Raw genomic sequence first — 144,179 nt, 5'->3', positions numbered from 1 at the left:
CACCTCTCTCGGATGGGGAACATGAAGAGGACAGCAAAGATCACACAATGACTTCAGTTGTCTCATTATACAGTGGCAACCACAAGTCCCTGAGCTCCCATTATCTCAGTCTTTTGAGTCACTTCTGCAAACATAGCTTCATTTCCTTACAGTTAAGAATTTACTGGTCTCTTGGCATTAGAATATGTATTTATTTTGTTGTGTTTGTTTTGCCTCGGTTTTTTACTGACCTCTGAGCAAGACTTTGTCTTCTTTGTGGTCTTGTTTCACGATTTAAAAAAGTTTGCTGAAGAACAGCTGTGAATCAGCCCTGGTCTGCAGGGCACTCGAAAAGCGCCCAGCTGTGGGGACAGCTTCATCTGTGATCACCTCATAAGGGCCATGGCCCATTGTGCCATTGTTTCTTCACCTGTTGCTCAACTTTCTTCATTCATTCAACTACCTGCTGCTTTCTCTTTGTTTTTCTGCAGGGTCATCTGGCTCTGCAGTACCACACAGGAGGTCCAGCTGGTACAGTCACACCAGGTCTGGTACTCCTGACCCATGCAGAGGAGAGCTTATATTGCCAAGGATACGTGTCTCCTCACCTCCAAGCCCATCCACCCTTGCACAGCTTTGACTGATGATCAACATTTTTGATAGCCCAGTGAAAAATCTTGGGCAATCCTGGCAAATGCATATCACAAGAAGGTGGATGAGGCTCGGGTGTGTTGGGAAGACTGTGCACGCGCAGCAGATCTGTGATTTTTTTGTGCCCAAGAGCTGTTTCTGTACCTGATAATACTGGTGGGTCTCTAGCTCATGCTCTCAGGTGTCTTTTCCATCGGCTGCTTCATCAGTGCAAGTGAAACTGCTGTCAGGTGAGATAGCAGGAGGTGGTATAAAGCAGCGAGTTTGGTTTGTCTTGGTGAACACAAAGATCTGATGAGATAAATGCGGCAGCTGGATCATCCAGATGTTTAACTAGGTTCAGGGGATCTTTTGAAGAGGTGAGATGAGGAACCACCATGTTCTTTCTCTCATCAAAGAGCTTTGCATGTATCTATCACCGTAGACAAGGGAGCAATCTGCCTGCAATAATCTTGACTGACCTATTAGAGCAACCACCAGCTTTTGTGCCCTTCCCTAAAGGCTGCATTGAAATGAGGATGTCCGTGGAACTGTACCAGCAGGAAGAAAAAAGTCATTTCTACTTAGAAATGCATGGAAACATGATACAGTGAAAAACCTGGGGATATTCAGAAGGGGGCTGAGTCCAGGAGAAAGCAAGCATTTCCTAGACCAGACCTGTTCTTTGTCCTCCAAATATCCATGCCATCAAAGCTTTGACCCAGGCCAGTGTGTAAGGGCAAATTTAAAAGAGGAAATTACTGCCTGTCACAGGACATTGCCACGTTACTCAGCACCTACACAACCTTATTGACTTGGCTCTGCTTCTCTGTGATCCCCCTGCAAAAACCCTTTGCAGACAAAACTGGAGCTCCCAGGCCATCAGGTACATTTTATTCTGGCAAAAATCACAGGGCTGTTCATCCTGGGTCCCAAGGCATTCCTCCTGCCTCTTCTCCTTAAAAGGCATCACCCACCTGGCCTGATTACGGACATGAACCAAGCAGCCTCACACTCACCCTTGCATAGCAACTGCTGGGTAGTGACAGATTTTAAGGGAATTGGTGGTTATCTGATACATAGTTGAGCAGCCATGTTCAAGGCTATAATTGATCCTTGCTCTCTTTTCTTTGCCACAAGCCCACCTGCTAACTGCAGCTCTTTCCATCAGGTTGTCCTCTAAAAAAAAGAAGTGTATAATCTTGTAGTGTGGTTCAAATTACACAAGAGTTATTTGACTGAGTAATATCTGTGCACTGAGCTAAAGAACCAACCTGGGAGTAAAAAATCAAACAGGGCTGTTCTCTTAATGTTTAAAGCCTAGAAACTAGGCTTAACTGGTGACATGGTGTAACAGGCGACACAGAGAGCAGATTTGCATTTTTTATTTTCATTTTCAAGGGGTTCTGTCATGCTGTGACATGTACTCCAGGCTAATGCTGCTTTACCTTAAACTGCTCCCCTTGGGTGAATTTAAGAACTAACGACTTGCATGTTATTCCAGCTGTAGGGGAAATGTGTGGCAGTGTGCTTTTTATTTGAAAAATAAAGTCACATTGGTGCAAATAAATGAGACTGGAATCACTGATGTTGCAGATTATTTGCAACTTGGGAAGTACATAAGGTTGAAAAAATACCTCATTTATGAGCATGTCGATATGGAGGTTAAGACCTGAAACAGAGTCATTGGCCATATCCTACAGCTATGTTTGGTAATGTTTCTTAAATTATTCTTTCTACAGAGATAAAATCACTACTTTATTTTCTGCCTTTTCTGGTTTTATGATCACAGAATGTATCAGCATATATTAATTTTGTTGTACTTTTATAGTTGCCTTCACATGTTTATGAACACCAATGAATTTAGCACAATGGCACTTGGAGACAGAAAGACATTGATTTACCAGCTTAGAAGTGAGGAGAAAGACCTCAGGGTAGATAGCAGGATGGGAGAAAGTGACTGGAGGCAGCTGAGAACACCAAGGAAGTCATGGAGGATTCAACACGCTTCACCAAACTGCCACCTGGATCTGTTGGAGAAAGGATCAAGAAAGCGTGGCTTGGGAGTCATATTTACTGTTTAATTAACAATTCTGGCAAACCCTGATGTCAGGACAACACAACCAGGGTAAAAATCCACATTGGCTTTGGCTTGGGCCACATGGCCATTCCATGACTCTGTTTCCTCATTCCTCTTCTCACAGACTTGCTCCGAGCATCTCAGCTAACCGTTACAAGGGGCGATGAACCTGGAATAATGGTGATACAGGCACATCACAAGAATAGTGCTTTTAGAAGAAGAAAGTTCTTCCTTTTCACAGCCTTACCAATTCACTGACAAAAGACCTGTTTGTTGGACAGGAGCTTGCAAACATTAAAGTCTGACCTCAGGCATGATTATATGGGACACTGGCGCAGTTAATATCACCACAGCTCACAGCAATCGGAAAGTAAATTAAACCTCTCTTTGCAGAAGGGTCTGCGCATTCATATGGCCCTATAAGCCGGGGACATACTAATTTTCCAGCTGGGGTAATTTCCAATTGAATAAATTACTACTGAAATGAGAAGAAAGAAGGTTGCTGCCATTCAGTGCAATTGCACTTCAGCGCTGGGGCTCAGCTGGTGGGCCAATATCTGCAAGGTGACGTTATACAGAGCACCACTCCAGGGGACACTTCTCCAAATTTTGAGGACTATTGCAGGTCAGATCTGCTCAGGGCAAAGAATGGTGCGTGGCCTGAAACTATGGCTTGAACGCCCTTATCAAACCACCTACAGTCCACATCTCATGGCCACAGCAGCACCCTGCAGCAGAAGAGAAGGCTGAGGTGAGATTTTATCACTCTCTACAACTACCTGAAAGGAAGTTGTAGCGAAGCAGGTGTTGGTCTGTTCTCCCTAGTAACAAGTGATAGCACAAGGGGAAGTGTCCTTAAGCTGCGCCAGGGGAAGTTCAGGCTGGATATTAGGAAGAATTTCTTTACTGAAAGGGTTGTCAGGCATTGGAACAGCCTGACCAGGGAGGTGGTGGAGTCACTACTACTGGAGGTGTTTAAGGGACAGGTAGATGTTGTACTCAGGGACATGGTTTAGTGGTGTTGATAAAGCCAGGACAAAGGTTGGACTCGAAGATCTCGAAGGTTTATTCCAACCAAAACTGTTCTATGATTCTATGAACACAACTGGGTTTTCACCTTCCTGTAACGGCACATGCAAATGTCTGTGCAAAGAGGTGATGGAGCCAGGCCCTTGGAATGGGCAAAATAACTGGACAGGTTTTAGGTAGCAGAGCATCCCCGTGGCATCAAAACACACATGGCATTAGTAACATTTATTCATTAGCCATCATGTGCAAATTACTTGGTTTTTTCCTAATGATTCTTTTTTGTTCTTTTTCCCCCCTTCCCCAACTTTATTATGTAATTTATGCATGCGTGGAGAGATAGACATTTAATAGGATGTTGGGAAAAGGGAATTAAAAATTTCAGGAAGGAAAATCAGCTGGAAAATTACATTTGATCTTTTAATTGAGACTAATAGGGAGAAATGAAGAGACGTCAAGTGATGGTGTGGGGCTGACAAGGAAGTGAAGCAGAGGCACTTAGATATCATATGAAGTTATACAGAGTTGCTTTTCTTTGTAAAAAGAAAATACTGGAATTTTCTTCAAGTTCTAGGTAATTTTTCTGATAAATTGAATACTTGGTTTGGCTTTATTGTTTTTTATAACCAATACACCTGGCTTCCAGGTAAAATGTGTTCCTGATCTATGTGTCAGGTTCTCCTGTTGTCATTGCAGCAGCACAGCCTGTGACGGTGCATCTGCTGCGTTACAGAACACATCTGCTCTGTGGTCTATGATAAATTTGCTCATAATTGCTTAGAGGTTTTTCTTGCTTAAAACATTCTCTTACCTTTCATAAAGTATGCAACTACATCCTGGGGAATTTTAGAGAAATAATATCTATAATTTTACTAATTCTGATTTGTATTTTTTTTCTTAAAATGCCCTTTCTGCCCTAAATTTGGAATATATGTGAAAAGCTTTGGATTTTCTTAAAGGTAATATTTCTAAAAAAAAAAAAAAATCTCCTTTTCTGACAAGTGGAGAATTTGCTTTTACCTCTTTTTTTCTTTCAAATTATAGCTTGTCTTTGTTTTATTCTTCCTTTTGTCCTTTTGAGTCCAGTACTATGCAGTAATTGGAAAGTCACAGATGACAGGACTTGTCACTCTCTTTCTTTGCTGTCTTAGAATTAGATGTCTAGTGAAAGCTAAGCTAAGCCTTTTGCCCCTTCCTAGAGAGCGTGGGATAAACTGCCAGCTGGATCTCTCTCTGCCCACTGTAAAATGAGCCCAGAAGACCAGCTTGAGTAAGTAGCTAGCTCTCAAATGGCTAAAATTGCATCAGATGATTTGCACCCAGAGTGGCTAGAAGAGAAATGAGACACAGGCAAACAGATGATTGTAAGAAAGCTTGAAAGAAAATGCACCCTCAGATATCATAAAATCTATGTGACAATGAGTGACAAGTGGCGAACAAAGGGACTTGGGATGAAGAAGAAAATTGTAATTTCAAGAATTTTAATTTTTTTTTTTTTTTCCCATATAAAACTCGTTCTTTTTCATGGGTTTATCTTCATCATTTGGGGGCTCATTTCTAGATTTTTCCAATCTATGACATTTATTGCTAAATAAATGAAGCCCCTGTATCTAGCAGAATAGACTCTGGCAGCATAGACATCTTCCTCTGTCTTTCTCTGTTTCTGTTTTCCAGCTTCAGCTGTTATCATCTGCCTTCACACATGCTATGTGCTGGTTTTCCTTGTTACAGATGGCCAGAGAGAAGACAGTCAGCCAACACGGTGCAGGCACTACAGGACATCCCCATCAGTCTACAGAAGAGACAATCCGTCTTTGCCCTTTCTGGGATCACCCTGTTACATGTTTCCTGACCATGCAGGACACGGTGTCATGATCTAGCTGGTACTGGTCCTTATACAAGGGATTATATGGATAAACCTGTCCAACTGCTTATTCCTGCCATCCCCTATCCTTGCAGCATGGAACATGGCCCCATATGCTTCTGTCTTCCCACAGCTTCTCACAGGACTTGCAATGCATAACCTCCATTTCGACCATTCTGACTGATGGCAGCATGACCTCAGTCCTACTGCAGAAAGTTTGAGCTGAAAAAATAAGCAAAAAATATTAGTGTTGGAGGGTCATCACATGGGTCCCAAAGGGCATCTAGTCCCAAATGTTGTGGAGCATGGATACAGTCAATTTGTGTCACTTGCTGTGTCAGAAATGTCTCCTGTCTTGTTTTACGTATTGGAGCATTCCGACCCCCCCAGCCCCAAGGCTTCCCCTTGGGAAGGAGCAACTTGTGGCAGTCTCTGCCTGTGCGTCTATAGCCCAATATGCTATTTTCTAAGCCTCCTGTGTGATGGAAGACTCAAGGGAGAACTGATAATCTTTGCATGACCTTGCAAAATCGGCAGGTCTGGACAGTGGTTGTAGCCAGAGGGAGGGCAGCAAAGGCTTTATGTGAAAATTCCCTCTGATCCAAGATGTGAGGGACCATGTTAGGTGGGAATGGAGCAGCCCTAGTAAGGGTTGGTCTGCAGCATGCCCCACAAGCAATAGTACTGCAGAGAAATGCTGGTACCGCTGGTACTCCATGGTCCATCTGAGCCTCAGTTGCTTACCTACATGTCTTTTTTTTGAGCAGTGCTTTAGGAGCCCAGGATTTCTCTGTTGTGTGAGTAAGCACATCTAATAAAGCCCATCAAGTGACTAAATAGCCTTTCAAGACCAACCTCTATTTTCCAAGGTAATCTTTATGGGTTTTCCACTGTTTCATTGGTTCCCATTGCTTGGTTTTCCTAAGGCTGCGGTAGATTTTCAGGAAGTTGGAGAATTTGAAAGGGTCACTGGACCAAGGTTCAACCTGTAGACCTATATTCAAGTCTGGAAGACTAAGTAGAGAGCAGACTCCTAGGCCCATATGGAAAATATGAGCAAGATGGACATGATTTCACGTTGTGCCAACGAAAAAGAAAATCCCCCATCAGTGTTACAACTTGCCATCCATTGTACAATGAATAATGAATTTGGAAGCTGAAAGAAAACCAGGGAAGTTTGGAAGTCTCTAATAGCTATTACTGGAAGTGGTATAGCTGTAGGCACACAAATGTGTCCCACTTCCAATGTTCTAATATAGTTTGTCATTTTTCTGGAAGAGGTAACAGAAAGTAATGGAAATTAGGTTTTGTTTTTGATTGTTCGTTTCTGGCAGTTCTACTAATATCTGCAGAAAACCTGCTAATCCCAGCTACATACACACTCAGAGAGCCTTATCGGAAGTATATTTAAAAATATTTCAATCCAGCCTACAGGTTGTATTAGCATTATAATGCCTCCTACAGACAGTAAGATTAGGCATATTGGGTTAGCCCCTGAAGAAGCGTCTGTTGAGAAGCAGTGCTTGTGCCACACAACTGGCAGCCCCAGTGCCCAAGAGAGTCTAAAGGTGGACAGGGATTAAGAAGCAGTGTCCGAACTAGAGTCAGACAGCATAAAGAGATGAAAATAAAATCCAGGTCTAAATGCACTTTCATCTGGCATACCCGACCAAGTTACCTACTCTCTTACATTCGTAAGTGCTATATGCCAGTCTGCCATAAAGTGCTTTATCTATATCTTCTTCCCTTTGAAATGGATATAAACTGAATATCAATGGACCTCTGCAAACAATCTTGAGCTGTTTCTGCTGGCTTGACTACTTCTTCTGATGTACCAATCACAGCAGCGCATGGCTGATTTGATTTGGTGCTAGCACACAGTGTTGCCATGACTCTTCATTTTGCAAACTCTTTTCTTCTTTTCCCAAAGTCAAATATGGAAAAGCTGTGACAGCAGCATGAGCAAAAGGATATTGGAAATAATCCTCTTCATTCAGCCTGCATGCAAGATTTAGTGGTGCAGTGGCATTGCAAGGATGATTTCCACGCATCTGATAACACTGTGACACCCTATAATAAAACATATACCTTCTGTTTCATTTTATCCATTTAAGCCCTTTGAGCAACCAGCAGTTGTTGAGTTCCCCACTCCTACTATTAATAGTCAGGGCAGACCATGTCTGCCTACTTAGATTTATTACATTTTAACTAATCTTGATTGAAGTCTTTGTATGTATAGGCTCCAGAGCAGTCAGTCACCAGGGTTACACAAAACACACACACACGGAGTTTTTCCTGAAATTAGCTCAGTAAATCTCACATGAAAAACATTTAATGTGAAAAAAAAAAAAAAAAGGTTTTGATTCCCCCTTTTCTTTACGAAACGTGGACAACTAAACACAAGAATCACCTCCTTCATCATCATGGATGAATTCTGGACTTTGGAAAATGTGAAAATCCAACTGAAGTCTGTGGGGAGATTTCCCTGAGTGGGGAAACTTGCGTAACTCCACAAGTTTTGCTTTTGCCGAGTAGCCATGATTCAAAAGAGATCAGATGCAGGAAGACAGAGAAATTCCTCCCCAATACTCTATATTTTTGCTGAATATTTTTGATAATAGACTTCATGCTGAAGGATTTGCCAGAGACATGTGAAAATCCACTTGGGAAAATTTGCGATGCAATTTCTCAGCTGCAAAACAAGCTCTAACAATCCTCATGTGTGCCTTGCACAGGGATGATGCAAAGGGCAATGCTCTTCCAATGGCTGAGAGAAGGGGGTTTTGGAGGCTGCCATGTCCCTGTGTCCCTCCTTTCTGCCCCATGGCTGCATCAGTAGGCTGGCTGCCTGGCTGAGAAAGGACTTCTAAAGACACTCTGAACACTTTGCTTTAAACGCAACATTGAAGTCCCTGTAAGCAAAAATATTTTGTTTAATTTTCATGTTTCATGACATAAAAAGTCAGTCACACCCACTTCCTAAATGATATGTCAACTTCAAACGTTTCTCTGAGAAATGTCCAAAACCTAAAAATAAAATAAAATAAAAATACTTCCCATTCTGGGAAGGAGCAGCATCATTCTTAAGTTCAACCCACCATGAATGTTTCCAGGAACTGAAATTGCCAGTGAATGAGCTACACACCAGCAATACACACCCTAACTGCAGGCAGCCCTCTCTGGGTGAGCTATGCAACCTTGGGAGCTCCTGCTCCAGGAAAAAAGTCTGTCATCCTTTAACGATGCTCAAGATAGTTTCTTTTGCTTGAAGCTGATGTTCCCTGGATGCCTCCTGCAACTGGTGCTGGGGGCGCACATAGGTGCAGTGGCTGCTGTGGCATGGTGCCGGGTGGGAGCAAGGAGGCCGTGCCCAGGTGCATGGTGGCACCCCAGAGCCATGTTCTCTTCCCTAGACAAGGGAAAACTCAATTGAACAGGACTTTTTGCTCCAGAGCTCCAAGGCAAAATTCTCATCTAGAAGCCTCATGAAGTGTCCAAGCTCAGATGGGTCTCAGCCACCAGCCTGGGCTCCATGGGAAACCAGATAAAGCCTTGGTCTCCAGAGCCCCGGTGTGTAGTTAGCAGTTGCACTGGCCTTTCACTCTTTGCTGTCCTCAGAGATTAAGTCTGAAAAGGTTAACAGGCATGAGTGTTGCTGTGCTTTCCACAGACTGAAGGCATCAGCTCCTCAGCATCCGTCCTGGCTTAGCAAATGCTCCTATTGCAAGAATAGAATAAGTCTCTTAAGTTTTTAAAGATTCACTTCAAAGGTCCTACATCTGGGTCTACTGGTGGTCTGCAGCTCAGGCAGGGTAGTGGGTCTGCCCTGGCTGAGAACAGGCAGGAGTCTGGGCAAGACACGGCGGGTATGGGCACAGAAACTGTGTAATGCAGGGAGGATACAGCAGCAGGTCAGGCTCCTGAAATGAGCACCACACAAGGAACCTGATGTCTTCAGCACACGTGGATCTTCCTGACTGTATATAAACCTCCATTGTTTTTGTGCAGCAGGTCCCAAGTGTCCAGGGCGCACTCAACGTGTTCGCCACATGCTTCATGTACAGCTTGAAGGTGACCAAGGCCAGCCTGTGGGATTTGGGGATGCAGTCAGCATGCTGGAGGTGCTTGTGTGAGAGTGCCATGGACTGCAGAGCCCTTCTCACCTATTTCTGGAAACCCTGTGAAGAAAGTTGGCTGTCACCAAAACTCTGCATTTGGGGAGGGACAGCAAGAGACTGATAAGAAACTGTTTTCTTGCCAGTTCAGCAAAAATCCCAGGCGGAATGATAACTAGGGAAGGGCTGGGGTAATCTGAGGTTTGGCAATGGGATATGTCTCAGCATATTAAAGCCCTTCTATTATTTGGGTCCAGGATAGAAGTGACAACTTGTCTCCTCTTGCTTCCTTCCTCTGGCACTTTGGGCTTTCTTGCCTTCCTTTGGAAACATGTATTGGGTGTTGAGAACAGCCCTGATCCTGCGCTGCATGTCTGTGGCATAGTGGCAGCGCTGGAGAGCTGAGTGATGCTCACAAGGTTGTGGGGGCTGGACTGGATGGCCCCAAATCCCTTCCCATCCTGTGTTGGGTGGTATCTTCTACTTTGACTCACTGCTTTGACCTGCAAGCTGAGGAATGGACATTCATGCTGCTCTGATGTGGCAGACAGGTAGAAAATTCACCCTTGTACTGATCTTTCTGTCCCTGATTGTGCAATGTGCCTCTGCCTGCCTGGTCAGAGAAGGAGAAATTAATGGAGAGCTAGAGGCTGGTGGCATTCCTCCTCAAGAATAAAGTAAAAGGGAGATGTGGGAGTCAGGGTTAGGTGTAGAAAGGTAACGTGGACACTGCTCCAACACTTGCACAGATGCTTTAAAGAGAGCTACTGGTGGTTCAGCGACTTCTGCCAGGAGTATCACAGTGTTTGGCTTGTGACAATGGCATACACCATATATAGCTAAAGAGACCTCTGCAAACACACTTGAATCATAAAAACATCAGCTGCAGGGGATTTGCATCTAATGTTTTTCTTGGCAAACAGGACCTTTTCACCCCCAGCAACCAAACCAGCCATCCCCTATCTGCTTTTGTCATAAAACGTAATGCAGGTCAACAAATCATCACCATCAGGGAAATCTGAACACTTCTATAAGTGATTTCACAAAAAGGTGCTTCTCTGAGCTCGCATACAGCAGAAGCTGAAATAAGAGATACAAAGCAGTGACAAATCCATCCATCATCAGCAACGTGTTTGGGAAATTTCATGTCTTCTTCTGTCTCACATACCCATTGCAAAACTCTGTATCTTATCAGTCGTTCTAAACAGTGTCCAGATTTCCTCTGTAAATCATTTTTGATTCACAGCCATCACTTAGTAACTGTTAATGACATTATTTACAAGACATTTTTACAGTTACCAGCATCTTGATATATGTATATATTCCAACGAAAAAGATAATTGAGCAGCGGACCAAAGCATGGAGATTAAAATGTCATTTTAAAACTATTGAGGCACAACAGGGAAAGAAGAAAGTCTTTGTGGGAGGAAGTGGGATACCTCAGTAGCTGCTTTGGAGCAAAGGCTGTGGTTCCTGCTGGGGATGCTGGGCTGGGGAACAGGCTTTGCTGTTTTCAGCCATCTGGGCAACCCTCTCCTTTTTCCTGGGTGTGGATCTTCCTGAAACAAGCCTTTGTGACTGCAATCTGTTCTCCCAGGGGTTTCCATCGAAGGTGTGAGCCCACGGAGTGATGCTGGTGAGGCAGCCACTGCCGCTGCAGCCCATCCCTGGCTAATGGATTGTCCAGCCTGCAGGGAGTCACCAGCAGCACCGACCCCGTGGGCAAGCCAGACCTTACTCAGGGCTGAGCACAACAAAAGCCCTCCCTGAGGTACATTCCCAGGTTGACCTCAGCATGCAGTTTGCCCACAGTAAGGAGATGTGTGCGGGAGTGCAGAAAGGGAAGGTAAGTGTAGCTGTGAGGAAGGGGAGAGGCTGAGAAAGAACACTGGGGAGCATGAAGAGCCCGAAGGAAGAGCCCCAGTGGGAAGTGGTGGGAACTGAGGTGCAGAGGCAGGTCTGGGTCCTGCAAACACCACCAATGAAAGGCTGTCACAATCCAGGAGAAAACACATCAAGACCTGGCAGAAGTGTTTGTTCGAGCCACGCTTCTTTGGTGCTGCTGGGGCCACAGCACATTGAAAAAGAAATCCCATTTAAAAGAAAATAAAGGGTTTAACAGAGCATGTCAATTTGGTAATAACAACACTTATAAAACCCTCTCCTCTCTGCTGGCCTCTGATGCCTTGCTTAGTTACGAGCAACTACTTAGTGCATTTTGCTTTCTAAGGAGCAAGAAGCCCCCTTCAGAAAGCAGACTTGGAGCTGCATCTTGGGAGAAGCCAATATGAAGTGAAGCAACACCCTGACTGCTAAAACTGCCGCTGCGAGACAGCACGTTGGGGAAGGAGAGTGTTTCACTTGGCTTCTCCTCCTGGGAACCATTTTGAAGGAAGCCTTCATCACGAAGCCAGAGTGTGCCCCCAGCCCAGGCCCACTGCTTTTAAACGTCACCCCTTTCCCCAGGCTTTGCAGCAATCTTGGGTGGGCTCAGCTGAGGCTGGTGTGACAAGAATGTCTTAAAAAATTATCTGCATGCCTCCCTTGAGCCTCCTCGTGCTCGTACACCCCCTACCCCAGGGAGACAGGAGGACTTTGCGAGGCTGTTGTGGTCCAGGCAGACTTGAAGCAGCCCCACAGACATGATTGATGGGCGCTCTGGTGGTGGGAGCGCCGAAAATAATCCCAACACATGTTTCCCAGTAGCACCTGGCAGCCAACCAGAAGACAGAACTAGCATTTCCTAAATACTGGAAAAATGACTGTCACCGCAGATGCCTCACTAAATATAACTCCAGTGAGGTGGCAGCCTGTGAAAGGCTGGAGAGGGGCAGCTACCCGGGACGTATGTACAATGGTGGTCCCATCTGAGCCCTGGATGTCATCCCTGGGCTGCAAGACCTCCAGTGCTGCTTGCTGCACAGGCTTCGAAGTCCCAGACTTGACGGTGAAGTGTCTGTCAAGGAGTAGGTACCAATAAAATACTGGAAATTAAAAATACAGAGCTGTCTGAGCAAAGCAGACTCTTACTGTCCATAGGCAGGAGACATGATTTTGGGTACTATTTTAAAGTACTACGTGGTGTCGAAGGTTGGAACACAGCTTTTAACTTTTAAAGGAGATGGGGATTATCCTTTGCAGTGAGCCCCTCTCCCCTTTGGCCCCCAGCCTCACCTCAAGGGTTAGTTTACCAGCAGAGTCCAGTGGTTCCTCGGGTGACGGCACTGCAAAGCATCAGTTCTAAGAGCTGCTCTGTATTGTGTTACAGGGTGAGTCAAGGGGTAGTGCTGCCAGTGTTTGCTTTAGCAGCTTGCTGGGCCACCATACGCATCCAGATATGTGGTTCTGACTCTGATACGTGAGTTTCATTTTCCCAGGTTGGCTTTTGTAGTGGGGGAGTAGAGTTGAAGGGACCTCTCAGGTCATTCTTGAAGTCTGGCCTCTGGGACAAGCCCCTGTCAAGGTGTTTCATGCTTCTGAGACTCAGCTGTATCACTTTAAGAGCCAATATTTTAAGTAACATGCCTAAATTCATGCTTTTGAGACAGAAGAGTTTGTTTGCAGAGGTTTCATTTGCTCTTCAACCTGCTATCACTTACCAGCATGAAGGGCATAAAGTCAGCCCTGGGCATGTCTGCTCAGCTACAGACAAACCTAAAGAGCTGTGTCATGAATCCTACCAGGGTAGAGCCAAAGGGCAGAAATCAGAATTTTAAACAAGTGGCATTTTTCTTTGCCACTTACTCCCACCATGGCACTCGTGAGCCAAGGGGAGTAACAAGCAAGGTGGTGAAGGAGAGACTTCAAACTGGGGAGCACATAAAGCCCCCAGTAAGGAGGAGTTATTAGCCAAGAGGTGAAAGCCTGGGTGAGGCTGCAGGGCAAGGCAGTCACTGTAATATGCCCAGTCTGTCTTCATCTAACTAGCAGGAGGAATGGGGCAATGAAAGCACCATGGCCTTGCTTTTACCTGACTGTTACTCAGGTCCACAGCAGGTTCATTCTCCTGTTCCTTGTGCTTGATAAAGCTTATGTCATGGCATCCTTACTAGAGATGGGCTAGCAGTGTGCTAATGTGTGAAGCAGTCACGCTTCATCCTGCTGTGTGGAAAGGCACACAGATAAGGCAAAATAACTTAATCCATTAAAAAAGTCTTCTTCTGATTTTGTACTCTAGGAAATTATGAGAATGTCTCTTGGGAAAGTGACAGGAACAACCTTGCTAGACAGTAAGACCAGTCTTCCAGCAAGCATTGCCCAAGAACAGTCCTCTGCCAAATAGAGAAGGGCTAAACAGCATGTTTCCAGTCCAGATGCTGTAGTCCAGGTTGGATTCCTTGGTGCTGTCAATGAGCATTTCTCTGTTGGCGGCAGAAGGTTACACCAGTATTAGATGCCACTGCTAGAGCATTTGCTGGTGCAGAAATTTTTGATTGCTTTTATAATGTCTGTTGCTGGATGTTTGGCATCTAACACCGGCAGAATCTAAACATCATGCTGGACCTCGGTTTAATTTCAGCAATGCAGGAGTGTCCGAGTGGGAGATTTGTTTTTCTGGATTTAGCCTTGCCCTTTGATTCTGAGCTGTGTGAAGCTGCAAGTAACCTTTTCCCAGCTCTTATTCGTGAGCAGAATAAAAAAAGAATAAGCAGAATAGAGTAAAAAGCCCATCCTGTGATGTTACTGTAAAGTCTGGGCTATGTCCTTTCTGTATGTTTGCATAGTGCCTGCTACAGCAAGCCCAGGGGTCCTGGAGACTTATCATCAGACAGACAGTTAACAAAGGGAGGCAACTGCAGATTTTAATTTCAAACCCATCACGTAACATGCTGGCAGAGGGGAATTTTGGAAACTGTTATCGGAAGCTCCCATCTCCTAGATGCAACGCCCCATATGCAGTTCTAGCCGCTCTTTAGAAACTCTCACTTGTCCCATTTCTTAAAGGATTCAGACTTCAGCCCATTGAGATAAACAACTAATTTCTGAACCAAGGAGCGTAGGGCTTCAGATTTGCAGGTGTTCTCTCTAATAGGAGCTGTCATAGGAACCGTTCCTACAGCAGAGTAGGTAAACAAACGGATATAGAACATAGTCCTTCATAGGACAGCTGGCAAGAAAAGCTGTAAGGGAAGAAGTGTCATTTAAACAAAAATATCTAATCTGGGATCTCCTGTGCAGGACACAAGCCCTTATGGGTTGCCAGTGTTTGCTCATACTACAGCGTATGGTTATGGCTGATCCATTTTTGTCTCCAGCGTTATCTGTACAACCCAGAACGAAACATGTGAACTTTTTGATGCAATACTTTGCAAGAAATGGGCAAACCCAATCTCAATAAAAGGGACATGCAGCTTTGTTAGCGCTGCATGCGTTTCTTGGTTTCTTTTTTTTGCCACGCGCTTCCCTTCAGCCTGGCTGTCTGTGTCCATCTGTTGCCCCTGCTCTTATGTTTTGATTGTAAGTGCTTTGGGATAGGAAATGTTATCTTCATGTAGGGCACTCGTGCAGGGCTGGAGCTGCCAGCCTTGATGTTCTGATATTATATATAATAGTCTCCTATAGCACTAATGAAAGACTTGAGAGCTTTCTGTATTCGTAAACCTATAAAGCTCCGTCTGTAGGTATGTACGAAAGCATGTGCTCACATGCACATGCAGACTGCTTGGTGTGGCACTTCATGACCCCTGGAAGATGGCATGTGAGCACGTGGGAAGTGTTGTGCAGGACCAACAGGCATGCATGGGGCCAGTGAACCACCTGCATCCCCACTGCAGGAAGGGACACATCCTGCCCCCAGTAACAACTTGTGCCTATCTTGGGGCTCAGCTGTATGTCCCTCCCCAGAGCATGGTATGGTGCCCCCGGGCAAGCTCTTGGGAGGCTTGCAGTATGGGGCAGCCTGGGGATGCAGTGTATGGCATGAGTAACTCCATACAAAGGAGCATACTCTATACCAAAGGGCAGGGTCTTTGGGAGTGAAGCATGTGGCATGAGTGGTGGCATGAGTGATGAAATTCAGTCCCCTTCCCAGCATGGTAAATTAGCCTCACAGGGCCTTGCTCCCACACTCCTGTTTGTGTCTTTCCATCCTTCACCTCATCTTCTTCCAGAGGAGCCAGTTGTGTTTCACACTCATGTTTCTGGCATGTGGTGGAACAATGAGAAGAGAAAGGGGTTCTTCAGCCCACCTTGCTCATTCCTGCCTGCCTGCCTCCTGCACAGCTGTCCTTCAGGCAATGTGAGCAAAAGCAAGAGGCCTGTCTCCTGGCAAATCATCTGAGCTTGACTCTTTGACACTTCACTGCACCACATCTCATAACCTTTAAGGAGATTTCCCAGGGTACCCTCTCACTTCAGCTTGCTTGAGGATGCTCTCAGGTGGTTTTGGAAAAGGTCAGTCTTCCATGGCTGAGACTAAGACCTCTGGGTCTCCCCACTTCAGCTGCCCTCCAGTGGGGTGCTGGCTCCCAAGAGGCATTAGAACACATGAAGTAAAATCAGCCTATCAGAGGCTCCCTTACTGCTCATACTCATCTTCTTTAGGAAGCTCCATTGTATGTCTTCTATTCCATTCAGGTATTAGCAGAGTTAACAGGCACCTCAGGAGCCATCAGGGTTTTAATATTCACACACTTTCCTAATTGTTCACTTCTCATTGCCTTTTCTTCCTGCCAGGAGATGATAATATTCCTTGCCTAGAGCCAGGTTCCTCCAGCTCCCTGACTAATTTTCCTACAATTTTTGCAGCAAAAGCAGTTGGCTGGTAGACCTGTTCAACACTCAAATGGTACCTAGTGTGAAATTAATCTCTCTAGCTCCAGGTACCTCCATTTAGCTGTTTACTCCCTAGCCTGCTGTTGTCTCTTTGGCATCAATGGCTTCTTATGGGATTTATCTCATGCTAAAATAGATGCCTAAAGTCAATTACATCCATCCTTCTCTAGAATGTGTTACATGACTGTGAAGGGAGCTCTGACAAGACAGCAGTGTTATAAATGTCTAAACCGCTATGAGATGAATCCTACTCTTGTACAACAAACATTATTCTCCAGTAATTAAAGTTGGTTAAAAAGAACATAAGGAATAACAAAAAATCCACAGCTTCACTGAAAAAGTCATCAAAACCTCTGACTTCTTTGTAATAGCTCCAGATTAATAGTTCCTATTACCTCCTCATCCCAAACATCCTCTTGAATCTCCCAATCCCAAAGACAGGCCCCAAGAAATTTACATGAATCTTCTATATCAGCTTTCTGGGTGTACGTGCACCATTTGTTATCTTATGTGTAATGAAGTGTCCCTTTCTGTAGCTGAACTGCAGGTTTAGATGACAGCAACAGCAGCATTCCAGTTCTGTAGCCACAGATTTAGGGCAGGCTGATGAGTTCCACATGTGCTTTGCACACCCATGCCCACACCAAGACAATACGGGCAAAAAGAGCCCTAAGTTCTCCTGAAAGCCTCTGGGTGGGGAGGGGAGAAAGTTTCACTTTGGTCGTGAATCCTGCGTTTTCACTGTTCTTAGTGTCTGTAAAAGCTTGTAAAGTCTTTAATTTAGTGGGGCTTTGGCACATGCCAAAATGCAGCCACCTAGTGAACTTCCCTCCTGAATAAGGAGACACTAAACACAAGGGCCCTTTGAACAGAGCATTAGTGTTTATTTTAGGTCTTCAGGCAGAAGTTATGCTCTTGCCGTATGGGTGTTCAATGAACTGGAGACTGCGAGTCTGCAGATACACACATGCGCAGACACACAACTGGTTTGCAAACTATCAATTACAGCTCTAAAAAAGAAAGTTCAATATCTGCTGAGACACACAGATGAAGTGGAAAAAAAATAATAAATAAAAGCACAGAACTGGCAAGAGAACTGTCCAGAAGTAATAAGTGAAGTTTTTAAGCTAAGTTTGAAGACTAGCTGCAACTTGCCACACAGGAAAAAACAGAAGACAAAAGCACTATTATGCTTTCTTAAAAATGTAATAGTACAGCACACACATTCCCTGACAAGGTCATTAAGCATCGGTTCAGAGACCCACTGCAGCATATGCCCGGGTACAATGGGTGTTTACTCTTTGATTCAGCGAGGTGCTGGTATGCACACGGGTTGCTGTCGCCTGAAGAACATCGTTTTTGGCCCACGTGGATCATAATTGCTTGGTTTGGTTAGTGCACAGAAATGCAGCTAAACCCACCCCTTCAGATATCTAATTTGTTTGGAATGACAGGCATGTCCTGACTAAAAATTAATTCTGCCAGGTGATATAACTTGTTTGAATTTGCAGGAATTTGCCATTTGGAAAAAGGAAAAAAGAAAAACATTTAATTAGGGATGGAGCTAAAGCAACTAATTTGATCTTTCAGTGGAAAAAAAATAGATTACAGGTTAAAAATGAAGATTATGCGCTCTAGGTGAAGCCTGCTCCCTCCTTTCAGGTATGCTTTGATGAGGCTTCTTCCCCTGCTAACAAATAGAGTGCATGTTTCTTTCGAAGTAACGGCAGCACCAGCTTGATCTTGTTGTTTGCAATCTTCCTGCCTCTGTCCCCTAGCAGATGAGCTGGCCATGCCAGGGGCTTATGCAGGGAGTTCCTCTCTGCCGTTCAGCTGTTTGTGCCATGCAGCACATCACCCATGAGGAGGGGAAAGGCAAAGCCGGCTGCTGTGGCCGTGGAGAGCAAACCTGCCTCTCCACGGCTTTCCACCCCATGCACCATCTCAGCTCAGCCTGTCCCCTCTCCTTCCCAGGAAGCAGAGCCTATACACCCCTTCCTCTTCCCCTGGAGCTGGGCAGTCCTTTTTATCCACACTGTTTTATCACACCAAAACCCCGTGGCACAGCCCCAGCAGCAGAAATGGTGTGGTGGAGAGCCAGAATCGGGTGGGCACGGTGCCGCTGGGGCCTGGGCTGGCCCAAGCATGTCGATGAGACCACTGCTCACAGCTTTGCTGTGCTCTGGAGAGCCCCAGGGCAGCCCTGAAGCAGCATCTGGCTTTGTCACATCCCCGCAGCCACCTTGGCCCCTGCCTTGCTGATGGGCTTGACCTCAACCCCACAGAAACACAGTCAAACTTCCTGTTGATTCCAGCACTGCGGATCTGTAGCAGCACCAAGGACATGTACCAGCAGTGATGGCTTTTGGGACTCCATCGCTCCTGCTGCCTCCCCTGCGACACTCACCCCAACAGCACCGCTCAAGAGAGCTTCAGCACCCACATCAGAGCAGTTCAAATGCAGACAGGTTCAGACCCACCCTTCCCCTGGCCGTGAGCAGATGGTCTATACCGCTAAAACCACATTTTCTGGAAGTAGGTTCTCAGATGGAGTCACTTCCTGACAGAGCTCTTTGCCTTTTATCAGGAGGAGCATAATCAGAAAAAAAGCTAATTATTTACTGGAGGGATTTTTTAAAAAAATCTTTTCTCTCTTCTTATTAGTGTCCTTCCAGTTTATTACTCATCTGTGGCTTTTTTACAAGCTGTCTTTCAGGTGAGGCGCAGTGAAGTGGTGTTACATTCCATACATGTAGGGGCTTAGCTGCAGTTTCATTGTGTATTGAACCCTATAATTAAGACTCAGATGGAAGACTTTATGCCTTTAAAGCAAAGAAATTTTAGGTTTCTTGGCAAAACATTTGGCTGAGTACATAGAGAGCACCTTAAGTACTTAAATGGTCTCTACGTGAGGAAATCTGATGCCAGAAATGATGTACCTTAAAGGCAGGCTGTTGGGAAGAAGCAAACAAACCAATGTTAAAATGCTTGATGTCTCGAGGTGCATTCTTCCTGTGTATTATTTTTTTCTTGGAAGATGCTCTGTGAGAGGGATTATATTCTCAAAAATTACTTGTTGCTGGCACTCGATCGCTGTTAGTATGAACCACATAAGGCGTGGGAGCCAGCAAAAACCACCCGGCTGGTTTTCAATAAATTATGAGGGACTCAACCATTGCCTTTAAGCAAATCAATACATTGCTGCTGTGGTGTGCCAACAGCCAGGAGAACTCAATGGGACGAGGACGGCATCTTTCTTAGGGCGCTACCACGCATGGCTCCTTCGAGGGGGAGGACGGCTGGAGTGAGGCATGGCGGCTGTTGGATCATGGGATGAGGCACGTGGCACCTCGGGTTTTCAGGCAAGTGGGGGGGGTTTGGCACAGGAGGGCTTTACCCACAAGAAAACCCCTGCAGGGAATAGGAGCAGAGTGTCTCCTTCAGCCCATAGCTCTGCAGAGGACACGCAAGGGCTGTGTCCCTGCTCAGGGAAGGGCTGAGGCAGCCACGGGCGGGAGGAGATGCTCATCTTTTGACAGTGGTGTTTATCTTTTGACAGTGGTGCTTTCCCATCGGGGCGTGTGCCCATTGCCTGCCCCTGCCTCTCCTCCTCGCGTGCCGCCCTGCAGCCTTCTCTGCATCCCTTGGGGCCTGCTGATGTGTGAACCAGACCCGCTGCTGGAAGAAAGGCTTCAGCAATGGGGGTCAGCAGAGCAGCTCTGTGACCCACCACTCCACGGGGAGCACAGAGCAGTTGGTCTTTTATTTATTTCTCTGCTGCTGGAAGGCAGTGTAGATTAGTGCAACTTTCAAGCTGGAAGCTTTTGCAAAAGATTGTGCTTGTGCTCAAACACCAGGGTGGTGTAACATGGGCTAGCAGTGTTAATAGTGGTAATAAAAGGCAATAAGAACATTAATGCTAACAATAATGGTGTACAGTTCAGGCAGCTCTTTTTCCACCAGTCGATCTCTAAATACTCCAAAAAGGGATCAATAACATTTTCTTATAGACGAAGAAACAGTGGCATGGGGCAGTGACCTTGTCACTGTCATCCAGCTGGCTGGCAGCAGAGCCAGCAGCAGAATTAAATTCACAACCCGTACTTTTCTCAGCCTAAAACAAACTCAGCTTTTCCATTGTGACTTTTCACAGCGCCATTCTAAAATTTGGCAAAGAAAAGCACATGTATCCTCCACTCACCTCCCCTGTGTCTGAGGCCTATCAAATGTTAAATGAAATGGCAGAACCGGAGCAATAAAGATTTCTATCATTGGGGGACCTCCCACTGCACAAGGAATGTATTTAGTTTGACCTTCAAAAGTAAGCAATTTTCCAAAAGTCAGCCCAAGCTTTTTAGGGGTATCTGTGCTTCTTTCAAGGAGATGGTCTGCATATCAGATGAGCCACAATCCTTTGGGATCTGAAAATTACAACAGCCTCTTTTTCTTTCTTTCTTTTTTTTTTTTTTGTTGTTATTAGGCATCAGAGTAAATAAGTATAAGCCCTACATGGAGCATCTTGTTGGGGCATACATTGTATATGCTCCAGGGCGCAAATATTTTACACACCCTCCCCTTTGATTTTTTTTAATGGAATATGTAAATCGTGCATGTTTCAGCTGGGATTGTCTCTCTTTGATCTGACTGTTCTCCATCCTGGAATTTCTTGCAGTGGGGAGAAACTGAACCAAGGTGTGCAGTGAAAGGGAATTTCACCCTGCACTTTCTCCAAACCTGTTGGGGGCCAGCAAACTCACTACAGAAACCTTGGAACAGATTTGGAATCAAGTCTACAAAGGAAGGGCCAGAGAGCACCATCCCAGGCGATTGGAAAGGGTGAGCAGAAGAGCTTGGGTGCCTCCCTCAGTGCAAAGATTCACCTTCAAAGGCGACAGTTAAATGAAAGAAAGTCATAATTTCCTTTGAATTGCAATACCTGTCCTCAGCGTGAGATGGTGGAGGTACTGATAGCTTGGTCCCGTAAGTGTGATGGGTGCATGTTCGTGTGTAGCAGGATGGAGAGCAGCCTGTGGCTCTCCTGCCAAAGCAGACTCACACCAGACAAATCCCTGGCAGAATCCACTTGTAGCGGTGTTGTCAGTTTGCTGCCTTTGCCCAGCACCTCTTGGCCCTGCAGGGACTCAAAAGGCAGGGTGCAAACTGTCTGGCGGCAGGACCCTCAGGTGTCCTGTTAAGCAAGACACAAGCCGCTTCACCCACAAGCAACTCACAAGAAAATGGTTTTAAAAAATGCACCGGGGGAGGGGAAAGCTGGCATAAGAGCCACCTGCATCCAGCAAGGAGACCGGGGCAGGCACTGCCGAAGAGGTCAGCTGAAACAACAAGCGGTGCCTAGGCTACGCTGCCAAAACAGCTCGCGCCGGGGCTTGAATTACCGCCTTTGTGCAAACACGCCGCGTGGCTGCCATGATCAGCTCCCTTTCTTTGATGAAGGAGATAGGGCCGAAAGGAAAACAGAACAGGGAGAGAAAGCAACATATGGCGATATGCGTGGTTTTGCTGGACGGAAGGTGCTCCTGCTCCCACTGGAGCCAGGGGAAGTTTTGCCTCCAACTCCAGTGACAGCAAAAGCGAGGCTCAGGGGACCGGAGGAGTGTTTTGGCATAAGGGGAAATGAGCTGTTGATCAGGGACGTATCCATGGCCAGGAAGACCAGTCGCCTGTATGCCAGGTTATGCTGCAGCAAACAAAGCATGATCAGGATATTACACGTATTCAGAGAGAACAATCTGAGCTGCCTGGAGAAAATCATACTAACACTGGGGAAAAGAAAGAGGGAGAGAGGGTGTCCTTCCTGAATTTGGAAAGTATTCCTGTTTATTTCTGCTTGCCTGTGGGGGAGAGGGCACCATAATGAATCATCCCAGCCTCATAAAGAGCGCAACTAACATTTTACCTGAATGAGAAGAAAGCTTTTTAAAGGCTTTAAATGCTTATTGATTTGTCCTTTTCTGTTTGTGTGCCTCTGCATTTCCAGGAGCACAAGTGGAAAGAAAACAACCCTGGGAAAAAAAACCCTATTAGCAGAGGTCTGACCCTCAGCCCCTTGAGAGTGATGAAGCCGCTTGCCCCCAGCAATGGATTTGGTCCATCCTCTGCTGACAAAAGCAAACTGGCCTCGGTGTGCAGAGCCCCTGGCCTGCAGCAGTGCCCTCCTGTGCTCCCAGCTGCCTCTCACCTGCACGCATTCACCTTTTGGGCAAGCCCAGGACACTACCAAGGGTCAGCTGGGGGGTAGCCAAGAGCTTGGCCCGCAGTGTCTTGGGGCTTATCAATGGACTGTTGTTCAGCTTGGGATTCCTGAGCTCCTTAGTCATGTCTTTGCAGGTAACTATAAATCACCTTCTGCAGAGCCTGGAGTTTTGCAATACTTGGCGCTTTGCAATTTTTCCTCTTCTGCAAATAACAGGAGTGGCCATTTTTGCTCTGCTTGAGACAGGCTTCCAAGTTACGGCCTCTGGGTTCATAAAGAATTGGTTGGGCTGATTCTGCTTCCTTGCCAAAGTTATTAAATTTTGTTAAAAGCAGCTAGAAACACATTAAGTTCCTCTATGCTTTTGTTTTTCCATATAAGGAATAATTGCCACTGGGCTGGAAAATTGGCAAAAGCATCCGTAACAGCATCTCTAAACAGACTCAGGAAAAGACTAGGAAGGGATCACATACCTGGCCAAGTTTACATCTCTGCTCCAGGACCTCCACTGGTGGGTGGCCTTTCCCCTCAGGTGAGCTCAATGCTGTTTGCTGGTTGAAACCCTCCTGCTGTTGCTGTGACAGTGATCAGTCGGGTAGAGGCAGATGACTTCTGAGGTCCCTCTTTCCCTGCCACATCAAATACCATCCACCTCTACAGATGATGGAGTCCCAGAGGGCAAAGCTTGCACCCACGCTTTCCCCCTGTATTTCGTGGAATGCAATTCCACAGTGCAGCAGTTTGGCTGGCAGCACAGCTGCAGGGATGCACCTGCACAGCTAAATGTGGGTCCCAAGGCAGTCTCGGCTGATGGCTTAGGAGTGCTGTGCCCACGGCAGGGCCCTGCATGGGGCAGGGGGCCCTGCCACCACTCCCAAATGTGCTTTGGGACCAAGGGGATGTGCTGCCTGGGGTGCCAAAGCTGAGATGATTTGCACCAGTCATGGTGTCCACAAGCCCCAGGTGCCAGCAATGCCACCCCTGGAGCACTTGGGCAGGCTCGCAGCCCGTACATCACTGTGTGGGATTGCACCACCTCTGTGGGGTTTGGCTCTGGCGCAGCTCATGCAATGGCAAAGGGTTCCCGTTCCCTCAGCCCTGATCTAATTAGGACAGAAAAAAAATGCTTTGCAGGCTTTAACATTCACTGCCTCATTTTTCACACAGGATCCTTCCCTTTCTAGAAAGTTGCTAAAATCACGGAAAAACCCCACGCTATTGCAGCAAACCATCAGCATGAGTGTCGTGTTTCTCTCTCTCTCTCATGTCCAGTCAGCTCTGCCCATGAAAGCAGCTGCCGCATTGGCTGCTGAGACTGCTCAGGGTTGGATTAATTTTTTAATTTTTTTTTTTAATTATGGGGATAGATTTGACTTTTCTACTTTTCACCTGCTTGTTGGTGCCTTTCCCTCTCTCTGAGACCGTTTAATAATGCATGACAAGGAGCACAGGCTGCTTGCTCTGCCACAGCAGCAATAATGCAGCGTGTACCCGCTCCATGCGGGGTCAGGTTTCTGCCGCTCGGGAATTCGACAGATGGAAACGCTGGGATTCTTTCCATGGCCCTCCTGCCTCCCAGGCCCCCAGGATAGCAGAAGATTATCAGGGGCATATCCCAGCACAGTCGCAGGCATGGGAGAGGGAGGACTTATGGTGAGGGTTGGGGGGGAGGGAGAGGTGGTAGAAGTCATTATTTTAATGAAACTGTTGAAGATGAGACCCTTTCCACGGCCTGGGAAAGCAGCGTGTTCATAATCATATTGCTAATAAAATGAGTTTGGCTTCTTTAAACTGATTTTGTTTTCACCATCATGCCTCAGTTAATTAAAAAATTCAGAAATGGGAAACGAGGTCCCCTCGCCTCCATCCACAAACTGCTGCTGTTTCCTCTCCAAGTCAGCAGAAGTCCTCTGTTCCAAAGGTGTCTGAAGAAGATGCCCAGACACTGGGGTCTGCACAGACTCCATCACCCAGCCAGGATAAGGCTGTGGTTACAAGCCCAAGTGCTTCTGCATGAACATTGTGCTGCCACCCCTGAGCTGCTGCTTCTAAAGTTGCAGGGATTGGCCTGTATGATTAGACCCTTCCCCTGTTTGTGCAGGGGACTTTGCTTTCAGGTCAGTCCCCTTTGTGCCAGATGCCCCATAGGTGCCAGCCTGGTACAACAGAGGAGGAAAGGGAATTTTAGAAGCTGGTCTTGTGGGTTGAGGGATATATATCTTATTTCCCTTATATCTTTTGTCTGTGAGAGCTAGGGTCTTCAGGTCATAGAAGATGGGACAGAAAAAGCTGGATTAAGAAAAGCAAAAATGCTCATGAGGTCAATGAAAAGGAGCAACTGAGAAGGTGTTGCAGCCAAAGCTAAAAAACAATAAAAAAAGATAGCTCATTTGAACAGGGTTGTGTTCAGAAGACAAAGCACCAGTGGTGGTTTTCTGTGTTGTGTGTCTCTGTATCTTCTTTATACTGAGAAGCATGGATGGGAGCAGCAGGGTGCACAGGTTAAGGATTTAGGGATTTCAGGACCAAGTGTTAGCCCATGCTGGTATGTACACGGGCGAGGCCATCCTGAAAGATGGTCTGAAATCCACCCTCACCCTTCAGCTCTGAGGCTGCCTGCCATCACCTCTCGCATTCATCAGCATTGTAGCATGATAGTTTTCACTGTCACTTTGGCCCCATCCCTTTCTATATGGGTAGGGACCTGGGCTTCTTTGTCCCCAGGAGTCATCTTTCCTTCAAAAAAAAAAACCCACCTACCTTCCGGATTTCATCCCAGATTGAATGGCTGCTTGTTTCAGCAAGAGCCGTCTGTACTGTAACAAAAATATTCATTTTAATTTTAGATTATGAAACATTGCAAGAGTCAAAGCTGGTTATATTTTGCAGTTATGGCAGAGCTGGCTGGAGTAGTCTCACAAAAATGGCATTGCTATCAGAAATGGTTGCTGGAATACAAAAACATCCATGTGACAGATATTGTGGAGTTTTGAGCACCATTCAACTGCCTCTACAGTTGCTTTCAACGGAGAAAGTGTTAAACGGGAACCCATTACTTAATGCCATACAATACCAGCATGTACCCGGGATGCTCAGTTATGGCAGAGGAGCACAGTGAGAGGAGGCTGCTGTGCTTGGACATGCTGGTTGAATGCCCTTGGCCGGTGCCGAGCCAGGGGCTGCCTTCCCAGGGCTCCTCGGAGGGCACACGCTGTGCTCCTTCTGCATTTGCAACCCTCATTTCAGCTCCTAACGCTGCCCCATACAACGACAAAGCGGCTAAATATGGGACTTACTTAGACATATCTGTAGTGCGAAGTCATTGATTTTTGTCTCGGCTGGGGCATGCGTGGTGCTCAGACGGCTGTGGGAGCAGAGCATGCGGGAACGGGGGTCATGGTGCTGCCAGGCGCTGGGGTGCAGCCCCAGCTCTCCGTGTCCAGCAGAACAGGGAGGGAAGGAGGATTTGTGCTGGGCTTTCACATCCTTGACTCCCACCCGGGGAGGCAGGGAGGAGGTGGTGGGGCACAGCAGGACTCCTCGGGGCCTCTGGCTGGTGGTTGGTGACGGACAGCTGGCAGGCAGGGAAATCACCACGAGGCATGGAGAGCCTCCCCTTGGCTTCGGGGACGAGAGGCAGTGTATAACGTGAAACATCAGGCAGGCGTATCGTTTGACTTTATCCCTTCATGAGGCCAGTTTGTGGTCTCTGTCAATCCTGGGTGACAAGATATGTAGATGGAAGCCAGCATTTGCTCCATGTCTCAGTTTGCCGCGTACAGAGGCTTAAAGCGCCTTGAGAACAGGGACAGAGACAGCTCCCGCACCAAAATATGTCACTGCTGGCTGACGCAATCCAGGCAAGAGACAAGGGGACTTAAGACAGCTCATGAAAAAAATGCCATTAGACTCGCCTTTAAACCTTGCCTTCAGGCTTTTGGACTTAAAAATAACACCGTTGGCCATTTATGTTTAGCTCACTTGGGGCTTTCTTTGCTGCAGGAATGTGAGGATTAGATGGTCTTCTCTGCTTGTGCAGTGGCTCCACCAGTGCCCTGCGAAGTGATCATGTTCTCCTCTCCTAAAGCCTGGGCTGGATTGGCAGCAGTGGTGCAACAGCAGATGCATGAATGAGATTCCAGCGTGCCGCATCCTGTCCGGGCGGGAAGGAGGGGACCGCTGCGCAGGACAGGCTCTGTGGTGGGCTGGAGCAGAACCTTCGAGTCAAGTGAAGACTCCAAAAAAACGTGGATGGCATTCAGCTCCATTTTATAGGCAACAAAACCTACTGATTACAGTGCCTTGGTTTCTGAGGGTCAGATCCAGCTGCCTAGCTGAAACAGGTGACAAGCTGCCAGCAGGTTTTCAGTAGAGTAAAATGACTGCGAATGACAGTAGGAAGTGGCTGCAGAGGTTTGTTAATCAAGAAAGCGTTAGTAAGGCAGGTACTTAGCAGGATGCAGCAAAATCATCAGAGTAGAGAGGTGTAACGCTGTGCTGCAGTTGGAGCAAGGACTGGAGCCACGTCTGGGGATGGGGGGGGGGGGGGGGGGGATGGGGGGGGGGGGGTGCTCAGAAACCCCAGTCTGCTCTCAGAGCTGAGCCTGAGCTCTCTACAATACATCAAAATAGGGCATGGTGTAAAACAAGCTATGGGTCCAGTGCTGGCTCCCCTCCAGTTCTTCTGCACGACAGACACCTGAATCTGAAAGACACAGCCCATGGCATTCAGTCTAGGTAGCAACTTGTTCTTTGAATGGCGAATATACGCGTGCAGTCCCAAGGTACAATCCCTCAGCCTGACAAGACAGAGGAACTGAATGCAATCTCCTCCTGCCACACAGAGAAGAGGCTGCCCAAAATGGGCATCTCATTTCTGAGCACCCTGGTCAGGAACTAGCATGTTACACAAGGGGCAGAACAAAGTCTCAGACCCCACTGCTGAGTACCTTGGCTACTGTTAGCAGCTCCTGATCTCTCTGGTGTGCCGCTTGGGGCTCAGAGAGCTGCTGTTAGCCAGGACATTTCAAAGAAATAAAAGTGTTTTCTGAGCTCACTGGCACATTTCTTTCTTTCTTTTGGTTTGTTGGGATTTTTCTGGGGTTTTGTTTGTTTGTTTGTTTTTTTAATTTTAACTAAGCAGCTTTTTGGCCAAGTACCAATTTGGGGATAGTCGGCAAGATAGAAATAGGAGAGGAGATTTACTAGAAGATGCCTAGAATTAGCATCCACAAAACCTGAGAGCAGGTTTACTTCTAAAATCAAACCTGAGATTCAGGCTCCACATCACAGCAGAAGACAACTCTGGCACAGGGAGAGAGACTCCTGTCTTTATCCCTCAGGGGACAGATGAGTCATGGAACAGTGCCCTAAAGCAAGCCTGCTATGCCTGGAGACTGTCTTACAGATACAGGGAGACAAATCTTGTTCAGAAGGAATTTCATTAGGAGGGACAGTGAGGTTGGACTAGGTGGTGGCTGCTGTGCTGGGTACTGATGGGCTTTCCCTAGATGGTACCAGCCCTCTGTCCTCCTGCAGGAGCAGTCCAGCCAGCCAGCCAGCCAGAGGGATGCGGCAGCAGACACCGCTGAGCTCTGGTCTGTACACTTCAGGATATGATTCACAGAAGCACTGGGCTTCCCCAGAGCTGGGGAAGTTGTTTCAGCCCAGATAATGCAATACCTCCCCATCCATCACAGCAGCTCAGGACATCAGTGTTGCCTGTCAGAGGCTGCTGACATTGCCATAATCTTCTCCTCCAGACAGTCTTCAGCTTTCCTAATGCCTCTTTCTTGGGTCATTTCACCTGTTTTGGGGTCTAGTTGAAATACTTCTGTGGCTCCATTCACACTAGTGCCTCTTAGCACATTTCACCTCCAGCTGTGAGAAGAGATGATGCTGTTACCTTTGTTTCATAGAGCCTCTGCTTATGGAGTCTCTGTTATGCTATCACTCCTATAGCCACCTCCAGACCACTGGATTGCATTGAGATAGTCTTCCTCCAAAGCTGCTTCAGCCTTCTCAGATCTTTACACAGCAATTTGTTAAGTGCAGCATGTAGCACAGGACATCAGGGCAGTGGTCCTCAAAATATGCTTCTTAGAGAAAGAACATTGCAAAGTTGAACTTGAGGTGAGAGGAACACATAGCTCGGATGTCAAGTGCCACACTGAAAAAGTGTTTGGTGGTGAAATAAAGATTGGCAAATGCTCTTGTGATGGCTGGTTTAAGAGATCAAATACTGCCTTCGGGCTAACTGTAAAAATGTGGAGCATCTAAAGACACGTGGGGGCTGGTGAAAGAGAAAAGTGGTGGGTGATCATTCATACCAATCTGATAAAGTTGGAAATAATTTGAAACAAATTAGCAGTGGAAAACAGAAAGTCAAAAAAAAAAAAAAAAAAAAGCTAGGAAAGAACAACCTGTAGGTATGGCTAACATTTCTTGTCCTGTATGAGCAAAAAATGTTCCTTGTGAAAAATTGGACTTTCCAGCCAAGTGAGAATGTGTAATTGTAATTCATGTGGAGAAGAAACTGTTGGTTGTCATCATTAGTGATAATATATTAGTACTGGATGTTCTGATGAGAGCCCTCTGTGGTCAAGTAAACATGCCTGCAAGGCTTAGCTACAGTCTCTTCTTTGTAGAGAGCACCTAATTACATCTAGAGAGACCTATTGCACCTTTAGTCATGATAAATTATCATTGCTATTCTTCTGACACTAGAGTTGCTTATCTGCTGAGCAGTGGTAGAAATCAGGAGACTTGGCAAGTGGTTCCTTAGTAAAGTAGAAATCACTACAACCATCTGAGTATATCATTAATGTGTTTTATTTCCGCACACCTTCTCACCTCTTGGGTCTGAGCTGGCCAAATGACACACATGATTTCTGACCTCCCTGCCCATTCCCAAGATGCAGTTCCCAAGAGGCAAAACACCAGGAGATGGTCTAACACAACCCATTGACCCGATTCGCAGGATGAAAGGAGGTAGCTCACCCAGCAGGTCTTCACAGGACTGAGTGTCCCATGGAGATTCATGAAAAAAACTACGTTCAACCATCATACCTCAGGACAACTGCAGAGGTGTTTACTGGAGAACTTTCTCTGTTTGTGAGGAGAAGAGACTGTCTCTGTCTCATGGGTCCTTTACAGAAACTAGCTCGAAGAACAGCAAAACCTCCTGGTGATCCCTCTGTATTTATGCAAATTAACTCTTAATGGAGAAAAAAATAATTTCAGAGTAATTTTTCTGGTCACCTTTCTGATTTGCAGCTACAAAGTTTTATCCAGTGCTACCTATTAAAATGTTTCTTGAGAGCTGTTGGGGTGGCACTGTTTGGGCAGGCCAGGAAGCGTTCAGAGAAGCAAACTGTCTCTCTTGATGCAAATGAGCCCTCTGAGATAGCTGGAAAGCTCTTTCTTGTGGGCTTTGCTAAATACCATGGTCTAACGGGCCGTTATTTGCTCCTTTGTACTGACTGTACATGCAGAATGCACACCCTGGCATGACGTTATGCTGTTTGTCCAGACTGCAGGTTGGGCACTAAAACTAAATGAGTGCAGACACACTGAGCTTGCAAAAACAAGAGGTTCAGAAACCACTTTCAGCTGTACACCAAGGCACACAGGTATGGGCCTTGCTGGGGCTGCATTTGCTCTAGTTTTCCACTGGCACAGCCGTGATGACTTCACTGCCATATAAACATGGTAAGAATCACACAGTAAGTGTCTATACGCTTACAGCTGGACTTGAATATACAGTAGTGGTGAAATATATCTGATTCTAAAATCAGGTGTGTTTCCTTCAAGCAACTGTAAAGAAGAAGCTGGAGTGGCACAGACTTGAGTGGGTCTGGAACTCTTTGCTTTGGTTTGCTGCTGGGACAGCAGCTAAGCAAACTATAAAGCACCAGGAAGCCCTTAGCTTACTTAAAAGGAAAGCCATAACCCCTTAATGGCTAGGGAAATCAGGTGGGCAAAACCCTCTGGGTGAGGTCTCAGGTTAGCAAAGTCTCCCCCATGGGTTAGCACATGATCCACCCGAAATACCAATGCCAGCCTGGCAACAATGTGCCTAATGTTGAGTATGAGCATTTTCCCAGCTCAGTGACCATGCAAATGAACAGTCCCACAAGAAAACATTGCTGAGAGCTCCTCAGCCTTGCTTGTCCTGAGACAGCAGGGACTGCACCAACAAGGCTTGAGCCAGTCTGCCAGCCAGGCTCTTCTCTTGCAGCTGAGCCAACAAAGCCCAGACCACACATGGAAAGCTGCAGAGAACTTTTCCATGCACATTTCTGTTGAACAAGGGGGTCAGGGCATGGAGATCTGGGGCTAGCTCGGGGTGTGCTGGACTGGAGCAGTCGTGACATCCTTGGTGGAGCTGGGAAGAGCTGGTGGAATGAAGGACATTTCCGTTGCTGTAACCCTCAAATCCCCTATAGCATGTAATTGCAAATTGCAGCTAGGCAAAGAGAGACTGTTTCTATGCACTCTTAGTTACTTTTTGTCATATTTTCAGCACTGGTTCACATCCAGTTCTCTTTTCACCGTACCTTTGAACTCCCCACTCCCTGGGCTTTCCAAGCCTGATGCAGTGAGGATGCAATGCCCTGCCAGGACATTTCCTTGGGAAATCTCCCTGGCCTGAGTCCCTGAGTCAGCCTCCTGCACGGGATGAGGGTACATAGTGACATTTATTTGCCACAGGGCAGCAGGGCTTGCGGCTCTGGTGCGCTCCTGCTTGCCTGCACATTCCCGCCAGGGATAACAGTATTGTCTCAAGGAGCGGCAGGCGTAGGTACAGGATCAGGAAACTTGTTTGGTCATGCCATAATCACAGGAGGAACTCTCTTATCTGCTCTTATCACGCAGTTGCTACAGTGCAGCTTCCCTAACACAGCGGTCCCTCTGAGACTCAGCCAGTGTGGGACCAGAGACTGTGGCACAGCAGCGTTACCCAGAAATCACTCAGGCTATCCTCCCCGTGCTGATGTCCGTGTTCAGCTTCCTCGGGGATCCCATAAATGCACAGAGGGAAGGGACAGAGTGCAGGAGGAAACCTGTGCATTCATTGCAGCTTTCCCCTCGGGGTGGCCACTGCTCTGAGGCTGGGGTCACATCCCCCTTGCAAGCAGCGCTGCATACAGATGCTGCACCTGGCCGTGTTGTAAACCCCAGTGAAGGGCGTTTTGATTATCCGTGAGCCTGTACAGGGAGCATCAGGGCCTCCAAGAAGAGTGCCTTGGCATCAGGCACTTGAGAGAATACCCGTCAGCCAGGACCTGCCTGTGCTGCCTTGTCCCTGCTACAGCCAGCTTTCCTGTGCTCGTGTTATGTGCTTATGAGACAGCTTTGAGAAAGCTGAGCCAAAGTTTTGGGCAGTTTGAGGGGTCCAAAACAAGATAGTAAACTTCAGCACAGTGTTTGCCACCCCTCCAAAGCCCAGCTGGTGCTGCCTGCCCAGTTTCTGATCAGGAGTGAAGGCAAGTGCCAGCTCTGCTCTGTGCTGCAGCCCTTCGCACAGAGGGTGGCTTGTTTCAGGCAGCAGCAACCAGGAGCAGCTAATTAACCCTGGCCTTATTTGAAATAATTGCTATACAAAACATGGCAATGCACGCCAGGCTGGTTAATGCACGCCCCACTCCGTGGTCGGTCTCCTCCTGGTGCTCTTGGACAGTCGGGTTTTGATGGTTGTTTTTCTGTACCTCTCCACTGGAGGGGCTTCTTCCACATGGAGGAGCTGGGAGGGTGAAAATTCACATCCTGAGAGATGCCCTGTGCCTCCTTGCTGCCCACCCCATGCATATGTGACCTGATGAGACAAGAAAATGAAACAGGAGTGGGGATTTCTGATGGTGTTTGAGTAGAAGGAGGGACTGGTCTTTAGAGACTCTGGGTTCAGGCTCATTCCTGCACTGCCAGTTCAGATTAAGTGTCTCCAGTTTTTAATAAGCATGTTAAAAAAAAAGCTAGTGAGCTCAGCAGCTCTATTTCAGTGTTTTTTCTCAGACCTTGCTCAGCATGAAAACACTGTGATATCCAAAAATACAGGGGCCAGCCAGTAGTTGCAAGCCTTGGGAAGCTTTGGGTTGGGTCCCAGTGTGGGTACCTTGACCCTGGGCTGTTGCTGTTGCAGCACAAATTCTCTCTTCCACACTTTGGTGCCCTTGGGGCTGCTGTGGCTGACAGCATCTTTACCGACCTCCCCCAAATACAAGAACAAACAGAGCTTTTCCATCATGTGAAGACTGCTGTGATTTATTGCAGAATAATCTGCTGAAAGGGGGTGGGGAAACTGGGCAGGACAGGGTGGGGTCATGGTGTCCTGGGCACTGGCTGAAAACAAATGGGACAACAGGCTTTAGTGCAGAGCCGGGATATTGAAACAGTACAGATGCAAGGTGTAAGCCTTAGGTTCAAGAAAGAAAGCTGCTGACTTCAGTTTCAGGCTGCAGGACTGAACCTGGTGCAATTAAAATATTGCAGAGGAATGGGCAAAGACTGTCGTGGAAAATAAAGCACCATTGCTTGTTTTGCCCCAGTATACTGCAAGGAGCGTTAGCAGCTAAGCAGCATCTCATGGTTTCATCCTGCATGGGAGGCATTGCCAGCATCTACAGGCCCTTCTTATATATTGTCTTACATTAAATCACAGCAGATCTTCCCCTGATGGAAACACTATGTTTGTTCTTGGATTTAGGGGGAGAGGTACGCTGGAGGCTGGCTGGGCCAGGATTGAATGTGTTTGCACATTCTCTACCCTTATAGGATTGAATCCCTGTCAGCCTGGTGATGGATGCACTGCTGAGCCAGTGTATCTGATAACCAGAATCATTAACTAAATTGTTGGAGGGTCAGGGGTCGCAGGGCCGAACACTGTTCTTGCTCCCAGTTTTACAACGTTCCTTTGTCATATTGTGTGCGAGCGCAAGTTGTGTAGGCAGGGAAAGCCACTGCAGAGTCCTGCTATCGTGGGCGAGCCATGGGGGGTACATGGCGAGCAAGGGGTAAGCTGTTTGCATAGGGACGGGGAGAAAATTGTGGGGCTTGGGTAGTTCAGCCACCGGATCTGCCATATCTTTGAAAATAAATGCAGGATTTCCCCATGCTTGCACCTTTGTTTGAGAATGGCATTTGCTTTTCCTCTCTGCAGAAGGAGAAAGGGCACTGTGGTTGCACTGGCTTCCCCCACCCATATTCCTTGCTGCCCTCCCCCTCCTCCTCCTCTGGGAAAGGCCATTTACGGGATGCAGCCTCTCTCCCTGCTCCATCAGGCCTCCCTGCAATTTCTTGCTGTCACACACACAGCCAGCAACTTTTCTGGAAAATTGCCCTCCATTTACTTACGTCTGATGCACAAATGCGTGCAGATCCTGGAGAGGTGGCTACTTTCCCAGGCAGATGTCTCCAAGTGTTAAAAAAATAATCAGCTGCAAGCTAGGATGCTCCTATTCATCCTGGAGGGCAAACTGCAGCAGAAAGAGAGGTAGAGAGGTATGTGTCCATCCCCTGGCTCTTTATGGAGGGTCTGTTGCTTAAGAGACTGTTGAACCAGATTCAAAGCACCACTGAGTCATCTAAGAGGGGATTTAGGGACTTAAAATTTGCCTGTGGGCACCTATACATACTTTGTGAACAAATGGCTGTGATCCTTGAAGAGGTTGTCAGGTTGCCAAAAAAGAGGGAAGAAGCAATTGGCTCACGTTGGGTCACACAAGAGAGAATGGGACAAAATGGCAGCAGGAGGTTCAGATGGGCCCAAGATGGGGAGCAAAACCCCCAGGATGAAATTCCTGAGCAGAGAAGTGCACGGCCCAGCAGCTTTGGGAAATATGCTGGGAAAGGTGTAGGGGGAAGATGTGTGATACTAAGTACATCCACTTCAGTCACCAAAAATACTTTTGCTCATTCTTCAGTGTCACAATAAGACATTTCTGTCATAGCTTATTTAGACAGCTGCCTGCAAATATTCAGGTTGAATGGTTTTCTGTCAGGAAAAAAAAGAAAAGGGAAGGAAAAGAAAGTGCCGTTTCTTAAAAAAATCAAAATTTTCCGTGGGAACACAGAGCTTTCAACCTAAAGTGACTTTGCCAGAAGTTACACTGGCACTTTCCTGCCAAGGTCAAGATATTCTCTTGGCCTTTTCCAACAGCATCTTTCTTTTTTTCTTTTCTTTTTTTTCTTTTTTTTTGAAACAAGTTTTCATTAATTTTTAATGTATATTCTATTACAAACCGCAGTGCAGTTCAGAAAAGACTGAGCCTGGAATGAGGAGCATTGATTGTATTGATGGAGACTGTTCTTCTGACATCTGAAGTCCCACTTGTACCTCTGGAAGGGATTTCAGGTTTTTTTTTTTTATTATATTTTGGTTTGGAACCAATATTTCAAACTCAGATAAGTTTCAAAATCGCATTAATTCTCCCACCCCCCCAAAGGAAATTCTCATCCTGTGTAGCTTTATTCATTTCCCCCGCTGACCTGTGAAATGTGTCATTGCCAGCAGACAGGCAGAGGGGTGAGAAGATGCAGAGCTGGCAGAAAGCCACTTACGGTCTGTGGGGAATGGGAAAGCCTGTGAGAAAAAAAACAACTCCATCAGCCACCTCCAAACGTGGATGTTCTTAAATCAAAAAGGTCGCAGGTATCAAACACAGAGCACAGGGGATCTTGCGCCTGGTGCAAATATATCAGTATCCACTTGGCTTAGCACCAAAATGATTGCAGCGAAATCTTCTTGGGGAACATCTGTGAAAAGCATAAAAGGCAGTGGGGTGGAGTGACCCTGTTAGCATCCCCTGGTGAGGGGGGTGCTGCAGGCGGCCCAGAGAGGACCTTTTCCAACTTCAGTCCAAATAATGCCCAATGCTGTTTGTGGCCTGAGCTCTGGGTCAGGAGGGCTGTGCTGCAGATTTGTGGCTGTATTAACCCTACTTCTTGCTGGTCTTTGAAAGGAGACAACCTGGCTGCAGTCCCTGGGGAGGTGCAGGCAGAAATGGGAACAGGAGATGGCTGGAGACAGACCCCAGGGGATATCCAGCTTCATGACACACTGCGGTGCGGAGGAAAAAAAGCTGAAAAGCAGAATATTTTCAGGCATGCTATTGTTCAGCTGCTCTTGGCGTGACTCCACTCCCAGAGATGTCAAAGGGGCATTGGGAAGCCCCACTGCAGGCTGCCTGGCATGGTGACACAGTTGCAAGGAAGTAGACTCTCCTCAGAGGGGATAACAGCCACAGGACCAGTGCAGGCATGCACTGGAGATCAGATTAGAGGGGACTCAAATTCCTGGGCCATGGAGCACTTGCTAAACAGGTTTTCTCACCTGCACCACCAAAATTTGAGGTTGTCTGTGGACACAGTGGCTGCACACCACAACATTTGTGGAAAGCGATGCTGCATGGCCACAGCCCATGCCAGAGGCTGGTCCCACACCAGCAGCGCTGAGTCGGGCTGCTGGGCATGCTCTGCGGTCAAAGGCAGGCTGGGCATCCCTCCCTCATGGCTGGCTCCAGACCCAAACATGAGCCCAGACCTAAGGAGCAAGCCTGGGAGAGTCTCTGTGTATGGGCAGAAACTAAGCAGGTGCTCTCAGAAGGTCTCAATGACTCTCCATCAGGTAACTCAGCTTCTGGATACATGGAGGAAAGGCAGAAGAAAGAAGCTGCACTAAAAACTGGTGTCATGTAGTAATTTTTTTGTACATTTTCCTCTCCTATGACATTCTCCCTCTTGGGTGAGATCCTGCACAAAGAGCCCTTTGGCCGGCTTACTCAACAGGAGATTCACAGCTGGATGGTGTCCCAGTCCCATTGCAGATGTGTGGGCTCCAAACCCTCCGCACTTGACTCCCCATTTGGGAAACCACCTTGAGGTCACTTGGGAAATTTGGCACCTGAAGGTTTCAAAATTGTAGCTGACTCAGAGGTGTGCAGGAGCTGCTGCCATGAACTTGGTTTGTGAGACAACCGCACACATCATTTCCGACACGAGAGCTCATTAAAGCCATCTAGGACATTGCTGGAGCATTTGCTGAATCACTACACTTCTCTGCCTGAAATGGGTCTTCATTATTTATTAGTTGTAAGGGAGACAGGTTTCTCATGTTTGTAAGCCATGGGCTGCTCTCTGGCACTCAGTTAACTTTGCAGGAGAGGGCTGCTTGGTCTCCTATCCAGATTAAAAGCAACAAATATTAAATGTTCCTTCTTGTGAAGACTGAAGGATTTACAGCAGGCTAATAGAAAGGTGTGAGTATTCCTGTGTGAAGACTTTATATTTTAAAGGAGAAATTACTTGGTAACCAAACAAACCCCATGCTATGACCCCTTTTAGTGACATTATTGTGTGGATTGGTGGATGAAATGGTAAATTGCCCATCTCTGGAGTCAGCCAGCTGTGGGCAAATGATTCTTAAATTGTCATCTGAGATGCAACACTGCACAGAGGGCAAGAAAACACTTACTTCCAACCAAGCTAATAATTCCCAGCAAGGAATATTTTTGGTGAATGTGAGTGACATCCCTGTGAATTCCTTGGAATTATTGACTACAGGCTTGGGTTTTTCTTGGTGGGTTGTGGGCAGGGAGTTTTGTTGGGGATTTTTTCGCTTGTTCTCAGAATTTCAGGTGCATTCTGATGGGAAATGCAGGCTGTGCCATATGTTTCTGTCCCCTGATGAACCAAATAAAACTCTTGAGAGATGACTTTCTGTAGCAGGAAGGACAATCTGGTGAGGATCAATAATTGTGCCCAGGGATTAGAAATGGAGGATGAACTGAGCTGCTTGAGGCCCATGTGGAAGAATAAAAAGAGAGCAAACCCAAAATAATAATAATAATGCAATGACCTTAGTTTCTCAGGAAGTCCTGCATGTTTATATGAAGTCATGTTGTGCCAAAACTGACAAGCCATGAGTTTGGTGGTCCTCTGGTAAAAGTAAGTATTACCATGGCTCAAGTGAGGATTTCATTGCAGCTAGCTCCAGGACTTCAGCATGTCATTGCTTCAGGATGTTAGCATGTCATTGCTCTGGGACATTGACATGTTGTTGCTCCAGGACGTTAACATGTCACTGTTCCATGAAGTGAGCAAAGCCCAACAGGCTAATATCAAGTGAATCTTGATATTATTATATATTAGTGGGGTATGCAGGCTCTGGGGTACGTTTCTGTTTGGTGGTGAACTATACTCAGGTCGGGGAAGGAGCTGCAGCTGGGAAATGATTCCTGTGGACAGAAAGACAATTCCAGAAGTGTGGCACATGGTACAGATCCAATGTACTCTTTGTCTGGTTTCTTTCCTCCAAAACTTGAGGTGAGACCATGTGTTGCCAAAACGTGGGCCCAGACTGAGGTCCCGGGAGCCCTTTGACCTCTAATTTTTCTGTTCTAATGGCTAACAGGCCGAGCACTAACTGGCCAGGGACCGAGTGGGCTTTTCTCCCTGTCCCTAGTGCAAACCATAAGTGCTCCTTGCTCTTCTCCACCCAGGGCAAAGCCAAAGGCAAAGTGAAGTGACTGCAGCTCTTGGGCTTTGGCTTGGGATGGAGGGAAGGAGGAAGGTGGCCATTTGCTCTGCACACCACAGGTTGAATGCAGAGGGAAGGGTGCATGAGAGGCTTCCTTTGGGTGCTGAGCTAAAAAAAACACATTGTGGAAAGGAACCCTCTTTCTCCAGTGAGCACCTCTGGCAGTCAGGGTCCTACATCCCGAACTTCTCACCCCAGCCTTCTCTCAGAGCTTTGGAACTTGAAAGCATTGCCATAACCTGGCATGAATTGTCCAGATTTTAGATGGTGACTCATTTTTCCTTCAATGTTTGGGTGCCATTGGTGTTTTTCTCCTTTTCCTTTTTAAGGGCATTTGCAAAGCCCCTATGTTAACGACTTGAGCCTGCTCCTCTTTCAGTGTTTGAGTCAATGTGCCTCTTTGAGTACATGATGGACTCCAAACACCACAGATGGCTCCCCGCAGCACTATCATCAGACCTGTCCTGGCTGGTCAGGGTTTCTGTCCGGGATGCCAGCTCCCACGTCCGGTGCAGTACCTCACTCTGAGTTGTTTCTCTGTCTCCATGTCATGTTTTCATCACCTTTATCAATTTGTGTCATCTCTGAGCAGCACTTGGGTATTTTGTCAGGCTTCACATCAATAAGAGGCTGTTTTTCCATCTTCTAAAATCCATTGTTCTCTATTCACATTCTTCTGCTGATTCAATCTGCTGCAGAAATGAGCCGTTGCATGGTGGCTCCTCTGAGCTTCTGGAGGAGCTGTGCACTTGGGGAAGGTGCAGCCGTGTCCCGCACTCTCCTGCAGAGATAATCAGCTCCTTGTTCAGTGTTGGCCATCTCCCGTGGAGGTGCTTTCCCAGGACTTGCTGCCAGGACTATCTCAGCCATAGGGGTCTTCAGTCAAACTCATCTCAAAGCACCTGGTTTGGTCGTGTGTCCTTTCCAAAGCCTGAGGAAAAATGAAACATCCTCAGTTTTGGAAATGGTTTGTGGGAGACCAGGTTTCCAATGATGAATGCTGGAGATACATGCTATCTATCATGACACGAGAGGGACAGCAGCAATACAAAGACAGGGGAGGAGGGCAGACTCTTAAGAATCTGAGTCCTTAATTTTAGCAACGAGGACTGAGAGACAGCCTGATATACATGCTTTGAAGGAGTGAAAATATTCACTGCTACTGGGATCTTTAACATTTCCAAAGGCATAGGTGGTTTGAGAGCTAAGGACAAGCATATATGAACCAGAAGAAAAGCACACGACTGAACAATGATGATGGCCAGTTATTGGGACAAAGAGAAAGAGGCTCTCAGAGGTTCTTCAGAGCAATGTGGGCTTTAGTGAAACAAGCTACTGAGCTTGAGCAATTGAGCTCAGTGATCTGGGTAAATCCAGATTTAGCAATTCCTTCTGGCTCTAAAAGCTATGACCCCGCTCCTTCTCACAGTTTACCGGTGGGAAAGGGCTCAATTTGGTAAACTCAGACATAAATGTCATGTGCTATATTTATACAAACCAATATAGCATTCTCCTTGTAGGGGAGCAGCCCTGTCCCTGTGCGGCAGCAGTGACTCATTGAAGGGTGGCAGCAGGTCTGGGATGGGGGACCACCCCCAGGAGGGTGGCTGGAAGCCATCCACAGCTGTCCCAGGGTAGCAGTGCTGCTGGTATCCTAGTAGGCTTCTCTGCTCCCAAGAAAGCTCAGAGGCTGAGAGGGAAGGTTTGTGCACCCAGAAAGTGACCTCTAAAAAGCCCAATGTTGGCAGCATCCTGCAGCGCCCGAGTAGCAGCCTAACACAGAGGGGCATGGTATATCTGAAGACGTCAAATAAACAGCATCTGCATTGCTGTGGCCATTTCTGATGATGGGCTGCATCATCCCACACTCATGTAAATGCAGTTCTCTGAACACCCAGAGACCCATAAGCTTTACCAGTCAAACGCACCAGCTCTAGCCCACCAATCCCCGCAATAACAAAAAAACAAATGGATTAAAACGCTACAAGAAATATAAGCTTTGTAGCTCCCCAAACCCAGTTTGGTTCCAGGGCATTGCTCTTGCAAGACAGAGGACAATTTCCAGCTTTTGACTGGAAGACAGCTTCACCTCCTGTGCAGAAACCCCTGGCACCAGCCCTCCGTTCCCCTGCAGGGCACACACACAAGTAACTAGAAACGCTACCCCAAGATCAAAACTGAGCTTAGGCACTAGTTCTTGTGAGGCTCATGGTATTAACCAGGCCTCTATGAAAGGATCTCGAGCGTAGAGCGTAATGCGGGGAGCAGCGTGAAACCCATGGGGGAGAGTAACCAGAGCAGCAGCATCGCTATGGCAATGGAGATAAGGGGCAGCCCTCACACCGTAGCTGATGAGTGACATGTTTTCTAGCCCTTTCAATGCCTTGAAGTGTTTTCGTTCTTGACTCAAACTAGAAGCAGCACAACTTAAAAACAATTAATGTCCCCATGGAGAAAAAAAAAAAAACAACAGCATTTTTTCCTTCTATTTTTAAGTCTCACTTCACCACAATAGCTCCAATATTTCACTCCTGACTCAAAGGCAAAGTCAGAGGGAGCAGGATATGCTGTAGGGTATCTCTCTTGCCACACTATTCGTGTTATTTTCAAGTTCCTCTCTCTCGGGTTGATCTTGGCAACAGATCACAGCGCCGGCGCAGCACAATGTAAACTGGAGCCATTGTTACTCCATCTCCCACTCCTCATCGCCGCAACAACATTTCCCCACACGCCTCCCAGCAAATTGTTGCCGTGTCCCGTCCTGCTTCCCCCCACCTCCAAAATCCATTAGGCTCCTACAGTTCAGCTATTCATCTAGCCCCCTCGGAGGCACCGAAATAAAACGGTTTCCCTTTGTCGGCTGACATTACACAGGGCTTTGACGAATGGTCTTGGTGACAGCGGTAAGCGACCATGCTGCAGGGCTTTCATGTCATGTGCACTGAGTGGGCAGAAAAGAGCAATGGGGAAGCGGGCAGCTATCAAAATGGCCTTAAATCACTTTGCTCCCTTCCATCACCCAGCGAAGACACAGCAGCAGATCTGGTGGATGGCCGGGGGGGGGGGCGAGTCCTTCGCATGGGGTAGGCCTGTTTTGCCATCTGAGGAGAATATTTGGTTCGGACCTACACAGACAGGAGTGGCTTTTGCTGATGGAGCCAGAACTGAGGATGAGTTGTGATACCGATGGAGAGCTGAGGACCTCAGTCTTCATCAATGGTGACCAGTCAATGGCAGCAGACGCTGTCTTCTGGGGCTTTTGCTTACAAATTGGTGGCTAATGAGGCCCTGGTATATGTAATATGATGTATATATGTGTATGCATGTGGGCTCACTCCTTCAACAGCACAAAGCCAAAGGACACTGCACAGCATCAGTGCGGCGCTGAACCTCAGCTAACCCACCTTGCTTCTTGTGGGTGCACATTACCCTGGCTCCAGCAGCTGCAGCAGAAGGATGCTCAATCAGCAAAGCCAGCCCCATTCCTGCAAAAATCCCCACAGCCATGCTCTGCCCACGCTCTACCCAGGCTGGTGGTGGATGGTACCCAAGATGGGCTGGGACCAGTGATAGAAGTGACATCTGAGGGATTTCACCGCCAACTTCAGAGAAACAGGATCAAGTCCTCTGTCACTTGGCAACCTGCTTTATCAACGTGAACTTGTATCGCTCTCTGCTGCTGTTTTTCCAAGGGCTATTCATGGTTCAAAGCTGTAGACAATACCGTTCCTTTCTTCACTCACTGCCACCTAGTTATCTCTGGCAGAGCGTGACTCTGGAGAGAAGCAATTTGAGAGAGGAAATACATTGGAGATGGAAATAGCATGGAAGATACAGCAAGGACTCAACTTTCTTGCTTCTATCTTACTCAAGATTATGTTTCCTGACTGCATCCCTAAAGTCATTAGAGTTGTTCTAAAAATTATGAAAGGAACAAAAAAATTTTTTCATGCACATTGCAGAAAATGCAGAATGATTCTGATGACTTCCATGGCGTGGAAGTGGGAAACAGGCGGTTGGCACTTGGCAAATGCATGAAATAAATGTCCAAGGGCATGGAAGAAAGAAATGCCATGTCCCCATCAGATACCTAGGTGGGAATATTTCTGTCAGCATCCCAGTTCATAGCCCATTGGAAAACCCATCTTGATCTCTGCAAATATTCAACATCATAAAAGTTCAGTAGGTGGACAGAAAAATATTAAAATGGAAAAGTCTACAAATAAGCCTGTGGCAGGACAGGTTTAATTGGGAGAAATGACTGATGAAACCCAAAGCCATAGGTGACAAATCTTGGGTGCGCTCCCCTTCCCTGGAAGGCTGCTGGATCAGTTCACATGTACGGTAAGGAAGTTTGTCTTCTCATCCTGGGCTTACCCCGAGTTTCCTAAGTTTACACTGGAAATTAGCTAAGGAGCTCTCACAACTTTCATTCATGGAAAGGTGAAAGGAAGTAAGTGCACACAAACACAGGACAAGTTTTGTAGTAAGGGCTTTGCAATCTCAACAAAACCTTTCTTGAAAGGATAAAGTTATCCTCGCATGGGTAAATCTGACCTGATTGATTTGATTTTCTGAAAAATGTATACCTAGACATCAGGTGGTAAGTTTGTAATGAATTAACAAAAAGGCATAATGAAAAATAAACAGAATAGAAAGAAAATGACAGGAAAGTTGTAAAAACAATTAACTTGAGAAATGACAAAAAAGTCCAATCAGATTTTTCCCCACTTAGCTGACCTGCAACAATTAAGGCTAAAAGGTCACCTAAGCCCCACAGGAGGGCACAATGGCTCTGCTTGGAGCGGTGCCCTAAGGCTGGAGGGGGCTCAGGGAAGAACCCCATGGGGTAGAGCTCCTGCTGCTGCCCCACCGCCCAGGACACTTGACACCAGCCAGGGGACTGGTCTATAAATTGGCACCAGGACATGAGCTTATCCCCTCCATACTTCTGGGGCCATGTGTTGGAAAGCCTTACCAAGAGAGTGGCTCTGAAGAGATTCCAGGCTGCCAAAATGCCCAAACTGAAACTTTTTGTGTATTTTGATCAAATCCACTTTGATTGCAAAGATTTTTCCTGCCCAATCCCAAATGGATTTTCAGACAGGGAGATTTATGAGAAATAAACAGCTACAGTTAAACAAACACTTGCAGGCCTCTGGCTATCCTGGCAGAGAAAAAAAAAAAAAAAAAAGAAAAAAAAAAAGAAAAAGAAACCTGACAGCAAATATTAGCAACAGATTTTTAACAGGTGGAGGAATTATCACATGTATCTAGGAAAGAAAATAAAACAGGCGCTCCTAAATCACCAGCACTGATTTAAACATGAGCTTTTAAATATAGTGTGTAAGCAGCAAATGAGTTCTAATTGAGGAAAGCTTGTAAACAAACAACAGCTTTCATCTGCAGCATCACGCGCAATGCAGGCTTTGTGCTGGGGGCTGCACCGTGCTGCCGAAGCGTAGGCCTGGGAGTGGAGATGGGTAGGGGCTCTAATCTCCTTAATGAATTTCAAGGCAGAAGCATCCCGGAGCAATGAGGAAGAGCAAACCTGGACTAGCGCTTCTCAGGGTCTGGATGAGTAAAGGGAGCAGCATCAGCTCAGTGAACCAGGTACATGCAAAGAACTCAGGGCTGCTCCATCTCGTCCAGGTGCTGCAGAGAACCAGAGCAATGTCTGGAGGCAGTTTTGGAGCAGTTAGCCCATGATTTAAAATCACGTTTTAAAACCATCTTTGAGAGATGTCATTTGTCTTGAAGTAAGAGGGTTGAGGGCCCTTTCCACAAGCGCTTGTGTGAGCATCTGATCCTTGCCACGTTCACTCTTTGTCTCCTGCTCTGAGTAAAGACTTGCCTCAACATCCAGCATCTATTGGGCACCGTGAAGAAGCATTTGAGAAGCAATCTGGGAAAGTGGGAGTAGCAGAAAGGAGGGAACGTGGCTGGAAGCAAGCCTCTGAAAGATAGTTGTGGCCCTGGTCAGGACAGAAAGGTCTGTTGCAGCAAAGCATGCAAAGTTAATGCTCAGCCTGTGATGCAAGAGCAGGGGAGATACAGCACGTCAGGAAATGTCTAAGCAGTGCAGATACGATCAGGCTGAAAACACACAGAGCATGCCAAGGAAGTAACCTTGAATGTCTGCTGGTATTTTTCTCTGGAAAGAAACAACAGGATATTACAAAGGGACAGAAACATGGACATGGTTGCCAGTTCTCACCTAGGCACATAAATTACCTGTCCTGAAAAGGAGCATGAAAGGGAAAAGTGTGTATGCCCAGTTCCAGACCAGGGCTCCTTAAAAGGCAAGTGCCGGCTCCGCTGGCAGCGGTGCCCACTGAGCTGTTGCAGCCAGCTGGAGGTTTCGGCAGTGGGATGGCTGCACTCAGTGTTAGAGCTCCGCGTTTCCACTGGGTCTGCACGGGACAGGCCATGAAAAACACTCCCGTTGCAAGAGTGATGGACCGCAGCAGCCAAGCTGTGCGTGCATCAGGCATCTGCTGCTACGAAAACGTAGTCTGCCTTAATTCAGTTTTTATTTGTAGAAGTTTTAATCACTCCCTGCTCCAATAAGTGATTAATCACTCAGATAAGCTGAACCAAAACCTGACAAATCAAAGCTGCCCTTGTTTTGAAAACACTTTGCCCACAACCCCAAGTTTAGCACCATACCCCACAGCAGGAGAAACAGAAATCCAAGCAGAATATAGCACCCGCAGCTCCCAACCCAAGTACCCAAATTTAGGCATGTAGATAGAGCAGCTTAACCCTGAGGATTGCTGGGACCCATATAGACCACCAGAGTCAATGGGAGCAGCAGGTGCTTGGAAACACTGCAAATCAAAGCACTCATTTAGGGCACTAAATATAGAGCAAAATTTAAACACCCAGGCTGGAAAATGTTGGCCATGTAGTCCCTCTGCTGCATTTTGCTGCGAGTCCCTTGCACCCAGGCTGCTGCTACACGATGCCCGTAGAAGGTGCTGGGTCTCTGCTCCCAGCACCGGTGCTCATTAACAGGTTTTTATCCACAGTGACACAGTGCAAAGTGGGTTCTCCTCCTCACATTTTTAGAGGATATTGCTGCACTTGAGATAACCTCACTGGTTTATCTGTACTGAAAGAGATGTCAGCGAGCTGTCAGAACACCTCCCTGCTGACCTGCAGTGCTGTGTCCCTGGCGGGGCCATGTGTGAGGGTTGTCTCCGTGCCACCATGCCAGGGACCGTCGCTGCTGGGCACCCCCCAGCAGCCCACCGGGGTCCAGGAAGCCAAGGCAGCACCCTTGTGCTTCTCAGCGCATGCTCAAGGATGCAAAGCTCTTTGCTACCACTTTTTTTTTCTTTTTTTTTTTTTTTTTTGGCTGTCATTTTATTTAAAAACAAGAAAAGGGAGGGAGGAGAGAAACAGAAAGGAGAGCCTATGTTCAACTCCAGCAATGCCTTATTTTTCCTCCTGTTGAGAAGCTGCTGCACTCACACTTTCCATTTGCATTTGGGAAGTGGAGATTAGAAAATTCTGCAGCGGTTGGACCTTCAGTGCACTGTGGAAGGACCAGCCCTGCCTGGAGAGTTTCAGCCCCATGGAAGACAGGCCAGGTCAGGGATACCACCTTGGCCGGAGCAAGGGCTGGACAGCACATCTCCTGTGCAGGCTGACTTGGGGTTTCAGCACTGAATGGCCCTTTCTCACACCCCTTTACACCTCCTTTTAAGTAATGTCTGGATGATTTTGGAGTGTAGCCCAGTCATGTAGACACACATCAATGAAGGGACCACCAAAGAGGGAAGAACTAGATAAGCCACGTGGCAAAAGAGGGAAACAGATACACAACCTCCTTGAATTTCTGACCCATAAAGAGGTCAGGTCCTGGGACTGCATCTGGCAAGGGTACAAAAGGAGGGACAACCCCCCCCTCCCCTACAGCTATCATATACTATTTATGAATTATGTAACACTTATAACTTCATATAAAACTACAGCTCCTAAATATACAAAACTGTAATTCTGAGCTATTTCTGAATGGAGCTATTTATGCTGTTGCTTCTTCCAGCACTGGCAGGTACCAGGACCTAGAAAAGCCCTGCCAAGGTATTTCCTCTGCTCCTAAAACAAGTAGTCTGCAGCAGTTCTTAGATGCGTGCAAGCTTTTAATAATGGACAGCCCAATGACGAACAGGAGCTGCCACTCTCTGCTGGATAAGCCACCCAGGCTGCTCTCCTTGTGGTTTGAGCAACCACATGTCTGCCCAGGGCTGGGCACAGGACAGTGCCCACCAGCCACCAAGCCCTTCTTCCTTCTCCCTTTTGCCCCTCCTCCAACAGCAAACCACGAGTGCTGGTGGTGCAGCATGAATATGGCCATCTTGGCCTCACCTTGGAGAGCACAGTGCTGTGGACACCCTGCTTTTGAGCAAGACCGTCAGCCATGACTTGTCGCACGGCTCTTCCACACCAGAGAAATCAAAGAGGAATGAATCAATGTGATGTGGCACCTACCTAACCCTCATCTCTGGATCTGGCTGATGTAGCATACCCCAAAACACAGTCCTCTTCCACACTCACTGATGCCCACATCCTTTTCAGCCTCCTCTCTGCTGGGGAGGCTGCAGAGTTAGCCCTACTAGCATTCCGTGCACAAGTCTGGGCCATTAGTATATTCCTCCCCCGAAACAGGATCACAATGCTCAGGCCCAGCGTGGACCCCCTCACCCCACTTCCCAGTGCTTCTCCTTGCAGACAGGCACGGGTAGAGAGCTTCTCTAGTGACCCCGGCACCCAGAGCAGCAGCATTCAGATAGTTTCGCACCCTCGCTCTAACGAGAACCAGGCGCATGCAGAGTCAAGGCATGAAACAACCCTCTCCGTTTCCTCATCAGTGATGAAGGCAGCAGGGGCCAAAAAGTAACCAGCTCACCAGGGACTGTCAAGAAAGGACCTGAACGAAGTGAAGAACAGTGCTGATCCGTGTGGTGTTCCCACACATCAGATGCTATTCAGTTTGGTCATCCTGACTCAAAAGTGGCAGAAAATAATTTGGAAGGGCATGGAGCTCATACAGGAAAAACAGGTGGAGACATGGAACAGCATCTCTTCAAATGGAGGGAGAAGAGACTGGGACCCCAAACCCCAGGGAGAGAGGGGTATCTGCACTGAAAATCCCAAATGTTCTGGAGATGGCGGAGAGAGAACAACTGTTTGCTGTATTCATGTCACTTTATCAAGGCACAGGTTCACAACAGAAGGAAGCACTTTTCCACCCAATTCATGGTGCAGTTGTGGAACTCATTGCCACAGGATGTTGTGGCGGCCTAAAGCATAACAGGGATGATATGATGCCAAGGAGAAGAGCTGCCTGTCAAACACGTCTGGCTCGGGAAGCCCCTAAACAATCGATCGACAAAAGCTCGATAGGCATGAGAAGGGCTCACACTGCAATTTGCTACTTTGTTGGACTTTCTCTAAGCATCTTCCACTGGCCGCTGCAGGACACAGGGTACTGGACTAGATGGACTTTTGATCTGCACAGTATGGCTGTTGGCTTGTCAACTTCCACCCACAGGCAGGGCTTTGTTAATTAATGGGTGGGGTTATGCCCAGAGTTATGCCTCCAGGCAGATGGCCAAGTCTTCAAAGGGCCTTATGCATGCCGCTGCCACAGCAGTTTCCAAACCTGCTCCGCTGCTCCACCGTCTTTCATACGCAGCCTATCGGCACCGCAGATCTGCCACAGGGAGAAGTCCCCTCCAAGCCAAGCCTCCTTCAGATGGGTGGGAGAAAAGATAGGACAGCATCTGAGAAACATCTACAAGTTAATGAGTCTTTCCCTACCCAGCAGGGCTGAAGGATTTGCATTTGGTTGGTTTTGTAGGGTTTTTTGACAGAACATTTGAAAGCGATAGTCTTCCCTGGGAACCCATAAGAATACAGTGTGACTCCCTAGTCACTGTCTTGCATCCTTACAGGATTGTCATATTTACAGCTGCAAAGTGATCCTTCTGCCTCATCCACCACTGGAAAAAAAAAAAAAAAAAAAAAAAGGCAAGCTTAGTTTGGTTTTCAGAAAAGCACATATTCTTTATGTCTCTGTGGTTATAAAGAGTAATATGGATGGGGTATCATTAACACGAACAAAAGCATAATGCCTCCTAATCCCTGCCTAGTTATGGTTTCCATGATTTTTTTGCCCATCTAGAAAAGCAGCTTTGTTGCCAGGGCAAGAAATTAACTATGTTCCTCCTCTAAGTTTCTAAAGATCTGTTCATTTTTCACTTAAGCTAGCCGAGTTACATGCCCCTTACGTAAAGGTATTGCAACGTACCCTTTGAGAAGGATAGTTGTAGGAATAGTTTATGGGTATGAACTGTGGGACTTGTAACTGGCTGCAAGAATCAAGACAGCATTGTTCAGTCTTTGGGAGAGGATGTGTCTTGTGTGAATCACGCTGATTATCTGTAAATAACCTGGATTGCTAACTTTGAGGCAGCAGAGTTCGGTCCCTGTCCAGCTCATTTGTAAGGCTGACTTGGTGTTATGAATACAGACACCATCCTATACAATGTCTGTTTCTCCGTGCTCCAGTAGTATACATTATGAAAAACACAGATTTATATAAACCACCCAGAATTTCGTGGCTTTTGCAAGGGAAAAGGTGACCCAATGAACCACAAAACTTGGTGATGCTTGCAGGAAAAAAACCCCCAAACATTCTATTTAAGAATATCACTGATGACATTCATTTATAAACATTTGATTGCAAGCAGATGTTTACAATCAAGTGTTTGGAGAGATTTTTGCACTTAGACTAAGTCCCATCATGATGAAAGAAATTATTTGTACACAGAGCAAAAGCAGAAAGTTCCACATAACTGTAAAGAAACATTCCATGCGTGAGAATGGGTGCTGCAAAAGGGATGAATACGGGAAGGATTTAGTCATATCTCATTCCCGAGGGGACCTTTTGTTCCTTTAGTGTTTTATAATCCCATTCTTTATTCCACCATCTGTGATGAAATTAGGACAAGAGGCTAGTTAGGGACTGCTCTGCAGCACTGAACACAGCATGTCTGAGATTCACGTCATTTTGCCAAAGCAAGAGCAAGATTCCTACCGACTCAGACGCCCACTATACTGTTGAGAAAGGAGAAAAAGCAAAGCCTCGCTCACAAAAGCCCCCCAAAAGTCACAGCTAGACTGCCTAACAGAAGGGATGCTAACTGCCTAGGACAGTTCACAAGCCACTTGAACTCTTCTTCAGGCTCATCCTTTCTCTGTTGCATCCAAAGGACAATGACAGCCCATCAGCACTCAAGAATGAGACAGAGAGATCGCACATTGACTGAATTAAACCAATCCAAATTCCTGTGAAAGTTAATTCCGTGCTACCCCAATCCCTCATTGTCCAAGCTACCACACAACTCGTGTTGCAAATACAGTCCTCTGCAGCTCTGAAGGCAGTGACTAAAATGCCTTTTTTGTTTTAGGTTGTTCCTTAAAAAGGTATAGTGCAGCAATGAGATATTTTGGTAGATGAACTAATTTCCCATCCAAGCATATTTTGACCTCAAGAGGACTAACTGCATGGTCTGCTGGATAACAGACCAGGCAACAGCAAATGGCCAAAAGAATTGAGCTCATCAAGAGTTTCAGGTTCGCATCAGATCTTGAAAAGAGCATCAAAAGAGAAAAAATAACCTAGAACTACTCATTGCTTAGAAAAATCTCAAAGAGCAGCACATTTACTAATTTTCCTTGTTACGTAAACAGATACGATTCTGGAAGTAACACGATGCTTAGCACATGTGCACCAGCAAGAAGCTGAGATGCGAGAGTTCAACATTTCCTGTAAAAAGGAGTCAAAAGGAAACAGAACTACTGAATAATGTGATGCAGAGCAAGTGCAGAAGATACGCAATTAATTTAAGAGTAGCATAGAAATAAAATCTGCATAAACCAGATCAAGGTTAAACTGTGCAAGCCAAAGTTCACTTTTTGTTCGCCCTGCTCTTACATTCATCTTGTTTCACATACCTCGGTCTACGTAACTCACTCCTGGTCACCACATGAAGGTGGCATAAAATAAACCTTGTGTTTGGCAGGCAAACAGCACTACCACATTGAACAGTTGTCCATGGTGGTTTTATCAGTCCACAGGGGAACAGGCCCTGAAGACCGTATCAGCCATCGGGGAATGCTCTGGCCCTTTGTTTAGAACAGCAGGTGACAACCACTGCTGTGACCCCATTACTTTAGACACTATTTCAGTAACATGAAGCAGCAGAACTAGCGCCTTCAAGAGCAGCAAGCCAAATCAGTACTGCACAGCAGAACAGCAGCAGCCTTATTCTATGTGTACATAGAATCATCTCTCCTCTTGCCTACAGCAGCAACACCTGCTGCATTTATTTGTATTCACATAAAGCCTCCAGCAAGGAGCATTCTCTCAGCTATTCTAAGCAGACTGTGAGTTTCAGAAATTGCTCTCTGCATCAGGTACTCGCAAACACCGCAGAGCAGTGCATCTTACAAAAAGATGTTTTTTTCAAACCTGGCACTGTTCTGAATGGTTATAGAATTACTCCTGAGGAGGATTAGCTGAGGAGCTAATGGCAGCCACTGAGCTTTCCCAAGGCACCACTGAGCTGATTTTTAGAAAGTCGTCATTGAAAAAAAAGTGTTGGTTCCTTATCTCAGCTTTGGATTCTGCTCCCTGTCCATCAGCCTTTCTTCAAGGGCACAACATATTTGAAAAGTGGAAATCAGGGATAACAATAAAAATTGATTTTGAGAACTGGACTTAGAAATAGGTCTCACTTATTGAGATAAAGACAAGCCAATACTCCAAGGAAACTGCAAAGTAACTGTCTGATGACTGGAATAAAATCTCTGCTTTGGAGGTAGATAGCTACTAGGAAAAATTCAACTTTTCTATTCCATTTTATCTCAGCTAAGAGTTGACTTTTCACTACAGAAAATATTCTATACAAAAGCCATTCAAGTCACCGTAAGAAAAAAGCATAGATCTACTGAACTGATATCAGAGCACGACAAGTAAAACATCTGAATGGCTGCAGAATAGAGGACAAAGGTATCACTTTAAAATCCAACTCAATTTGGCAAGAACACCCCAAGCCCTTGCATGCTCCAGCAGCCCTCTTATCACCCAAGGAAGCAAAACGATACTGCTTAGACAAGCCTCTGCTCAGCAGCTGGGCGGAGAGCCGTGTCCAAAGAGTAACCGTCGGCTGAAACCAGCCTTTGTCCTTCGCAAAGAGGCGGCACAGGGCGAGTCCCAGTTTAGGCACCGCAGAAGCCTGTGTTTCACAGACCACACGTGGGATGATACCACCTCCTACGCAACCTGCTCGCGGAGCAGCAGTGGGCAGAGGAGAAGGCTGCCGAGCTGGCTCAGGAAGGGTCGGCACTCGGTGCAGACGGTCACCTCGGGTGATAGGAAGCACTGCCTATTAAATCGGGACTTTCGCTCCTCCTTCGTTTAGCCTCACCACACCAGAACTCCAAGCGCTGAGAAAGCAAACACAATCTGAAGTATCTTACACACAATGAGGGAATCATTTTATTAGATTATGGAAGACAGCAGCATTACAGTACAAAAAGTTACAAGAGTAGCAGAAAAAAAGTGTTTTTTGGTTTAAATACTCAGGATTATACTGGGGAACATGAGAAGGATAGTACCCTTTTCTAAACTAACTCCTAACCAGGTTATCAAAATAAGTTTTGAATATTTAGCACAAGTAAAAAAGTTACAACAAACATCATTATAAAACGCTTTAATAAATAGTTTTTTTTTCTGAAAGTTTTTTTTAAGAACATGTCAAAAAAAAAAGTACTAAAACAGAAGATCCTGCAAAGCAAATCCTGCGTTCCTGTATAAAATAACTGGTTCCAAAACATTCATGTTTACATTGTTCGTGGGCCAGAGTTTACACTCTCAAACATCCTCTCTTCTCCCTGGTAGGGTAACTAGCTGTATGTAGTGTTATGCTTCTTCAGTAATTAAAATAAACTTATAGTTTGCCCAGTTAATAGCAATAATAAAGCCTTTAAAAAAACAAACGCATAAGCCTTCCATTACAAATAACCATTTCTAACAAGGTACTCCCAGCTCCTGAGCTTGCCAGCCTTTTTTCTTTAGAGCAAAAGATGAATAAAGCACAACAGAAACAAGATTGAGGAAAATATTGTTCCCTTCATTAGGCCTGTATTTAAACGCAAAAAAGTAATACCACATGTAATTAACATATTCACAAAAGAAAAAAACAATGCCTCGCTATGTTGGTACTGTACAGTAGATGCACCCTTTAAGTGTTCTTGAGATGGGCTGAACATGGGGATAAACAAACATTTCTGGATCTATTTACATGTAAGTGGTTATGCTCCTATGTAAATACAAATGACCAACAGATTCCTAACATTGATTGTATTAACATCATTTTCTAATCTGGACATAATACCAAAAAAGTCTTATAAACTGCCATAAAACCTCCTTTTCTGCAACATAAATTAAAAGGAATGACATGTAAAAAAAAGACCAAAATATTTAAGTTATTAAATCAAATATACAGAGTGATTCATTTAATATGTACATATTTACAAAAAAGCACTTTCACTATTAGAAAATAAACTGTGTCAGTTGGGGAACCTAGAGTTCTCACAATTTTACTATATTGATATGGCAGTCTTTGACAGTTGCTATAGAAAAAGTTTAATCTCAAGGCACTTGTCACATGCTTCAATACTGCGATTCTAAAGTAATTAAACAGAAATAAAAAGGCCACTTTTAAACCACAGTTGAAAGATCTCTATAATTTTTTTTGTTCCTATTACAAAGTATGTAAGGCAAATTTGGAAAAAAATCTTACAGAAGCTACTAACGTAACAAGTGCAGTGAGCTGCCATTAATAGATTCAAAGTCAAGAAAGCAGTTTAAAGTTCACACAATTTCCTCAACCAGGAGGTTTTAAAGCCACCATTAAATTAGAGCAAGTAATAAAAAGAAATACATTCTGTAAACAGTGTACAGTCTTTTGTAATAAACTTTACACATATTGAAAATACAACCTCTCCTCTGCCACACAGCGAGTGTATTATAAGTAAACTTTACAAAAATAGCAACTATCAAAGATTACTCACTTTTTTCATCTGACAGTCATTGAATAATTTATACAAGGCTAAAGAAACAAAATAAACTTTATTTATTATTTTTATTTATTTATTTTTTTACGCAAAATAAAGAAACTATGAACATTTGACTCCAGATATTTTTAGTCCTTGATGCAAAGTGGAGATGCCAATTTTTCCCCTCCCCAGTAAGCGTAGGCGCAGTCTGCCTACATTCCAAATACAGGTTAGTCTCTACTGCCTTCAAAGTTTGACGCATTCACATTTTTTACAGATCTGTTGTCCATTTTGCCTATTTGATGGGATTTCTTTACTGGACTGCTCTCTGACGTGTCAGATGCCTTTGTCGGCAAAGGCTTTGCGAGTTTGTGAGAGAGGAACTTGTCCATTTCCTCATCTCTTTCCTCCTCTTCCTCCTCCTCTTCCTCATACTCCACATACTCCTCTACTGCATCACAAGTTCTTTTTTGAGGAGATATGAAGTTTTTGCATTCATAACGAATGTCTTTGTTACTGTAAGATCTGTCTATAGGATTTCTTATGGGATTTAAAGGTGCCCACTGGTTGTTGGCACCCTCTTCTCTGGGAGGACGACTTCTCTCTCTCTCTTTTCTTCTCTTCCGAGTCCACCACACGCAGATGATTATACAAGTCAGCCATACAATGCTAAATACTGCACAAAGAATTGGAACCAAATAATCTAGAGGGCAAATGAAAAAAAGAAAACAAAGTCTTGAGTTAAAAGAACTAGATATATAGCACTGGACATTGCAAGAGAAATATCCATACATACCTACAGGTTAGCCCTAGAAAGATTTTTAGGAGAAAGGAAATAAGATGTCATTACAGCACAATGACTGTCTGAATGCACTAGTCCAGCTAGAAACAAACTTTATTAGTTTAAATCAAGTTAGAGTTTTCCCTGCTTAATGACGAGAGGGGAAGTGCTTATTTAAGATTTTTTTCCCCTCACCAACAGACAAACTGTTTCTATAAACAGCTTCTCTTTCTCAAGCACCTAAGCTGAGCTGGCCCAGAAAACCTCAGTAATGACTCTTAAGCAAAAAAGTCTATTCTTGTAGGAGGCAGGCTATGAAGAGTACTACACCTCTAAGTTGCTCTAAGAAGTACTGGCACTTGCATCAGAAATACATCCTGCATTTACTATCAGATAGAAGAGTCCTTTACTATCACATCCACAGACATTTATGTACCAACTATCTGAAAAAACATACAGGTTACAGCTATGTAGCCAAATCAATCATGCACTCTTTAGGATGCTACAGTCTTACTTCTGAGTACATCTAGAGTATTTTCACTAGAGATAAGAGTCTTCTCTGCTCAATGAATAAACACAAGGAGTTAAGGCATTTGCTGTTCTCCACATTCCCAACAACAAACCGCACTAGTGCTCTCCCAGCCACACAGACCCATATTATTTCTCTAGGAAACCAATCCTGAAAACTTATGTATGTTTGGTCTTTGTTCCCCCCACCCCTTTTTTGCCCTCCTCAAGGACTTTACTGCTAGGATAGAATAACAACCTTTTTCTGCTCTTCTTGAAAGCAAGAATCCACACACGGTAAGAGACAATAAGACATGATGTGCTTTGCTTTTTGTAGAGACAGCAGGATTGCTCAAAAGCTCTGCAGACATACACTGTCAACCTGCCACTCTAACCCCTGATCCAAATGTAGATTCCCTCTGCAGTTTTACAACACCTGCTTACAGAATGGCTGTACAAAACCAACCCACTGCTTCAACACCACAGTCATTCATTCTAGTGTTAAAGTGTCTTCTGAACATAATTTTACATGAAATATGACACAATCTCAAACATCTTCTGATAAAGTGGGATGAATAAACTGCAAACATGGTTGGCCTCAAAGTATCTAAAATTTGTATTTTAGTCTGGGGAAGGATTGTACTCTCAGGAGCAACTGCTATTCTCTCCTCATTTTTCATAAGCAATCTAAACCATGAATAGGTCAGAAATACTTCAAGAAAAAAAGGAGCTCTTCATACCAGCTTCTCCAAGATTAGAATACAAAGCTCACCTTCTCACTGCTATCACATCTATTACTTTGTCATATGACTGTGGGTCCAAGTTTACTTAATAAAAGGTTCTTATACAGCCAACTGTCTGTATACAGATTCTAAATTCAGAATATTTTTTCTTTAAGCTAAAGGAAATTAATGACGTGTCTAAATGATCATCTCCATCTAGACACTTGAGCTTCCCACAGAAATTAAGATTCTCACAGACATACAGCTTTACACCACATTTTGTGACAGGTTTCCACCTACCTCACCCAATTAAGGGATAACAGTAAAACAAACTGTATCAAAGAACATGAGAGAGACCAGGTTACAATTTACTTCATAACACTCCACTTAAAGAACTAGAGGCCAGCGGTCACCACTGAACATCCATATTCAAATGAAGAGTCTGGAAACAATTCTCTAGCACTAGCTGCAAGAGCAGCCAAAGACTATCTTATTGAGGTGGGAGGCAAAGTAATGCCCATCCCTTTTGCCCTAGCATTTAACCCACAATCAGAAGAAAGAGAGGCTGAGGTATGTCAGAATCTCAGTTCAATTCTTTATCATCTATGCAACTTCTGTGCAAGACAAGAACAAAGCTGGTACACTCCTTCAGGGGAGCTGAGGAAATAGCACATTTGCCAAGGCTTTAACAGATGAAAGGCATTCCCTAGAAGGGAAATGCAAGGGAAGTGGAACCAGGCAATTTACTAATTGTTTGGAGTATGGGTGGAAGATCCAGAAGATTATTGTTGGGGAGGTCTAGGAAAAAGTTGGGAGAGTCTCCTACCATTGTAAGATTTCCACTCTGGGGCTTAGCTGAACTGGAGCCTACCGGGGTCTTCAGCAAGACTCTCTCCTACCACTCCAAGCAGGAACACAGGCATGCAAAATCTTCAACTGCTTATTTTGGCATGGCTCTTGGAGAGCCAACATTCAGAGATAAAGGTCTCTCAAATTACACCATATCCTCATTAAGAGGAATAAACTTCACATTTTGAGCCAGCTGTGCACTAGTTAGAAACACATGTTGAAAAAGGTAGCAAAGTTTTACATTATCATGGCCAAGTATTGGAAGATACTAGACACCTTTAACTCTTCTTAAGGTAAATAATACATAAGAACTTCAGAAGATACTTGGTATCACACCATGTGTCTTCCCTCCCCCTATATTTTCATTACCTCACAGTCTCAGTTTCTATAGTGCAGCATCATCAAGGACTGAGGTTGATTTAAGGTTAATGGAGGAGAATTGGAAAGGATTTGAACAGTACACGGAAAGAACTCCTGATCTTGTGAAAGGTACGAAGAATACTGTTGGAAGTCAGAGCCAAAACAGTGACAGGGGTAGGTGGGGACGCTAGGGAGGAGGTTAAGTTTAAATTTACACACAAGCACAGAATCTCAATTTTAAAGCCACTTTTTCTTCCGTTAGTAATAGCAGTTAAAGAAACAATGCAATCTATCTTTATGTGTCAGGGAAAAAAGGCTGACACTAGGGGAACAGAAAATGCTTACACGCACACACAGACATAGGATGAACGCACTGGGAACCTTACCTGATGATGAATTCCCAACAACGATGGTCTCTACTTTGACTTCAGTTACTGCCAACATAACAGTGCTGTTTTGCCGCTTAGTGATTGCATTTACTATTGTATTAGCAGCATTCTGTATGAGACTATTATCTTGTTCATCTCGATGCGGGACAAAAGACTAAAGGGAGTGAGAGGGGAAAACCAAAGAGTTACGGCAATCACCTAACTGGAAATCTACTTTTTAAATCCAGTTACATCCTAACTGAGTTCACTTGGCTGAATTTACCTGACTAGTTACAAACAGTACCCTAAAAGTTCACTGTAGCAACAGCACGGCTGGCTCTATCCAAACTGCAGATACGCAGTGTCAGACTAGGAGGGTAACACACCTACTGGCTAATCTAGCATACCTCAAATAAACGGCAGCTGACTTCCACGTTACTTACACTGCTGAGCTAAACTTACTCACAGTTTAGAGCACTTCAAGACATGCAGATTATCTAGATAGAAGCTTGGACTAGTAACAGTCTGCTCTATTTAAACCATATACTTTGTTTCCTGTCTCACTGCTCAGCATGTTCTTTACAGTACTGGTAGAGACAGACAGTCCAGCTTCTATCTGGATAAACACTTTACTGTGAAAATTAACTCTTTCTTGGAAACTAAGCAATACACAAGCATTGAGTGATCAGGCCATATATGCCTCTAAAGCAAGCCCTTAGCTCAGCAGGGCAACGGTTACTTTCATCTACTCAACTTGCACCTTCTTCCACTTCCCACTTAGCATGTCTGTATTTAACGAACACCCTGAAGCAGCCATACTCCAAGTGCATAGCAGAAGTTTCTTCACCAGATGCAACGCAGCCACCTGCAACTGTATCTCCTTACTGAGAAGGTCAATAGTCCAAGATTTCGGACAGAACAGGTAGGCACTCGCTCACTAATTTAGGTTGAATTAGTCTTTAGAGTAATTTATCCGGAGGTTGCGGTAGCCTTCTGTCATTAATGAAACCTACAGTTTCAGCTATCTAGCATTATAGGAAATTGTGAGATCACAAAATAGATTTACAGTCAGACTAAGCCACAGATTGCAGTAGCTGCACTGAAGTAAAACAAGCTTTAACAACCTCTTCCCCAGCTCAAACTAATAAGATGAAGTTTTCCTATATATAATAATACAAGTCTTATACTTACAATAGCAACCTCCACTGCATTCTCTGTGGAGTAAGACAGATCACATAATATTATCAGAGTTCTGTCCCTAGAAACAGTCCTAGTAGCTGGTAAATACCGGATTTCAGAACAAATATTTTCAGTTGTAGTGCCCTGTTAGAAGCAAAGGAGATTGTACAACTTTAGTTCAAGTAAAAAATAGTACATAAAAATAAACATCTTCAGGGTTTTTGCAGTTACTGAGACCTGATGAAAGTAGCAAAGAGGGAAGCAAGAAAGGGCAGAAAAGCAAAGAAGAGGGTTTTGGAATGAAGGGGCAGAAACTGAGCATGCATGACTGCCCTAGTACAGTCTGAGCCCATCTTGAAATGTAAGAAAGTACTACTTTGAGATTTTAAAAAAGAAAACAAAATACTCGGTACAAACCTTAATTTTGCCTCACCCTTCAGACAAAGCACAATTCACATCAACAGAGAAGTATAATAATAAATTTTGCAAGTTTATGACAGCAAGGAGCTCCTATTAGAAACATTATTCTTCCATGCTTTGACATGGAATATATCCCTACGTATATTGCCATACTTCATTAATAATTCTGTTCTCACCTGGGGGACTTTGTCTCTGTTAAAAATTAAAGTAATTCTAGCACAATCATTGTCCAAGTATCCAGAATTAGGCAGACACTTGATACTGGCAGGCAGAGGTTCAGAGGCACTGCATTCTCCCCAGTCTGCGCATGGTGGCTGAAAACATTTCATGTACTTCTCCTGGCATTCTTGACCCATGGGACACTGGTTATTTGAATTATCCCAGTGTTTATGTAAGAGACAAGGTTTTTTCCCACACCACACCTAGAAATTAAAAACAACAAAGTACTGTTACAGTTAATTGCTCTTATACATCAAATCAAAATAAGCAATTCACATAAAACAGTCATGATCTACTATCGACTGCAAAAAAAAAAATAAAAATCTGTATTTCAATACTGCTGTAGTCCTAGTAGCAGATGGAGTTGCTCTTCCACAAAATGAGGACATTTTGCAAGAACAAAAAGAGTAAAAACTGTGCAAAGATTACTGGAGACTCCACTGACTGGGTATATCTCTCCTTAAAAGCTTAGAGATGTCCCACATAACTGAGTTATACAGAAGTTCAAATATTTATTTTAAGCTAGTCATCTAAGCTTCTATAATCTAGAGAGAAACACCTCCGCAAGGATTAATTTCTCTTCAGTACTTATACAGAGATCCTTGCCACAGAATGCTGAAGCTGTTTAAGAGCTGATGCACATCGGTGATACGCGCTGTCACTTCAACCACTCTCCCAAAAGAAAACAGTATGCTGCTACCCCCAAGTTACTGAGGTGCGGCAAGCTTCCAAACACAGCTCCGTTTCATGATGTAACCTTTAAGATTCTACAGAATACTATACTGCTATTAGCTTAGGAACTTACGGACTTCTTAAAGCACAATTGTCAGCAAGAAAGCATATTTGTTCCATTCGGCACAAAAGAACCAAATACCATATACTGGATTACGTTGCATTTACCAAACCACCTTTTCTGAGACTCTACTTACCTTCACATGCTGTTATCTTCTGAAGAGATGTCAAACTTGAAATCACAACACCATAATGGGTCTAAAATAGCATTTATAAATGCCTAAGTGCAAGATTTACTTATTTCTTTGCCTACAGTGCACCCCTAGCTAAATAAAGTAAGGTTAAGGCTGAATAGATTAATAAGACCCAGAGGTTTTTAAACTGGTGCTTCTGGTGAAACGTGGGAGACTGCTGTGGGAGGCAGTATTGTATGCTATTAGTGCTCCTCTGCAGCCACCCACCTAGCCCTACAACTTGGAAGCAGCACTAATCTTGTCTCTCTAGCTGTGATGTAAAGTTGCACAGGTACCACAAATAAACTGAGAAATGCTATCTCGGGAGGGCTGAAAGGCTTGGAGCATATACACTAACATGTTCAATCTGCATTTAGGCTAGTCTTATTTATTCCAAGTCACAACCACCAGGATATAGTCCATAATAAATATACAAAGGTTGCAATTTGTCAATTCATAAACCTACTGAAGGACAATACAAAAAGGCAACTATTATTACCTACTGAAGAAACTTTTCTACCTACATGTGCTTTACCTTGGAACTAATGTTTCACAAAAGTAGGAGCTCTAAAGCTGTGTTTGCAAAGAGCGATTTGTTTATACTTTCAAGGATCATTATTCCACTCCAGTTCATATTTCCTCTTCTGCAAAAAAAGTGCCTTTCTGCTTCTAGAGAGCTTGTTCTAGCAGGTAGAGCACAGGACAGTAGCTTATGATTATAAAGACAATCCCATAAGTATTTTTACAGGAAGTCATTAGACACCTTTTTTTAAACAAAGGCAGGTTGGGGGAGACCTATGCAAAAGTCTAGACGGAAAAAAACTAAAACATTAACTTGTGCATGAAGAACAGTAAGTCTGTTTCAGCCAGAAGGGTTTAGGGAAATAGGTCAAAACACCTACCTTGGTGCAGTCAATACGGCTGTCCAAACAGTGGCAATTGTTGCATTCTTGATCCCACCTGCTGCCATGGGGAAAGGTTATTCCTTTAAGCCAGCAAGGCTTTCCAATTCCAATCACTAAGGGAAAAAAAAAGCACACGCAGAACACTTCACCTTCTTGAATCACTGAAGACATACAAATTTAAATAAAAGTACTAGCTACTGTTCCTTACACACGAGACTACAGTATATAAACTCTATACTGGCTACACTGTACCCTACTGGTTTTCAGGTAAAGGTTGATAGCAGATATAGGAATACCTTCTTGGCACCTAGGACCAATTCTTCCAGGGGGACAAGTGCATCGGTATCCGTTTATTTCATCTATACAAGTGGCACCATATCCACAAGGGGAAGACTGGCATTCATCAATATCTAGATAGAGAATAAGTAAAGCTCAATGGCAAGGACATAGAACATTATAATTCAACTTTTACCAAGATGTAATCTGACAATACCCACTTTCTTAACAAGCAAAGGACAGTTTGGCTTCAAGAACTAATCTCCTAATTGGACAGTTCCACCATTTCAGCAGCAACCTCTAACAGATTTCTCATAATTGCACCCTAATTGACATTCTTGTGATCAAAGAAGCAGTCATATGCCGACTCATCTCACAGAGCAGAGGTGTTGGACAGCTGAAGGTGCTAATGTCTTCTCCACATTCAGCCACAGAACTTAAGTCCCACATCCTGCTCTGGCACTAATCTCAGACATTTAGGCTTCCTAGAAAAGCACATGCTTTCAGCAAGTTATCGCAGTGCAAGAGATGAACAATGAATCAGCTCAACATTGCTCTAAGAGACTTACTGCAATACAATTCGCCATAAAGAAAAAGAGTAATAGTTTAGTTTGTAACAGACATGTGATGTTACTTTTCTAAATAACCTAGTGAGTACATTAATTTAGTACACACACACTTAGCACAAAAGCCTCTAAAAAAAAACCACACCTGCAAAGATGTAGACACTTAGCCATAGAAATCTATTGAAAGAGACAGGGAAGTAGAGTCCATTCCGATGCACAGCAACGTGTTATTTGTTATCCTGAGGAAGTGACCAATGCTAATTTATGCAAAAGCCTACCAACAAGGGCAACAGAAACCCTGTCAAGTTGTGAGCCACAGGCACCAACTGCTTCATTTTCAACCATAACTATTGTCTTCCAAAGCATCTTTTGAAAGGCTTCTTTCCATTGAATGCCCACTCCAACCCCTCAGAAAACCTGTTTAAACATCAATTCTTTAAAATTCTTTAAACACCAATGCACAGTATCAGCTCACCTTCTGTGTTTAAAGGACTGGACTTAGAATGTGAACATGATAAATGGTAGCAGTGAGACTTACCCATGTAGGCAATGGAAAATAACAAATGGATGTAGAAGGGCTTTTGGTTCTATTCTAGCTTCCTTCAGAAGTGCACTAAGACAAAGTTTTATGCAAATACAGAAGTATCTCAACTACTATAGGGTTTAACTGCTCTTTCCTTCTCTCTTCAAGCTATGATTGGTTTCAGATTCTCCAGCCTCTGTATGCTGAAAAAAGTGACTGTTCACTCTGTTTCTTCTATCAGCCATAAAAGGTATTTTTGTCAGAGCTATTCCTTTTGTCTATACCAGTCTGAACAAGAACAAACAAAATCTGCAGTCCTGTTAAATACACTACAATAGTCCTCTCTGTATTTCTTGTCTGGGAAAGAAGAATCCAAATATCCTCCACTGAGAGTCTGGATCTAGATACACGATTATCTGCCATACCTGGTTATATATCGAGAGATCACTAAGCTGATGCTACCGCAAGTGCTACCTTCACCCTCTGACTGGAGATGTTGGCTCATTTGCTATCTGCCAGAACGAGGACACCAACATACAGATGGAGTGGAAGGACCAAGCCCAACAGCCTTGAGGCTACAGAAGACAAAGTCTGATCTTCCAAAGGGGTAGAAATAAAATAAAAATAAGGTACTTATCTCATGCAAGCCAAAATCGTAACACTCTTAAAAACACGCAACAAACAACAAACAAAAAAAACAAACCACCCAAGAGACTTTTCCACAACACTTCAGTGCAGTTTTAGTGTCTTTTGTTCCCCTTTCTTTTCAGTTTCTACCCTTCAGGATAACTACAGTGCAACAGGTTTCTTGTATAGGTTTGAAAGACCTTTATCACACTCCTCTGTTATTCACATGCCAGCACCACACTGATGTTTTTGTTTGCATCTGTGATGTCTCAGTGGATCTAAGTTTCTAATGTTAAATGGAACACCTAGTGGTATGTGTCACCTTTAACAACAAGTTGCTTATCAAGAAAAATACTTAAAACTTAATAAGCTTCTATGAAGCCAGCACCCCAGAACCTTCAGAAACATCTGACAAAATCCAGCATTCAAGTCTTTGAGTATAATTTAAGCCAACTCATCTCAGTTCCGTTTAATGAGATGTAGAAAGGAACATAAGTTGCCATTTTTTACAAGGTATCAGTACCTGGCTGACAGACAGGTGGCTTTCACTTCATTATTCGGAATTCAGCTGACCTCATGCAAAAAAAAGGTCACAGGGTGTTCTTTTTCTGATTTGTATGTCAGAATGGTACGAACTTTCAGGTCTTTAACCACACAGATACTTACTAATTCTGCAGTCAGGACCAGCAAACCCAGGCGCGCATTCACATCGAAACCAATTCACACCATCAACGCAGATGCCTCCATTGTAACTGTAAAAATAATAAACCTATCATTACACCAAGCGTTCTCAGGGTAGATTCACTAGCCTAAGACGAGCAAAAACCATAGGTCTGATGTAGCGTGTTCAAATGCAAATTTCTATTGTCCCTATTCATAGTACTTTCTCACTATTCTACAATGCAGAATTAAAGTGTCCTAACTAATTCATAATACAAGTCTACTTAATAAGCCATCTACATTGTTTCATTGGTCTCTAATCAAAGCTTTGTTAATGAAACCTTCTGCTGTTAGGGGGATCATCTATTCCCATCAACAGAGAAAGCATGACGTTAGACAAACTCTATTGCTTAGTAATTCACCTGTTTAAAACAGCAATATCCTACAAAAGTGTGTGCATATGTGAAGAAGTATATCAACAGAACTCAAGGAGATAAAGCAGCACTGTAAAGTGAATATGGAGAAAGCCTGAGCTTTTGTAAGTTTGTTTTTTTTAATATGTGAAGTGCAGGTTATTGCATCAGAATGGACAACAGAGAAAGATAACATAGATGGTTTGCTTCATGCACATATCAGTATTTTTCCCCTTAAACTGTAAACATCAACCTTTGTATTTAAAATACTCCCATTGTATCTTCCAAAAAATGAATTTAGTTTTTAAAACACATTTATACATGGTATTTGATTTAACGGGACATTTTTATATTTTCTAAAATTATTTATTGTAAACTAACAAGTTTTGATTTCCCATTTTTTATTCTAAAATTCAATTGTAGATGCTTGAACTGTTATCAAATTTCATTTCACAATAATTCATATCACAATAATTGACTAGTCAGTTCTGGCACAAATATTACACTAAAATACTTTTATCTGTTCATATATGAATCAACTCAGGATGGTTTTGTGGTCTTTGCTGTGAAGGAATAGATAAGGTATGGCAAAAACATTGTTTTAAGATTTTTACAGAGGCTGGCTTCAACTATTTTAGGGTAGAGTTAGTTCTAGTCTGGAATGGAAGTCCATGTTACTGTGCTCACTTTTATTTTCACAATAAGTAGAGAACTGGAGATTGCATACTTACCATGGATGAGGGTTGCAGTCATTAGTATCTACAAAAAAGAATAACACAGACTAGTGTAACTAGTGGCATACATATTTTCTAATGTATAATATTATAGTTCAACAGATACCATATTTGATAAAGAAAGCAAAGAAAAGTAATATAGAATTGAATATTTCTTCCACACTTGCAAAGAAAGTTTGATTAGACCTAACAGACCAATGAAATACCTTAAGTTTTATGAACAGACTGACAAATGCAAAATTATACAACTTTGCTGTGTTTTGATATATCAACAGCACAGAGTGATAAGCAACATTGATGGCAACATAACAGAGATAAAACAGTGTATCAGCTGCAGTGGTAATGGATAATTCAGCCAGGCTCTAAAAGCTTTCTGGAGGATTACTACTACTTTGGCACTTTGTATGTGCAACTAGCTAGATTTCTTAAACAAATCATTCCCATTATAAATGGTTCCGAATTATTTGTTAGCATTTATACTAGCACTGACAGCTTTAAAACAGCTAATTAGGGCATACATCAATACAACAGTAATTTCACAGTAGATTTAGAGTAAAAACAGAGCTCAAATTTAGATATTTTTTTCTTCCCCTCTATGTTATACCTTGGGGGGGTGAAATCAAAGTTACCAGCTTTACTCCGCCTAGCCAATTCATCAGAGAAAATGTTGGAATATACACTACTGCCTGCCTTTCCACATACTTTTCATTGTCAAAATTAGTATTTCTGTGAGGATTTTTCTTGCTTTGCACATATTCCCAAAAATTATATTTCTATAGAAGGCTGAAAGTCTTATTTTGACTGAGACCAGGCACAGGAAGAAGCATGACAAGTTCTTCACTCATTACTCGAGCATCATCTTCTTTACCTACCTCCCACCTTGAATGATTCAGATATTTTGGCACAGGAGCTCTACAAACTTGCTTCATTTCAGTTAACAGCTCTGTGCCAGACACTCCTAATATCCCAGGGGAATGCAGGGGAAGAAAAGAGAAAAGCCTTACTCTGCGTGCATGTACGTCCTTCCCATCCTTCTTTGCAGATGCAAGAAAAGGAATCTCCACTGCCAACACATGTTCCACCATTCATGCAAGGGTTTGGAATACAGCTGCTGTTTTTAGCTTTGAAAACACAAAAGGTCTCTATTTAACACAGTAAAAAAAAAAAAGTATCTATCGTCTAGCTAATACCACAATCCTGAACAGCATTTAAGTCAACAGTGCAGGACTTACAAGGAGGTCAAAAGACTCCAAAAACAGTCACTTCACATGATAATCTCTCACCTACCTTCACCATCAACCCAATTCAATTGTTTGGTTGAATCATGAAATTCTATAAAAAATATTATCTATTTTATTGCCATCTGTGAAAGCATCCTTCAGATACTGCTAAATTCCTACTTTGGCAGTGAGTTACCCAGTTCATGAGGTGTACTTTAAATATTACTATTTTATTATTAGGTTCAGATCTTGATTAAACGCCACAATTGTATCTAAAAAGTAGAAAAACTATACTAAATCACCTTCATCCAACATCTCGGTCCTAATGAAAGTTTCATATTCAGGAAAGTGTACCACAGAGACTACATTCAATCCCCAAAAAGCTCAAGAATAGTTCCCTACAGCAAGTAGTAATCCTGCAAATCCCCTAGGAAGAACCACTTCATTTCATTTCATTTTTCCCCAAGTATGTCCACTCATATGCCTCTCAATCACAAACGTATTTACATTATGAATCTTCTAGCAAAGTGGGGGACTAAGTTCCCAAGAAAATCTTTACACAGGATCTGTTCAGACTAATCAAGAAGCCCAGACACAAGTCCAAGTGTTCCAAATCTGCTTAGGAGAAACTATGTAAAAGATCATGTAAGAAGCCTGCAAAGAACAGCTTCCTAAAAATTGATATCATGTCAGGTGAGTGGAAGTTACTCAGAACTTCAGTCACCAGGCAACTGGAACACAGCTTTGTACTAGCCAGCTAGAAGAACAGCGTACCTATTTACTAAACAGGCTTTATCTGTAGAGTATGTAAAGAACTTACCTGTGTTGCAAGTACTTCCTATCCACTCTGGAGGACATGAACAGCGGAATGTATCTCCATCATCATAGCATGTTCCACCATTGCTACAAGTATTTGCATCACATTGGTATTCACCTATACATCACAATAAAACAAATAGTTTTAACTTTCATTTGTCTCACTGAATTCTAAGACCAGGTACTTTTTAATCACAAAATTACTTTTAAAGAGACTCCATATTTAAATGCAACACTACTAGAAATGCATAGTTCCACTTGCTGTTATTACAGTAAACAACCAAAGCAGTGGGATCTAAGGGCATCTCTTACAACACCATTTCACTACACGAAGGAACAAATTTTTTAAATGTTCCATTTTGTTGCTGGGAAACTGGAAGAGGTAATGAAAATACACCTATTACTTCACTGCAATTGTTTTATTTTAAATTTCAGGAACTCTAGTCTCATGAGAAGAAAGAAAACAAATCTTTGGGTAAACTAAAGATCAAAGTAAAGAACACTTACGTGAATGGCAAGTTTTGCCTTTCCAGTCATTCTTACACTCACAATAGAAGTCATTTACTAAATCAATGCATCGGCCACCGTTGTGACATGGATTAGGAGAACAGTCATTGAAATCTAGAAAAAGTTATTCAAATTAGATGATCTAGCCTAGTCAAGGCCCTGAGAAAGAATAAAATACTTTTTTATAAAGGAAATAAATTGTGTACTATTTAAGAAGACAGAATTCCAAATCGTTACGCGGTTATCTTTACATAAGCAAGAAGAAAACTCTGATTTTGTACAGAACAACATGAATTATGAAATATTTTCTCACAGCTCGAGAAAAAGTATCATTCGGTGTGGCTTTTAAGTAGAGCACCAAAGAAGTTTCATTTTTCGAGCGAACAGCTGTATTCTGAACTTCAGAGAAAACTTTCTAGTAGGGAACACAATGTCCTGAAAAGAAGCCTCAAGACAGGACATCCACACAAGACAGTTAATGCTCCCTCTCCTGCTTTATGTCCCAAAATACAGAGAGTTAAAGATGTTAGATTGCTTATCCACATCTACATATATATGTGTGTACACACACATTAAGCATATATACACATGGTTTAGAGAAAGTTCTTTTCACTTGAGACAAATGTTTTAATAGGTAGAACTAATTATTCCAGACTGAACTTCATCTAGATCACACAAAAAGCTCTTTTGACAGTGATAGCTGCCAAAAGCTCCTCAGTCTTATTTCACATCTCAATTGGTGCATGTCCTGTAATAAGTCTCAGCAAGTCCTTGCTGTCATGTTTTAGAAGGGGCTTCATTCAGAGCAAAAAAAAAAAACCACAACAAAACAACCAACTGCAGTTACCTCTGAAGTAACTTGACCACGAACAGATCTAGTACACTTTGTCAATTAAGACCCAATATGTCTCAAGCCAGGACAAGAGTAAAGGCTTGCTCCCGCTGAACCCAGAATACAAAACACTGACTCATGATATTCACTGAGTAAAAATGCAGGCTTCAGCAGTTCTTTTCTTACTTAAGGAATAGATATTAAACGTATAAGTATCTTTACTAAGGTGGAAGCACATTACAGCTTGCACTGGCTTAAAGCTAAAAAGCTTTTCTAGTTTGGAAACTACTGCGTACGAGTAGATTGAGTAAGGGACAAACTTTTATGTATAGTAAGTACTAACAAGTAAATATGCTTATAGCAATAAAAAGCAATATAAGAAGTAGACCCTCTAAAGGGGTATATTCACTTTTGCCTCTCCTCAGGAGAAAAAAGTTCTCTCCTTCTGGGAGATATCCTGTACTATACCAAAGAACCAGATCATGATCCTATTAAAAGGAACAGAGCCTTTTAGAGCTGCTATCCAAAAATCTTCTTGAAAATACTTTTGCAAACAATACTGGGTAGACTGTAATTATAGAACACAGAAACTACCTCATTATTATTAACCACATACTAACCATCACTGTTACAGTAAAGCTGTAACATTTGACCCTGCAATGCTCTGCAGTACTCACTTGTGTCACACAATTCTCCTTCCCAGCCACTTGAGCAGAAACATCTAAATGAGTCAACTTCATCGATGCACGTCCCACCATTCTTGCAAGGTTTCCCAAGACAATCATTGATATCTACGACAAAAAGTCAACAATTACCGCTCAAGGCTGTCTTCACCTACCTAGAGGAGTGATCTACACTTGGGTGTCTAGGAAAAGCAGTACAAAGTTATACTCCATTTGTACACACATAAGAACTGCTCAAACATCAAGCCTGATAAGGTTTCTAGATGTATTCTCTCTCATACAGCAAGCTGAACCAGAGCATTAAGTTTACCTAGCCAAAAACATCCAAGTGCTCAAAAAACACATGGAACAGCAATACACACGCTCCTAAGCTGTGCTATCAATGTGTCTGTCCCTTCTTGATCACCCACATGTTGGAGAAATCCATGGTTACTTGTAAGACTGTACATAAAAGTAGTGGGTACAGACACATTCATACTGAAGTTGCACCAAAACCAGTTTTCTTTCACAGACAAAGCATGAACCACTACAAAGACAACTGTTAGCAGAAGAAACTGGATACCAAGCAGCACACCTCAAACAATGCTCTATGCAACTTTATTAAAATCTTAATGTTTTATTTTATATTGTAAAGCTTCATAACAAAACCCAAAGTTTTAAAGCAACAAAATAATTTAGAAGAAATTTGTACTTACTTTCATGACAGTATATTCCAGTAAAACCTCTTTCACAGGCACAAGTAAAATTCCCTCCTGGCTGACTAATACACCGTCCATGAGGCCCACAAACATTAGATGAAATAAAACGAATTCCTTCTTGGGTAGCATTAGTGAAGACTTCTATTGTACAGCTGTCTATCACTAAGCACAAGAAATATATAATCAGACTAATAATCTGCATCACCGATCAATTTTAATTTAAAACAACGTTATCAAAAGATTGAGACTAACCACAATTTAAAAGTTATGTTAACTAGAAGTTACTCTCTACCTCTTTATAAATAAGGACTGTTACGAGCATTTCGTCTCACTGCCTCACTATTTCACAAAGTCCAAGCGAGGACAACAAAAATATTTCTGCATTATGCTACTCCCAGAAATACTAGTTTTCTTTTTTAATGTACAACCAATGCATTAAGACAAGTTTCTGGACAACAGCAGGTACCTTTACAAGAATTGTTCTTGCAGTGGTCCTTGAGATGAGAACAATTCTTTCCATCATAGTCATCAGGGCAGGCACAGTAATAATCTCCTCCCAGATCATAGCACTTAGCCCCATTCTGGCAAGGGTTAGGTTCACAGAAATCAATATCCATCTGTAAGAGAGACCATAGTTAGCAGCAGCTGCTTCATTTCCCAGGAGTAAGCAGCATTATCTATATTGCCAAAGACACAAATAAGGCTAATGTACAAGGAACCTCAAGTTTTAAAAAGGTTTATGAATCTTCTGTATTGCATTCCACCCTGCACCACAGGGAGAAACTTCAAGGTTACTTTTGGCAATCCTAATATAAAGCATTTCTGATACTGCTAATAAGATATTCCTTTGCAGGAAGCTGAATAAGCACATTTGCAATAACTTAGTTAGCAAAGAACAAGCCATTAACAGACATCTTACTATGACTGTTCTGGATCATTTTAAGTCACTTCTGCATTCTTCACACCCACATACTAAGTGCTGTAACACAAGTTAAATATCAGTACACTTGTCAACTTTGTGTCTGCAAGACATTTAAAATACACAGAACCTTAAAAAAATCCTATTCTCTAGAGCAACTTCTCCCATCTCAGTTAACACACAGAATTATAGAGCCACATAGCTTGGAAGGGACCTCTAGAGGTCAGCTACTCCCCAACTCCTGCTCAAAGTAGGTCTAGTTAGACCAAGCTGCTCAGGGCCTTATTCTTACAAATGCTATCCCCATGCCAATTTACACACAGAAATACTAGGTACATTTCAAACACACACCATCTGATTCAAAAAGCAAAGTTTAAACCTAGCTTTCATAATACAACCTCTAACACAAATTGCTGTAGCAAAGCAATTCTACTTCTAAATCTGAGACTGACACACAAGACCACTGATTGGTGATGCCCTAATTTAGCCTCAAAATTCACAAAGCAGCCTCAAAAGGGATACTGTTACATCACAGTATCTTTCCTCCAAATTGTTATTCTTAGGGATTGCTTTCCTCCCCTCAAGTGAACTTTTCCTTCTTCTCATCTCCTCTGTGATAAAGACAGCTTTCTCAACCTTAGAGACATAAAATTAAGTCCGATAGTGGATTTGGTCACTATTTTCAGCAGTTCTGTAGCTAAATAGGAGAAAAATTCAAAGCTAACCAAAACAGAAGGAACACAGACAGTGTAAGTATTTCAGAGGAGCATGTACAATTCCAGCTGCAACAGAGAGACTTTCAGCAAGCTACTTCATGCTCTCATATAGAACACTCAAAGCAAACTACAAAAAATAGCTAAGTTCTGAGAAAGATTCTCGTATCTCCTCTATCAGATGTCTCCATTTGTTTCCTTCCATTAGTGTAAATTTCCCCTTCCCAATGCAAGTTCAGTAGCTGGTACTTTAGCATCTGGAATCAATGGTAGATATTTCCTGCAACATACAAGGCAAGCAGCCAACTCCCCCCTATTATTCAAACCAATTTGCTAAAACTTTAATTACATAGTGTGGTATGAATCAGCCTGGAGTAGAGCACTCCAGCTATGATCCTTATGTAGAAATGGTACATGAGCTATTAGGCACTGCACCAGTTTAATAAAACTGGTCAGTATCTGAGGTCCTTTTTAATTTTGAATAAAAGGAGGGTATTGTTTCTTTAACAATCCAAATACTAGAGAAGAAAATTACTTCAGCATTTAAGAGGGATCACTCCAGTATCCCCCACAAAAAATTCTGGAGCAAATCAAACAAAATTTTAACTCAATGCCTCCAGTTGACCCTGTCTTACTAACCTCAACACTTACATGAATTTGGCTATCAACCCAAGCCAGAAAGCACATACTTAAGGCAATATAATTTTACATTGAAAAGTCTAACATCCTCCATAGAAAGAGGAAGATCTTCATTATCATGAAGTACTTTATGAATTATCACTAGCACTTCAGTATTTCAGATGTGAATCCTTATTTATGCACTAGAACTGCATCTTCCTAAAATCATCTCAGTCAAAGTTCTGAGAGCCAATACTTGAGTATCTGCCTGCTTTTAATTATGTGGATATTCCTACCAACAGCAGTAGGATTACTTGAAAGATAATTCAATTATGTACTTCAGAGTTACTAGAACGAAGACCTAAAACATTCTAGTGTAACAAAAGGGCACAGGTCCTGAAAATTGCAAAGGAATCTATTTCAACCTTAAGGAATACTTGCAGCCTGAAAACATTTAGGAGAGCCAACACCTATGTGCAACAACTTGCAGTTTTTCAGGCTGCAAATTCAAGCACTACAGCTAGTATGACAGCACCACACAACAAACTTGCTTATTCAGAGTATCAAGTAACAGCCATGTTAGTCAGTAATGCTTTAGCCTTGGGTTACTCCCATTTAAACCTGGAGATATGTGTCTTTCAAGAATTCAATCCATGAGAAGTATTGCAGTAATGTCATCACTGCCCTCACCTCACAGAAGACTCCTGAGAAGCCCTGTGAACACAGGCAGCTGAATCCATTCACCAGGTCTTTGCAACGGCCTCCGTTTTGGCATGGATTGCTTTCACACTCATTTGTTTCTGTCTCACAGTTTTTTCCTGTGAAACCACGAGGGCATAAGCAACGGTAACCATTCACTTCATCCTTCACAGAGGGGGGGCGAAAAAAAAAAAAGAAATCAGAAGTGGAAAGATTTGTTTATTGCTAAAACTTGCACACAAGAATTCAAGTTATTTCTATATTCTGGATTTGTGAACAACAGTAGCACCACATAAAATCATTTTGTGAAATGCAGCAAGAATCTGCAAGTGCAACAACACACTTTTAACATTCAACCAACCTGTAATTCCAAACCACGGAATTCATAACTAGCCAGAACAAGATTAATTTTGTAATCAAAGTTACCTTACAAGTCCCTCCGTGTTGACATTGTCCATGACAGTCATTAATATCTATGGATAAAATATGCAAGGAATTAGAATTTCTACTGGAAGACTAAGCTGTAAGAGTACAGGTCTAGCATAAGAATGGAGAATAAGTCATTTTTGGAAAGGATTTTTCTAGATGTTTCAATGGAAAGCAAGGTCTTAAGAGATTCTTATTTTAAAGAAATATGTAATTGAAAACTACATATTCCATATCACATATTTCTACTACAGTGTAATAGAAATTAAATCATATGCCATCAAGTAATTTAATATCTAACATTTTAGCTAAAAAGTATTTTAAATTGAATCAGTACATGATATCATTCAGAACCACGGATGAGTGAGTAGGGACTTACTAGTTATATAAGCATAAACCTAAGCTCCTCTTAATACCAATTATATCTCTAAATAAATTTTCAAACAGTATTTTCAATCTACATTGCTGGAAGTCAGAAAAATCCTGACAACAGGTATTTTTTCTTGCACAAGTACGTGTACTATCATTTATCATACAACCTTTTTTAAAGAATAAAGCATCCTACGGTCAACATACATACTAAAGAAATACTAACTGATATGACAATTTACTCCTGTCCATCCTGGAATGCAGTCACAGTAATATCCACCAATGAGATTTTTGCAAGAGTAAGCATTAACACAGGGTTTCCCCTCACACTCATTAGCATCTGTGAAAGAAGATAAAAGAAAGAAGAGAATAAAGAACAAACCCAGAAACAGATTACCACAGCACCAAGCAAAGTTTCCATGCAATCCAAGATTCAGAAGCTCCTATTATACATCGGTAGGGCACTAAAACCATTTACATATCACAGGTTTTTAATGCACGCTTGTCTATAGTAGCACATGCATGTTATCTTACTACTTCTTTTGCCAAAACTCAAAAAAGTAATATTGTTAGTCAGGACAAATCTCTTCCTTGCCTCCGTAAGCTTACAGTCACTGTTCTGCCACCATGAAGAAGGAGCTACCATCACCAATGCTATTTTTTGAAACAGAAAAGTTATCGGGCATTCTAGAAGAACTATTACAAGTAAGCTGAAGTTGGGGCTTTAAATGATTATAGGTTCACTTGAAACTTCTGGCTTTAAGATCTACTAAAGAAGAGCTAAGACACCAATAGCAATACACATCTTCCATGTTTTCTTCAACAAAAAATCACATCAGAAACACACACAGAGGAATTCAGGAATAATTTCCAGTGGTCTTCAAAGCTTCATAAGGTAGTTACTTACCCAGCTGACATGTTGCTCCAATCCACTGCTGTGGACATATACACTCAAATGCATTAACACCATCAATACAGGTCCCTCCTTGAGCACAAGGGTTAGATGCGCATTCATCAATATCTGGAAAGTCAAAGTGTGCCTTCCATTACAGAGTTTAGAACTAGGTTTAACCCATTTTACTGTTTGTTTGTTGTGGTTTTTCAAAGTTTTTTGTTTTGAGATGAAGGGGGAGAATGTACATACAAATGAACTTATGAACAGACTAGCATGTCTAACCTAATTTTTACTTAGGTTTTTCTCACATCCTTGGACAGAAAATTTCAGAGCTCTTCTCTCCCCTATCTTAAACAGCAAGAAGATTCAGTTAATCTGCTAACGGTGAACTCATGCATTGAGAGTCACATTCAGCCAAGGTGTTTTTTGGTTTGGGTTTTTTTGTTTGTTTGGGGGTTTGTTTTTTTGGTGTGGTGGGGTTTTTGTTTTTTTTTTTTTTTTTTTTTTTGTTTGGGTTTTGTTGTGGTTCCCCCCCCACCCAGGATAGTTGCTGTTGAAAAACAGATTAAAAACCCTGTGCTCCAAATCACAGGCAACATGCAAACCAATTACATAGGTCCACAAGACATTTTAACTACTCCCCTGCCTTCCAAACCAGACATTTAAGCATTTAAGCATGTAATCTACTTAAGAATGGGAGAACCTTTCATGTTCACATTTATATTTCTTAAAATTAATACATTCTGTATCTTTCTTTAGACCAGCTACAGAGTCAGAAATTGTCCTATATGCTTTGGCAACAGGTATTTCTTTGGATATGGTCCATTTATGCTTTTGATAACCTGTAGATCTCAATTGCATCAAATAGATACTGCTGGCTGCACTGCACTATTTTCAGAGTTTCCCGACACACAGCCATTAAAAGACAGGTAAGGTAAAAGACTACCACCAAATTCCATACCCACAGAGCACGGTATTATCAAGTAAGCCGTATCAACCCTTCCAACCTAATGGGTCGCTCATCAGTAAATGCATACTCACCAATAGCACATGTTGGTCCACTCCACCCTGATGGGCAGTGACACTTGAAGCCTGATGAAATTTCATGACAAATTCCACCGTTAGCACAGGGATTAGATACACAAGCATGCTCCGCTGTGAAGAAAGAGAGAAAAAAATTCTTGCTAAATACTCTTCCAGTATCAATTAGGGAGAACATACATGGTTAGAAATTGTGTTCCGATTAAAAAGACCAAGAGAACGAGAAGTGGAGAGATGCCTGCACAGAAGTTTGCAGCCTCCCTCTCCCAGCTGCAGAGAGTAAGATTCCCAGTAGGAGACTGAAGCAGGATTTTACTGAAGGTGCACCATACTTCATATCTACTGACTAGAAAGCCTAAAGGTAGACAGGTCACGATCTCAATATCCTAGGAGAAGTTCCCCATTAACCTACTGCTTCCAGCCATGCACTTCCACCTCCAGAGTACTCCAGCACTTTCCTTTTTTTTCTTCAATGAGACAAAACAGATATGCGGTATGCAGAGGTCTGAACAGTAGTAGTAAAGTATCAAAGGTCTGTTTAGCTTCATTCTAACATTGTTCCTTTAAAATAACAAAGAACAGACCTACATTCAACTATAGGCAGTACTGCTTGTTGTCACTCCATGTAGGGCTGTAACACTTGCAGAAGCTGCACTAAGCAACAATCAAGCTGAGAAGTGACAAGCTGTATGCCATCATTTTTGATATTTTCCCCTCTCAGAAGCCAAGGAAATTTTTGGAAAGAAGAAAGCAATCCCCTTACTAGGTAAGCCTTTCTAATTGTTGCTAGCATTTATATTTCAGAATCTTTCTTTCAGGGATGTTACCTAGTTTGCAAACTGAATTTACATTGTCTACGATGTTATATACTAGTGCCTAAAGCAGCTCATACACCAATCTGCTGCTAATAATCAGTACATAACTCATCAAGTATACGGTTCCCTTTACCCCTGCCTCCTCATCTGAAGGTGCTTCCCCACAACTCTCAGGCCAAGCTAAGACAAGATTTCATCCATTTTAGCTAAAACTTTGCATCGTATTCTACCAGCTGAAGCAAAATTCGAGTTTTCATAGTATTGTTAATATCACATAGCACTTTATAGCAAATTCTAAGAAGATCTACATCCTGATAAATGTGAAAACCTTCTGCTGATAACAGTTTAGTAAATTTAAGGCCAAACAGTTAAGTGAAAGAAAAAAATGGGTTCTTTCCATCTACACTTACAACTGTCAAGGAAGACCAAAATTCAAAGTGAGAAGACTGGGAATATCACATTTTAAAAAAAGGTTTTAACAATCCATCATGTCAAAGAAAGTCACTGCAGAGCACCCAGCTGAATACTACATGTGAAAGAATTGAACTGAAAGCTTTAATTTTTCTCCAAATAGAAAATCTTTGAAGGAAAATAAGCAAGTAACAAAAATTGCACACTGTGCCTTTATCTCCAGAGACAGAATACTCAGGAAAATTCTCCAAATACCAAAACAGTCTCCAGCACATGAAAGTTTTGGTCTTTGAGTAACACATACACAGATACAAATTGAAAAAGCAATATACTATTTTTGTACTGTGGTTGAGACAGGAAGCAGTTTTTCACATTGGACAGACACAGAACTGTTAGACTCTAGTCAAGAAGGCATACTTCATCAGAAACATGGTTTAAACACTATCCTCCATTTTGCCAATGAGAACAGAGAAGACAAGTTTTTGTGTAGACTGCTCAAGGTGACTGTAAGAGGGCTTGAGCACATTTCTACAGTAATCAACATCTGCATTATTAACCCAAACATATTAAAAGTCCCATATTAAAAGATTTTAAAAGTTGAGTTTCTGTTGATCCAAAAGGATAGTCAACACATTCAGGCAGCTATAAGTTGCGCCAAAACTCCCCACCACAGTTAAAACTGAAGTGCCCATCACTACTACCTTCTTTAGTCACCAGCTTGTATAAGATACATGTTTGCAAGCAAGCCAGAAGACAAGAAAATGAGTAGCAGGGAGAAAGGTAACATGGAAAGGCCCACCTTTAACCTGTTTCCATGAGACTATAACCCAATTGGATGTTTGGATTAAGGAAGTGAAGAAATCAAAGAGAAGAAATATTCTCAGTCTTATCTAAATCCAAGGGAAACTGTTGCAGCATTTCTGTTGCTTTCAGTGGTTTTATGAATACCAGCCTAAGGCACTAGACAAGAGAGACAGAGCTGGCATATTCCCACGAAGTGACAACCAAGTTGAAAGGACAAGTTGCATGCCATTACTATTCACGCTTCCCCTCTCAGAAACCAAACTAACTTTTGGAAAGGAGAAGAGGGCTCCTCTATTCAAAAAAATAATAAAAAGCAGCCAACTGGCTAACTAGAATGTAGCCACGTCTGAAATAGTTTCAGGTTTCTGAAAATACATGCAATATCCAGAAGTACCAATTTCGCAGTTTTTTCCAGAGTAGCCATCTGGGCAAGCACAGCGATATTCATCTGGTTCAGTATTCATACATGTTCCACCGTTCAGGCAGGGATGGTGATTTCCACAGTAATTCAGATCTGGACAGAGAAAAAGTGTCAATCAACAGGGAACACAAATCTCACCATTTTAATTCCTAGTCAGACATACAGATGCCTTTCTGGCTCAAACATTCACCCACATTGTCCCCATATTCTATTAGCTATCCTGTCATCTGGTAACTATCCACAGAACAGGGAAGGATGAGCAAAAGACAACTGCATGAGTCAGAAGAGTCAGGACCATTCCGCCTTTTGTCTTAAACTTCCTATACTTACGATGTTGAGGCACCAACTGCCATAAAAGAATTAGGCACAGAAATACTCAGGTAGTTGCACACTAGCAGAAAAAAAATGGTTAATGAGTTATCAGTTAATCATGCACCTTTACTTATTTTTCCTGTACATTAATGTTAAGTACCTTTGTTACAGAGCAGGCCACCCCAGTTGGTTTCACAATTACACTGCCACGGTTCATTACAGCTCCCATGAGCACAGCCTGGGTAGCGGACACACTCATCACAGAACTGTCCTTGCCAACCATAATGACACCTAAGATGTAAGTTCACATGTTAAAAGTTAGCAACATGATGCTTAATTATCAGCATTACAGGTACTTAGAACACTACACTTACCATTCTCAAGAACAAATTCAACTGTTCAATATGCAAAAGATAACAAAACTTAATTTCTCTGTTCAGAAGGGACACACTAGCCCTGTTGAACATCCTTACTAGAGCTCATCTTGCTCAACTGTATTATGCACCATGGAAACAAACAACATGAAGCACTATGCGTTAGGAGAACTGTACACAAATTAGTTGCTCTTTCACAAGAAGTCCCATCTCCACATAATCATCTTACAGTAAAATAAAAATTGTGATTGGTGTAAAAATGTTGAAGTTACTGTTCAAAGGTGACTGCTGGGTTACTGCATCAAGCACCAGAGCTGTTTTCTCTCTATGAAGACAGATTTCAAGATATTAGCTAGTTTGCTCTATTGTGCTAGTCTTGAAAGACCACGGCACCCAGAGAGGCAGCTGTCTTGTCAATTTTCTCAGGACTTAAGTTTCTCAAGAGAACCCTTTCTGCAGATTTATTGCATTGTATCCTCTAGTGACATTATGAAAAAATTGCTCTTTGGAGAAAGGAGAGAGAACAGAAACAAAAACCATTAATTAATTTGTTTTAAACAGAGTTGAAATTTTGTCACAAGATTTCTTCAGAGACCAGTATCTTTATGTTATCTGCAACAGAATTCTGCTAACAAAAGCAACTGTTTATGCTACAGGAAAAGCACTAAAGTCTGAACTTAAAAACCCACAAAACCAAAACAAAATAAAAGCCAAACAACAACAAAAAAAAAAAAACAGAAAAAGAAAAGGACATGGGCTAATGCCTTCTTTTAAACACATATTTCACACATTTTAAAAAGAAATAGTAAGCTTGCTCTTTTGGGCCAACAAAAATAATGTTCTGCCTGTTATTTCAAGAGTATTTCTTATAAACAATTCAAGAGCCATACTAGCAACAAAGAGATGCATAAAAACACACTGAATGGGAGCTGGGCACACGCATGCCAGCAGAGCCCTAATGCCTAGGGGGGAAAAGCATTACAAAGGAAACTGTACTGTTTTAGATTTAAGGCCACCATTCTATTATCAACATGCTTTGAATACCATAAAAGAACATAAAAAATATTCTCAAGCCTTCAGGGTGTGGTGAGAGAAGACAAGGAAAAGACGTATAAATGAGCGGTCTTGGTTCCTTGTGAATCAAGCCAGTTTTACCATTCCTGTAAGCTGAAGCTGTATGAATCCCTCAAGGAACAGAACAGGCTATGCCGGCACCATATTATTTAAGTTTCTACTACTTACATATGCAGAAGAAATCTAGATGCAGATCTCTGCAAGAGGATTGCTTTTATATAAAGTTCTAGAACTATTTTGAGTTCTTAGTCCCAGTATCTGCTCCTCATTCAAAGCCTCACAGTTGCGGGATCCCTACAGAGAGCCTCAGCTGTGTACCTGGTCCAGAGGCCTCTGATCACCCATCTAAGCAAGGCTGTCAGAAGCCTAGAGAACACACGTATTTCAGAAGCAGCTTTCTTTTGCTGTATTAGTGGTGAGAGGAAACAAATACTGCTCCTGCTAAATTTGATCTCTTCCTTCCTCCTCAAGGACAGAAAAATCTTTTCAGGGGCTGGTAATAAACAATAAAAAAAGCACACTGTAACTCACTTTACTGGCCCCAACCCAAATCTCCATGCCAAACTTGGCACTACTGCCAGTGATTCACCATGACTATCCTAGCCAGAGCCAGCTCTCCACCCACATATAACAAGCATTTTCAAGGGCTGAAAGTCTGCATCACAAAGCAAATAATCACAATACCTCAATTTATTTTCCATACCCAATGCATAACAAGTCTCTTTAACACTGTACTGGTGATTAAAAGTGGAAAAAAAAAAAATACAACCACCACCCGAGAACTTGAAGGCATCTTAAGCACCTACTTGAGTTTGTAGGTATGCTCGACTGCATTAAAATTAGTTCAGAAGAGGGTTGCTCCTTTTTCATGGTATTCAACAGCCAAAGTTTACTGTTAAAGTTGCCACCAAGCCCAAGGGAAATAATTTCCAGAGGCTAAAAACAGTCCAAAGGAACACAGTGTTTACAAGTCAAAAGGTTACTATGTGGTAAGCTGATCAGCCTTCAGTTTACAAGGAAGAGTAAATTAGGATTTCCTCTTGAACAGGAAGTCTGGTCGCATCCTACATTAGCAGGTGCCAGAGCAGCTTTATTTCCACTTCCTTCTAAAAAGATAATGTTTACACGGATCTCCGCTCAACCCTAGAGCAAGATGTGGTGAAGAAAGTGAAATCAATTCAGAAATGGGCATGCTGTCATTTATGAGAAAAATACAAAGCCAACACACAAGGATGAAAACAGGTTAATGACCCACTATGAGAAACCCAAAAGGGACAGATACAAAAGCAACATCATCTACAGGAAAAAAACCCCAAAACAATACAACAAAACCCCACCAAACCAGAATTCCTGTCGAAGTGACAACCACTTGTGTAAAAGCCAAAAGGAAACTGCTAGTGCAGCTAATGGTGGACTAAAGCCACTTCTTCCCTGCCCACCCAGCCGAGAATAATTTGTTGGAAGTTTCTGCAATCCTCAATTTTTCACATCTGACTAAATAAGCCAAATTTAGAGAATTCATAAGGATTCCCATTGTTCAACTGACAAAGAAAATTCTTATTGGAATCAAGATTTTACTTCCTTTGTCCTTCCCTTCTGCTGACTTCATCAGCTCTAACTTGTCTTTACAACCAAATGCACACAAAACAAAATCAGAGATGGCTTAAACTTAGCCCTTGCTGGGTTATTAACAGTACAAAAATCTACCATAAATAGATTGCTACAGTTTAGTAACTTCCTGATGGAAGGCTGAAGTACAAGCATCTGCTCCCAAACCAAAGTGTCCCTTCAGGTCAGAATTAACACAGGCAGTGCAATAGGAATAGGAGAACAATTGCTAGTTATCTTGAAACCATGGACTTGCAGAAAAGATCCTGATAATTCTACAGACATGCTCCACAGCTTGCATTTTCCTTAGTTGAGAGTCTGGTGGCAATAGAAAATAGGAATGAAAATACAATGCTGGAGGAAGGGGAGGTGGCAGCAGTTAACATTAGCAAAGCTTTTAGATAACATTTCAGTCTTGAGATTAGAGAAACTGCAACTGTGCAGGAAAATACTGTTGTCATTGACAAGTAGATAAAGTCAATAATTCTACTCACTGTGTACTAGGCTACAATAAGACAGTGGGGCTTCAAACAACTAAATTCCAGGACAAGGAAGACAAGGCTTTCTACAGTAAATCTCAAAGTGTTTACAGTAGTAAACTTAGCATCAAGGAATTCTACAGAAGCACCCGTCACTATACACAGTTCAAAGATACATATGTACTCAGAGACAGGAGTGGGGGAAGTGGGGAAAGGACAAAGAAATAGAAGATTTGGGAGTTTTTTGCTTTTCCTAGGGCTATTAAAAAAGCTAAAAACTGGTCAAATGCAATACAATAGAGAGTTTTCTACAGAACTATGTTTTCCCTATGTTCTTCTGAAACAGTTATAAAAAAGCTGATAATTGTCTTTACGTTCCTCTGAGGGTGTTGGTGTTATAATTATTTAGTGAAAGCCAGGTTGAAATCGAGCGTTTCCAAATCAGATGGCTCAATACGTTCAAAAGATCCCATACTGCTGTATGTAAACAGATACACTATTTGTGAGGATAAGGCCCTGAGCAATCTGGTCTCACTAGACCTCCTTTGCGCAGGAGGTGCGACTAGACAACCCTGGAGGTTCTTTCCAAACTCCATGATTTTATAAATTCTACAATGGAAGCAGTATGGAAAGGTGAAGAGATGTACCCACATCCTGTTGGTCTGTAAGCCATGGTCCCTCACCACCTTGCATGATTAACTCCTCCTTACCCAAAAGGAAGATGCCTGTTACACAGTAAAAAGTTAGACTGCTCTCAACAGTCAACTTTAACTCAGCTGTTTCATACTATCTTCACACACAGTTTATTCTCCTGGTTCAATTACTTCTGGTTATTTGAGAGTCCTGAATTTTCTGTGCAGGAAGTTCAGCTGATAAACTTCATATTGCAGGTCTCATCCAATCACTAATCTATTCCGGTTAACCTTACAAAAAGACTCATAACACACGAGAATGAGAGGATACCTAAATAAATTCTGTTCTACACATAGCTACAGAGCTTTGTCAGCACTTAATACATAAATACACCTAATCCACCAATGCGAACGAAATTAAAACTAAACTACTCCTGATCTCTAGGGCAGAATATGAGCCTAAAAATAAATTTAAAAAATCCTAGAGAGGATGTAGGCAATGTGGTATAAGCCTTTAATTACCACAGGTTATACTTTACCTGCATATTGCACATCCTGCAAAGGCCAAAGTGAAGATCACTGTGACATATTTACACGTAATTTTTTAAGCAAGCTTTTTGGAGGGAGCTTCTCTCACTCATATTTCAAGTGGAAGCTGCGGCCAAAACACTCAACACAGGAAAACGAAGCAAAACAGTGACATTAAGAGCAGAAGCAAAATGCATCATTCAGGGGTGGGGGAGAAATAACCCTCTTAAATGGAAAACCACTAAATTTTCTAATGACATGAACAGGATGGTGTTGCATAGGCCAGAACAATAGCTTTATATTAGTTATTTACTTAAAATAACTATAAGAAAGTCTGTTTAATCTTTTAAGAGATTAATTGTTGCGTAGCAGGCACCAGTATGGTCTAGCTGTTAGATCCTACAATTCTGAGCATCCAGATTCAATGTTATAGCTAGTACAGTACTCACTAAGATTTGTCACAGAAACACTTTCTCCATTTTCCTACCTTCGAAATAGGCATGATAGTTTTGTGAATAGGGAAGGAGAAGATGCTCGTTAACAAACTCAAAGGGTTTAATTACCTGAAAGCTTGTAATCTTTTCCTCTCACCCCCAGCATTCTTATTAGACCAAAAGATACAAACCTGTCCCTACAAACTTTTTTCTCCTTTAATAAAGGAAGTTATTGAAAGCTAAAGTTCTCAATCCAGTACTTCAGAGTTTTGTGAAGGAGCTGATAGAGGGGAAGGTTCAAAATTGTTTAGCCAGAACATATGAGGAAAGATTGCTCAGTTAACTTGCAGTAAGTGGCTCTAAGGGTGTGTCTATATTTGCATTCGTTCACACCAGCAGTACGCTTTTTAAGTGAACAGCCTGATCATTCCTGTTGATGGTGTGTTGGTTCATATCACAGAGCTGTTTTGGAACAAAAGAATCAGATTCCTTTTAGGTTAAACTAAGGTAATGGAAGACAATGTATGCCAGGAGCACACCTAATGTGTTCCAGCTGCAAACAAGCATTCAGTCCACAAAACCAGACTAGAGCTAGTTTAAAATTTAAAAAAAAAATACACAACAAAAACACACAAAGTGTTTTTAGTGTGGATATTGGGTTCTCAATGCCGCTTTGATCTACTGTTCTGAACTGCCTGCTGTTACAGACACAAGTTAAAGCATTGCATGTTTTTACTTCCTCTACACCCGTTCACATTCTCCCAGAAGCAGCATCCATCTTTAGTATATATTCTGTGCCTTCCTACCCACTAACCCTCCAGGGAAGTGAGCGCAGAGTGTGCTTCGGTTCCTTGACCAATAAAGAAACAAAGCATGGGATTCTTTTTTGTCTAACTTAACATGTCTAGTTGTGAAATACTTGACAACAATCCCAGAAGGCTTACCACTAGGACAGGAAAAACAATAATAAAAGCATACTGATTCTGATAACAGGAAAGAAAACTTACATGATAAGACGCAGAGAAGTTATAATTTTACAAGTTCTGTGAAACCTGAAGCTGTGATACAATATCTCGCATCAAAGAGGAGACAGGAGATGATGCCCAGGTACTGTACCAAGTGCACTCCTGCAGGGCCAAACAATACCCTTGCTCTTTTTAGGGACCGTAACTAAAGTTCAAGAGCATAGGAATTGAAACAGTCAGATGCCACAGCAACTAGCACGCTGCTCAAACAAGAGTTTTTCTAGCTTACTGTTCAGAGCAGCTTATGAGATTCCTCATCATTCCATTCTGGATCAATTGTGGAAGGAAGCTGTACTGTTTAGATCTGCCTGATCTAGCTCATATGGAAGCTCCCCACCTCTTACTTTCTCTCCACTTTTAGAAGCAGGTATTGTATTTCCCCCTTTTTTCAGACCTCCATGATCTTTTGTTAGTCCTGTAGTCTTTCAATAACCACCTGTTTAGAGATGCCTCACCAGATCTCCTTGTACCCAAGAAGGTGTTTACAAGAATCCAGCTGCCTTTTTTTTTTTTTTTTAAAGTTTAGGCATAGTTCCCCAATGCTGATGTTAACCATGTTGTCCACCCAACCATCATGAAAACACAAGCAAGACATGAGTGATATTGGTAGACCTCCTACTGAAAACAACAGGAAGACTATAACATTTAACAAAGAGTCTCTAAAACTATTACACCCCACACTCCAGGTAGTTGTAGCTCACTTTGCAACTCAAGCTTTTGTTCCTGCATTTCTGTACAGAAAGTACTGAATAGTCAAGCAGGTTCTGGCCCTTACAGTGACAGACTAAGGAAGCAAAACCACTTGGGAGAGGCCTACAGCATCAGCAAGCACTGCTGGATGCAAGCAGTGCTGAAGCGGAATACAAGGACTACAGAAGGCGTGGCACTGGACAAGAAGTTTGAGGAATCTATTCCAACAGGACAAACATAAGACACATGATCAAATTTAAAAAAAAAAAATCACCAACATTGTAAAACCAAAATTTTGTCACATATAGTTCAAAAGTAATTCTAGAGTAAAACAGTTTATAGCACACAGATTAAACAACTAATTTACTTTACGTTTTAAAAACTATGCTTGCTTTGTTCAACTTGCATGAATTCACATTAGAGTTCTATTAACAATCCTATTTCCAATTAATTTCAGTTAGTCCACACCTCCCAAAGAAATTTTTGTATCACAGTTGTGTGAAGTAAGACTTGCATTTCCCAGGACATAACCTAGGTCCTACCATTGCTCCAGAAGTGGAACACCAGCTGAGCAGTGTTAGGGACCTGACCCCTTTTGTTTTGCTTTGGAAGAGTAATTTAAACATGCAAAGGCACCACGAAAAGTAGAAAGATTTCTGAAAATACCATCAACCTGGTAGGAATATGACAATGTAGGCCAGATATGAGGCATATCTGGATTTCTGCCAAACCCATACCACTCTAGATCACAAGGAAGTGAAAGATTAAGCTGTTAAGCCTACTGACAGCACCAAACACCTCAAGTCAACAGTTTTAATCAAGGAAGGAGACTGTCATTTGTGGTTTCTCTATGATCAGCCTTGGTAATTTCATAAGGTGACTGAGCCTAAACCAGTTATAAGCCATTAGATCAAACTGCATTCCTATCTAGACAGTTTAATGGAATTTAACAAAGTACTTTAAATGATGCAAAAAACATACAAAAAGCACCATCATCTTGGCTTGGCAATGTTGCTGCTTTGACAATCATTCCTACTACTCTTGGCTGGTGAAGTCAATCAACAAGACCATTTGGTCTGCCACTGCAGGCCAAAAAAAAAATTACAGTGGCCAAACACTAAGTCTAGATACGGATAAAGGTTGTTTTGGAGTTGTTTGGTGTTGTGGGTTTTCTTTGGTTTGGGGGGGGGGTTTGGTGGGTTTTTTTGTTTGTTTGTTTAGAGTTTTTTTTGGTTGTGTTTTTTGTTTGTTTGTTTTTGTTTTGTTTTTTTAAGACAACTGTAATTTCCCATCTTTGCAAGATTCAGCTAAGTTGCTTTTGCTTTCCTCAGGGATTTATTTTTGCTCATTATTCAGTAAGTTATTGTTGCTGAACTGCCTCCACAATGACAAAAACCTATCACCTAGATGCAACTATACCACAAATTCATTTCCTGTATCAGGTCATTTTAAGACATCAGGTCATCCCTTACTTATTTTCCATTTCTTCAATGAAAACTCAACAAAACAAATGGCAAACTTCACATCACTAACTTCCTCAAAACAATGGGTACGTGAACTTGCCCAACAGATGATGTACAGTTACAGCTAATAGCATATACTTTATTAACAATCAGCAGTCATGTAGCTACTTTTAAGATCTGGTTTTGGTATTACATTTAATCCAAGAATAACTCTAAATTACATTGGAACATCAAAGCATGGAGGGTAGATCCTTTCTATGAGAGCTAGGCTGAAGCCTCAGAGCCATTGCTTAAGTTACCTGCATGTTCATGCAAGCTGAAGATGGAAACTGGTTTTCTATTTATAAATGCCACTGCAGATTCTGGCAACCAAGTAGCTATTGGCACCAGTAGATTTCCATACGTCTCACACCCATGTTTTTCTCACATTTTCATTTTCCTTCTGAATTAAAAAAAGGACATTGTTTTCACCTGTTAAGTGACAGTGGCAACTGTCCAAAAACCAGAATGAAGGAATCTTGATTATAATTCAGTAGCACCAAACATAGCAGTATCTTTTAAATAACAGCTTCCTTTGTACTGCTAAGATAAAGGTCATGTCTGTAAACCTTGCTTATTTTTAGTTCAGCATCATTTTCCTACAGAAAGTATTATCCATTTGGGTTAAAAGCAACATTTCTAATATAGCATAATCACTATTACAGAATACAAGCTAAAGATATCTGTGTGAACAAGCTCAAGCTACCAAATCACATTTAAAGAGGTAGCCAGGAACCTTCTGCAATACTGCAAACAGAATGGCCATAGACAGAAAGGCCATTGCCTTCCCTTCAACCTGCTGATCATAGATGTATCGCTTCAGCAGATAGACATTGAGAAACAAAGCAGATGGCACACAATCCATCTGAAATATTGAGTCCCTTATTCCTTCCTCCCAACAATACCTTCTTTCAGATGAGATAATACATCCAGCAAAACAGCAAGATCTCTGGTTAGAGTCTTTCCACAGACTCAAGTGTTATTTTTGTGAGCTTTGTTTAGCTGGACAGGTTAGAAGGGGACACCTAGACTTACAACCCCAGACGCTTCTTCACGTCAGTGACACACTGTAAGCAAAGGCTTTGCTCACATGAGAGCACCTATTGACATATGCCTTAAAAAAAGGTACCATAGCCACCCAGCTCCCCATCTTCAAAGGTTTTCTATTCCATTCTTTACACCTTCCTCCTCCTCTCCAACTTCTGTCTTCCCAGATACAACTGGTATCAAAGAAATGAAAGCTAAGAAAGAAACCGCACCACCCCGTCTCTGCCCCCCCCCTCCCCCGCCCGAAAGGGGTACCGTTTTGCATTTGCATAAACCTGTTGCTTTTTCACATTTATAGGTGAAAAGGCTCCTTGCATTTGAAAAGCAAACATTCACAGGCTCCTATGACACTCTTTTGACATCTACAGGACTCCAGAAACCCTTATATGAATCGAAATTCAAGGGGGAAAATGTGTTCTTGGAAAGCTCAAGGGAAGGAGTACTTCCTACTGGGTAGAAGTGATAAGTGGCCCAGCTCTCAACCACAATCTCTACTGCAACCTAAAAGAATCACCAATAGCAGTAGGGGCACACAATACTTGAAATCACAAGCAAGCTATTTAATAATATGAAAAGATCACAAATAACATTAAATAGAAACATTCTTTCTTACAAAAAGGAAGCCATGGTTTAAACATCTGCCTTGTAAAAAAAAAAGTCTTTTAAGGAAGGTTTTATAGCTCTTCAGAAGTGAAACTGCACATGCACTGAAGTGCTGCACTTGATATACCAGAATTTACGGTTTTTAGTCAGATTTGAGTTACAACACACCAAATTTTCTACAAGTCAGAAGCATCTGATGGAAGTTTCAGGGCAGTAAGAAGCCACTCTGTGGTGCACTGATTTAAGACTTTGGTACCTGCCATACCCCACTGTCAGAAACTTCAGGCTTTCCAGCAGGATTAAACTTGTTTGCATGTCAGCTGCCACAGCTCACAAACTGGCATTTCAACCCCAGCTTAGCTCTAAGCCCAGCAATCCTATTTCTGCATCCTATTTCTGACACTTCTGTGATGGTTGTGGTAGTTACTAGTAGGAGGATGAAGCAGAATTGCCTTAAACTATCACAGCTTGCCACAAATGGTATTTGTCAGCTCTCAGGGGTTCTGGCAGCCAGTTCAGTTTCACATCATTCCAAGCAAGTAGATTCAACACAGATTACAAAGGAACCACTGCATAAGTCTGCTCTTACAAGGACACATACAACTCTGACCACAAATAAACTCAAGAACTTACACAGGATTCCAAGCTTGCAAGCAGACCTGTCCCATTTCTTCAACAGCCAGGGTAAAAATAACACCCATTTCCCCTTGACCTACTACACTGGATGCTTGAACTCTTACAAGGAAACAATCAACTCCTCTTGCTATCACAGAGTCTACTTAGGCTTCATCACAAAGTTAAGGGAACATTTCAGGCTGTTCTCTTGTATTCAGGGACCAAAACCCATTCATCTGGGGTAGAAAGTTTAGGTTGGGGTTGCTACTGTATCTCTGTCATTACCAAAAAAACCCTTTTTTTTCTTGGAAAAGCTAAGCTTACTATATTTTGGTGATGAAACATATAGAGATTGTGTTCCAGGAAGGAGAGGATTTCCTAGTTGTAACAGTCCAAACAGCAAGATCCCCTTTTTATTTGAGGGGAACAAATAGTTCCCCTCAATAAAGATCAAAGCTCCTAAGGATTTTGAAAAGAACAAAAGAAAAAAAAAATTTTCTCATTTGATAAAGGCATAGTTGTGGATTACATGAAGCAAATCTGTTCAGTCCTATATGCACAAAAAACAGAACAGGATTGCAAAACAATATGACGTATATGCAGTTCTTACACATTTGAAAACTGCTTCAGATGTATTTCCACCCATGTTCTTGTATAGAAGTTTTTCCATTTTAAAGTAGACTCTTTAGAATGTACACAGCGACATACACAGAAAACGCTAAAAAGATCAGTACTCATAAAAAAAAGATACTCAAGCATGCAGACTTACTTGCACTCCCCAGGTGTACTGCAACCCCCATGGAGCAAATTACATCCTTGTTTACATACAGCTGTAAATAGAAAGAGATTGAGGCATCAGTCCGGGCAGCTAGGTATCCATTCATACAGCAGCAATCTGGAACTGTTCAGCTAGGGCTTCTGTCTTTTATTTGGCTTTTTTTGTGCAAAGCAGACTGCCTTTTGCCATGTTCTAACAGTTGTTGCTTCCAGCTAGCTATTTCACAAAAACTCAACCCCATTATAACTGTTTATGAAAAAAATAATTTAAAGTAACTCCTTGAAAAAGTTGCTACCAAATAGGTTTGCAGCAACTGTCAGCACTGAAACATTTATCAAATACGGTTATTTTTTAAACCTGGTATTAGACTGGTATTATACTGGAAAACCCAAGCTTCAAAAGATACACATGACCTTGAGTAAGACCTAAAAAGTCTCCCCTGTCATTAACAGGCTTTTTACTGAAAAGGAATAGAAAACAAAACCAAGAAGCCCTCAACAGAAAGAGGAGTATGGCAAGTAATTTTAGCACTAATTACGCACCAAGAACTGAAGGCAAAATGCAGAGACTTGATTGAGTGGTACACTCAAAAAGATGACTACACTTGAATTTCTGTTCACATTAAGAGCGATCAAAAAGCTTTCAGCTTTGCATTTATTACACCTAAAACTTTTTCATTTGCAAAAATAGTGTTAGGAGGGCATTTTTACATCATTAAATTCTACAGTATTACTGATATTATCACTGTTCAATAAAATCTTACATTAACAGATGTAATATGTGATTTTGCTTTGAAGCAGCACCACCATCGAAAAAACCCAAGTAGTAAAAAGATGTTTCACTATTTCGAATCCTAAATTCGTTCTGTAGCCCCCATAGCACACGCCGGGCTCCACTCTTCATAGAGGATGTTTTTTCAAAAATTTGTATTCAAAGGACAAAGTCTGCATGTATTAAAATTAAAATGCTACAGCACTGACACTACAGAAATACCTACAGCAGTTTATACCTATTATATTTACACTAGAGCTAATCTAAAATGAAGCAAACGATACTACCTTGTTTACATTCGTCTCCCATCCAACCTTCCATGCAGGCTTTGTTTCCATTTTGATCACATGTGTAGTGACCAACAAAATCATCTCGAGGGCCACAAAATTTATTGCACAGAGCACTGTAGTAATTTTCATCACACTTCACTCTTATTTGTACTTCAAAATGGGCAACAGGACCATTAAATTGTAGTGTCTTCCATCGATCTTCTGGGTTGATCATGCCAGCATGTGCCACTCGTTCTATTAACAAGTCTTCACCTTTTTAAAAAAAGGTAAATTCAACAGGTGGTAAGTTTGATAGCACACAACAGCATATAAATTCAAATCAAAATTATTCAACTGGTTAAGAGAAAACTTAGTAAAGAAAATGTTAAGATGATAAAAGATCTACTGTATAACTGAATTTTCCTTTGCCTTGCAAAGTTCATTACAGGAAGGCAAATTTAAAAAAGTATCCCAAAGGAAATATTAAAAAACCCTGGAACATAATCCATAGGAAATAGCTTATTTTTCAAAGCAGCCAAAAATACCACACCCACATGCTGACAACTAGCAGCTTTATCTTGATCTGAGGCTCTTTTTGCCTCCTTTTTGTTCTTAAAAAATTGCAAAATTGGCATAACCTAGTAGCTGAGATATTAAAGTTCTCTGGTGCAAGTTAAAAATAAAGAAAAAAACACACAGTATACTCAATTTGCTGCAAAATTACTAAGCAATAGTAAATGCTCTGGTAGGCTTGCATTATGCACATAAGCTAGCTTCTTTCCATTTTGTCACTCTACCATAAAGGCAAGACATCTTTAACAGGAATTTTACAGAACACTTTCTGTAGCCAGTATTTGACATTTTGAGAAGAAACACACAAATGAACCCAGCATTGTCAAGGGGCCATTCTCAACTCTTTATCCTACTTATCCTTATCCTCAGTGGAACCACTGATAATTGTGATCACTCTTGCAATACACTCTATAAGCCTCCTCCCCTGCCCTCACAGAAAGCAGCAGCACTGCTACTGCCAAGTTCCATTATCTGAGACCAAATGTGCACAAAGTATTATATACCACATGGGACAAGTGGATTCTTGATATAAGACTGTGGAACTGCCAACAAAGTATTTTCATTTTTATGAACATCCAATTTTATGTTTTTATCCATCTTATTCTTGGTATAGAATCTTCAGTACAAGGAGATGAGATACAATTATACAGTACAATGAAATTATACAATTGCTTCAGCGAATGTTAAGAATAAGCAAAGCACAGTAAGGGTAAGAGTAGACAGTGAGTAACCCCAGTGAAAGGAGTTTTCAAATGTTTTCACTATTCAAATCTGGTAACATCCCACTGCAAGAGTTTTTCTAGGTGACTCTGCAAGCTGCAGCTGGAACTCCAAGCACTATTTAAGAACAAGGAAAAGGTACAGAACCTCCACTTGTACACATGCATTTCATACCCATTTGTGAAACAGTTACAATATTGCCAGCTCAGAGCTTCAGCATCCATTTTCCTTAAATAATAAAGATTCTTTAAACTGCATGTTAAAAGAAATTAAGAATCAAAAACTAATCACAGCAAGAGGCTGTAATGGTAGTGAGATGAAGTCCAAGCTTCAGATTATTGATATAAAACATGCCAAGCTGGTAGCAAGCAACACTAAACTATCATTTTCAACAAATGCATTTCACCTACTTACTTTCTAGACCTCATTAACTTAATCTGTTTAGAAAATAAAACCAAAGAAGTGACTGTTTGTCACCTAGGAAGTTATTGACAGCATAGAGGTATCCTGTGCATCTCTCACCAAAGCTGCACTTCTCCCTCAGCATGGAAAATTACTCAAGTGACAATTTTCAGTCACTCCAACATTAAAGGAAAAGGAAAGCTACAGTAGTGAGCTCTTCGATGCCTTTTGTTACCTTAACATCTTTTTTCATGCTTGCTTCTACCATAAAAATCTTTCCTCTTAAAATCAAAGGATATTGAACTTAAAATAAAAGCTGTTGTAATTAAGCATTGAAAGGTTCTCCAATTATTCAGAACTCAAAGCATCTCTGTGCTTTAATATTAAAAGTGGTTCTGCCATGTATAGGCTACAATTCACACTTGCCTGGACTAGTCTGTATAAAACATTTTATGGCTAGACAAGACACATTGAAGTCTATTCCTGTTCTTCAATGCTCTAATTCCTCTACGTGAACTCCTCTGTCATCCAGCAGCACATGGCCAACAGCAGAGAGGACAAGAAACCTGCAAGCTAAGAAAAGGCTGTCTGTATTTTGGTTTTGACTGAACAGGGTATCTATCATACCACCAGTCACCATTAAAAGCTTCATGATTAGATTCAACATCCTTTTATAGTCTTATTCTTCACTAACTATTGATCTGAAAAACTATAAATGAAAAATGCTGAATCATTGAACGGTCAAGGAAATTGAACAAATAGGTCTATAATGCATATTTGCTATTTCCTAGCTACAAGTAACACAGCCTCTTCAAAAACAGCTACAACAGCCACTGCTATAAAAGTATTTCCTCAAAGTGCATCAGACGGACTGAAGAACAAGTCCTGAGATTAAAGGAGTGGCTCATATAACAAAAATCTTATCAAGCACCTTCAGGCTAATGCAGATTCCTCACACCTAGTTAAACAACTGGAACAAGCATTACAGCTATTGCAATATACCTATGCAGAACAGTCCTCTTGATACCTGGGGTCGAGAACAGGGGATATAACCCCAATAGCCCCCCTTTTTTTTTTTTGAACACTCAAACTTTATCTTCAAAAACTCCTCTGAAAAAGAATGTATTCTGAGTCTTAAGAGCTTTTCCTTTAGCTTCTATCAGTAAAAGTGGGGCTTAACAGCCTAAATAAGCAAGCCAAATAATTTACCCCGAGGCACAAAGGCATCAGGAAATCAGCTCCAAGCCATTAAGTTCTAATACTAAACTCTTCGATACCAGAGTAAGTATGAGAATTCTGCTTTACTTCAAATTTAAAACTGATTCCAAATAAAAGGTGCATCTTCCAAAGAGATCTGTAATCATAGGGAGGAACATGTTTGTCAAGGTTCCTCCCTCCTCCCCCACAGTGCCAAAGTGTTTCTGGAGATATTCAGTCTCTCATATTTAACTGTTTTGATGTGACAAATTTGTTCTCTGCATCTGGTTTACCAGTAAAATTTACTTTAGGAACTCTCACACGTTACTTTTAGCCCTCAGTAAAGGCAATGAGCTGCCTAACTGAACTTGCCTGGTTATTGGTCAAAAAAGCAGCGCATACTACTTAAAACCTCCCCCCCCCCCCCTCAGAAGCAAGAAGGCTTTCTTTCCTTGATTACTAAGTTTCCTATAAGCCTCTCTAGAAAAGCAGATAGTGGCACAGACGTTTGCATGAAAGGAGACGATGCCTAAAAGATGGTTCTTTACCTAATGTTCCTGAAGCATCTGATTTGGGGAAGAGGAAGCCTTACCTGAAGAGTATTTAACTGTAACTGTGCAATCAGGAGCCACGACTACACCCAAATAAGAACAGTGCTCATCAACACCCTAACTTTTAGCAGGTCAGACATTCGCAACAAGTCACTCGAAGGGCAATACAAAAGGTGATCATGATAGCTGTTTGCTTGAAAACACACATACGGTAGCATATGAACTTTATGCCCAAAGGAACAGGAGGTGCCCACCTCAGGAAACACATTCTCTTCAGCCTTTTTCAAGCAATCATTTCAAAAAGCCGTAAGGACAGATTAGTCTCCTACAGACTAACATGAAAGAGAAGGGCAACTCTGCATCCCTGCAGCATGTAGTCAAATGGAAAGTTACTTCACATGTGAAGATGCCAGTGTTGGGTTAAGCGCTGCCAAGACCTCTGCTGTACAGCTACAAGTTTGCCAAGCCAAATGACTTACCTGGAAAGTAGCACAAAATTCTCTGACGGATGACAGAGAACAGGCCCTTTACAGTGACTCTATATCTAAGGCAGTTTCCTCTCCCCCTCCTCCACCCTCCCAAAGCAAACAAGTGGTACCACTTACACTGCCAGAAGCTTCCTCTGAGCCAACCCTGCTGCACAGAGGAGGAAAAAAGCGCAGTAGTAGTTCAGGAATCAGGGCCTGAAAGCCCTTCTTAAGAGTTTGCAGTTTGAGGCAAGTAGTGGGGAAACATTTGCCCCAGCAGACTTATTATTGAGATGGTACTTTAAGGATCTGCTCTGGGCACCCTTGCCTGGCTTTCAGTAAGTTCAAGGAAGAATATGGGATGCTGGGACATAGAGGGAAGGAAGAATGATAACTGTTCTAAAACCTTCAAGTTGTTCACTGGAAAGCCCTCTTTCCAGGTTTTGATTTTTTTTTGTTTGTTTGTTTGTGTTGTTTTGTTTAGGGTTTTTTGTTGTGTGTTTTTTCTAAATACCCACTTGAAAGTCCAAGCTGGAACACAGGACCTGCATTTAACTTTCAGCCTTACTCATCCCCATTAAAGGAATGCAAAACCTGACTTTGGAACTAATTAATCAGCTTATAGACTCTGGCAATTACTTTGATTAATCTTTCTTACAGTAGAAATAGAAGACACATGTAACCTGATCCAGAGATCAGCTCGGTGTTCAGGATATGATAAGGAGTTCAGCTTTCCACAGATACTCTCTTCATCCCTCCAGGATGCAGATACTGTTTGTCTTTTCTCTGGAGGAGCTGCCATATTCCCTCTCCTATTCTCTTACATACAGATTTTTACTGATCTGTCCCTGTTCAGCAGTTCAGCAGTCCTTGCAGAAATATAAGGGAAGTGTCTTTGCATCTTAACAGATTCACAAAGCAAAAACCTACTGGGAGGACTCCCTAGCAAGACCACTCAAAAAACCCCAAATAAAACAATGAAAAACAAAACCAAAAACCACCCTTCAGCACTAAGGAATTCTTCCTAGGAAGCTAATATGCAAGTCTGAATTGCAGCACGGCAAGGCAACAGTTCTCTATCATGGTAAACAGACTACAGAAACATTTAACTAAGACAATCATTTAGCTAGTCTTCAGCCAATTTATAGGCCAAGAAAACCCTCCTAAATCCACACAACAAGCCTTCTAGATTTCAGATACAATACAACTCAAGAGCACCTCTCTGGTAGCCTATATTAAAGAGAAGTTCACCTTCCACTGGCAGTTCCCCATGAGAGCCAAACTGCAATCCGACACTTACACAGACTCCCATAGTTCACGCAAACTGTTAAATTCTAGAGGCCCAGTGGGCCATCTCCTTAGACATATCCTGTTCGCCTGAAGCTCAGGAAAAAAAAAAAAAAAAAGACAACATCAACGCAAGTAAACAGATTTGTTAGAGCATGTTAAGCTAAAAAGCAGAAGAAAGACTTTGCACAAGCCTGAAGTGACCGTCCCCTTATCAAAAATATTTTAAGAGAAACCTGGGTTTTAAAGCTACAGGTTTGCAAGAGGATTTTGTCAATTCTAAGACACAAACATAGCAAGTTACAAGACTGTTACTTAAGTAGCTTATTAAAAAACAAAATTCAGCACTTAAATGCTTACGGATCTGTTCTGCAGGATAGACTCTTTGTGTTCAACCCCTCCTACACTGTTCCATGAGTAGATGTGCCATCTAGAACTAGGGCACGAATATTCCAATATTCACTGTACTGGCCACCCCGAGGTAAATTATTCCCAAACTGGAAACTATTTAAAGGAATTAACTTCATGTAGTACTTTTTGAACACATTTGAGAGGACACCTCCAATCTGTCGCTATGTCAGACAGCTAAACTTATTCATGATTCAGGCTTACTCTTCTCAGCACACAAGATCTCATTTTGAAAACCACGTCCAACTTTGGGAAGTGCCATTGAAGAAGGCTGTGGACCAATTGAAGGGTTGCAGCAACATCAATTACCAGAGAACTAAAGAAAACATGAGCCGGGCTCTTCTCGATGATGTCCAACAACAGGACAAGGGGCAATGGGTGCAAGCTGGAGCACAGGAGGTTCCACGTTAACATAAGGAAACACTTTTTCACTGCGAGGGTGACGGAGCACTGGAACAGGCTGCCCAGGGAGGCTGTGGAGTCTCCTTCTCTGGAGACATTCAAAAGCTGCCTGGACATGTTCCTGTGTGATCTACTCTAGGTGGTCCTGCTCTGGCAGGGGGGTTGGACTACATAATCTTTCGAGGTCCCTTCCAATCCCTAACATTCTGTGATTAGAAAAACTTGAAGGAGCTATTAAACAAAACAAAAGCAGCTTAACTCTAACAGAGGGAAGGATCAGGAACAAACTACAAACTCATCATTACTTTGCCTATCATTGGAGACACAGTGTGTTAGAAGCATCTTTAAGTTAGGAAAGTTTGTCAGGAAAATGCAAGTGGGACTGATCCCAATCCTCAAGTAAAAGGATCTTTAAACGCTAACGTAGCCTTAATATCAATTGAGCTTTGCCAATTCTTTTATGCTTGATGGATCTCAATAAGGATGGTCAGTGAAGCAGCAGAGAATGCAACCTATAATTAGAAGCTAATAATGATTTGGGGCATAAACCTTTGCTATCTTGATGTCCAAACACTTCTCTTCCTTCACATTGATCCCAGCCAAGATTAAATAGTCCATCATTAACCACAATCAAAGTTTGAAGTTCACTTAACACTTGTAGCCAAAAGCATTGATTAAAGACAGGTTTGTAAGCCACTACCAAAAAGTATGTTCAAGCTAGAGTCCTACTTCAACAACAATATGGCAATGACCAACTTCATAAGATTTTGAAGTATTTATATAAGCTTGTTTTTCCTTCAGATCAATAGCCCTGCTCTGATACTGAGCATTACCATTTACAGACCAGAAACACAAAGTAACTTTCAGTGCTTGAGGAGAAACAAATGGAATCATAACAAGATTTACAACACTTTCAAAAACATTAAGCATGGTTACTTCATGGGGAGCAAGAACGCTTATCTGTTTATCTGATTATGAAAAGTATTCCACAACATGGTTATGAGTAAACTGAGGAGAATTTAAAGTGCAGCTCTACAGCACAGAAAATTTTCCTTTTTAAAAAAAGGGTCTACCATGATTTTAAAACATTTTTTTAAAGCTAATTAAGAGTCCTGTTACACCCTTCCCTTACTGTTGTCCGTTCTTTTTCCTATTAGTACTAATTTTTCACAGTTCCTAACCCAATATTGACTGCTTGGATTTGTACATGACCTTTACTTAGCAGGCTTGCATTCAGACTGATTTGGAGGGATGGCTAACTGCAGCAGCATACCATTTCCCCTCTCCCCAGTCTGTGTACATACAGCACAGGGTAAGTGCAAACTACAAGTTTTACATAAATACTCACCAGCTTTTGTATCATTATCCCAATCCCATGCTTCTATTATTAATGTGAAAGATCTCTGAAAAGAAACAAGACACCAGTTAGACAGTAACAAAAACCCCTACTGTTACACACCAGATAAACAGTGATTCAGGATGCAGCAGATACTGCTGCTACAAGAAAGCCAACTGAAAGAAGTTAAAAACTTCAAGGGCTTTCACATGACAGCAGAGAAGTGAAGGCATCTTCTCCAAAGCACAAAATATAACAGTATTACAAATTGTGGGGCAAAGCATGCTAACAGCAAAACAAAAAGATCCCCCCCCCCCCCCCCCGACTGAATTATTATTATTATTATTATTATTCTCCTCCCACAGCATCTAATTTCTCAGCTTTGCTTAGCCACAGAAATCCTTTTCAGAAGTAGCCATAAGAGGTTTGAATGAGGGGTCTTGAACGTTGGGGAACAGCTAGGGCATTTAAGACCTAAGCAACTGAAGACCAAAATAAATGAGTAAAAATCAGAGCCATCCTTTAGGAAGCACACAAAACATCAGTCTAGATAAACAGATCTCTCTGCTGTTTCCTAGAAAAACATCTAAAAGAAGAAGCATACAAAAATCCACCATGCATCTATCAAGAATTTAGACTTTCCTCATGAAAGGGGTAGTGTGAAAAATGGACCTGCAAAACACATGGCAGAAATATAATTGTTAAAGGAAGCATGCTTGGTAGTATACTTTCCCCTGAGGAAAGAGGAAAACATGATTCCAGACAGTTTTAAAATTATTTCGAAAAAACAGGGAAGGCTTTGTTTTACTAAAGCAAGGCTTCAGGCATTTTTCTTGGTTTTATGATCAAATACGTAGGATAGATGCTGGCATTCAAATACTAAACTTATTTAGGAAAAAGTTACCTTATGCATACACGTAACATTTACCTGTTTCGAGCTTAACAAGACTAGCTATCAAATCCTTCAGCTTTCATAGTTTCCAACTTGTCCAAGTTAAAAATTGAGATTCTCACATACATTTAAGACCAAGGAAAAAACCACCAAGAACAGAAAAAGTTATTGCACCACTATCCTAAAACTCTTATGTATACCTCTTCACGCTTAGAGGTAAGCCACACCAAAAACTGGAGCTCATTAAATACAGCAAAGCCAAGCCTTAATGTGCATAGAACTCACAGGCTACGAATTCACATGGACCTGGGGACATTCAGCCAAGAAATTAAGAGCACCGTCTTAGGAAGAGGATTCTGTAAGAATTTAGCTGCCTTTCATAGGGTGCTTAGAACTGTTTTACTGTTACATCAGGAGATGTACATTTTTACTTAGAGATAGCTCATAAGTACTTTGTATGCCCCTCACCTCCCCTCCAAGAAGATTTGATCACAACACTGAAATCCCCCAATTTTGGAACAATAAGAATAAAGATCAGTGCAGCACCTAAGAGAAGGGCTCTTTGCTTGAGGTCCTTCATAGCAAGGGATCCATTCAGAAAGGCACTTAATTGAGTGCATGTTTTTTTCTATTGCTCAGTTACATTAACATATAAACCACAAACTACGCCTTTGAAAAACGTCTTTCTTCTGTACTTTCAGCTTCAGACATATAGTAGGGAAAATGATTTTCCATCATTGAAACAGACACAGGTTTAGCAGTAAACAGATTACACTCAAGAAAGGAGGGGGAAAAAGGCTCAGCGGTGACTACACTGGACAGAGGCATATTTGAGCCTGAACTGCCTTTGGAAAAAGATAACTGATAGAGAGCAGCTGAGAAAGTACAGGCCTCTGCTTCTGAGGTACACAGCACAACTCACAGCTCCACAAATTTTTTGAAAACCAGTGGTAGCGGAGCATTTCGGTAGCGACACCCTCCAATGCCCTGCTCTCCCCTGCCCCCCCCCCCCCCCCCCCAGTCTCAGCATTTAGGGAAGCAGGATAGAATCATAGAACAGTTTTGGTTGGAAGAGACCTTCAAGATCGAGTCCAACCTTTGTGCAGGCTTTATCAACACCATTAAACCATGTCACTAAGCACAACATCTACCTGTCCCTTAAACACCTCCAATGGTGGTGACTCCACCACATCCCTGGGCAGGCTGCTCCAGTGCCTGACAACTCTTTCAGTAAAGAATTTCTTCCTAATATCCAGCCTGAATCTCCCCTGGTGCACCTTAAGGCCATTACAGTAGGATAGGATCCTACTGCATTCTGAAAACACTACCTGCCACCCCTCTCCTAAACTGGTACCTGAAAAATAACCAGAGTGAATACTATCAGAAAATAAGTACTATATAGCATTGCCCTAACCTTATCTCCTGGCAATTGCAAGTTTCCTCACTTTCCATCAAAATTAAGTGTTAACCTAGGCAGAATTCTGCAAATCAATGCATGATCCAAAGCTCTGTTATCCACCTCTCCTGCTTTTAACAACTGATCTTCAAATGTATCCCTCAGTTTTCCTGCGTTCCATTGATTCATACCAGTAGTACAAAATAGTGCTCAAGTGCTTCCAGATGTCCACTTACTCATCTTGTGTGAGCGCTGGTCTTTCCTACTGCAAGTCGGATGTTGCATCTGACTGCCCACACAGGCTAAGACAGAAAGACATTTAAGCTGGACTTGCTGCTTTAGGAAATAGATCAGTCAACTGCCTTCCCATCATTCCACTTGAAAGCAGATTTGCATCTTTGCCTAGGATGCTAGGGAGTTTTTGTGGATAAAGAGTTCCACACAATGCACTGTTCCAGCATACTCATGCTTGAAGGTGAGAATGGGGTTAAAGGGGCATTCTACCAATTTTAAGAAGTTTAAAATAAGAGTCCCATAGCTCTGGTGGCAAATCTGACCATCTAAGATCGCATAGACTCTGGAGTTGAAAATATTCCTCTACTACCTTACAGAAACTGAACAGTACATTACAAGCAATTATGACTCTGGCACACAGCTCTTCTTCAAAGATGTGGAACAACTTAATTTCTGGTCAAACAAGTGACCTCTGCAGCCCACACAGCTCCTGCTGCCTCCTGGTGGCAGGCAGGGCAAGGACGTGGCTCTGCAAGCCTCAGGTTGCACAGGCCTGATCTCAAGCACTTGCTTTTATCATCCTCCCATTCAATGGTGACCATCGAGAACTGTAAGGCCATCTATAAAAACCTTTAAAGAACGTACACAACAAAGACAAAAATCCTTTTGCTTACTGGCATCCCATAGACTCAGTTTCCCCATGTCTACTGCTGGGCTAACAGGCTAGCACTCAGACATTTACACATGAGCAAGCACATGGCAGTAAAGAGTACTGGGACAGTACTGTCCCAGTTGTGCCACTTCCTGTGTTCTACTGGCAGCTACAGTCACCCTCCAAAACCCCCCAACAGACATAGTAAGAACATAACCAGAAGAGAAACTGATTTTTGTGGCTACTTTACCTCTACAGAAGACAGAGGGTTACCAACCGACTTGTCATCTCTTTGTTACCTCCAGCTAGTCAATAACTTTAAAGAGGAATTCCTCTATGCGGTAGCATGATGGATTGTCACGTTACAATTACTACACCTCAAACCAGGAAACGGATCCTTAATCTACTGGTTCAAACACCACCCAACCCCCAAGTATAAAGTCTAACATGACATCTGTTTAAAATCTTTGGAATTTTGCACTTCACTTTAAAGCAACATCTGAAAACTTAAAAAGAAGCATCCGTATTACTAATATGTTCATGTTATGCTGCACTGAGAGACCTCTAGTTATTGCTCAACTATCAGAAAGATTTGTTTGACTATCAAAAACATTTATTAGTGGAAATGTTAATATCCATACACTCATCCATATTGTAACCCTGCCCAATACCAAGAGTAAGAGCTAAAGGCTGAATAACACTAACGGATGTAAATTTTGAAAAACACTTCTTTTTAGCTTACATAATGGACACACTCATTTCATAAAAGCTGTACCATTGGCTTGCAATAGTCACGTCTGTACTCTTCGACAGGAAGCTTAACACAGACCACCTGGCACATCTCCTGCTAGCACCAGCTGCAAGTGACTCTTCTGTAGCACAGATACTCACACCAGGCAACGTCTGTCTTAAGTCGTGCTTACGGAAAACAATTATGGAACACGCATTAATTTAGCTCTTGTCCAGAATCTAAGGTCTACCCATACTGCAAATCTTTAAACTCCTCACATCATACAGCAGTGTACTGGCACTTTGCCATACCTTTAATAAGAACAGGCGAGCTTAAAAGCTATTTAAGGTAAGAAGGTCTCCACAGAGGCTATTGATATACGTATGTGTGTTCAAGTTCCTGCATAAATCTAACTATAGTTTTCTAACAACCATCCTAAGAATGCCCCAAATGTCTAAGTCTTTTATGCATAATACACACACACCACCACACCTACTTATCTTCTAACTTGGACAGAACTCTTGCTGTAGGCTCAGCTCACAACAGCAGGACATGCACATTCCAGTCTGCTCTTATATATAAGGAAAGCTTTGTGAAGTAGTATCTGTTGTTCATTTCAACTAGTACTAGCAAGATATTTAGAAAATATTTTAAAAGTGACCATAGCACAGACTGGAGGGAGAGGGGATGGGGGTGAACACAGAGCACTGAAAATTGACTACTGACTTTGGTGCCTAGGTTTATCTTCTAGAAAGAATTAAACACAAGACATCATTTGTGCTCATTAAATCAAAAACCAGAAGATGTTCAAGTCAGAAGAGCACATCAGCACACGTCAGCAGAAGAGTACAGCTTTATGAAAGAACCATTTCATAGGAGTTAACTAAACAGGTATACCAAGTAGTTTGGAAAGATACAAATTAAGCTGTTTATCCTGGTGATGCTGCTTCAGTTGTGTTTTTTTTTCTCAGGACTGGTGTTGACAAAAGCAACTTCAAAGCATTATTCTACTGTTAACGCTAAACAAAACACTCCCCATACTATCCCAGCGACCTCCTTTCTGGGGAGGGGGGAAACAAGACCTGTAATATTGGTTCAGCATTGTCTTTTCATGAACTATTACTATTACCTTGATATTTGCAAATCAACATTCAAAAGGTGGGGGGTTTTATTGGCAAACCAGACACGTCAGATTTTTCATCCCAAGAAACATGATCAATCTGCTGACAGCACTTTCAGTCAGGTATAGAAATTATATTCTCCATCTCAAAGTCTGAAAAATGCAAAAAGTGAAGGTTGAGCTGAAATCAATACTTGGTGTTTTCTGCATCAATAACATGCTACTGTATACTAAAATACTTTTATTCTAACAGACAAAGATTTATCAACTTCATGTGAATAAAAGGACTGACTGGAGTTTCCACAGAAAACAAACTCAGAAGAAATCAGGAATCGAGTATGAAGTGGAAGAAAGTGTGGCTCCTAAACAAATCCAGAGCCCAACTTATCTTTCTGTTCCACGGTCACACAGTAAATGCAGGGTGTCATCACCAGTCAATACCATTTCCTTTCAAAACTCAATCAAGGATAAGCAACACTTGTATTTGAACATTTCAACTGTAAAGACAGGTCAAACAACAATAGCACATCACTATTCTTATTACTAGCATAATTTTTGTAGCTTCTGAAATAAGTTATCACCAATATTCCTTGTAGACAAGTCCAGTAAGTCTTGATCAGCACAGTCAACTCATACTTGCTTTCCTAAGAAACTTCTAGACAAGTGAGGCAAGCAAAGGTCTCCCCACCCCCCCCTTTTCTTCTTTCAGCACCTCTCCCCCTCCCCCAGGCAGCCTGCTCGCCATGGAAAAAGCTGACTTCAAGGCAAGCATGTTCCATTTCCTTCCCCAGGAGCTCTGCAGCAAGTTCTTACAACTTCCTCATGAATAATCCAGAAATGCAAAGGGAGAAAGGAAGAAATTTAAGAAAGATTCTGAGAAGGTCCAGGACTCATCTTCAACACAGGTTTAAGGGCAGATGGAATGAGCCTGCAGGTTGACCTTTTAGAAGCAGACATTATAAAGCCATAATTGAGAACTTTACTAAAGAAATAAATGTTCTGCATTTTGAGGCTGGGAGGGGGGGGAAGGGGCTGGTTTTTTGAATCTTGAAGGAATATTTCAGCCACATTCACATGCAGGAACTTGTCTGCTGAACAAAAGCCATTCCACCACACAACATTATGACGATGCCCATCCTCTAAACCCTCATTTTTCATCTGAGAAGTAAGCACCACTGGCACAGCAAGTCCTAAACAAAAGCTTTCCCTTTGGAAACCAGGGCCAAACAATCCCATTTTGTTAGGAGTGCTGTACAAGGCCAGGTCAGAGTACTGCAAACATCAGCAGCAGATAGCAGAAAGCAGTTGAGCAAGTTGAAGCCTTCTGTTTGAGAGCAATTACTGCAGTTATACTTCTCTTGGCCCAGTCACAAAAGCAGGATGATGTTTACAAACTTTGGAGCCCTACTGTTGTGTGAGGGCAACTCTACAAATTAGCCCCACCTGACAATCTTTAGGAAGCCTGCAAAACTGGGGGTAGGGGTGTGTGGTGGGGGTGGTGTATTTTTTGCTATGGTTAGCAGCCAACGGGCTGATATCTCCACCTACACAAGTTTGAACACTTCATTCCACCCCTCCTCCAAACTAAGCAAAGTCAAAACTGGAGGAGTGTGTAAGTGTGTAAGCATATGGGGGTGGCAGGGGGAAATCTAGATGTCTAGACTATTAAGACTCACTGTGTTGCAAAAGGAGCGCAAATAAAAACAACAGATGAATAAGTTTGAGTCAATCTTGGAGTCCGTATATCAAATTTAACACCCAGGTAGAGACTCACCTCCAGTTACAGAAAATTATCCAGCAGCTAGGTGGAAGAATCCTACTAACAATCAGCTGCACGCATCTAAGAGATAGAACAACTTCAAGGAGGGGATATTACAACATCTATTGGGCAGTGCCCAGTGCTTTGTGAAACAGGAGCACAGTGTGCTTCTCTCCAAGGAGATCAAACTACTAGATCATGACATACCTCACCAGATGATATAACTGTAGGAAGAACCTCAAGTAAAGGTTTGAAAACACTCTGATCCTGCTGCAATGGCAGAATGCAACAGGACTTTCTCAATATGAGGGGCACTTGATATATCATGGGACAGCAAACATTTTAGCTGTGGATTTCTAAAAATCACCCGAAGTCACATACTAGCTTTACCTAATGCCTGTAGGAACAACGACCCATCTTCAGGTAGCTCACAAGAGGCCAAAATGCCATGTCCCCAACTAGAGTTCCTCAAGGGAGAACATTAATGCAGTCACCTCAGACCATGTACTGAGCAAAGAGAGAGCTCTCTGGAGATCCTTCTACATACGAGAAGCTAAGCCATGTGAAGAAAAACTCCACAAGTTTCTTGTAACTTAGCACCCTAGACAGATAGACAAAGTAAATTTCAGCTGATTCGACCTTGTGACAAATAACATCTTAGAGAGAGTATTTGCTCCCAGTCCCTGAGTACCAGCCCTGACTTTTGACAGCACCCTCTGTCAGACAGCTGCTGCAGACAGAGCAGCAGCATCCTTCATTAAATGGGAAGCATGCACCTCACTAAGTTTTCATAGTGCCACAAGCAATTCACTAGCTTCTTATTTAGAAAAACTGCAGGATATCTGACCAGCAAGCAGTCATGTCAGAACTTTATCTGAAGAAAAGCTGATTTGCTGACTATTCTCACCTCACAGGACATTAACTGTTCTAGAAGAGCCTGTCCCTATTTTAAAGCAGGGCCTTTCCCCACAACACACATAGCAGCAATGCTAGCCCTGCAGAATAGAAGTAATTCCTGCCTCTGCTTTTTATAGCCATCTGCTATTCATCCCTATCCTACTCCAGCCCCCCTTCCCCCAATTCCAGCATATACACATCTCTGCTGTACTCAGGCAGATTAAGTTCCAGCTCTGAAGTCCAAGCTGTCAACTGTGGTCGCTTAAATTCGAACAAACACTGTAGGATTGCCTTCCAAATAATTTATTTTCCTCATACTTCCAGAACTAAACCAAAAAAAAAAGTATCAGTGAAACCTTAGCTACTCAGGTACAAGGGCTCCTGTGATAACTTGCCTTTGCTGAGATTTTCCAGCAAGAAACAAGAAGAATATTGATGTTTAATACCAATCCATGCTATCGTGTACCAGTCTCAACACAAGTACTGGTTTACAAAACTAATCAATACATCAAGGGTGACATAAATGATTTTTTTTTTTGTTAACTGGATGAACAAGCATAATGCTCATGAAAAAAGAAAAATCAAATTAATCAGTATGATCAGTAACCACAATTTTATTCTAGTGACTAGAATAGTGGCATTCTAGGTGGTCTTTAAACTAGTTCTTAGACTAACAGATACACAGTTTAATCTCACTGATTATTTCTTTCTCTTTCCACAGTATCTTTAAGAAATCTTTGTACCAATTGCCATAATAGGAGTACAGCATTTCAAATCTTGTCATTTAAACTTCCAAACTTGTTGAATGTAAACTGATTTTCAGAGAGCCTTATATAACCCCAAGTAACTACACCTGTGACTTTGTAGCTCTGTGCAAATTTTTATTGATAAGCAAGGTTTCACAAAAGTCTTGTGACTTGTCAATTCCATAAACAGCTACTCCTTCAACCTACCAAAGCCATCTTGTTTCTAGCTAAGCCAGTTTCCTTCACAAGTTCAACAAATTCTTTGATCAGATCACAGTAAGAGATCAGCTTCCCACTCTCATCCATGTCTTGACTACTTAACATTCAGAAGTCATTTGGAAAGTGCACCCTGGCTAGAAAGGGAGGCTAGAGAATAGGGGGAAAAACAAGGAAGATGACATTCACTGTTATGCCACTGTACGATTCTGCAACTGAAGGTGGAAGGAACCAGTGTGGTTCTCCTGTTGTCCCTCCCCAAGAGACAGGATGAATAGCATCCCCCAAGAGGGGAATGTTAGAAATCAAAGGTCCAGAGAAAAGTTACAAGAAAGAAAAAAGAATCAAATTTCATGAAAGGAAGGAAAGAGTTGGTCAAAACTCCTCAGCCTGGAAGAGAGACAACAGGAGTATGTGATAGAAGTCTACATTACCAAAGGCCCTGGGGATGGTTAGGGATAGATCATTCATTTTCTTGTTCTTGACAAGAACTAAAGGGCAACAAATTAAGCTAACAGGAGCCATGGTCAGGAGAAAAAAAAGTAAGAGAAGTTGGCACTTCATGCAAAGCCTGACAAAATGTTACACAGGTCACCTAAGGGCAAAGTGGTTTTAAGAGCTTTGTGGGGTCTTAGGGGAGACCAATCACAACTACTTCAGGAAGTTCCCAGGTTGAAAACAAAACTTGAGAGAATGAAAAGAAATTTTCTATATTCTTGCCCGTAGCCTTCCATGAACATTTGCTTATGTTCCCTGAACTCTGGTTTCAGCACAGGTGCTGCTCTGAAGCAAGTATTCCACTTTTTCTGATGGCTGACATGAAAACAAGAGCATGCTAAAAAATAAATTAAAAAAAAATTACACTGTAGAATCTTGCACACCTGCCTAAGCCACTAGTATCTATGCCAGGGTACTCAAAACTGTGACCAAGGAATGTTTCAGGGAAAAAAGAGAAGTCAGGAGAAACAAAGAACAGTTCTAAATTAGATTTATAATTACAGCTCAGAACTCCTCTTGGAACACCATAACAGAAGTCATAATTGAAAAATCTAATGAAGATTCTCCTTTATGCAATACTGAAATGTTGCATTAAATAAAATAATTGCAAAAACCACCAAACCATGTATGTGATACATCCATAGCAAGCCACATACTTGTTGCAGTAGATGCAACAAATGCTATTCAGAAGAAAAGACAAGTTGAGCTAGAGCTATTAATGGGAAGATCTTACTATATCAAATAAAGGTTTAGAGGACTGTAGGCCTCTGAACTTCCCCTGAGGAAAAGGTAATCCAGACAGTCTTTTAAAAGTGATTAAGTCAGGTGACACAAAGCAGAACATAGAGTCATCCAAGACGAGATAAGAGAAATGCTCAAATTCAGCAAGCATTTATCATTTATCAGTTAGCTGAAGATTGACAAGTGTCAAGTGAAATACTAAGCTTACTTGTTTTATAGCCATTTTTCACACAAAAATTTGACAGCACATTTGTGAATCCTGGTATAAGAAAAACAGTATTTGTCTTGGGGAAGACTAAATTAAGGTTTACACAGAAAAGTAACTAAAATAATTAGGCAATCCACCTCCAAACTTCAGCTATTCTATTTCAGTAATCAAACCCAATCCCTACTGGCTTCTATGTAACATAGATGAAGGCTGGTGCTATTCCTAGTTACTCTTACTCCACCAAGAAATTGATTCTGCACTGTCTATAAATGTTAGTGAGACAAGCATCTCAGTTCCAGACAGACATGTTCTTCCACGCTAGTTGAAGAGCAGGCAAGAAATACCTCCCCCATTAAAAGCCAGACCTCTCAGTCACTCGGGAACCAGCCTCTCCAAGAACAAAACAACTTTCAAAACATCACCTTTAATCTCCAGGGGGAATTAGGGGAAGAATAGAATAGGAAGGGTGAAGATTAGGTTAGTATGACTAGCACAAAAGCTGCAAAGGCAAGAGCATCTGTGACAGTCTGGAAATAGCAGCTAACAAGAAAGAAGTAGTTAGAACTTTAAAACTGGAAGGGAAGTAAAAAAAGTCACAGACTTGCTGCAGAAGTTTCCCTAACCTGACTGAACCACCTCAAATGCAACACTGCTATCTGTAAAACCTATCTTCAAATATGGTAAGGAATCCTTGTCATTAACTCAAGAACCGAGACACAAACTACAGGAAGAAAAAATACTACAGTCTCTTCAGAGCAAGCCAGATTAATTACCTAGATTTCTACAGGATGCTCCTAGATACTCTGCATGGATACCTAGAGTACTCCTGAATAAAGGGAAACCGCAGATATATCCACTCAGCCCTTGGGATCTGCCTCAGTAGCTATGTACCTGACAGTCACTATAGGCTCAGCCCAGGGCTCAGACAACAGATTCAGAATTTGAGCTGACATGAGAATTCTTCATGACCTCAGAAAACACATTTTAAACCAAAAGGAACAGAGGTGGAAAAATGGCAATTAAGACACCACAGGCCTTCTGGAGCCATACCTATAGAGGTAAACCTCTTCCAGGTAAGCTTTTTGATTTTAACTTTTGCACACTGTCCAATAGGGGAAAAAATGCCTTAAACGTGGTCAGTAGCCACAGAATACATTCTCCTTCAGGTCTCTACTAAGTCATGGAAAGAGACTTCCAGAAACTCAATACCATTCAACAACTCAGTAAAACTGCTTTTCTTCTGTGTAAAGTAAGCCCACCCTGCCACACTCCAATCTGCAACAAAAAAGCATGGCAGATTTTGCCCGCATCTTGGAGGTAACCCTTAGATCTGCTGGACAGAGTCCTAGCATCCCACAGAAAGCTTTAGGCATGTGGAAAACAGGCCTCAAAAAGGATAGTTTCTCCCAACTTTAGCTCTTCCACAGTTGCCTGAGCACTCTGTTCATACATGGCATGTTCATGAAGAACAATCAACATCATGAAGAAGAATGATACATACACAATGTAAAATACACCTGAAAACAGTCTTAAACCATCCCACTCATTCAACTTTGTTTCAAATAGCTGATCAGAGCTAATGATGAGCACAGAACATGGAAGAGTTAAACAACCAGCAAATACCAGGGCTCAGAAGCATTAGTCATCCTTCCTACTGGCAGGGCTCCCTTCTGCTAGTTAATTTACCTAACACATCTACATACACTAACCCTTTACCCAATCTGATTAAAAGTTAACCGATCTTTAAGTCCTCTGATATAGACGTTAAGGCATCTGTTCCAATGAGGTTTTCTGAAAACGAAATTGGGATATAAAGTGGCATTAGCAAGCTTTCCTTTTCTACTACCTAATTTCTTCTAAGGTATAAAAGTGAGCCAATAACCAAAACAAAACTATTTTAAATATAACAGCTACCAAGGCAATAAAATTTGGTATGCTATACTACAACCATACAAAAAGAAGGGACAACATCCTACTAGTTTACCCGAGGGTGGTCAAACAAGTGCCACAGTTTATATTGTATCTGTCTCTCTCAAATAGGAGAACCTAGTGTAACCTCCCCAGTTTTCATTTCTCTTTTTGACACTTCTAGAGCAGAAGCAGCAGGAAGGAAAATGAAATTAACCCCACGTGCAAACCTGCTAGAACCTCAGATAACAGCCTTCCCTTCCCTCCTATTCAGGGAGAACACAAGGTGTTGATTTTTAATTGAGACTAGAAATTGAGATTAAATCAGAAGTTATACACAAGAGAAAAGAATAGCAATTGCAGCAGATGTTTCTCTGCTAGTAACTGATTTTAGCAGACAAAAAGGAAAAAGTGTTTTTAGATGGAGGGTCACAGGATTAAGTTTCAATAGACATTTTGCCTGACCATTACATAAAAGAAAATAAACAAGCTATTTACATTGTAGGATACTTTCATGACTTCATAGCTATTAAGATACAGTGCTCTCCACCATAGCTGGAGCTAGCACTAGCAGTCTCCAGAAATCCACTGAGTTAATCCAATAGCAAAGAACAGAAGAAAGTATTGATGAAATTAGAGAACAAAGAAGAAAGCCTTTTGGAAAGAGACATGTACAAGTACACCACCACGCAGACAGTCGGGTACCATCTTAACATCTTTTTATTAGATTTAAGCAGAAGCTTTCAGCCTTGCTCCCATCTTTGAACTGTTTCAGACAAACGATATTAACCAAGTATCCACGTCCTACTCTTCCTAAAGTTTTGGAAGAAGTCCAAGATAAATTAAGCCCATTATACATATGCTTTCTTGTTGCATTAATGAAAGTGTGGCTAGATGTTGTCTCTTTTGAAGTGTACGTAACAACCATGAAGACCCATTAATGGTTAGTGCAAGACTTGTTTTATGCTAATATTTAGAATTCAAAGATGAACTAGTAATTAATACTGCTCTTCCCCTCCCCTCCACACTCCATGTGGCATGGATATTAGTGTCCTCTGGGCACTTCAAGCCATGCATCATTATAATTTCAACTTTAAGTCAAGAGGGAATTAAACTAACTATGTAATAACATACTTTAATTATTGTTCTAAACACAGAACACCTGCATGCACTCTCTTTTGTATTGGAAATATGCATACTAAGAAGGTAGGCAAACACAGAAGAAAAATAGATATGCCCCCAGGCTCTATGTATGCAAAGTTCCCAGGAATAGAGAGTAGTGTTTTAATCTTAACCCTTTTAAATAACATTAGCTGTTGATAGCACTGCAGTCTTTCCCTTTGTTTTTGAAAAAGCAAAGGCCCACAAAACCGATTCAAGCTAATGAGCCTAGATGTCTCGCCCTAGGAAGAGGAGAGGCCCATACTCAACCTCTGTTCCTAAGGGAGCACAGAGATTAGGGAGCTGTTTTTCTAAGTCCTCTTCAACTCTCTCATCGCTCCTACCCAACGGAGTCGACTCCAGAGCTAGCTGGTCAGCATCAGACACCTTTGAAAGAGGACATGCAAGGCAAAGACTTTGCTGGCCCATAGTGATGGCAACAGCTGACTGATCAAACATTTGTATAGCTCCAAACAAGATGCACCATTTTTCTCCAATGGCGTTGGCTCTGAGCACAGGTATCTTCATAGGCCTTTTCACCGCAAGGAACACAAATGTCTTATTGCTACATGAGCTGCATGACAGTTTCAGTCAATTTGAACTTCACATTTGCACAAGAGACTTATCAAATTGATTACAGATTTCCTCACAGCTAGTAACAGAAATGTCATTAATCCAGAAAAAAGGGGATAATGCATTAAGGTGTCCTTCATTTCAGCCCCAAACTGAATGCCAGCTCTAGTTTTGAATTTCTGCACAGGCTAACCAGGCTGGCAGAGAAACAAATGAAGAAAACACCTTATTTCAACTTCACAGACAGCTGCTCACCTTCCCTTGCAACCTCCTCAGCTCTTTGAACCAGGACACTGCAGACACAGCTAAAGCTATATCCCTGTCTTGCCATTCTCCATAAATTTACAGGAATAAATTGAGCAGAAAAACAGAGTGACAACTGTAAGAGATAGTGCAAGTTCTTTCGAGTAGGTCAACACACACAAGGAACTTGACTGAAGGATCAAACAGGGATTCTGCACACAACACATGCACACTTAGTTAAATATATGTGGGAGAAACAGAGTTTAGCCACAAAAAAGCTAAGTTTATAAATATGTGCCCAAAACAAATGCTTGTATCACACTGCAGCAGTACGACTGAATCTTCTGAACAGTACTTTGTGGCTACAGTAAAACTTTATCACACATTTGCAGCACCAATTATTACGCTGTATTTAATTACCGTTAAAAATGAACTGCTTACAGCAGCAAATAAACACAGCATACAACAGTATATGTAGCCTTCAATTCCAAGGTACCTATTTGAACAAATGACAACCAAGACTTGATCAACCCCTCCATAAAGAAGCAGCATCAGAACTTTAATATCAAATAGTATCTTTCAGATTAATGTGAACTGGAGGGGAACTGATACAGCTTTATACTATTACAGATCAGACAAAACCCACAAATCGGCAGGCCTTTGGAAGGAAAGCTTGGCAACAAGTGTAGCAAAGCACACGAACAGCCTCACAAAGCAGGCACTTGCCCTGTGAATTTAAGTGAATCAAGAGTGCTTCTCTATTATTTCCCTTCTCCTCCCATTGACATGGATCTGGAAGCTATGAAGGGGAATTATCTCAGCAAGTCTTTGCTTTCATTTCATTGATGACTCATAGTTATTCCTCTGGTGGGCACCAATGTTACAGCTTACCTCATGAGTATCAATTGAGAACAGAATGAAGCCCTGTGAAGTAAACCAACACTAAAAAAACCCAAAAAAAAACGGAGACTAATTTTGCTAGTCCAAAGCTGGACTCATAATTCAAGAATGTTTACTAGTGAATACTTTTCAGTTTCTTTAGTACTTCATTTGCCACTGACTCTTCCACTGTTCTGTCATCTCCAGATTCCTTGGCAAGCTGAAGCTTCACAGACTATCAAGTCTTGAAAATCCATTCTAAGGGCTTATGGACAAACAAAATTATCACTGACAGTAAGCTGCCACAAGTCAAGACTACCTTTTCCTGCCAGCTAAAGCTTGTTTTATTTACCTTACATTTGCGACGATCTCTGATTAGGTATGAACAACTTGAGAAGATCTGTTGATATGCAGCAGTTTGTTCTTCTACTCCTTCTAACAATTACATTCTGACAGTCCACAGTTTAAGTCCAGGACATGTGGTATTTGAAAAAAGGGATCTGAACTCTGGAAATTCACCTCTAAAGAATTGCCATCAGCTAGGTTTAAGCAATCACTTTACGCTTTACCTCTTACAGAAGAAAAGATGGGAAGAGACTGCAAGCTATAAACCACACAATCCTGAAGTTATCACAGCTTAACAGCAAACATCAGAAGGCCCTGCAGGAGCACTAAATACTTGACAACCAACATCTTAAGCGTGTATGCAAGTCTAAACATTTCAGTTTCTCTACTTCCTTCCCTTTCTCACTTTCCCACAGAAAAAAAGCACTTGTCTGTGTGGACAAATCATGGACTCTATTCTACAAAGGTCTCCAACAGCCAAGTACAACAGTAAAATATTTCGGGCCTACATATAAGCACATGGTTTAAACAACAGTTTATAACCAACACAGGAGGTGCTATCAGCTCACTGTTGTGCACAAAGACCGGTCATTAGTGAGGGGCAGCCGAGGGTTATACTTGCTCCTAATAGTCCAAGTAAACATGGTTTGACTTCTAGACTTTGCTGATTACATGCAGCCAGTTACAGTAAAAACTCCATGTTGTGATATAAGGAAAATAAGGTTATTGTAACATAAAAGAGAATTAGAACTATGAAAAGCACCCCAAAATTTTTTTGCAAATAGTGTAAAAGAAAGGAACTGCTGCTAAACTCTGTAAAGCAGCAGCACAGGTTACCAGACCAGTGCTATTAAAAATGTCCTCAATCAACAGGAAGAACGGAAAACGGTACCAGAAATTGCACACCCTAAAAAACTTCTACTTCAGTCTTGAATGGAGCAGATCAATAATTAAGCTATTTACATATTTCTCAACTTACTACTAAAAGCTCACGTCAGTCAGGCTTTCCAAGTGTGAACAAGCTCCCCAATTAGAACTTAAGTTCTCCAGCTGGAATCCTGGACCTTTAACATTGAAAGTGTAGATTGTGTTTTAAGGTAGACACTTCAACCTGACAATGCTACAAATAGAATTATACATATTCAGGGAGGGGGAAAAAAAAAAAAAAAAAGACTGAAAGATCCTATTTGACATTTTAGGTTAACTGCCAGCTCACAGGATGCTTCACCACAGTCTGCACATACAGAACTGCTTCGGAAGGAGCAAGAAAAGAGAGCTCTACATGAAACGAGCATTTTCTACCCATTGTACGACACTGCATCAGGATTAACATTGCCTGCCTACTGAAAGTCTGGAAATGTAAAATTTGTCAATTTGAACATTAGATGCTTAAAGTCACTTAAGCTGGTACGTTCAGAGTACTAGAAACCATAGGAGAGACTAGAGACCTAGTGGACTACCTGGAAGTAGAAGAGGCATCGCAAGAACAATTTAAGTGTAATAATAATAAAATAGTAATGTACTGAACAAAAACCACCAGAAGACATCCTGCTGGGAACAAGATACGTATAATCAGGACTTTCAAGCCTGAAGCAGCATGTAAACAGATTGCAGTTTATGTACTAATACTCCAGTCTTATCTCAGATTTAAAAAAAGAAACCAACTTCAGAGAATGAGCACCTGTGCATCTGTCCAAGGGGCATATAGTTGGTTACTCAAGGACTATTAGGCTGTTTCTTAGCAACCTCTGCAAGCTCTAATCAAGTAAGACTAAGATTGTCATTTAGCCTTGAAATGCCTTGTCCCTTCCATCTAATACAGCATTCTAACTGCTATTGAGCAGCAGTCACATCAACCACAGATAAAAATCCATGCTTACTGTGTGTTTCACCTGAGAGTTCCTCTTAGCACTTGCTATCACAAGATCTTCATGTCAAATATGCTTTTTACACTTTATTTAGTATCTGAAACAGCAATTAATAAAATAAACCTTTAAAATAAACCTTATATTTTTATACAAAATAAAGGCAAACTACAACACTGAAACAATGACCTTGGGAATAAAGTTTAATGAATGAGCATAAGTTATAGCCCAACTCTTAGAAAACAAGATTTTATAACTGTAAAACATTCTCTGAATATCATTGCAATAAAAATGCCTAATACCAAAGGCAGCAGAAGAGACATTTCAGGGAAATCACAACATTTATCTCACAGCTGGATGGCATTTAAATCTTTGGTGATGCTGAAGTGTATCTACTACGTTGCACAAAATGGATTTCTAAAACCAAGTTATCTTTCAGCAAAGCCCTGGCCATCAGACCAGAAAAGAAAAAAAGCCAAAGGAATCTGAGTAATTGAAAAATAAACTTTCAGTCCTAGTCTAGCTTCATTGCTCATCAGTAATATCAACGGACATATGATAGTCTCCACTTCAGACAGCAGTCTTAAAGATTAACTTTTATATTGAGTATTTTCCTTGTACAGTAAGCAAAGGCACCAGAAGTCTATGGTTAAATCAGGGACAGCTGCTCCTCCCTGACTCAAGATGATCTACACAAGAGCCATCAGACAGCTCTTCTCAGCTTTCTCCCTCCCAACAGGTCTCCCGGGGTGTACAGCAGCGGAAGGCAGCAGCTCTAAGAAGGTCCCACACCCCATGGGAGGCGGAAGCTGAGGAGGTTCCCAATGTGACCTAGCACAGATGGTCTTAGCCATTCACACTGGTTCATTCCCCAGCCCTGGAGGCAGAGGAAGGGCAAAGTGGTCAGGCTACATGTCCACCTCCTGCTCGCAGGACAGCTGAGCATTCAGCTCAGAGGCCACCAACTGGATACAGCAGACAGTACTGCCAGTGGTCATCTCTGGCCAAAGACCGACCAATTTTAGACACCCAGAAGCCAGAGCAGCTTTCTAGCAAGAAGCCCATCAAAGGCATATCAGAATGCTGAAGAGGAAGAGAATGGTGGAGTTACTGCCAAGGAACAGTAGCATCTCTTCTTTGGGTAAGCATCTGGCTAAGCATTAAGGACCCAGAAGCGATGCCACTATACCCTCATTCCTCACTCCTTGAAGTAGTTTCTCTCCTGCCAAACTGCTGCTCCCAAACTTCTTCCAGACCAGAGGATTACCAGCACCTAGAATTGGAGAGAACCAAGGAAAAACTGATGTGCTAGCAGGAACGTGACCCTCCCTTTTTAGTCTCTTCAGTAGGCTGAGCAGCTCTGAACTAGAGCAAGCAATGCAAACAGGATCCACACAGAGTTGACAAAACATTGGCCTTGTTTTCAGAAGAGGAGGGAGGGAAGCTTTCAGGCACACAGCAACTTAAAGCTTCTGCAGATGACTAAGTACAACAATGTGATCACAGCTGCTTTATGAACTTAATAAAGTAGTTTCTAAAGTGTGTTCATAGCATGTATTTCAGAGCCAACACTCACACAAAGCAACACATACAGGAAAGACAAGTGAAGGAGTCAGACTACACAGAAAGGATGAATTCCACTCTTCTCACCTACACGGAATGACTCAATGGTGTTGCTCACAAGGAGCCAGACAGCCATCAGCCCATAGGGACAGCACAAACAAAAGTAACTTTTAAAGTTTAAAAAAAACCAAAACAAAACAAAAACCGAAAGCATCATTTACTTTGCACTCTGTCCCAAATACAATTCTTCTCATACAAGAAAAAAAACAAACTTTGTGGCAACTGATTAATGACAGATTAAAAATGCAGTAAACCATTTTCACACTTTTAATCCAGAAAATGTAGTTGTTTCACATCGTTTATTATTTGACAGAAGCCTAATTTTCTGCAGCTTTTGTACTGAGAAACAGTGAACTCTAGTAGTAACTCAAAGTGAGCCAGACTTGCACAAGGAACACAAGCAGCAGCAGCAAAAACGGAAGGTAGCTTTTACAACATAAAGCTTCTCACATTTCCTTGAACTTCACAAGATTGCTCAGAAACCTCTACAATACAGTGAGAACGCGGCCCAATTAGGCCAAACATCACAAGTCTGACATAAACACAACCAACTATGGTTTTACGCCAACCATATCAAAGAAACCTGATTAAAGCGACAAGTAGTCATGTCTTTAGCAGACCTTTCATATGCACACTTTTTCTCAAAAAAAAAAAAAGTGTCTGAACATCCTCAAAAAGCCCAAAGACAGTGCTACAAAGCCTCCATCACACTGCAGTGAATCGAACACGCTCTGTTTCTACCTCATCCTCTTCTCCAGCTCACATCCTCTAGTGTAAGAGTAATCCTGACTACTTTAATACCTATTCCATTTTCAGTCAAAGATTTAATGCCTGCACCAGCTGTGTGGCTGAGTGCAGCATTTCACAGATAGGCTGGCTGGAGTACCTTCTGGAATAAAGATTAGAAACTTGACAAGAGGTGTCTAAGCACACCACTCACTGTCTGGGAGGTAAGGTTATTTGTCTGCAAGTTTTGAGTTCAGCCTCAGTGTCTCTAATAAATAAGCAAGTGTTTATTTAAGGAAGCTTTCAAGGAGTATAAATAGAAGTGTTCTTTACTATCTGACCATCTCTGTGACATCCACAACCCCCCCCCGAACTTTAAGGTAAAAAAGCTTAAATAGTTAGCAGAAGGCTGTCGTCTGAGGTGTATTTATTTCAAAGATACGGAATTCTACATTTAGTGGCCTCAATGTATAAAAGATTAAGAGTGCAAAGAACATTTCTACTTAAAATTAGAAGACAGATTTTCTATAGTTACGTGAAACTTTAGGCTTTCTATTCTGGGCAAGCTGCAAATAGTTGCTGGCACACACGGCACGCCAATAATAAATCCCTTTTTCAAAGAGTGGTTCTGAAGTGCTCACCATTAAGGCCTTGATTCTTTTTTAGAGGTGACACCTGCAGCTGCTATTGAAATCAACCAGAGTTGTCACTACCCAGCACTGCTAAAGTCAGCCTCTAAACCATCACCTGATTATCTTCTTTTAGGAAAGAGCCTAACAAAACCTGCAAGCTACTCTTTGCATTTGTATGACTTGAAACCAAAGAGATATAATTTATATAATACACCACTCCCTCAACCTTTCACTTCTGATCAAAATGTTTGAAGGTAAATACAGTACTGACAAGGTAAAAGCGTAAGATTTCCTGATCTGCTTCCCCAAGACTGAAAAAACACAGATCCATGTTTTCTGATCCACAGTGTATCTGTACATGAACTGCAAGAGGCAGGGGAAGGCTTTACGAGCACAAGGACTGCAGGTGTTTTGTCAAAACAAGAAACGGGTTGGCATGCCAGTTACCACAGCAGTCCTACACTCTACTGACAAGCCAATCGGGCAGAGTCAGTAAGCAAGCAGCAAGCTCAGGGCAGGGGGGCAGAAAAGTGGTCAAGTGTTAAAAAGGAAGCTCTGTGCTATCAGGAGAGCCTTCCACCTGGGGAACAGAAGTTAGGCTGCTGGCAAATAAGACATTAAACATTTCTGTAGCTCATCCACATATCGCAAACAGCTACATTATTTTTTCGACACGGACCTCCCCTGCTACCGAGGTGCAATGCACGTGCGTTATAACCCATCACTGTACCACGTGATTTTACATTTTGGCATAAGGTCTTGCTCTCACTTCTTATTCCCCACCCTCAGGTCTTGCTTGGCACTGTGCGTGTACCTGCACTTTTTTTTTTTTAAAAGGAAGTCTTAGTGGAGCAAGGAACAACTATTTAGAGGTAAAGCTTGCTGTGTACATACAGTTCCTTGGGTACAGCTGTATACAAGCACCATTGTCAGTGCTAAACGGTCTAACTCTAACCTGCTCAATTTAAGGGTATCTGTCATGATGGGTTGTCATTCAAGCTGGCAGGACACAAGTTTACTCTATCAGGGAGCACAGAGTAATCTAATCCAGTACGTTTTCATTACAAAGCCTCAAGATCCCGATCAGAGAGTAGCGATGGCTGTGTTAAGACAGAAGGCAGACCAACTGTAGATCTACCAGCCAAAGAGAAGTAGACAAGAACATTTCCTACAGTCAGGCTATCTAGTTCCCTACAGGCACCAAGGATCCCAGACAACACACTTCAAGTCTAGATGCCCTCCAGGGCCTTAACCACCTTCATTTTTCACATCAGAAGGATTAAGACAGCTTGATGCAGAATCCCATACCAAAGCAGACAACCTCCGAAAGCGCCAAACAGAACACTGTACCCATTAAGTAACAAAAGCTACAACGTCAAGGGCTCCTGCTCAGGTTTTGGCAGGGAAGGGGAGGGGTTGCTTTCTAAGAAATTAAACCTTTACTGCTGCAGCCAAGTTATCCTCACAACAGCTTTACATATTTGATGGTTCATGCTCCTGTGTATGTTTTAGATCAAGACTGAACTCTTCCAGGCATCTGGATGAGACTCACATGTGGACCGCACATGGATGAAACTCACACAGCGCTGGGATATTAAATTTATATACTTTCACACATTTTCATCTACCTGAAAGTTAACAGTACTTCAGACGCTTAGAGCGAGGTGCTACAATCACACTCTAAATAGGAAAAACTTAAGATCAGTGCTCACAAAACCAACAAATTAGTTGCCCACGTTCCAGTAGGGAAGGCACCCTTTACCCAAGCAAACTGCAAGGGCTGCCTGAACCTCTACTACCCCTTCTTCAGTTAGGTACACAGAGTCCTAGCTATGCACCAAGGAAAAAGAGAAGTGAAATTGCTTGTTTCTGCCACTTGTCTCCAAGGCCCTGAACGCTCAGGTTCACCTGTGGAGTTCAGAGCTCACTGTGCTCATATGTACACTGCGCTGACTGTCAGTCACACTAGAATCTCAAAACCAGAGGGGCTGAGGGGAGATAATGATGCATACTGTAATACCAGATTTCAACATCCACAACTAGTCAGAACAATTCCTCTATATGACTAATTAACTGAAGCAATGGATGCACCAATATTTATTGTGCAGAAAAAGCTGTGAATTCCCCAAGGAAAGGAACAGGGTGGAGGGAAAAACCACACACAATTCCATTCCATGCCATCTTGTAAAGGAGTACGAAAAGTGGTTCCACAACCCATCCAGCAGAACACCTATAACTTTAAAACATCATCTTCAGAAGCAGCCTTCAATTGAACCCAAATCTAAGTCTGCCAATAACCTAATTGTTATTTGTAAATATTGCTGTGCAAAGTATTTCTGAAGCTTCAGTGTCTGAACAGATTTGTGCTAGAAAAAAAAAATGCTCAAGACTAATGAACCTAAACTGTGTAACCGATCAGAATTCATTCTTCAAAGCTACTTGCAGTCTTCCATCTTTTTTGTTTTAAAGTTGCATATAAATTTGAATGCATCACTTGTTTGTTAACAATCTCAAACGAGCACTACGCTTGAAGTTTTACAGCAGGAGGCAAAGAAAAAATGTGAGGTAGGTGGGTGAAGACGACAGCTGTATTGTTCTAGCTGTTCCGCAGCCTCTCCCACTGCCAGATTTCTGCGGATGATGTATCCCAAGGTAGCAATTTTAAGAACTTTTTGGCAATACCCCAAGCTCTTCTTGCAAATCAGAGATCAGACTAATGATATTAAAAAGACAGGAAACAGGAATAAACTGGGTAACTGACACTGTATCAAACAGTAGAAGTCACTGAACTCTGGTACTGCAGATTTACAGAAGAGACACTTGTCCAAACTTTACAGTAAAATTTTACCATGTAAAACAAACAAAAAAAAATCAGTATAACAAAACCAAGGTAAAAACACACCTTCCAAGACACTACTTGCCTTACAGCTACTGCTAGCTCAGGACACTGCAACATGAAACAGATATAAAGAGAACTTCCCTCGAGCAATTTATACCTTAATACATTAGTCTCCTTAGGTGAGGGAGTTACCATTCAGATGAGGTTCAGCAAGAAGTCCACATACACCAAATGCTGGCTTTCATTAGGGTTGGATTTCTCAGTCTTAAAACTCCAATCTAGAATTACTGAAATAAGTCCCTCGCTCACTGCCAGCACCAAGGCAAATTTGTTTCATAAGGGAAGGACACAATTTTCTAATTCTCTTTAATCTTGTCCCTTCCCAGCACACTAAATAAAGGAACATTAATTCAATTACTGTTGCATAGCAAAAAAAGAAAAGGTCATATGAAAAGACTATGTCCATATTGTTTCTTGTTTGCAAACTTGAGTAGAGAGAGAGAAAATATTATTTCAGAATAATTTTGAAATGACCCCAGGGAGTTGAAACCCAACCCAGGAACTCAAATCTATTTCAAAAAAGCCCCTTGTGTTACAATTGAGCCTCTCCTTGCAGCGTCTACATGCCTTATGTACAGTTGTGACAAAGAAGCCGTGTTCCCCATCAACAGACTGAACATCCAATGTTCAAGATGTAACTACAACACACAGGAGGGAATTCTTTCCGTAGGTGCATTCACAGACTGCAACACTGGGACTGGTTTTTAAAAGTTCAACTACTCCACAAGTTATTTTTAGCATCAAGGGTGGGCAGGGAGAGTATTCAGTAAACCTTTCAAAAATCAGCCAGCCACCCACTAAACTGCAGTGGCACTGTTTAAATAAATTAATGGCTGCTTTGCAACAGCTGCAAAAAAAAACAGTGAAAAGACAGACCAAAGACTTTGAGGGCTTTAGAATGCTGGAGGCAATGACAAAAGAAACAGCAGCAGACACGGTACTGTATGCTACAGACTCTGTGGTAATTTACCTGCATGAGGTAGGTCAAACAGGCTGTTCTTAGGATTTGATGAGCACAGAGCAATATCCGGCAGCTGCAAGGTAAGAATGCGCTTATTCCAGCAGAGAAAAGCCAAAGAAGGCTGGGCTTTGGGACCTGCATTATAAGGATTATCAAACTCCCCTCTTGTTTCAAGTAGCAACACTAGAAACTGCCCAACAGAAGCGTGACTTAAGTTACCTTTACTTCCTCATGCAGATAACATACAAAGCCTGAGGTGCTAATGTTACCAAAATCTCCTACTGAAGGGTTTATGATTTCTTCAAGCCTGTATTAAATGGCCAACGTATTGAGGAGAAAGAATCTCAACTTTCCCTCTGATCTTATAACCTAAGAGCAGGGCTCCAAATACCCTGTTTTCATGGTATTGGCTGCATCTGTTACCAGGAACCTTTCAATGTTCAACAGGCCCCAGGACCAATACAGGCAAAACACCCCAAATCGGCAACCACAACGTAAGCGCCTCCACGCAGAGAAATTTATTAGTTGTGCCTTTTTTTAGCCATCTAACTCCAGTAAACCCCCTGCCTCCACACAGCGGTCAATTCTTCATTTGAGGTACAGGAACATCAGGTCCGAAGGCCCCCGGCAGCACAGAAAGTTAAGAGACTTATGTGGACGGGTTTCCTTTAGCACGAAATACAAGCGAGCAGCTTGGTCCCTGACCATTCCTAACAGCAGTTTTCCAAGTAACAAAGACCCTGCAAGCTACACATCCCGAGAGGTCGGCAAGGGCCGTTTCGTCCATTAGTCACCAGCTGCCAAACACAGTCCGCAGGTACCGGGGCTTCCGATACCCACCTCCCTCCTGAGCTAGGGCATTGCACCATCCCCATTCCTCAGCGCCTCGCAACTTGCCAGCTTCCACCCCGTGGCCCACTTGGAAGCGCCGAGAGCAGCAGCTGTGAAACTCCCTGCAGGATCCTACCTGCCTGCAGCCGGGCAGGAAGCCCGGCCCGCCCGCCCGCCCGCCGCTCCCCAGCCCGGGCCCCTCTCCGCACCCAGCGCCCCCGGAAAGCAGGGGGAAGGACCCCCGTCCTCCGAGGACGGGGACGAGCGTTGGCCTGCCGCCCCGGGGACGTGCCCCTCGGCCGGGAGGCGCACGGGGAGGTCAACGGGTTGGGGGTGAGTCACAGAAACCCCCGAAATGCTGAGGGGAGGGAAAGGCAGAGAGCGACAGGGGCAGCGACAGGGGCAGCGCCAGGGTCGCGCACGCAGCCACCCACAGCTCCCGCCGCCACGCAGCCGAGGCCCGGCGCCGGCTTCGGACAGGACCGCAGAGCAGGGCTCCGCTTCGGGCGCTTCCTCCCGATTCGTGCGCCCGGAGGGGGAACCAGCTCCTGCCCCCTCCGCCACCCGGGAGGCGGAGAGCGCCGCGCTCACCCCTGCGCAGGTGCGGGGGCTCGCTGCGATCGGGACGCGGGCGGCGCCCGCCCCGCCCCTCACGCCCACCGGCCGCGGCTCCCGCCCCTCCGGCCCCCGCGCGCGCCGCCGCCGCCGCCGCCGGGCGGCTCCGCCCGCGCCCCAGGAGGGGCGGCAGCTCGCGCCCTTCGCGAGCCGCGGCACGCGCCCCGCGCCGCGCCCCCACCTGCGCCGCGCGCGCCGCCCGGCAGCGCCCCCTGCCGGGGGCAGCCCCGCGCCGCGCGGAGCCGAGGGCGCTCCGCCGCCCCGGAGTCCGCCGCTGCCGTCGGGCTTCGCTTCCCGGGGGCGCTTCTCCGTTATCTTTTTTTTTCTTTTTTTTTTCGTGCACAAGCCGCTGCGGGCCACACCTGCAGCCTGTGCGGGAGCCCGCAGTCACTGACCATTCCGCAGCCGCTCCCCGACGCCGGCACCCCCGGTCCCCTCCACCCTGCGAGGCTGTCACGGCCCCGCGCCCCTCCGCAGGGCGAGGGCGGCGCACACCCCCCACACCCCTCCTCCCCTCCGCCGGCCGTGTCTCGCAGCCCCGGGAGGCGGCCGGCCCCGCCCGGGCAGCGCACCGGCAGCTCGCCCGCCTTTCTAACGGGGGAGCGGGCAGCCGCTGCAGAACCGGGAGGCTGCGGCTGGGGGGGGGGGGGGGGAAGGGGCGGCGCGGACCGACAAAAAAAGGGCGATAACGACGCGATCATCAACCTACCGGCCAAGCAAACTGAAAGGGAATAACAATCCTGCCCGTCTCGGGGGTTCTGCCTTGATGGGAGTATTTGTTGTTGTTCAAATAGAAAATATTTCCACCGAGAACGGGGGTAGATCCGAATCCGTAGTTGCACGGTCCGACCGGAGTGATCTTGGCCTGATATTCCTTGAGGCAGACTTTCACGTAAGTGTCGCACTCGTCCCGGGTACAGTCCAGGTTCTGGGGGCTTTTCATGCCATCGCAGCATTCCCCATTGAACAACTCGCCGTTTACATTCCGCACCGAGTTAAGCTGCAGCTCGAAATAGCCCGTGGACCGGGACACCTAAAAATAAAAGTCAAAGGCAAAGACAGCCCCGTTACTACCGCGGCCGGCGGCAGCGCAGGGCTGCGGCCAAGCGCTCCCCGCTTCCACATACCACCCCCCCCACACCCCACCCCCCCCCAACTTTCGCCGGCTACGCGTTTAACCCCGCGTCTAAAACCATTACATAGAGGGACACGCAACACACGCGCAAGGTAGAACCGGAGCGGGGAGGAGGGAGCCGCGGCGCCCCGCGGCCAGGAGCGGAGCCCCCCGCGCCCCCCTACCTGCACGCAGGAGGCGAGGAGCAGCGCCAGGCCGAGCGCGGCGGCGCGGGGGGCCCGGCTCCGCCGCCCGGCGCCCCGCATGCCTGCTGCTCCGCGCGGCCGCCTCAGAGGAGCCCGCCGAGCCCACCGGCCACGGACCGGCGGCCGCTCGCGGCATGGGCGGCGGGGGAGCCGCCCGCAGCGCGCCGGGGGGCGCAGGGCATGGGCTGCCGGCGGGGCCGCCCGGAGCGCTCCGCCGCCGCTCCCCTCCCGCGGGCTCCGCTCGCCCTCTGTGCGCCTCGGCTCCACGGACACCCAACAAGTAGGTGCCGGAGTGACAGCTTCATTACCCATTCGCCGCCGCTGCCGCCGCCTTCATATTAATGAGGGGGACGGCCCGGCCCCGCGGCCGGCGGGTGGGGCCAGCGCCGCTCCCGCCGCGGCTCTTAAAGGGCGGCGGGCGGCGGAGATGGCCCCCGCCCTGCCGTGCCCAGCTTTGCCCTGCCCCGCCGGCGGCGGGGGGTCCGCCGGCCCCAGTGGGGGAAGAGCCCACGGGGTACGCGCGCCCACGGGGGAGGGAACGCCCGCGGTCGCGGAGGAGGGCGCAGGGCGGGGGCACCCGCGGCGTTGGGGGGGCAGCCGTGGGATGTGTGCGGCCACGGAGGAGTGCGTGGGGTGGGGGCACCCCCGGCCGTGGAGGGGCACATGGGGTACGTGCATCCACGCTCCTGTGGAGCTGCACGGGGCGTTTGCGCGTACGGGCGTGGAAGAGCACGTGCGGGGCAAGCGCGCGCAGTCGAGGAGACGTGATTGGGGTGGGAGCGCCCCAGCAGTGCGGGAGCGTCCGTAGCTCGTGCACCCACAGCTGGGGGGTGGGTGCTCAGGGTGGGATCACCTTCAGCTGGGGGGGGCGGGGGGGGGTGCGCAGGGTGGGATCACCTTCAGCTGGGGAGGTGCTCAGGGTGGGATCACCTTCAGCTGGGGGGGTGCTCAGGGTGGGATCACCTTCAGCTGAGGAGGAGTAGTATGCACACACAGCCATGGAGGACCATGCTGGCTGGGAGGGCCCACAGCCATGCAGGAGCATGGTGCATGCAAATGTAGCTGTGGAGAGGAATATGGCATGGGATCATCCACAGCAGTGGAAGAGCATGCATGGTGGGTGCACCCACAGCTGTGGAGGAGTGCATGGGGTGAGTGCACCTGTGTCTGTAGAGGAATGCAGAGGGTGGGAGCACCCACAGCCATGTAGGAGTTCACACAGGATGGCTTATAGAGCGCTCTCAGTGACATGTGCAGTACGCAGAGCAGATGGCCAAGTGATGGGATCATGTCTTCCTCCAGTGGTGGCTCAAGCAAGTATGTGAATAACTCAGCAGAGATTTCTCCTTTACTTTAAGCAGCCTGTGATTTTGATCCCTGCTGACAACTATGAAAGCTATACATCCAGACAACTGCATGCTATGGATATGCTATCAAAGCCCAGATTCACGGTTAGGACCTAAGTTTTCCTTCTGTTTCTCTCCCTCCCCCCTCTCCCTGTTTAACTCTTTAGTACTGATCATCCACCAGAGTGGACAATTGGAGAACAAACAGCTCAGAAAATCCAAGGGCCGTCATGTTCCCCTGCACAGAAAACCTTTCACAGAGCCTCCCCCTGCCTTTTCAGTGCCTCTGCTGCCTCCCGTCCCTCCAGCAGCCAGCCGGCACGCTGCTCCTCTGCTATTCATGGCCAGCGTGCAGCTGCAGCTACTCTCCTAGGCTGACACAGCAGCAGCTGCTATATGTGTGCCAGCTGGCTAGCCGCTCTCCAAAATCCTCTTGTCTGCCCCGCTCCCCTTGCTTTCCTGCTTCCCCACCTACAGACCTGCTTCTCCTTCCCCACCCATGTCTCCCACTTGCCACAAACTGCTCTGGTTTCCTATCCCCCCACTGTCCTGAGCCTACCCCTCTGCTGTCCTCATTCACCTCACTTGCTCTCCAGGAAGCATCCCTTACTTTCCCTCTCATCCCTCCTGAGCTCAAACAGGAGTTCTCTGAAGTGGAGCAGTGAACATGGCTTTTAATTACTTTGTGTCCCCTCTTTGAAACTGTGCCTCCCAACATAACTGCATTCAAGCATTTTTTTGGTTAAGACAACCTCTGGTATAACCACCTTTGGAAGGCAACAAAGGGGAAGCAGGGGGAGCTGAGGGAGGGCCCATAAGTGGTTTTGAGGTGTTATTTTTAAAGTTGCCATGGTTTCCTAATCAGGAGCTCTGCTGGGCCCATACCCTTGCCCAGCTGAGCTGCTTGCTGGCTTCCAAATGGACAGGCAAATGCACTTTAGTTTTTAATTACTTTCTCTGGTGGCTGAAGGGAAGGAGTTTCTGAGATGAGCTTTCTGTCTGACAATTGTTTTGTGGTGGATGGCAGCCAAAATATTTTGCAAGACAGGTATTTTGTTTGCATGTATCATCATAAACAAACATAAAACCTCATAGTCTACTTTCAGCATTATGTGGTCAATATGCCTGTGGAGGAAGACATATAGTTTTATCACCAAGCTAAGCAAATGTAATACAGAAGAAAGATGATCCAGTAGTTGCAGCATATGCTCAGTCTCTACAGAGCCAAGCTCAGTTACCTGCTGCATCACAGAATTTCTTTGTTACCTTGAGCACACTGCATGCTCTTTTTGTGCTTTGGTTTCTCCTTCGTAAATATTCTACAGTTCTCAAAAACTCCGGTGCCTTTTCTCGCTGTAACCTGACTTAACAGGAGCAGAGAGGGGAGGTGCAGCTATTTCTAGGCATACTCTCCGCTCAGGGAAATTTTCGTTTTATTCTTCTTGGTGCTGCAGCCCCATTTTCAGCCTGAACCCCTTAGTTCTCTCACTGGGGTTATTTCTGAAGTGCCATGGACTTTCACTCCCTTCTTCAGGTAAGGAAAGTTGTTTCATTATAGTTGTGCACAGATAGTGACTGTTTTCAGGAAACACAGCAAAAATATTTCTGAACTTTGAGCTTTTAAAAAAGCCTGATCTGGAGATGAATGCTGAGCAAGGCTGAGAGGAGCCACCCCTTGAAGCTTAGACAACCTGCATCAAACCAGCCCTGCAGGACCAGCCCTGAAGGGGAACAGTCCAGCCTCCAGCATGGTTCCTGCCTTCCCACCAGGGCTGCATTTTGGGCGAGATGAATTTAGGTAAGATGAAGAGCAAAAGGTCCTGCGCAACCCTTGGGGTGCCTTGGTCCCTTCCAACAGGCCACCAAACTCTTCAGTGTGCAGGACTGTGGTGACAGGATTTGCCCCCCTCTTGCTCCAGTGTTTCCCGGGCTCTGGACCCCTGCCACAGGACAGCTCGGAGGACCGGGCTTCCCGCACTCTCAGCAACTGTGCTGGAGGCGGCTGGCTCCATAACCCATTCCCAATCAGCTGCACTCTCCAAGGCCCAGCTGCCAAGTGTAACGTGTCTCCTCTTACACCCGCACCCGCAGCCCAGCCTGCTGTCACCCAGCCCACCGCCTTTCCTGGCCATCCCGCATCTGGCTGCACCCTGTGCCGGCAGCCATCCTTTCCATGGTGGGTGAGACCGGGACCTTTCCTTCCCCACTGCGGGGTCATCCTCTCCTCACCTTCCTCAGAGAAGGGTCCCTGTGCTTTTGCATTGAGTCACAGGGCTGTCCATGCAGTCCTCTGCAGGCAGTCACCTGCCTGCTGCTTAAGGGAAGTCAATATAACTTTCCCTATGCTGAGCACAAGCTTTGAGGTGCTCTTCTTTCACTCCCTCCCCAACAAAACAAGGGCCATCGAGATCCTGATTAAAAACCCATAAATGTCCTCCCATTGTGCTCCCTCATTTCCTCTGGCTGCTGCTCCTTCTTCTTTCTCTGACAACCCCTGCTTACAGTAGCAAGTGGGAATCGGGGGCTGTGCATGAAAGAGGGGTGGAAATAGGGCTGAGAAAACTCATGCTTGACTTTATCCAGGGTTTGAGCTTGCAGTCAGCATTTACTCATCCTGCATAAGGGACGAGACTGGAGAACATCGGTCCCTCTGGCAGGGGAGGGATGTGCTCACCACCAGTCTCAGGCAGGGTGGAGTGCCGGCATCCCGCACCTCCTCTTTCCCAGCCCTCTGGGCCAGGATTTTTGCTTTTGTGCTCTAGCTGTGTGCTTGTGCTAAGTTTATGCCTGCATGCCAATCTTTTGCAAGTGTGCTCATTAAGTCATTTGCATAAAATAGCCCTGGAGGATCATAGCAGCTAGGAAGGGGAAGGGTTTATCCATTTACCTCAGAGATGGCAGAGGTATAGGGATGTCATTTGTCAGTATGCGTATGGATATGGACCTATATCTCATTTACCCAGGCCAGAATGCATCCGCTTGGGAAAGTTAAAGGCAAGAAGATCATTTTGGATGTTGTCCATCTGAAACTTGGCAGGGTAGGAGTTAACCCTCCCTTTCTGGCCAGAAAGGCTACAGCTGCCTGTCCTGAGAGCAAGGCATTGCAGGACAGAACCAGCTGTGAAGAATTAATTTCTCTCCTTCCTCCTCCATGAGAAGCCCTGTGGGCTGGGGCTAACAATATGAATGGAGAAGACTGCTCAGGAAGAGAGCTAGAGAGTAACCAGAGGAGAAGGATTTTTCTTTCTCTCTTCGTTGTACAATTTGGCTGGAGCAAGGTATTTTGAGCTTTGCTCTGGACTTGGCAAGCGAAAGACATGTCTTCTCCCTTGATTTTGACTGAAGAGTCCTGTCGGATTTGTACGGCTCATGTAATGCCTTTAACGACTGTGTACATGCATGTGTGTGCTCTTCATGGAAGCAAAGCAGAGTGGAGCTGCAGGAGTGTTGTTTTTAAGTATCTTCCAGTGTAAGACCTGGGAGTGGTTTCTCTTAGTTAGGACTGAGCTGCTAGTACAGCCCAAGAGAAGACCAAGTGGAGAAGGTGTAAGGTAGTGCTTACATCTGTCTTCCTTCCTGGCTACTACTAGGGGAAAGTAAAGTTATGCTTGATGGAAGCTGTGCCAGGAAAGAAGCTGAGTTCTTGGCACCACCCTTCCCTATTTCGGTGGTTGCCCAGCTCTGAGCTGGCACTGGTCTCTGTGGGCTCCAGAGCAGAAAGAAAGTGGTTTGCTATCGTTTCAACTTTGCTGCCTAGCATGCTTTCTGCTTTTGGGGCCTGGTCCTCTGCCAGCAGAAGCATATGCTCAGTCTGACCCAAGAAGTCAATTGGTCTCAGTTTGTACAGCTTGGTACTAAAGACCCAGCAATATTAATAAAATGAGGGATCTCTACTGAACACAGGCTTTCAGAGTTCCTCCCAAGTGATCACCTTCCACATTTCAAAGCCCTGCCTAAAATGTTAACACTTGGGGTGAAGGTGAAGGGGTTAACTGGTCATTTGGGGGGGGGGGGAGGGAGGGATAAATTTAGAAAACCAGCCCAACTAATCTGACTTCTGAGACTCAAACCACTCCCTTAAAAATGAAGTTCTTGCTCTCCTAGTGGCTTACTTGTGTGGATTTTCAGCAAACAGCCCATCTGAGAGGCCTTCTCAAAACTGACTGAACCATGCTGTATCCACACTCCATAGCTGGCCTTTGCTCTAAAGGTTCATTGTAGTCATCCTCAAAGAAATCTCTGACTATGACTTTCCAGGTGCATGAATGACAGAACATAAGGGATATCCAGAGATTATCTACTTTGTCCCATTCCACAAGGAGGGACAAATTGTGCCTGCTTCTTGCATAACAGATGGTTATCTGACCTCTTCTTAAAAACACCCCCAGATAGAAATTTCATAGCTGTGATAACCTGTTGTAGTGGTTAACCGTCATGCTACTGTATTGCTGCGCTTTGATCCCACTTCTTGACCTATTTACAATGGACGTGGAGCACAGCATATTCCCTCCCTCTCTGCTGCTATCCTTTACGTATTTGAAGACTATAGTTGTGCCTCCCTCTGATGTTTCTTCTTTACAACAAAAAAAAAGTATTTCTCTAGTCTTACACGATTGTAGACCATATTTTCTAGGCCCTAGATCATTCTTGTGGCCCTACTGTAGTCTCTCTGCTCTTGTCCCTCAATTTTCTTAAAATCCACTGCACCAATTTGGACACAGAGTTCCAGTGAGATCTTAGCAGCCCTGGAGATGAGGTGGGAGGAATACATCATAGACCAGGCAGAAGTGATTCCTGACTATGCACGCAAGTATGATGTTTGCTTTAACGTTCTTTTTTTTTTTTCTTTTTTTCTTTCTTGCAACAGCATGATGTTGTTGACTTCAGTTTGGTTTGCCCTCCACTGAGCAGCTTTTTACCCTTGGAGCCTTAGATCATGTTTTCTAGTTATGAGAATGTGATGTGGGTGTTAAAATCCCTGATAAAGGATGGTTTTGTTGCGTCTACTAGTTCTTGCATAACCTGCTGCCCTAGTGATAGGAAAAATAGCTGGGTGATTTAACAAGTTTGTTTTAGCCATTACCCATTTCCTTGTTATTTTCTAGATGTTTACAGAATATTTTCTTTGTTTGTTCCAATTCTCTCTGGGAATTCAAAGGAGGTTGACTTGTGCTTTATTCTTCAGCTCCTTCCTTTTCCACAAAGGCGTTATGTCTCCCTTCTCCACTCTTCTGACACCTTGCTGGTTCTCTGTTGGGTCCCAATGAGCTGCTATCAGCCGTGAGGTTGCTCCAACAAGCAGTCTAAGCACAGAATATTTAATCCAGATAAGTATTTTTCACTTATTCTTTCTTCTTTCTAGACTGAGATCTTTCTCTGCCATCTGTGGCACTAATAGTATTAACTATTTGGGTGCGAGTGGTCTTTTTACTGAAAGCTGAAGTGAAAAAGGCAAGTACTTCCACTGTCTTCACATCATGCTTTGCTAGCTTTCCTTCCCCATTGGGTAGTTCTTCCATGGCCTTCACGTTCCTGCTAATGTATTTCATGTTTTCTTGATCTCCTGTTGATCCTGTTGGTTGTATTTCTTTTTACATCTTGACTCTTCTGGTTTGGTCCCTACATCTTCAGCCTATGCATTCACATTCACATACAAGTAAATCACTTTCCTATTTTCTGAATGCACTGTTTCTTGTGTTAGAGCAAGATTCTTGCAAATCATCTGTCTCTTACGAGTTGCTTTTCCTTCTCTTCTGGGATTGTTTGAATTGATGTCCTTACCATTGTTTCTTTAAGGTCCTGCCAACTTTCCTGAATTCTCTTTTCTCTGAGCCTTGTTTCTCATGATTATCAGTTCTATGAGGTTTTTGAAATATGGTTTCTGGAAGTCCATTGTATTTATTTTGCTGTTCTCCTTCCTTCCTTTCCTAAGACTTGTGAACTCTGTTGTTTCATGGTCATTCTCACCCAAGCTACATTCCTCTTGCATGTTAGAAGCAATTCCTTCTCTTTGGTTGGAGTCAAATTCAGTTCTCATTTTGATTATGTATCAAGGTTTTAATCTTTTCTTATTTATACCTTATGCTGTTTGCAGTATTTCATCAGGTGATCCATTATCCTTTTCAGCATCCCTCCAGTGATTTTCTTGTGAGTAATGATATTCCCCCTAGTTCATGCACCTCTGTCCAAGCACCTGATGCTTGTATTTACCTCTTCATTTTTGAAACCAGTCCTTGCTGATCCTGAGTTGCATTAACTGAGCAGGTCAGGGCACAGAGATGCTTTTCCTGCTTTGTGAGTTGAATGCTAGCTCTGATCATCAGTTCTTTTTCTTGGAACATCCATCCATGTTCAGGAAAGTCAAAACCTTCTTGGTGATACCACCTCCACAGCTATGCATTCACTTCCAGGAAAAGAGTTTTGAGTAGCTGCTGCCACTTGTGACCAAAATAGCTAGTGCTTTATTCCTGAAAGGAATTTTCCCTTCCACCTTTCATACATGAACTAGTCTGACCAATGCTAAGAAAACCCATTCTGGATATGTTAGTTCTAGCCAATTGCCAACACGTCAGATCTCTAACTCCCATGGAAAATTCATAGGGAAATTATCCAAGATGCTGCTAGACATTTATTTAATTGAACTCCAATCTGGATTCAGACTAAGCCACTGGCATCATGGGTAATCTGCTGTCAGAGGAGGGAGGCCTGACATCCCTCTCCTGTGCTGGACCACTTGGTAAAGCAGGAGCTGTTGTTGACTGGGAGGTACTGTTGTCCTGCCAAGAGGAGGTGGCAGAATTCAGGAAAATGCAATAAAATATCCACATCTGTTGAAGGGACATATTCAATGACCAGGGAGGAAAAGAGACGTGTATCTATTCAATGAATTGTTGAGGTGCAATGGATTGAGGTATCAGACATACATACATAGATATAATCTTAGAATATGTTTGGGTTGGAAATGACCTTTAAAGATCATCTAGTCCAACCCCCCTGCCATCAGCAGGGACATCTTCAACGAGATCAGGTTACTCAGAGCCCCGTCCAACCTGACCTTGAATGTTTCCAGGGATGGGGCATCTACCACCTCTCCAGGCAACATGTTCCAGTGTTTCGCCACCCTCATCATAAAAACTTTCTTCCTTCTATCTAGCCTGAATCTACCCTCTTTTAGTCTAAAACCATTACTCCTTGTCCTGTCACTACAGGCCCTGCTAAAAAGTCTCTCCCCGTAATGGTACATTTCTCTTCATGCAGACATTCCTTTCACAACCTTAGCCGTGTGGTTGGCCTCGACCAGCTCACAGCTTGTTAAAACTTAGATGTGAGCAAGGTGGATAGTATGGTAGATGACCAGAGAAAAAATACGAGGTGTTTAAAGCTATTATTCCATCTTCTTTGTTTGAAAGTGTCCTGTTCTTCATCAATGGAGTAGGGTTCATGCATTCCTTACTGACATTAGGCACTTGCACAGCAGCATCCCCAGCTGATGCTGTCCACTAATTCTGGTCACCTGAAGAAACTACCCAATACTGGAGAAGGAGGGATTGCTCTTTATTAGGATCCTCTGTCACATAGAGACCACTGTAATACAATGTGCTTGAAAGTAAAGCAGTCAGACTTGACCTAAGGAAATGCAGATTTGTACATGGCACTGCTGAACACCACACTGGTGATGTCCCAGCGTGAGCATCATGCCAGTCCAGCATCAGCAGTGGAGATGTGCAAGAGAAACTCTTCCAGCAAAAGGCTGAATAATGTGCTTACAGTGACACTGATTTAAAAAAAATAAAGAGAGGAAAAACAGTTGACCAATAGCTATGACATCCCTATAGGTTTTTTCCAGTTACTGATGCATTGATTTCAATCACTGTTTGATGCACAATTTGATCTGATGTGCATGTTCATGCAATCTTTTTTCTCCCTGGCTGACACCTGCACCCCCTTATATTTTGATAAATAAAATTGTATTTCTTTAAAAAAGTATATATCTGTGGGATTCTGTATAGCTAAAGTTGTCAGAGAAGTGATCATCCACGTCAGAGCTCTTGAACTAAAATACTTGTGCCCCTTGTCTCCATTAACGCTCAGATTTTGGTCAGTCTTTGACCCTTTTTTCAGCCACTGCCTTCCAGTGCTTTCTATAAGAAGGTTATGTGCAGGAGCAGACCTCTAGCTTGCAGAAGACAGCTCAATTCATTTGAGGCAAGTGACTCAGAGACAGGATCGTGTCATCCATTGTGCTGGATCAGAGTCACACTCAGAATTAATCTGTTTATGCCCTGATTAACCATTCAAATAAAGTTTTTATCACTCCTATTTAAAAGCAGATATAAATGAGAACTTCCTCTTCTGAACAGGAGACCTTGCTCCGAAACAGAATTCCTTCTTCCTAGGGCCAGGCAAAATAACCAAGAGGGGTGACAGATGATTCACCTACCAGTGCTCTCCATCAAAAACTGTAGCTAAAACAAGATTACTAAGAAGAAGAGTGCTATTAAAGGAGGAAACAGCCGCTGTAATTTTGTTAAGGAACGTGAGATTATTTAAAAGCCTTTTAAAAAGTGTGTTTGTTCCGGGAGAGGAGGGGTGAGGGAGAATTTTAGAGGAAGGGAGAAGGGAGAAAGATTATTAGTCTTTCTTGCCTATAAAGATTCATGCTGCTTGCTTTGCCCTATCCAGCAAAGGTAGTGATTTCAGGAGCCATTGTAAGTCATTACTCCAGCCCTAATGAATAGGACACAACCTGCACCTTCGCTTTGCAGGGACTGAAAGCATGGAAAAAAAAGGTTGTGGTGCGTAGAGGATTAGGTGCACTGTACTGCACATAATTGTAGGTTAAGGTTTTTTCCCAGCCTGTGTTTTTGTTCCTGGCCATGATGATCCCTAGCATACTCATGCAGCAGCAGTCTCACGTGGTTCAGTATTTCTTTATAAATTCTAAAAGCCATGAACAAGCAAGTCTCAAAGCGTGTGCCTCTCTTCACTCACTGACAGACAGTTTTGCACCTGCTTAGCACACGAAGCAGAGATGAAGCAGGTAGTGAAACAGGCTGCCACCGCTTTCAGCAGGCTCTGCTGTATGTTATTCACGGTGAATTACACAGCAAATACATGTTAGTGCAGTGACCCTGTAGGAAGTGGTGCAGGGACCTATGGGGCAGAATCCCAGAGCTGGGGGGAGCAGGGATTTGGGCGAGTCTGCTGGGATGGATCTGGCGCTGGCTGCCTTAGCCAGGGACTGCTGCTGGATTTGCTCTGCCCCCGGTGTGCTGGGTCTCCTGCAGAGCAGGGCCAGCACAGCTGTCCCTGGGATCAAGGGCACAGCCTTCACCTGGAAAGTTGGAGATCCCATTCTGCTTCTGAAAGCAGCTTCTTCACAAAGCAACTGGATATATTGGAGGTATTATTGAGAGAGAGAGAAAGAGGATTTGTGCCTCGCAGACACAAATCACAGGCCAACAGTTACACGTAGCTGCTCCAAATGTAATTCTATGTAGAAAAAGCTAAGGGACCAAAGGGATGCATAAAACCAGATGCTTCAGTTGTACAAAAAGCATTTTGTATACAGTGTCAACTCACAGTCAGAGCTGTGCATTTTGATCAGATTTTCAAGGTCAGATGAAAACTTGATGGTGATCTGGTCTGACCTCAACTGGTTTTCAGGCCTTCACTCCATTTGCTGTTAGCAAAAGAGAGGCTCTGTAGCAGGGCTCCCCACATTCAGTTCAGGAGGGGCCACTGACTGGGCAGGATTTGTCCAGGGGGCTGCCTAAAGAATAGAGAAAACACTGCTGAGTGGCAGAGAAAAACCTCTGGGACCCAGCACAGGTTGTGTTTGTGCGTTTCTCCCGGACAAAGGAAGAGTTATCTGGAACGGAGCTGGTACCTGTTCAGTAACTGTGTGTTGAAGTTGCACTGCTATCGTAAATTAATAGTAACTTTTAAATGCAGAGCTCCACTGAGCAGAATGTTATAAAACTTTGGCTTTGTAACGTGGTGGGATGGGGGTTTTGGGTGAGCTGCAGCAGTTCCGGACTTCAAAAAAGGAGATGTTACACGGAGGAGCTTGGAAGTTGAGAGAGGTTCCAGTAATGAACAATTTTGAACAAAAAGATTGAATTCATGTGGCAAAAAATGTTCAGGACGTGGATTGTTTTCTGGAGTTAATCCCTTCTACATATTTAAGAAAAAAAAAAAAAAAAAAGAGGGAATGGAAATAGTGCTTTGTTTGAAAATAAGATCAGAAGTTCTACTAAACACATGAAGAAATCCCACAGTTTGTTGAACCCTGGGATCCCTCCCCTCCAACAGGCTCACCCTATTCGATGCAGTCCTGGAACAGCCAAAACTGGGCTTGTGTTTTAAAAATGTACATCTGGGATTTGGTAGCCTCTGAATTTGGTTTTAGCCCTCAAAGTGTGTGTCCAAAGCATGTGTCGCACACAAGCCATGATGTATGTATGCAAGGAAATGGGGAATCATTACTTTAATGTGCAAACTGACCCCCGTCTGGAGAGAGACCCCCCAGCTCCTGTGTCAGACCCACCGTACGGCTGGCGCAGGTTCCCTTCGCTGCCGTGCCATATGAAATCTCTCTCTGCAGGCCAGCAACGTGCCCGGGGCCTCTGGAACCCTGGATCCATCCAGCATGGACCAAAACACACAGAGCTGGCTGCACGCCCAAACGCAGGGGTTTGTGGGTGTATTGTGTCCTTGCATACATTTCCAGGCAAAACATATTACACCTAGTTTCGAATGCCAAACTTTTCCAGTTATGAGAAAAAAGTAATTCACCAAGGAGTAAGTATTCCTTCAATTTCCTTTGCTTGGAAATGATACTGAGAATCTGTTCTGAATGGAGGCAGATGAAAAATGCTACATGTTAATGCATATTCTGGGTTAGCTGTCTTTGTTAAATTAGAATGAATGCTGCTCATTTCCCATCTGGTCCTCTTTGACATTACTTCCAGAATATATTCACAGCTCTTATTTGTACAGTACAAATGGCTGGCTGTAGTACCAACTTTACCTTTTATAGGCTGCTAAAATGTTGGTGCCAGATCGCGAAATAACATTCCACTTCTAGGAAGCATCTGTGGACATCACTTGCTCCAACAGCTTTCTTTTTTTCCTCCTCTTATTTTCTTTCAATGTAACCATATATGTGAAGTGAGTTTGTTGTCAAACCAAGTGAAAGTTGACGGTTTGACAGCCCTGGAGCCTGCAATCTTCCTCACAAATCGAGGATGCAGCAGGCAGATCAAGCATTGTGCTATCAGCCTTCTCATCTCTTCTGCACAGCCTTCCCCGAGGGCTGAAAGAGCAGGTATTTCTCCATCTGCAGCTGCTCGTTGGTCCTTTGCTGGCTGGTGTGCTGTGGGATTTTGTGCTCTGGATCCCTGCATACTCTGGGTTGCCCTGAAAAATACCAATGCAACAGGAACCAAACAGCTCTCAGCCAGTGCTGAATCCGGTGCTGCTGACTTGAGCTGGTTTTCTGATTATTCCTAAATCTTCCCATCTGTGAGAGTTTGTTTCTGGTGGTTTCCTTAGCAGACTCCCCATTCCAGCAACCTCTGCCCCTGCCCTCCGATGCGTTTCAGACCTACCTCGGTAAACAGAGTGTTGTGATCCGAAACGCCCATGTTTCTCTGCCTGGAGTGGCCAAGGGCTGCAGCGCCGAACCGAGAATTCTCACCATAGCAACTACCAGCATTGACAGAATTTGGTACTTATTAAATAGGCTGTTTGTTTACCTCTCAGGCTGCGAGAGTAGACTACAACCTCCGGTGAAACACGGCGAGCTGAACAATGCTGGGCTGCCGCTAGTACCTTCATGTGTAAAACAGATAATTACTGTGTTCTGCAAATGAAACAGATACAGAAAGCCTGCATGGGGTAGGAGTGTTGAAGATGTAGTGTGACACGGTATTATTATCGGAAGATCAGCAAGCATGCTCGTCAAATGCTGATAGGTGGTCTTGATGGATCCAGCAGAAAGTGTGTCCTGCCAGTCACTTCTCGTTGACATGCAATCTATGTGACTGTTCACTGAGGTCAGCTCATGGGCTTAGCAAGCAGCATGTGCACGGGGAAAAAAATTAAGAAATTATTGGCACCCTGGCAGAAAATAAGCAAGCTTGCAGATAGAAGCTCAGTGCTCAGCCTCCTAGGGATCAAATGTATGGAAGTGGTTTTAAAGACGTTTGTCAAGGCCTGAAATGCAGAATCCCATAACAGTGCAAAAGTGATTTTCGCAAAACACCTCCCGTCATCTGTGCAACTGCTTCAGTTCCAGCAATGCAGTGTCTGCCAGCCTCTGTGCAACTCCATGCTTCCAGTGGGCCATAACCTGTTGCGGGGCTGCTGTAAGCTATGTTCAGCGAAGGGTATAGGGGATAAAAATAGGAGGAAGCACCCAAGGTCGAAACCCTTCTGCCCACCCCAGAGCTGCCCAGCCTCCTTAGCAGTACCTCTGTCAGGGCCACTGCTTTCAAGACCCACGTAGGGGTGCTGCTGGGCACCCACCACTGCACAGGTGGGAGCAGATCCATGCTCAGCCTCAGCACAAGCACTCTGGGCTGCAATGTCCCATGGGTACTGCGCACTGGGTGCAAACTGCCCATGCAGGCACCCTGGCAGCAAAGCCATGGGGCAGCCCTGTAAAATCAGCTAGTGAGTCCCCAGCACAGCCAAATCCTCAGAGAAGGGGCACGTGCAGGCATGGCCCAGAGCACAAACTGGGAGCATCGAGCATGGAGCATCGAGCATCCTGTGGCATGCAGCTACAACTTCTGTTCCAGCACCCGAATGCGTTGCCCGCTCCCCCACACATCCCCTGCAAGCCTAGATCTGGGTGGGAATTCCTGCTTGCCCCTGCCTACCTGCTTCCTGAACCCCACTGAGGTTTAGGATGTTGTCGACAATGAGGGGCCCAATCCAGGCAGCAGCCACAGCGCGTGGCTGTCAGGGGCTGAAAAGTGAAAGAGAAGCCATGCTGCATAACCCCCATCTGGCAACCCCATTAAAAGGGGCCAGGGCTGATGCTCAGGTCCCTATCCTAGGCAGGGAGGGGAAGGGAGGTGGGCTGGAGTCACTTTCCATACCATCACCTAGTTAGAGCGTTTTTGTAAGAGAAACAGGTCCAAGCCCCATCCCCTTTGCCTTTAAGGGAGTGCAATAGCTGTCCGGTCACAGGTGGGATGCTTATAGCTTTGTGCAGGTAGGTGCTTGTAGGAAGGGAAGGCAAAGGGGAGAAATACCTCCATGACAAAGGTGAGCCTGATAACCAGCCTCCATAGCTCTGCTGACTGCAAAAAGCCAAGAACTCCACAGGCTTTTATTAACACTTTTCCTCGGGTCTTATCTTGAACTAACCCCTCTCCCTTCCTTAGGCAGTAATTCTTGCTCTTTTTTTTCCTAATCTTATCACTTTGCTAATTGGCCTGTCTTTTGTGAAGGTGCTAACCCTTCTTTTCACTTACGTTAAGTAATTAACAAAATTAAACTCAAGAAATTGTGCTCAGGTATCCCTACACTGGAACTGCCGCTTCTCTTTCAAACCCAAAGAAGGGCTTTTAGACCTGGAAATCTGTCTGTTTTCTCTAACCATGTGAGCTTGTCTGATGAGGATCTTTATATCTCCATACAACCCTGGCCTTGCCTAATGGTAGGGAGAGGAAAGCCCTGTGCTCTTGTCCCTGTTCCCCCAACTCTTTCAGCATCTGTTTAATTTTAAATGCAGAGTGCTTTCCTTCGGGATGCCCTAAGCATGAGGCTGCAGAGCTGTTTCCACTTCTTCTCTCCTGTCTAACGAGAGCCTCAGTTATTTTTGTTTCAGCATCTGCAGGAGGAGGGGTGGAGAATGTCGCTGTATCCCAGACAGGCGCGGGTGCCCTCCTGAGGGACTGCCAGTGCATTTGGTTTCTCATCTGAATGTCCCCATGTTGGGAACGAAGGGGTCTGGTCCCCACAGCTGGGCTCCTTCCTGCTCACAGCAGCAAGGAGATAGCCTAGAAGGCAGAAGGGAATAAATTGCCACTGCAGCAATGGTTTCAGCTACCAGGATCTTGGGAAGGCTGGTGCAGGCTGGGCCACCACAGCTTTGCTGCCACCACCCAGTGCCCAGCTCTGGGCACAGCTGATCTCACCCAGACCCACATCTATGGGGTAGCATTGTGGTTCACTTGGACATCACAGCCCCTCATGACTTCAGTAGCCTCCGGTTCTGGGTGCTTGACTTTAGATGGCAAGGATTTCATTTTCCGAGGTGCCATACTTTCCTTGCTCTTGCTGCAATCAGGGCAGAGCACAGTAGAAGCATTGAAATAGAGCTTCTAGTTTGGTTAGAGAATGGGGATAGCAGCAGCAGCATACCTGGAGGGGAGAGGTTATTGCTCTCCCTTTGAAAAGACAAGGATGGAGTTCAGCGAAGGTATGAGGATTAAGCAAATGCTAATGGTGAGCATGTAAATGGGTGATCAGATTAGAGGGAGAGCTGCAGGCCTTTACATGTGGGGACAAGCAGAATTGTGGGGCAGCTACTGTCCACAGAGCTCTTGCTTTGGCTGCTCCTGCCTCTCAGAGAGGTGCTGCTGTGCCTTGTTTCCAGGTTGGTCGTGGCAGGTTGATACGTTGCTCTTGTTCCAGCCTTACACTTATTATGACCAGGCACATTTCACATTTCAAAGTATTTTTCTACTGACTGTCATATGAGCAGGAGTATGACCCAAAACGTGGCCTTGAGTATTTCAGGGTGATCACATGAAAGACCTTCAACAGCTAAAATTTCTTCAGTGTCAGACATTTGGTGGGGCTTGAAGATACAGAGATGTTGAACGATGGTTTCCTGCCATTCAGTTCTGCAAGGAGAAGGGCAATGGCATGTGTTGAGCTCTGATGGGGTGGTAATTCCTTACTCACCCAGAGGACCTTTCAGTCAGCCTTGTGTGGGGCTTCCTCGGTACAGGATAAAATCATGATCCTTTGGAAATTTACCATGAATTCCCAGACAAAAGGACACTTAGAAAGCATCTTTGCTCAAGAAGTAAACAGTGTGCAAAACTGGTTGCATTAAACAGAAAAAAAAATTTGTATGTGGATTTTGTACATGAATTAGCTAGGTAAGAGGGAATATGTTCTTTTTCATCAGATCATTCCTTTCTGCTTTCCTACTTCCTTGATTTCTGATGAACTGCAGTTCCCCAGCAGCGCTTCAAGACATTAAGGAGAGCAGTTGTGGACAGTGTGGAGTTAAACACCTGAAGAAAACTGGCTCAGTGCATAAGGGGGTCCCAACTGAGTCTTTTGCCAGACTTAAACCATCCCTGATCACCAGCAGTTGCTTCTGGTTACTGCTTTAGAGTGACACCAATGGCTTTCCTGGGGACTTGTTCAAAGCAGGGACTGCTCTGCATCTGTAGCCAAGGATTTCCCTCCTGTGGGGAGGGAAGGACCTGGCTTAGTGCGCATTAACCCAGCTGTACCCTTCCTCCCCGACATGGTGCTGGGCTGCAAGGGAGAGAGAGGTCAGGAGCTGAGCCTCTCCCCTCCCAAGCTCTGAGCTATGGGACTGCCTGCACATCCCCCTGGCCACTTTAAATATGCTCCTTCCCACTGTGAAGCTGCACATCCATGATTTGGGGCTGAGCCAAAACTGGACTTCAGGGGCAGCTGAGCCCAAACCAGACCCAAACTCCCAAATTTATCCTGTTTCAAATACCTGGGAGATGACTGCTATGAATTAGACAGTAAGTCCCTTTGTTTCCCATTTCTGACTTGTCCTCTTTTACTGCCTCACATTTCTAGCCACGAATGAGTCCAATTGCCTGTTCAGAGAATTATTTTTGTGGCAGAGCGTGCCTGATGGAAGAGACACCCATTGCTATCCATTTCCATTAGCAGCCTGTCAATAGAAATTAAATTACATGAATAAGGCACTATCAGTGCCAACATCACTGCAGGAAAACATTAATTAATCCTCATTTACATTAGTCAGTGCTACCGTCAAATAGACTCTTCTGTTGCTACAAAAGACATTTCCAGAAATGATTGTTGCTGTCTGATAAGCAGATTCACAGAACCTCAGTGACTCACTTATTGGGCACTCGCCATCACATTCAGGGTCTGAACGAAGCAAATGCTTTGTGGGATCCTATTCAAAGCCCAGGTTGAACGCTGGGCCTCTGAGTCCTATTCAAACCAACCCAGACACTGGAGAGATGGGGCTTCAGGCTTTAAAGAAAATAAATCCCCAATTAATTTACAATAGACAAAGCAAATTTATTTTTCTAAGGAGTTCATGATGTGCCCATCACCACTATATCTAAACATTGCTAAGGCTCTAATGATCTTTCAGAGGGTACAATAGGAGGAAAACAGAGGGTACTGATCCTTCACTTCTGGCTAGAGAAGGAAGGATTAAGAGCTAAACTCTTTCCCGAGTGAACATTTAAGTAAGACGTGCCCTATTTAAATCACAGGATGTCTTTACTTTGGGATTTTTCAGCCCTGTTGAAATCCAGATTTGCAAACAGGTTCTGTCTTCACTGCAGACTGAATCCCTACATCCAACTGCTGCTGCCCTTTGAGGGGCTCCAGGCCCCAGCTCTGCAGCATGGCTCATCTCAGGGGGCCTGATCTCCTGCTGCCTGCCCCCCCTATGGGGAAAAGAAAGCATGGAGCAGTGCTGCTGCATCAGGAGAACTGTCTTTTGCACCCAGCATTTGGGAGATAAAGAAAACACGATATATGGCCAGATCCCCCTATACTGGGGCTCATCCAGTGTCGTAGAAGTGACAACAGTATCACCGTAAAGAGTCCTCATGAACTCAGAGGCTTCCCTGATGCTCCCATACTCTCACCATCCTATCCATCCATTGAGCTGGCACAACTGACTTCACCAGCAAATGACATGGACATGGATCTGTAGTGTAAGCAATGCAACCCTGTTGCCAGCAAGCCTTGGTTTCCCTCCAGGACACCTCCTGCGAAGGGAGAGTTTGCAAACTGAGATGGGTCAGAAAGCAGTTTTGAGGGGGCAGGTGCCTGATTTGAGACTGTACACCCTGTTTCTGGAGCCAGGGCCATGGATACTGGATGCAGCAGCATTTACACTATTTCCAAGCCCTCCCATGGATGTGGAGGGGGCACTGTGACCTGCCATCAGTCCCAGAAGGGGTATGTTGCTGCCCCAGGAGCTGTGCAGGTATTGGCTCAGGCTGAGTGACAAACCAGACAGGGCTGGTCACTGCAGATGTCTCTGCCTGTGGTGGAAGCCAGAAATGAAGGCAGCAGTCCTGGTGGCAAAAACTAGAGGAGTGAAGAAGGAGGAGTGAGGAAAAAGCAAAGAAAACACCAGAATATCTCTAAATCATGGTGACGGCTTTCTAAATAAGTTGCATTCCGTGGCTGGCTTTGCTGGCCGCTGAGTTGACCATGGGTACCAGCGCCACAAATATTTTATTCTCCTACTTTGCTGCAGGAGACAAATTGGCCTAATTGGAGGTGGGAATGGGTGGAAATGGAAATTGCGATCACCAGCAGCTTTTGCCAGAGATAAGAAATGCCATTAGCCGTTCTTCTCCCTGGCAGAAGAACGGGGCACTGCTCCTCTTCCCTGAGCATTCAGGAGAGCGTTTTGGCCAGCCACCACCGCTGCTTAGAGGCATAGAGCTGCAAACTCTTATCTCTATTGGAGACCTGTGTGCTTGTGCTCAGGGTCTTTCTTTCTGGAAAATTAGTACTGGTAGGGGTCTGCACACTGAAAAGCACTATTTTGAGCCAATAATGGGGGACAGAGAACAGAAAATTCAGCCTAAATTATCTGGATTTTGAAATCCTGTTCAACGCTTTGTCTGTATAGTGTCTGGCACAAACTGCTGGTTACTGTAATAAGTCTCTAAATCTACTGTAAGTGCTCTTCCACTTCTTTCTTTCTTTTCACAAGGCATGTGTTCAGCCGCCAAATGACTATATGGGGATGTATTAAGCAATAAACAGCAGAGTCCAGATAAAAAAGCTTAGCTGGGATAAAGATAAGGCAGTATCCACACAGTCAGTGCATGCACAGGCAAAATCGAGAGCAGGAAATGTGGGATGCGCCTCATGAACACTGTGCACAAAAGCAGAATACACCCCATAACCCACCTGACATTTAAAGTGAGGAAGTGGAGATGTAAACAGTGTCTATTTATCGGTCCTGCCCCAGCACCAACTGTCTTGGGAGTGAAGGGATGGGCAGTAATTTCCACCCAGGGTAGGAGATGTTGCAGTAGGGCTTTGAAGCTCTGCTGGTCCACTGATTTCTGCAGTGCCCAGCCTGGTCCTGCTGGGCGTAGGTGTGCAGAGCATCGACCTCCTGATCCACTTCTCTCTACACCTACTGATCTATAGGGAGAGAGCATCTCAGTGCACGTTCGCCCGAAGCTGATGCCTGAGAAGATCTGTGCAGGAGATAATGCTGAGCAGCCCTCATTGAAAGTGCGAGCTACATCTGATTCACAACGATCACTTGAAATGTGTTACCCAGTCATCTGCTACCTTGTACTGCATGCCAACACTAATATAATGAACCGCTGATCGTTCACTTAATAGCTACACTGTGACTGAAAAGCTGGGGACTCCCACATCACGTAAATTTGCCTAGATTTCATACGCCTACTGGTGACCTCCAATGCCTTTTAAAATGGTTTAGTTCCTCTGAACAGAATGGATTTACTCTGTTTTTTCAGTGATGTAAACGAATTGGGAGTCAGGTCTCTAA

General features: G+C 43.5%; 1 protein-coding gene across 2 annotated transcripts; it reads right to left on the bottom strand.

Annotated features, from left to right (window-relative positions):
* Positions 1-53,582: 53,582 nt before the first annotated feature.
* Positions 53,583-124,379, bottom strand: JAG2 (jagged canonical Notch ligand 2). 2 transcript variants are annotated; one of them, XM_086462275.1, is made up of 26 exons: positions 124,047-124,379; positions 123,457-123,780; positions 97,410-97,464; positions 90,073-90,327; positions 89,006-89,066; positions 77,786-77,916; positions 77,287-77,406; positions 74,863-74,976; positions 73,834-73,947; positions 73,153-73,266; positions 72,558-72,604; positions 72,123-72,296; positions 69,649-69,799; positions 69,180-69,344; positions 68,479-68,592; positions 66,970-67,083; positions 66,467-66,580; positions 65,431-65,547; positions 64,424-64,451; positions 63,286-63,371; positions 60,924-61,037; positions 60,625-60,740; positions 58,715-58,960; positions 58,131-58,262; positions 56,958-57,114; positions 53,583-54,055 (listed from the first exon to the last, which is right to left on the bottom strand). In XM_086462275.1, the coding sequence occupies exons 1-26, from the start codon at positions 124,377-124,379 to the stop codon at positions 53,583-53,585; spliced, it is 3,969 nt and encodes a 1,322-aa protein (XP_086318401.1). The 2 variants fall into 2 exon arrangements, with proteins under 2 accessions (XP_086318401.1, XP_086318402.1); XM_086462276.1 differs by lacking the exon at positions 73,153-73,266 and having other exon boundaries at positions 124,047-124,127.
* Positions 124,380-144,179: the final 19,800 nt, after the last annotated feature.

Source organism: Leptosomus discolor, chromosome 3, assembly GCF_034619465.1.
Source record: "Leptosomus discolor isolate bLepDis1 chromosome 3, bLepDis1.hap2, whole genome shotgun sequence".
In the NCBI taxonomy this organism is placed as follows: domain Eukaryota; kingdom Metazoa; phylum Chordata; class Aves; order Leptosomiformes; family Leptosomidae; genus Leptosomus; species Leptosomus discolor.
Note: the sequence above shows the minus strand (reverse complement) of the source record. Positions and strands in the feature narration are given on the sequence as shown.

Excerpts from the sequence above, each read along its gene's own strand:
- JAG2 (XM_086462275.1), bottom strand. The coding sequence starts at position 124,379 with ATGGGTAATGAAGCTGTCACTCCGGCACCTACTTGTTGGGTGTCCGTG. Across the intron at positions 123,781-124,046 it reads TCCTCGCCTCCTGCGTGCAG|GTGTCCCGGTCCACGGGCTA; the intron begins GTAGGGGGGCGC and ends TTTTATTTTTAG. Across the intron at positions 90,328-97,409 it reads GGATAATGATACAAAAGCTG|GTGAAGACTTGTTAATAGAA; the intron begins GTGAGTATTTAT and ends TTTTTTAAAAAG.